The sequence below is a fragment of the Corythoichthys intestinalis genome, chromosome 12 (assembly GCF_030265065.1).
Source record: "Corythoichthys intestinalis isolate RoL2023-P3 chromosome 12, ASM3026506v1, whole genome shotgun sequence".
Lineage (NCBI taxonomy): Eukaryota > Metazoa > Chordata > Actinopteri > Syngnathiformes > Syngnathidae > Corythoichthys > Corythoichthys intestinalis.
In genome coordinates, this window is record NC_080406.1 from 36,788,205 (window position 1) to 36,910,100 (window position 121,896).

The following is a 121,896-nucleotide window of genomic DNA, read 5'->3' on the forward strand; positions in this document are numbered from 1 at the left end:
GAATACTGTAATTTATAAATATGAATATATATATATATATTTTTTTTTTTTTTTCACAAAGGACAAGACAGTTTCCCACTTTGGCAAGGTACTTTTAATGTTGCCAAATTGTCAGTTAAAACATGACAAACTACCAATTACCACTAACTTAAGTGGAGCACAGCAGAACCAACACGTCTTGAGCTGTGTCATGCTGTAGACCAACACAGGTCAAATGGTACCACATAATCGGGCAGTTCTCATTATCACACGCAACCATGTCATCTTTGGTCTCCAGACTACGGCAGTGGCACCGTAACTGGCGTCATAACAGACAAATACCGATCTCTTGCTTCTTTCTCAAGCTTCTCCACATGAGGAGTCTTGTCGTTCTTATTGCTTTTTTCCATTTTGATGTGATATTCGCGTGACTGCTTATACGCAAAATTGTCAACAAAACAAACGTGACTGCAGGGGGTGTAGTCCTAGTCACGGTGTAGGCGCACTATCCTATTCCCCTCACTATCCACTCGCGGGGGCCTGCGCTTGTCAGTGACGTTCCTTATTCTCGCTATATGAATATACAACTTTAGCATTTGTTAATAATACGCTCTGTGTGTAGTATCATCCATCGATTTTCCCATCCATCGATTAAATGACCACTTTTAAGCGAACGCAAGAAGTATCAACGGGAACATTTTTAAACAGGCATTTCACGGGAGAGCATTTCGACTCTTCGGCCAATCACGGGAGAGCACTTCGACTCTTCGGCCAATCATATAGCGAGAGCGAGTGGATAGTGAGGGGAATAGGATAGTGAGCCTACAACGGGGATACACGAAAGATGGCGGCTCAGGTGGTGATGATGACGTAAGTGACAACAACCGATAGCATTTAGTGCAGTGATTCAGTATCTCATTAAACTCTTGGAAAACATTTTACATACCGTTCATTACGTCCAGGTAAGTTTAATTAATTGCAAATAATGTGCTGTTTTCCTGCTGAGTGAATTATCATCATGAAAATCATGTAAATGAGGATGTCCTTGTAGACTCTACAGTTATGTGCTCGTCTGTCATGTTCTTTTGAAATTGTTTAATTGAAACCTTTATTTCAGGGGTCCCCAAACTTTTTCCTGTGGGGGCCACATAACTTTTCCCTTCTCTGATGAGGGGCAGGGGTCAGTTTGTAACAGAAAAAGTGTGACGATTGCAGGAGTGCCTAAATGTAAAAATGTATTGTTTTTCCGAAAGCCACAATCAAACAACCCTTTTTGGATTCTTCACAGAACAAAAATAAAATTATATTATATAATAACAATAATAATAATAACTGGAAAAGGGTTAATTTGACTGGGGATCCCTCTGTGGGTGTGTGGTATATAGCCTGCGACGCTATGGAGTTGTGACTCCGATCAGAGAATCAACAGGGGACGCTCAGGATTTATGTTTCCTTTAATGATGATGAAAGGAGTATGAGATTTATTTTGTTGTATTGTGGTTTCTGTGAATAGGGAATGGGACGTACTACGTCACTGTTTGGACGCGCCTCCATGCTGGCAATATGATTTACTTCCGGTTCGGCAGAGTCAATGCGGATTGTAACGTGTGGTAGTGCTAAGCTAACTCTTTCGGTGTTTTAGAAAGAAAATATGGGTGCTTATTGTTGCGTTACCGGGTGCAACAGCATCTCCTACGACAAAAAAAGGGGTTAGGAAAAATGGACTCACTTTTCACCGTTTTCCTGCATGGAGGACCAAATATCAGATCACGAAGGTACGACGGATGGCTGGATTGCAGCGGTTCGTCGGAAAAGCATTTCTTATGATCATATTTCTGCTGGAATGAGAGTGTGTTCCTGTCATCTCTACTCTTGTAAGTTGAACGATTTATCCACTTTTGGTTTCAATACGTTTTTCTTTTTTTACACCATTGTGTAAATCTGCCTCGGTAGCAATGCTCGCCTACTACGACTCACCTACCTGTTGTATTCCTAGGTAAACCTGCTGACAACACATCCCGATTTGTCACCATCTCTCTTCTTGGATCATTTGACAAAGAAAATTTGTTCAATGGAGTGGTTCCATTTGTCCTGTGTCGGACTCAAGCCCCTGCTGCAGACGCCATCTGGGTCTGCCCTTCTCGTCGATGAACTGCGGGCTTTTAACTTGTGAAAATGCAAGAACTGTAATGCACATATTTATTCTGCCTGGCTATTTAACTATGGCCAGTGACGTATTATTATTATTATTTTTTTTTAAACCACTTTGACAAAGACACGTTTCATTGTAATGTTGAATTTATATATTCTATTATTATTTTTAAATTATAATATTCTTATTTGCACTTATGGAGACTTTAGACTGTCAATTCAAATAGTGTTGGAAAAGTTGCAATACCTAAAATAGAAATGCAAGAACTGTAAAGTACATATTTTTACACCTTTATTTACCTAAGGCCACTGGATGTTTTTTAACTGCTTTGAAAAAATACAGGTTTTGTTGTGATCTTGTATTTATATAGTATATAGCTTTTTATAATGTATTATGTATTATAATATTTGCTGCCCCCTGCCAGAGTGTGGGCCATTTTGTACTAAAAGGATTTTAAACTGTCAGTTCAAATACTGTGTTGGAGACTAGTACTTGCAATACTTAAAATGGAAATGCAAGAACTTTAAAGCACATATTTATCCTGTCTGGCAATTTACCCAAGGCCAGTAAATAGTGTTTTAAACTGCTTTGACAAAGACACGTTTATTGTGATCTTGTATTTGTGTATTACTTATAATTATATAATATTTGCTGCCACCGTCAGAGGGTGGGCCTTGTTTGCACTAATTTAAAGATTTTAAACTGTCAATTAAAATATCGTATTGGAGAAATTGCATTACTTGAAATAAATCTATTGCAACTTATCAGTCCCAGTTCTTGTCTACAACACTGTCCAAAAATTGTCAATGCATATTCCAAATAGAATAACAAAATTAAGTCACCTGACTTTGTAATTATTACACCTGTTTATTATGAAGACCTGAAGTAAACAACAAGCAGTTACAGTTTGTCAAGAAGTTGTTCAAGTCATGTTTTGGTATTCATATTTTATTGACTTTTCACAACAACACTTGGGATCGTGTTTGTAAGAGCAGAGCAAACTGAAGTTTCAGCGTGCACTCTTCGCCTTTCCAACCTCTCATAACGCTCCGATGTGGTGCGCTTGACCTCAGAATAACCCAAGAAGAGATATGGTGACCAATCGGGATGTGTTGTCAGCATTTCATATGCAGGTTTTCCTAGTAACACAACAGGTAGGGGAGGAGGAGTAGGTTAGCATTGCTACCGAGGCAGATTTACACAACAGTAAAAAAAAACACACAAAAAAAACCGTATTGAAACCAAAACGGATAAATCGTTCAACTTACAAGAGTAGAGATGAGGGGAATACTCTCATTCCAGCAGAAATATGATCATAAGAAATGCTTTTCCGACGAACCGCTGCAATCCAGCCATCAGTCGTGCCTTCGCGATCTGATATTTGGTCCTCCATGCAGGAAAACGGTGAAAAGTGAGTCCAGTTTTCCTCGCCCTTTTTTTAGTCATAGGAGAAGCTGTTGCACCCGGTAACACAACAATACACACCCATAATTTCTTTCTAAAACACCGAAAGAGTTAGCTTAGCACGACCACATGTCACAATCCGCATTGAGTCTGCCGACCCGGAAGTGAATCATATTGCCAGCATGGAGGCGCGTCCAAACAATGACGTAGTACGTCCCATTCCCTATACAAGATAACCATATAACATTTCAGTAATATAATACAGTGATACCTCAGCTCACGAACGCTTAAGCTCACGAACTTTTCGCCTCAAGAACATTACATTCGCGAGCATATAGTCTCTGCTGACGAACTAGTTTTCGGCAGACGAACCAAACCATGCGGTCGAACAGCGCCAGAGAAGCTGACGCACGCTCACGGCGCCCCAGTTCGTCCCCTCCCTTTCGTTGAGTGCGGACGTGGTTTGTGTTTGATAGACATTTTGGACCATATTGAGTGTACTTTTGCTATTATGGGACCGAAAAAGACCCCACCACAGGCTAGTGTTAAGCCTAAGAAGACATTAAAGAAAATAAGGTATATTTTTGTGTAGTTTTAAGGCTTATTTAGTAGAAAATTATGTTTTATGGGGACCTGGGAATGGATTATTCTCATTTTAATGGTTTCTTATGGGAAATAAATGTTCGGAAGACGAACTTTTCGCCTTACACACACTTTCTGGAAACCAATTATGTTCGTGAGCTGAGGTATCACTGTATATATAACCTATAAACATATATTAAACATGTATTATAAACATATCTAAATTAACAGGAACAACAATAAATATGAAATACACTGCTTACATAATGCATACAATGCTAATCATTCACAATTATGAGCATACACATTGAGCAGGAAAATAACTAACAATTTAGATAAGTGAATTGGCAACAAACAAAATTCAGCCTCCACCATGTAGCCAAAGCGGCCAAAGATTAGAATTAGCGATTAGCGCTAGCGGTTAGCTCGTGGCGGCTAACGACTACAAGGGACCCTAAGCAAGTAACTTATCCGCCAAACGTGTTCATGCACTGCCAAGGCACACTTCTGCTATATACCCACCTCTCTCATTCACACACAACACTTGGATTGCCACTAAACAGGACGGCAGCTTGAGGAACGAACCGCAGGCAGTGAAAGGAGGAAAAAGTGACTCGTGTACACTGGCAGTGAAGGGAGGAGAGACAGTAACTCGTGCGCGCCAATGAAGGGAGGAAAGTGACTCGTGCGCGTGTCGCTTTTCTTAAAAGGCCAGCGTAGTAACAATTAAACTAAAGCACAAACATGCAATGGGGCTTACTTACAATAACAATATTAATTGAATAGATTATAACCAAATAACCCTCTCTGGGTTCTTCACAGAAAAAAAGCCAGGAAATAAATAACACTATTGGGGGGGGGGGGGGGGGGGGGGGGGAGAAAAAAAATCAAAATGGTCTCTGGTATTGTTCAGGGGGGCGGACCAAATGTGGAGGCGGGCCGGATACGGCCCGCGGACCGTAGTTTGGGGACCCCTGCTTTATTTATTCATGGACTAAAACTTTTGAAGTTTATAGACCAAAACATTGAGAATTGTCGACTAAAACTATACGAAATTTTTCTGAGTTTTCTTTGACTAAAACTAGACAAAGATGAACTAATTTAGAAATGAGTAAAATATGACTAAGACTAATCAGTATTTTTGTCAAAAGACTAAGATGAAAATTAAAATGGCTGCCAAAAACAACACTGGTAATCACACTGCAACACCCAAATGAAAACGTAATTGATAGGCCAATAGGAGAGTAGAATCATGTTGCGAAGCATCGTGGGAAAGATTCTGACCAATTGGGCAGCAGGAGCTTAGTTTAGGGCACGACTTTTAAATCTCCTGCCAGCGGGAATTACTTTTATAGTAGTATCTGTCGTATGATGTAGCCTATAATTTTTTTGTGATATGAAGTGAAAAATATGTTTAAAAACTTTTCGTATCATGAATTTGTCGTGTACCAAAGCTTTCATATCTTGAGGTTTTTTGTCACTCGGAATAACTGAGTGATGGTTATGGACATTCTTTGCTAAACCCTCAATGAAAAATTCATATTTAGTGGTTACCCATCTGACAAAACATCACAGTGACACAAATAGGGGGAGCCAGAACAGGAAAACCTGTGGTCAGTTTTCACCATTAGTGCCCCGAGTCCTTAGGGTAGAAAAGGGAAAATTAGGGGAGATGCAGGAAAAATCCAATTTTACATGACTATTGGAGGAAAAAACACCTAAGCACAGAATAAAAACATTCAGTCAGATTTCACAATTGGTGCCCCGATTTCAAATGTGGAAAAGGGAAAACAAACGAGTGGCTTTCACACGATTAGTAGGGGGGGGAAATCATATCAGCACATAAGCGACAAAATAAAACATTTAAATCAGATTTCACTATTGGCACCTTGATTCCTTAGGCGGAAAAGGGAAAACAAGCGGATTGATGAGGACAAAAAAAAAACAAACTCAGTTCTCAAGCAACACAACAAACACAAAAGTTACCTTTCATTATTGGTGCCCCGATTCCATTGGTCGGAAGGAAATGGTAAAACAAGGGGATGGATGAGGAAGAAAAAATCAATACGGTTATTAAGGGAAAATACCTCAGCACATAAGAAGCAGAATAAAACATTGACTGTGATGTGAAGGTGTAAACAGTGATGTGAAAGTCCATGCTATATGCATGGATCTCTAGAATAGGTGGGGGAAAAAAGATGTCCTGTTTATACTGTAGCTGAGCTGAAGAGAAAGGCCACTAAAGACGAGTTCAACAAGTTCATGGATGACGAATGAGCTGGATCTCAACAAGGCTTTATTTTTCATTGTATGGATCAAATGACAAATTCAGATTTTTCTTTTGCTCCCAAGTGACGTATTTCGGACACCAATCATGGCAGCATATAATAATAACAATAATAAAACGTGGGATTGGGTATTTTGAGATTGTAATCAGACCACATAAAAATGCAGTAAAAATCAGATTTGGCATTTTATGCTAATACAAGGGTTATCTTGCTCTTCTGCGTCTGCCCAAGCAACACAACATATTTACTTCTGGTGTGAATCTAAACTACAGCAAAAGCATAGACCACTAAAATGTGTCAAAATACAACAAAAAAAGCTGATAAAGCTATTACATTGGAATTGAGCACTTGAACTAGCAGTGTACATCAAGCTTTCGGGATTGTTTACCTTCATCCAAGCAAAGGCATTTGCAATTTTGCGGAGAAATAGAATTACCAGGCACACAAAAAGAAGCCACTTCAAAAAACAAAAATCCTTCAGACAAACTCAACACAGAAAAACTAATGCGGAAAAAGAGAACATGTCAAACTCTCCACACTTTACGTAACATCCGCAAATAATTTGTCTGCTTTTCTAAAGGAGACCTTGGGAATTATTTTAGTGTCACAAAAAAGCGGCTTTATTCAAATTGTATTCCCTTATACTGGTCATGGCCAAATACTCCTTTGCAGTCATAAATCAACTTCTGCCTTAAAAGCGACAGTTACAGGAGTCCTTGCCGAGTGGCAAACTAAATAACGAGTACTTATGACCCACGACTTTTTTTATTCAAAATAAAAGGTGGAAAAGTTGTGTTTTCCTGACTTAGTGACTTCAATGAAAGAAAAAGTAAATGTTTGATTGTGTCCTCACTTGAGGTGCTATTTCAAGAGAAAGAAATTAGCAGAAAAATGTCGGTGAACGCTTGTTGTAATTTTTTAATCATTAGCAGAGGCCGTCCGAAAGATCTTAATACTAAGCCTGTCGCGATATGCAATACCGGTAATTCCATTTATCGCCCGGTAAATGAAAATGAAGGCGGTAATTTTCCCGCTGCGATTTATCGCCTCATGTGCGTGTGCGCGCGCGTGCAGCAGATGTGCGGCGGACGTGCTGTTAAAAGTTCGGCTTCCTTGTTACCAACAAATGTGCTGTGACGAGGATTCACTCTGTTTTATGGACTTCTGGGTATGTTCGTTTTATACATTTGAGTTTGCGTGACCATCATTCAATGGGGAGATGCGGGACCGAGTGCACTTGTTTCAACAAAGAGGGCCAACACAACAAATCTACTTGCCCATTTGAAACCCTATCACCCTCTTTAGTTTTCACTGCTTGGTAAGAAAACTGCATCGTAACAAGCAGAGCCTTCCTCGTCACGGCAATCGACAATTACAGAGGTAATCGCTTGATTTGAGAAATACAAACGAGATCCCGCAAAATGGCGTTCCCTCACGGAAAGTGTAGTCCGCTAAATTGCTGAAGAAATGAGACCGTTTTACATCTGTTTAATGTTGTTTGACACTTTCTAGGTTCATACTGCAGGTCTTAATGCACAAATCAGATTTTTTTGTGTTTTTCTGACTCAAGTGAAGCATTAACTTGACGGTCTGAACGTGACAAGTGGCATAGAAGTGGACCATTTCAAATCCGATCCGGGTCAACTTCGTATGTGGTCTAAAGCCGATCTGGGCCATTTTTCCAGAATGTGTCTGGCGGTCTGAACTTTCAAGTCTCCCGAATCGGAATTCATGCAGCAATGACGTCAGCAAAGCAAACGCGGCAGGCAGGACGGGAGCGATGTAGCTGTGCATTAGCTTCTAGTTTGAACTCTGCTTTTATGCAGAAGCGGGCTTGACCACAGTAATAAAAAAATGAAGAAAAGGATAAGCCTCACAATTTTCGATTTTCATTCTATGTGCCAGATGAGCAATATTTCAGTATTGCTTACATGGCCGTGACGGGGCAAATTGACACACACACGTCATGTCACGCACACAAGTCGAGGCTTATGTGCGTGCATGTATGTGTTCAATCAGTCCATATAAACTCTGAATAAAAGACTAAACGGGGATTATTAATGTCTGTTATTTGTGTCATCTTTTTGGAAATCAAAATATGATCACCCTGGAATGACATACAGCTAGCATGTGTAATTTTTTTTGATGCGGGTCACTTTGCGCACTCTCTGACTGCGAATTAGCGCGCATGCATGATACTTGAATGGGCTCCCTGGACAAAGGCAGTCTGAACGGGCACGACAAAAAAACAGACATGACAAAAAATCGGATTTGTGCATTAAGACCTGCAGTATGAATCGAGCCTTAGTGAAGCCAAATTTTTGTTACTGCTACTTAATGTATTTTTCTCTTGTTAAAGTGCAATTGTTTGTGTTACTAGAACTTTATACCTCTGTGCCTAAATGCTTAAGTGCAATTTTATTTTTTCTTGAAAAAGACATTTACCGTAAATTCTCGAATATCAGGCGCACCCGTGTATAATGCGCACCCCAAATTTACTTGTAAAATCTAGGGGAAAATATTGTACCCATTTATAACGCACACCCTAATTTTAGCAGCAATAAATAGAAGAAAACAAGAAAACAGAGCTTGTGTACAGATACAGAAATGTCATTTTACTGACAGGTCAAACACAGCACAGGCATAGCATATTGGTAGTTCAAAACATTACCATAAACTGACAATATTTAGGGTAATAATATGATTTGACAACTTCTCCAATTTACCAGAATCTAGGAGAAAACAAAACAGATGTGACTTTTCTTTTAAAGGCTGCTGTATAACTTGCTCGTTTCATCAGGATGAATAAATGTTTCTTCCATGGATTGATACGGTAAAATGAAAGTGAGAACTTAGGTCGGAAATCCGAGAGAGCTCATCGCTGTCGACACGACAGTAACAATAGGAACTATTGTTATTTGGGTTTGAGTTTCCCGAGGGACAGATATAGTTGACGGACACGCACAGAGGAAGTCTGTGTTGTTACGTTTGTTATGGTCCGAGTTGCGGAGCTGCAACAAACATTGACTCAAATGACTTCAAGAAACTACATTCTTTGCTTCATGAAGAGTGAAAAAAGCAGAATTTAACACATAGACGAAATCATTCGGCCGATCAGAGTGAAGTATTACCGAAACAAAATGGTGACGTCATGTACCATAACGATCGGCAACGGATGGCCGAATACATTTCTTCAAAACAACGAGGCCGTGTCAATAAAAAAAAAAAAAATCGGTCTCTCTCTCTCTCTCTCTCTCTATATATATATATATACTGTATAGTGTATATATATACATAATATATATTTCTGTCTCCATCCATGTACCCGTCTATTATGCGCACCATGATTTTACAAGCTGACTTTGGGGGAAAAAAGTGCGCGTTATATTCGGGAAATTACGGTATTCTGTGTTTCTGTGCGATATTGATATTGTTGTCCTTTACTTAAAAGAGGCATGGTCTATAGTTTATAGTTGTCAATTCTTAAAAAGAATTTTTGAATTTAAGAGTAAAGGTTGATTGCGTTTAAATGTGTGTACTTAATATTACTTATTATTATTAATATACTGTATTCTTATTCTATCTGTATTCTACTGGTATTGTATATTGGTTAAAAAAAAAAAATTGGGGGGGGGGGGGGGGCGCAATAATATCGTGTATCGCAATAATTTATGAGAGAATTTATCGCCCACTAAAATTTGTTATCGTGACAGGCCTACTTAATACTAGAATGCCCTGAAGACCACAAAGCTGCTAATAAACTCACTTTCGAATCACATCTGTCTTTCACACAACCGTGAGGCAACAATAATGAGACATGCAGAGGGCTCTTATCACGCATTTAACGGAAAGGTCTTGCTTGTTGTTAAAATAGAGCATGAATACAGTGAAGAAAATAAGTATTTGAACACCCTGCTATTTTGCAAGTTCTCCGAATCATGGAGGAGTTAGACATTTTTATTGTAGGTGCATGTCCACTGTGAGACACATAATCTGAAAAAAAAAATCCAGAAATCACAAAGCATGATTTTTAAACAATTTATTTGTGTGATACAGCTGCAAGTTAGTATTTACACACCTGTCAATCAACTAGAATTCTGACCCTGAAAGACCTGTTTGTCCTCCTATTAAAAGCCCACCTCCACTCAATGTATTATCCTGAATCACATTCACTTGTTTGAGGTGGATGGAAGCATAAAGACACCTGTCCACCCCATATAATCAGTAAGACTCAAACTTGTAACAATGTCAAGACCAAAGAGCTTTCCAAAGACACTAGAGGCAAAAAATATTCACCTCCAAGATGGAAAGGGCTACAGAGCAATTGCCAAGCAGCTTGGTGAAAAAAGGTCCACTATTAGAGCAATCATTAGAAAATGGAAGAAGCTAAACATGATATTCAATCTCAATCACAGTGGAGCCCCATGTATGATATCACATCGTAGGGTCTTAATGATCCTAAGAGCGGTCAGTGAACCAGCCAAGAACTACACAGGAAGAGCTGGTCAATGACCTGAAAGGGGCTGGGACCACCATTTCCAAGGTTACTGTTGGTAATAAACTAAGACGTCATAGTTTAAAATCATGCATGGCACGCAAGGTTCGCCTGCTTAAACCAGCACATGTCCAAGCCTGTTTAAAGTTTGCCAATGACCATTTGGATGATCCAGAAGAGTCATGGGATAAAGTTATGTGGTCAAAATGGAACTTTTTGGTCATAATTCCACCAACCGTGTTTACAGGAAGAAGAATGATGAGTACCATCTCAAGAACACCATCCCTACTGTGAAGCATGGGGGTGGTAGCATCATGCTTTGGGGGAGTTTTTCTGCACATGATACTGGACCACTACACTGTATTGAGGAGAGGATGACCAGGGCCATGTATTGTGAGATTTTGGGGAACAGCCTCCTTCCTTCAGTAAGAACATTGAAGTTGGGTTGTGCCTTCGTCTCCCAACATGACAATGACCACACAGCCAGGAAAAGCAAGGCGTGGCTCTGTAAGAAGCATAACAAGGTTCTAGTACGGCCTTGCCGGTCACCAGACCTACAGTGGGGCAAATAAGTATTTAGTCAACCACCAATTGTGCAAGTTCTCCTACTTGAAAAGATTAGTGAGGCCTGTAATTGTCAACGTGGGTAAACCTAACCCATGAGAGACCGAATGTGAAAAAAACAGAAAATCAAATTGTTTGATTTTTAAAGAATTTAAAACAAACAAACAAGCAAGATTTCTGGCTGTCAAAGAGGTCTAACTTCTTCTAACGAGGTCTAACAAGGTTTAATAAGGCTCCACTCATTACCTGTATTAATTGCACCTGTTTTAACTCATTATCAGTATAAACGACACCTGTCCACAACCTCAGTCAGAGCACCGTCACAAGAACGGTGAGCAAAAATCCCAGAACCACACGGGGGGGACCTAGTGAATGACCTACAAAGAGCTGGGACCACAGTAACACAGGCTACCATCAGTTACACAATTCGCCGCCAGGGACTCAAATCCTGCACTGCCAGGCGTGTCCCCCTGCTGAAGAAAGTACACGTCCAGGCCCGTCTGCGGTTCGCTAGAGAGCATTTGGATGATCCAAAAGAGGACTGGGAGAATGTGTTATGATCAGATGAAACCAAAATAGAACTTCTCGTGTGTGGAGGAGAAAGAATACTGAATTGCATCCGAAGAACACCATACCCAATGTGAAGCAATGGGGGTGGAAACATCATGCTTTGGAGCTGTTTTTCTGCAAAGGGACCAGGACGACTGATCTGTGTAAAGGAAAGAATGAATGGGGCCATGTATCAAGTGATTTTGAGTGAAAATCTCCTTCCATCAGCAAGGGCATTGAAGATGAGACGTGGCTGGGTCTTTCAGCATGACAATGATCCCAAACACACAGCCAAGGCAACAAAGGAGTGGCTTCGTAAGAAGCATTTCAAGGTCCTGGAGTGGCCTAGCCAGTCTCCAGATCTTAACCCCATAGAGAATCTGTGGAGGGAGTTGAAAGTCCGTGTTGCCCAACGACAGCCCCAAAACATCATTGCTTTAAAGGAGATCCGCATGGAGGAATGGGCCAAAATACCAGCAACAGTGTGTGAAAAGCTTGGTTAGGTTAGGTATTAAGTATTGAGATGTACTTTTGGTATTAACCAAATACTTATTTTCCACCATGATTTGCAAATAAATTCTTTAAAAATCAAACAATGTGATTTTCTGTTTTTTATTTCCACATTCTGTCTCTCATGGTTGAGGTTTACCCATGTTAACAATTACAGGCCTCTCTAATATTTTCAAGTGGGAGAACTTTCACAAATAGTGGTTGACTAAATACTTATTTGCCCCATTGTAAATCCAATTGAAAACCTTCGGAGAGAGCTCAAACTCCGTGTTTCTCAGCGACAGCCCAGAAACCTGGCTGACGGGTGGGCCAAGATCCCTCCTGCAGTGTGTGCAAACCTGGTGAAAAACTACAGGAAACATTTAACCTCTGTAATTGCAAACACAGGGCTACTGTACCAAATATTAACATTCGTTTTCTCGGGTGTTCGAATACTTATTTGCAGCTGTATCACAATAAATCGTTAAAAAAAATTATACATTGTAATTTCTGAATTTTTCTTTTTAGATTATCTCTCTCTCACAGTGGACATGCACCTACGATGAAAAGTTCAGACCCCTCCATGATTTTAAGTGGGAGAACTTGCAAAATAGCAAGGTGTTCAAATACTTATATTACTCGCTGTATATGATTTTGAACTGCCATTGTTGGCGATAGACACTCAATCCATTTGAAGTGAAAGTGTGGCAGTGCTGCCACTCTCCCACTTCAAATGGATTGGACGTCTTTCGCCTACTATATCAGCCAATGGTAGTGGTGGAGAAAGAAAGGAAGCTTCACAGCTGTGCAATGAGGTTGTGTGCAGGTATCTGAGCTGTAAAGCCAGTACAGGTGACGGAGGCAATTAACCCCCAGCTTCATCAACGCTGACAGAAGCATGCCTCTAATGATGCCTTGCAGTTAGATCCAACTCCTGAAATGAGGGAAAGGACCTGCCAAAAAGCTTTTGTAAGTACGCTGGACCGATATGAAATCTCTCAAACACGTGTGGTGAAATGTGTTATAGTAGACTCAAAGTAGAACCTCCAGGCTGTAATTCTAAAAGTTTGTAACTGACATCATGATCTTCAGCTATTATATTACTTATTCAAATCTTTTTTTGCAACATACATAGTATTGTGTTACATGATATTAGGGCTGCCACGAATATTTAGCAGATAATGGATTATCAATTTAGTTGATGACTATTGAGAATTACATTGTTGATCTGAAAACAGTACAAATCCTCTTTTTGAGCATTTTAACAGTATATATATATCTAGGTATAGAAGATACATATCTATATCTATACATGTAGTCCCTGGGTTGCAACAAGTTCCGTTAATATGCCGACGACGTAACCCGAATTTCCGTGTGAGTCGGAATTAACCCTTAAACACCCTTAAATACCCCACATTTCTCAAAATACCTATCCAAAAACATGTATTATGAGTCATAGTACTGTCCTCGCCAAGACGTTGGAGCTATGACCTAGCTAGACAGCGAGCTAAGCTCCGAAATGACGATGTCAGATGACCGTGTGGTTTGCAGACTTTATTCAGCTGCTAATGACATCAACACTTGCGGAACGAAACTAAAATAAAAATTAAATTAAATTAGATTAGATTCATCTTCAATAAAAGCAATTCAAATTTGAGTTTATAACTACTGCTGAGACAGCAATCAAAATCCACACAGACAATTAGCATGTATTAGTTAGCGTCCGCACATCATCAAAAACAATCACATAAACTCGCCCCAAGTATTCGATCACATATACAAATGCACAATAAACAGTACAAAAGGTTATACAGGTATTGCTTCTGTGGATGCTTCACAAGCAACAAATGTGCGCGCAAACTTGTAGCTGCTATCTCTCCAGTCTCTCACTCAGCTGCGCTCTTCCTCATGTGTGCGCGTGTGCTCTTCTTCGTGTGTGCAAATGCATTCTTCTTCGTGTGTACATGCGCTCTTACTCGCGTGCCATGAGTACCACCTGCTCTATGCTTCCTGCGCCAAGATAAAAGCTTGCATCAAAAAAGTCAACATTATTTAAAAAAAAAAAAAAAAAAACGAGACCCCGGCGTCATAACGTCGAAATCATGTAAGTCGGGTATGTCATAGCCCGGGGACGACCTGTACTTATATATAAATGGAACTTTGTGTGTTTGTGGATGTGTTTGTTCCCTATGGACTCTGAAACGGCTGGGCGGATTTCGAAGAAATTTTACCAAGTTCTACTTTATGTTTCTGTGAGTGTTCGAAGATCAGTTTGATCCCTGTAGGCCTCCATTTAGTGTGGAAAATTAATTCAAAACTCCAAGCATCTTTTCCGGTTGCAATGTAGCGGTTGGTTTTCAAACTTTACAGTTTCATGTTCAAATTTAGATGTACTGTGATGATACTTTGTGGCTTTGAATACGCCACAACTAGACTCTAGATTTAAAAATCAAAATAACATTTTCCAGAATATTATTAAGGGATTCATTTAGGCTGGATATTCATAATGTAACAACTGTTATTTATCATGTGTTACACCCACAATGGTTCGTGGGTAGTTGTGACAACCACGACTGAGTTGTGGTTGCCGTTTTTATGTCCTGGTTGTGCTGTTGTTCTGTTCTTTTCAATAAATGCGCTGTATCTTCGAGTCATGTGGTGTATGGGGCACAAGAGCAGCAAGTATGAAACATCAAAACTCTCTCATTCTTCTCCACATTGCATACACATGTATAACAAACAATAAATAATCATATGTCTTCAGTCTTAGTGAATACAGTAGTCATCAACTTTTCTCAGTGCAGTTTCCAGTCCCAGTGTACATTTACAGCTAAAGTGTTCAGGTCAGTCAGAGTAACATAACTGAATAACAGGTTTATTTTACAGGTCTATTTTAAATAATAATAATACAACACTGACAAAATGACACTTTGACACAATGAAAAGTAGCCTGTGTGCAGCTTATATAATAGAGTTCATTTATTTCCCCCCCAAAATAACTCAAAATATAGCCATTAATATCTAAACCCCTGGCAACAAAAGTGAGTACACTCCTTAGAAACTAGGTACATCCCTAAATGTCCAAATTGAGTACTGCTTGTCATTTTCCCTCCAAAATGTTATGCGACTCATTACAGGAGTGCTGCCAGCATTGCTGCAGAGACTGAAGAGGTGGGGGGTCAGCCTGTTAGTGCTCAGACTATACGTCAAAGCCCGCCCGTCTCATCAGACCGTAGGACATGGTTCCAGTAATCCATGTGCTTGTTGACATGTCTTCAGCAAACTGTTTGCGGGCTTTCTTGTGTACCGCCTTCAGAAGAGGCTTCCTCCTGGGGTGACAGCCATGCACACCAATTTGATGTAGAGTGCGTCGTATGGTCTGAGCACTACTAACAAGCTGACCCCCCACCTCTTCAATCTCTGCAGCAATGCTAACAGCACTCCTTGTTTCTGAGAGGTGTGCTCACTTTTGTTGCCTGGGGTTTAGATATTAATGGCTATATTTTGAGTTATTTTGAGGAGAAAATAAACTATTATATAAGCTTCATACAGACTACTTTTCATTGTGTCAAAGTGTCATTTTGTCAGTGTTGTCCCATAAAAAGATATACTTAAATATTTGCAGAAATGCGAGGGGTGTACTCACTTTTGCGATACACTGTATATTTCAAGGGGATTCTGCTCCAGGTTGTTTTTCTTATAATTCCTCATTTGAAGAGAGCGTGAAAATGGTGCTTTGGGCTCATTTGTATGACGGAGTAGGAGACATTTTTCATACCCGGCACTTTGCTTAATGGACTCTGACAAAGCCATTGGCGGCCTTTATTTAGATGCAGATGACTTCCTCCACACTGGCTTCCTCTGTCACCGCCACAGTAGCCTGTCAGGGAGAAGAGGAAGGATGGGAGGGGGTGCTTGGAGATCCCCCCACACTGATAGTCAGTCAGTCAACATGGCTGCCTGTCAGTGCCTCTCCTAGCTCTATCTCAAACGCCTTTGGCTAACACCATTCCCCCTTTCACGCTTTAACTTATCCATCAATGCAGCATTAAGGGAGCAAAAACACCCTTCTCTCTCTCTCTCCTCACTTTCCCTCGCTCTCCAGGAATGCACTTTCACGTGCTTGGCTGCCTGTCATGATATTTATAGGAATGTGGCAGGTATAGGCTGAAGGGGATTGAGACTTTAGAACTTTCTCAACAAGCATGCACTCTTTGGAAAACGTCACGTGACAAAGCCATTGTTGTGCTTGAAAATCAACTATTCTGCATTCTATTGCTAGATTTTAAACAGAAGATGTTTTTAGGCCTAGGAGAGGTGATGAGCATGAGACCAGAATACTGAAAGTGCAGGAACAACCCCCACCGCCACTTTTGTGTGTTCGGAAGGGCTTTAACACACTGAGGCAACAGTGCCTTCTTGGAGGAAATAAACTGCACAATTCTGAGAGGTGACTGTAACAACTTTTCATTAGATTGTGAAGGGGTTCTTGACGTTGGGGGCCGTCAGTGTGTATCAGAGTCAAATTTATCATCGTTGTACGGGCCCCGCAGTGTATAAATTTATGATATTTGGAGGTGTAATTCAAAAGCCAGTGTAGAAAAGCGTTTGGGCTCATGGGACATATTTGATGTTTAAAACGAACAGATGGGTTGGATCATTGGCAGATGAGGGGAGGGAGTTTAAAAGTGGATGCTAAATTTGATTAAATGTTATATTATAATGCAATATGTCATCATAATTAACCAGTTGTTTAATACAAATAGATGTTTTTTAATTGTTTGACTGATATTTATTTTTTTATTTAAAAACAATGAGACCAACTTTTGATAACCTATAATTAAATGAATCCCAAAAAAATGTTAGTTTATAATTAAACCAATTTTCTGAACATATTAAATATGGGCATCCCTTTTCTCTAAATCAAGGATCTTGAACTTGTGGCCCGAGGGCTACTTGTGGCCCACGTGTCAGTATTTTATGGCTCCTTTAGTTGAGATCTAAATTGTGTTTGTGTGGACTTTTTCTCTAAATCATTCCAGAGCATGCTGGCTTATCTCAGTTGTCAGTGATGTTTGTCAATCTCTTAGCCAAAAGGAATTGTTAGCCAGAATTATAGACTTCATAATGGTATTGACGGGACACGGGGTGCGGGGGCCGATTAATAGAGGCCCTATCTCCGTCAAAGCTGACCGAGTGGAAACACAGACAAAGAGCTTTTTACCTTGAAAATTCACAAGAATAAATGCTTAACTCCCTGAATTCTTTATAGATATGGACGTAAAAAAGTCTCGATTATTGGTTAAAAGCAAAAAAAAAAAAAAAAAAACGTGCAGGTAGCATTTATTTTACGTAAATATGTCGAAGGACGATGATCGTCTTTACGTCGCACTGTGGTGCCGCCTTACCACAACAAAGAGCTTTTTACGCCAAAATTCTTGTGAATAAATGCTTAAATCCCTCAATGCTTTATAGATATGGACATAAAACAATCTCGATTCTTGGTTAAAAGCAAAAAAAAAATTCTACCTGCATGGTTCTACGTAAATATGTCGAATGTGCTCTTCATCTTCGAGTCAGACTGTGGCGCCGCCTTAACACAACATAGAGCTTTTTACATTGAAATTCTTTTGAATGAATGCTTCAATCCTTCAAGTCTTTATAGATATGGACATAAAACAGTCTGGATTATTGGTTAAAAGTAAAAAAAAAAAACGTGCAGGTAGCATTTATTTTACGTAAATATGTCGAAGGGTGACGTTGGTCCATAGCAGTTAATTTCTCCCATTGATTTTTTTTCACGTTTCAAAATGTATGCATGGTACGAAAAACATAATAATTACTTTGAATCCTTGAACAAATCACTCCTGAAACAATCCTTCCTGTTGGTATGCGGTACAGCTTTCTTACTTTTTCAATTAACTCTGGCGTTACATATGCAGCGTGCGTGTGTTTGTGAATACCTCCTCGTGATGTGGGCGGCCCCCTGCTTGAAGGTCGAGGCGCAGTATATGCCCAAAGTGACCTGTCAATACCACTATGAAGACTATGCCAGAGTCAACTCCTTCAGACCTAAAAATCGTCCAAATCCTCTATTTTTTTAACAAAGTCCTGGAATGAATTAACTTCGTATGTAGAGGTACCACATTCTCTTTTTTTTTTTTTTTTTTTATCATTTACATATCTCATTTTTCCAATTGTATTGAAATTGTATTTTTGCGAGAAATGTTTTTTTTTTTTTGACAGTTGAGTTTGACACCTGTGATTTTAAGGATTGGATTACTTGTACTCTTTTAAATATTTGAAACTTTCTTGGGGAATATCTGATGTGGCCCACAGTCACCCAGATTAAATTGAGTTTGAGACCCTTGATCTAAATATTTTTCAAATCCTAATAGTTCTTAATTGGCTTGTTTTCTACTACGGACTCGATAGATGTTTATCATCTTCTTATTCGGATGTACATATTTAAATGATCATTACCTTGACTAACTTGAGTTACCTCAGATGAAATGTTTTATAAATCAATGACTTAATTGTCCATCAAACATGACCAACATACTTTCACCAGATGCCCTTCTAGTTTAATTAAAGCCTATAGTAAACGCTTTTAATGGGCAGTCTGACATTTCCCTTGATGGTGCACAAACGAATAGGAAGGTAAATTAGTTAATCCTTGAATGTCATCTGGGATTTCAGTTCAACATTTACGACTGGAGATAATATAAGGTTCCCTGGGAGAGTAAATGTCCTAAAAATGAGCCGCAAAGGAAGCTTTACAATTGACTTGTATAGCTCAGATGTGCAAATGGGGGCTAATCTTCCACACTGAGTGTCAAATCCTCTTCCTCCACTGCTCATATTAAAGCGATCCACTCAGGGAAACGTTAAGTGATTTTTGCATGTACGCATGGCGACCAAAGACCCTGGGAGAGACTGAAGATTCGCGATGGAACCTACAAAGCTGTAGCATTAGCATGGAAGACGATTTCAAGAGAAGAACTTCAAATTGGGCAACATGGCCTTGGGCAAAGACGCTCTCTGCTTTCAGCTAAGGTCAGCAGCGAAGTCATGTTGGACTGGCATGTATTGTATGGAAATCACAAGGACTTCTTTGTGACAAAGTTAGATTTGACAGTTTCCTCAGAGACTTGCCACAATGTATGTCTTAAATCATTATTACAGTGAAAGTTTGAAAGGGGTCATATCAATCACAAGTACTTTTTATACACAGTATATTATGGGTGATAAACCCATCAATCTGGTTAGATATATCGATTGATTAAGCAACAATAAATTCGATCACCATCACCATCGTTTAGATATGCTGTTTTTGCTTTTTTTTTTTTTAAATGTTATTTTTTTAAAGAATGCTAATTATCCAGTGTTTACAATGTTTCAGCAACAAAAATAACATTTTTTTTCATTGCTTCAGGTCAAGGGTGTCAAACTTGCAGCACAGGGGACAATTCTGGCCCGCGGGGGAATATGTTGCGGGCTACTACCTGACACCAAAGTATGGTATTTGTTTGAGCCGTGCAAATTTTAAATAGGCAAAACTATATTTATAATTTTAAAGATTTAAGTAAAAATATTTTTAAAGTAATACATGCACTAAATATAATATTTAAAAAAAATAATAATAAACAACATAAAAAGAAGGATGTTGGGACATTTTTAATATAAATTATTTTAAAATTTAAATAAAATTATACAACATTTTTCAAAATTAAATCAAACAATTCATTAAAAATAATTCAACACTAAAAATAAAACAAATTGTAATACATTTTAAAATATCAATGATTAAAAAAGAAGTGTGGGAGTTTTGAATTTCTATGTCATATCTCTATGACCTAATATAGCTGAAGCTGAGGTTATTTTTTAGTGGTGTTAGCAAAAAGTTAGCAAAACTGAATTAGCATCATTACCAGTAGTTCCTTTCTTGGGAAATCCTTGATGCAGCCCAGACTCACCCAGACTAATTGTAGCAGCAACCTGATAAATTCAGTTTGAGATCCATGCATTAGGTGTAATGTAACTTAGGGGCCGTTTACATTGCTCCGACAAAAACAACAGAACACATCCCATTTCATGTTTGGATTTATATGGTTCGGTCTTGGTCCTGTCTCCTCCAACAACAACAATGTCGAAATTCCGCATGAAAACGATGTAGTATTCATGCCAGGCCTTAGGGGGCAGTGCAGTTTTACAAGACGACAGCCAGTGATGCACGTCCTTGACAACAACCTCCTCAGACCGGAAGACAACATACCCGCCCACTCAAAACAATGGTGTCCACACTTTATTTTTTGTTTGTGAAATGCTGCAATATATGAACCGCTTGCACCAAAACACGAACATGTGGCGCACCACACATAGAACTAGCCGACGTTCCGTCATGTTTGCTGTTGTGAATGTTTAGTAGCAGCAGCTGCGCATGCCCAAAGTGACGTGTGCGAGTGCTTACGTCATCGGAGCGAGAGCGTATCATTCATATGACTGCGGAGCAAGCCCCGCAATTGAATCGTTTCACTTTGGAGGCCGGAATCAAAAGCTTGAATTTTCACCTTCCGTTTTCGCCATCACCATGTAAAGTCGAGGCCATTCCACAACAAAATCGTTGCGTCTTGGTGTCGCAGCGTCACCATGTAAACGGCCCCAAATTGTGTTAAATCTGTACATTATTTCATATTTAATTGATCGAAGGCCCTTGAATCGAACCATGGTAGACTTTGTAATACCGCCAAATAAAGTACTGCTGTCCAAAGAATCTATATCGTCTTCTATCGTTATGAAATTGGTGATTTACACTCCTCAGATATATAGTACATTTATAGAAATACATTGAAATGAAATAAATATTACAATCCATGTCATGAGAAAGTTGATCTGTAACATACTGTAGTGATGGAGGGAAATAATTTTCATTTTGAACTAATTACCGTATCGGCCCGAAAATAAGACTGCCCTGATTATAAGACGACCCCCTCAAGTTAAAAAAAAAAAAGACTTTTTGAACACGAAATTAATTTTTATACAGAAAATTATTACAGTACATATGAAACAAATGGGCGGCACGGTGGCTGAGTGGTTAGCACATCTGCCTCACAGTTCTGAGATCAAGGGTTCAATCCCGGGCTTCGGCCTTCCTGTGTGGAGTTTGCATGTTCTCCCCGTGCCTGCGTGGGTTTCCTCCGGGAACTCCGGTTTCCTCCCACATCCCAAAAACATGCATGGTAGGCTGATTGAACACTCTAAATTGTCCGTAGGTATGAGTGTGTGCGTGAATGGTTGTGTGTCTCCTTGTGCCCTGCGATTGGCTGGCAACCAGTTCAGGGTGTCCCCTGCCTACTGCCCCGAGTTAGCTGGGATAGGCTCCAGCACCTCCGCGACCCTCGTGAGGAATAAGCGGCATGGAAAATGAATGAATGAATGAATGAATGAAACAAATGATTATAACAATATAATTGAGAGAAAAAGCATGTTATTTGGCCTCATTCAAATCTTAATATCTGAAGATTTGAATATGTAAACTAAAGTGCAATCACATTCGTAAATGAATTTAGAATTTTGAAATGTAAATAAACCAATCTATTGCGATAAAACAAAATAGCAATAACTGCATTAACCATCAAAGTCTAACTGTAACTTTAGTCTTGAAACAAATCTGAATAAGGAAAAACATTGTAATAAAATAATGCAAACTGGTTAAACTTGAGAGCAGCTGAGATCTGTCATGACAGAGCATCGCTTCAATGATATCTAGCGCGAACTAGCGTCGTGAATGGGTATAACGTCTAGACCGCGAATATAAGACGACCCCCACTTTTTCAGTCTTATTTCAATGCAAAAAACACCGTCTTATATTTGGGCCAATACAGTACACTTGTTTGACAGACACCTACGTACATACATCTGACACCTATGGTGTGAAATATGCAGAAAATTTTTGCATGTACTGACAGATTATTTTCAGCATGTAAAGACACTTAACTCTTTTGTTGCCATTGTCCATGGCAACAACAGCGTGAAAAGATCCCATTTAGCATACTAGGTAGTTCCAGTGTTCCTATGTTTTTTGTCACTTTATATGGAAGTAGCACTAACAGGACACTTTGAAAGATATAGTTCATGGTGACTTTTTTTTTTGTACCCAAAGGCGATGCGGTAGAGCTGAACATTTTAAGTGCAGCAGGTCATTGAAATTCATGGAGCTGAGCACTCAAAAGAGAGTTGGCTGATGTCTTGGCTCTTTGGCCGGTTCCTGACTCACATGAGAATTTAGTTGGGTGTCAAACTAAATGCAGAGCGCTAATGAGTAGGAGAAAAAGGACATTTTAGGATTCTGAAACAATGAGAAAAAATTAAGGTCGATTTCAGTGAGTTTATTAATTAATTATGTAATTTTATCTTGTATACCTACAGAATAAAACTTACATTTTGAGCTATACTGTAGTTCATTTAACAAATTCCTTGAATTTGAAAATATAAGAAATTCACTAAACACTCCAGATATATTTGCAATGTATGAAAGTTCCCTAAAAGCCCAATAAACACAGCTGAAAACTCCATTTTGTATCATTTTTAAAGTACTTGTGACACAAGACAGCATATTAATTTCATATTACACGCCATATATTTATTCCATTTTTTGAATGCCGCCCTACAAAAATGAGGAACTTCCAGCCAGTCTCAGATTGAGGAGGAAGGCGGATGTGACTTCAATGAGTGACATCATCTTCACTATACAGCCATACTGTTGTATGAGAAGGACTGCGGATTCATCCGATTTTGCAGATTAATTTGTTTTTTTTTCAGCATCACGCCAGCCCCATGTGCTGCAGGCTTTTGTTGCTACACCAGGGAGAGTGGTGTGAGCCTTTTTGGGTTTCACCGCAAAGAATGTGCAAAACAAGTCTGACAATCGAGGGACCATTGGGCGGACGAGGAAGCGTATAAACTACATGTTTTATATCATGTCAAATACTGGGATCATGGCACACATTTTAATAAGAAGGCCGCTTGCATTTTGTGGGTGACAATGTTCCCTGTCCACCGAGAAGGCGGGAGTGGCTGCCTCCCTTGACCGACGACCGGCGGCTTATCGCACACCAAGGTCGCCGATGAGCGCCTGTGCTCGGGCAGCCATGGGCTCTCGTCTCCAGTTCTCGATTGTGTTGATACTTCCACCACCCTCTGCCCTCTTTGCGTGCCCGCTTATAGAGCGCTGTACTCTGCTTGGGCTCGGGGAGCACCCTGCTCTCGTCTCCGGTTCTCGATTGTGTCGAGACTTCCACCCCCTCGACCCTTTTCGCGTGCCCGCTTATACTCGGTCGGCTTGGACTCGGGCAGCCATGCGCTCCGATGTCCGCTGGTTTGTCCACCAAGAAGGCACAATTTTTTGGTGTTCATTCCTCTGCTGCTGCGATGAGCACTGCCTGCCTGCCGGACCCGCAACTGGGGCACAACGAGCCGAAACTTGCTCACCGCCGGGGGCTGGCCGAGCGGTGAAGGCAATCACCCCTGCCGCCGTGTGTGACATGAGTCGAGGTAGTTTTGTGTGATTTTTTGTGTTCAAAAGGCAAAAAAGAGACTTGGAAGAGCCGCTTGGTTTTCGTTAGCATGTAGCCTAGCTCTTCCTCTTTTGTTTATGCTCTTTCCTCCGTCTCTGAGTCACCGGGAGGGAAATGACAAGAGCTGGACTAACCCCAGTGGCATAAAATACCATTCGGGAGGTTTAAGAAGTTAGTAGTTTTGACCATTATGCAGCAATTTAGCCCTGTCGTACTGAATAAATGCATTTTTAATATTTCATACTCCACTTAGCACAAGACTGTTATTTGTTATGACCATACAATTTGTTTAGCAATCAGGGAAAATACTTGGATATAAAGAATATCCTTTAAAATTTTTGGAGTAGAGAGAAAAACAATGTTGACATTTAACAGTCTGCTCTAGTCATCAGCCTAGTGTTTATTGTCTCTGTACCCTTTTTCTCGTTCTGAATCTTCCCACTCCTCCAAATACAACTCAAAAATATATATGGCTGTATGCCACAGGCTTCCTCTGGAACAACAATCTCACTTGAGAGATCCACATTTGAACCACAATCGCTTAAAAACGCTTTCACCTCCATTGGGCTCAATGCTAAATCTGCTGAAATCGCTCATTCTCTGACGTCATCACCAAGATGGAGGCGTTAGAGCGCTATTTCTCATCATCTGCACTTTGCCAAATTTTTGTATACAGTTGAGTCGTCTCAGAACATGATTTAATTCAAATAATAATGATATTCAAGCTTTTTTCTTTCACAGGGACTTTAATTGGTGGAATGACTGAAATGTGCTGTGTAAGATTACAGCCTGTTTCTGAGTTCAAAGTCAAAACCACTGTGCATCATACATGGCTGACCTTCATATACTGAATATTCCATCCCAGAAACATTAAGTTTAGTTATTGTGACACTTATGATGTTTGAAATACATCTACTGGCACTTATAATTGTACTGTATGCAATTGTATAATCAAAAGTTCTTTTGATTTATTTTTGCTTTTGCACTCAGGCTGTTTTCTGCCCGCGGCTTCCAGACATGATTTAATTCAAGAAAATATGAGCGTCAACCAGGAAGAGACAACACAAGCACTAATTAGGCCTTGTATATTCTGCTTGTACAACAAGTGACCTCAATATGCTTGTGGAATAAAGAGGATAAATGTTGTGAAGCTTCCACCCCCCAAAATCTGACAATTTTCTCCCACGCGAAGTCACAATTTGACTAGAATCACAAAGTTCAGTCAGCTCACTGACTTGAATCCAAAGCCGACATGTGGGCCTTTCCCGTCCATCACTTCCATCCGTTTCGACGCGTTTTCTCTCCATCAGCTGTCAGTCAGGTGCCACCCTAGCGTGACCCTCCTCCAATCCATCGCTCAAAAAGACATCACAGCTCTCCACTACATCACCACCTCCGATGTCTAAGCTCCGGGCGAGTGTCTTCCACATCACAAGTACCTAATTCATAAGCCCCATTTCCTGAGGTGACCCACTTCCTGTCAGAGCCTATTCCGACTCTCGCCGTTAAATTATTAATTGCACTTCAAACCTCTCATATCTCTCCTTCGCCGAGTATTCTGCTGATTGAAATGATGGCGACGACCTTGAGCGATCGACTGCGACTGTTGCTCAGGTCTTTAAGTCACCGCTTCTCAATTAGTTTCTTCATCTAATCAGACAAATGTATCAGGTGCTGTCACTTTTAGATCCTTTAAAGTTGTATTGTAAAAATAATTGGTGGACTAAGTCATTAACATTTCAATTCACTTGTAAAACCCACTCATCCAATAATATAGAGCTGGAGTCTTTGTCTAATCAGGGTGTGACAATACATCGATATGGTGATATTTGTATCCCAATAGGTTAGCGATATGCTCCTGCCAAGAATCGATATATCGTTTTAAGAAGATATCCCTGTATTATAAAGGTTTCGATACCAGATTTTTCACTAGAGTAAAATTTTCCACAAGAATAGTGCCTATGTTGACTCATTGGGTGCCGTTGACAGCACAAGATGACCATATTCTTTTTGACTGAGAGGGGCGAATATGGCACGCGAACATGAGCATTTAATTGGGTGTCAATCATTGTCAATGACAGGTGATGTGTTAAAACAATCATTTGTTTACAAGAATGTTGTAATCATAAAGTGTTGTTGTACTTATTTACAGAAATGTAGCACAGACATATTCTCATAACCTGTGAGAAAGATAATTTTTCAGATTGTCCATGACAGGGCAACATTTTTTTTTTTTTAATTTTCCCATTTAGAAGTACAGGTATTTACCGAATTATGAACGAGTTCCATTCCTACGCTGGTGACGTAACCCGAATTTCCGCGTAAATCAGAATTACCCATTTAAGTACCCCTAAGTATGACCTAAATCTCAAAATAACTATTCAAAAACATGTATTATACGTCATTGTGCTGTCCTCGCCAAGATGATGGCGCTAAGTCCTAGTTAGACAGCGATAGCCACAGCAGTGATGATGTCAGTCATCAGTGTGGTTTGCTGACTTTATTTAGCTGCTCATCATATCAACACTTGCAGAATGAAACAAAATAATGTAATTAAATCAGTTTAATCTCCAATAACAGCAATTCAAATTTGCGTTTATAACTAGCAGCTGATACAGCAGTAAAAATCCACACAAACGGTTAGGATGTATCAGTTAGCATCTGCCCATCATCAAAAACAATCACATAAACCCGCCTCAAGTATTTGACTACAATTGTAAACGCACAATAAACCGGACAAAAGGTGTTATACAGTGGGAAGAACAAGTATTTGATACACTGCCGATTTTTCTGGTTTTCCCACTTGCAAGCCATGTAGTGGTCTGTAATTTGTATCATAAGTTCTCTTCAACTGTGAGGGACGGAATCTAATAGAAAAATCCAGAAAATCACATTGTATAATTTTTAAGTAATAAATTTGTATTTAACTGCATGAAATAAGTACCTGTTTGAACTTTTTACCTGTATACAAGACACCTGTTCACATGCTCAAACAAACAAACTCCAACGTCTCCACAATGGCCAAGACCAAAGAGTTGTGTAAGGACATCAGGGATAAAATAATAGACCTGCATAAGGCTGGGATGGGCTACAGGAAAATAAGCAAGCAGCTTGGTGAGAAGGTAACAACTGTTGGAGCGATTATTAGAGAATGGAAGAAGTTCAAGTTGACGGTCACTCTGCCTCGTTCTGGGGCTCCATGCAACATCTCACCTCGTGGGGCATCACTGATCATGAGGAAGGTGAGGGATCAGCCCAGAACTACACAGCAGGACCTGGTCAATAACCTGAAGATAGCTGGAACCACAGTCTCGAAGAAAACCATCGGAAACACATTACGCCGTCATGGATTAAAATCCTACAGCGCACGCAAGGTCCTGCTGCTGAAGCCAGTGCATGTCCAGACACGTCTGAAGTTTGACACTGACCATCTGGATGATCCAGAGGAGCAATGGGAGAAGGTCATGTGGTCAGATAGACCAAAATTGAACTTTTTGGTCTAAACTCGGCTCGTCGTGTTTGGAGGAAAAAGAAGGATGAGTACAACCCCGAGAACACCATCCCAACCGTGAAACATGGAGAAGGAAACATCATTTTTTGGGGCTGCTTCTCCGCCAAGGGTACAGGACGACTGCACCGTATTAAGGAGCGGATGGATGGGGCTATGTATCGCCAGATCTTGGCTGACAAACCTCCTTCCTTCAGTGAGAGCCCTGAAGATGGGTCGTGGCTGGGTCTTCCAGCATGACAACGACCCAAGGCAACTAAAGAGTGGCTCCGTAAGAAGCATCTTAAGGTCCTGGAGTGGCCTAGCCAGTCACCAGATCTGAACCCAATAGAAAATCTATGGAGGGAGCTGAAAGTCTGTGATGCCCGGCAGCAGCCCCGAAACCTGAAGGCTCTGGAGAAGGGTCTGCATGGAGGAGTGGGCCAAAATCCCTGCTGCAGTGTGTGCAAACTTTGTCAAGGACTACAGGAAACGTTTGGTATCTGTAATAGCAAACAAAGGTTTCTGTACCAAATATTAAGTTCGATTTTTGTGATATTTCATGCAATTAAATGCAAATTTATTATTTAAAAATCATACAACGTGATTTTCTGTTTTTATTAGATTCCGTCCCTCACAGTTGAAGAGAACTTATCATACAAATTACACACCTCTACATGCTTTGCAAGTGGGAAAACCAGCAAAATCGGCAGTGTATCAAATACTTGTTCTCCCCACTGTATACCGGTGTTGCCTTTGTATAGATGCTTTACGAGCAACAAATGTGCGCGCAGGCCTGCAGCTGTAGTCTTTTCTCTCTCTCAATCGGCTGGTGACTTCTTCTAGGTGTGCGTGCGCTCTTCTTCGTGATATGACAGATATGACTCCACATGTTCTACACTCTATAAGATAAACTGTAAAGAATGGCCGTGGAAAACAAGAGCAGGAATGCTACATTTTGATCGTCCCCCTTCATTGTTTACAAAGCCATTTAGAGCTGAAACGAATACTCGAGCAACTCGAGTAACTTGAGTTTAAAAACTGATCTGAGTAATTTTATTCACCTCGAGGAATCGTTTAATTTTGCCAGCTCTAAGCATCATGTTTTGCCCGGACTACTTTTAATGCGGGACAATGCGCTGACGTCACGTGCATAGAGGAAAAAGCAATTAAAAAAAAAAAAACTTACAGCAGCCAACAGCCGCTACAAACTACGGCGACGTTGCTTTAGGGTAATAATATGATTTGACAACTTCTCCAACTTACCAGAATCTAGGAGAAAACAAAACAGATGTGACTTTTCTTTTAAAGGCTACTGTATAACTTGCTCGTTTCATCATGATGAATAAATGTTTCTTCCATGGATTGATACAGTAAAATGAAAGTGAGAATGTAAGTCGGAAATCCGAGAGAGCTCATCGCTGTCGACACAATAGTAACAATAGGAACTATTGTTATTTGGATTTGAGTTTCCCGAGGGACAGATATAGTTGACGGACACACACTGGAAGTCTGTGTTGTTACGTTTGTTATGGTCCGAGTTGCGGAGCTACAATAAACGCGGACTCAAATGAGTTCAAGAAATTAAATTTTTATGAAGAGTGAAAAAAGCTAAATTTAACACAGACGAAATCATTCGGCCGATCAGAGTGAAGTATTACCGAAACAAAATGGTGATGTCATATACCATAATGGCCGGCAATGGATCGCCGCATACGTTTCTTCAACACAACATGGCCGTGTCAATAAAAAAAAAAATCGGTTTATATATACAAATAATATATATATATATTTCTGTCTCCATCTATGTACCCGTTTATAATGCACAACATGATTTTACAAGTTGATTTTGGGGGGAAAAAAGTGCGCGTTATATTCGGGAAAATTACAGTACAACTTATAGCTTGACACAAATGGAAATTAAATTGAAACACGTGGGAAAAACACGTAGCTTTCAAGTGATGTGTGCTATCAAGCGTAATTACATTTTTAGGTAAGAAATATGTTTATTTATAAGATCTAGAAGTTTTTTTGAGTGAAAGCAGTGAATTTTTTTTCTAGTCACATCTGAGATGCAATTGATGGCTGTTTTCAACAATGTACATTCGAAAATAAAGACTGACTGAAAATGGTTCAATATTGGATTAAATGTGTTTTTTTTCTCATGTATATTTATAATTGCTCTTTACCTAAAATTGTATCGATTACTCGATTAATCGATAGAATTTCCAGTCGATTACTCGATTACTAAAATATTCGACAGCTGCAGCCCTAATGCCATCATGCCACACTAAAAGTTGCGGTGGCTCGCTCCATGACGTCATTACCTTTGTATCCGATTGCTGTATGGAGACACTTGTCTATATTTAGCTGCGGGTAATATTAACCGGCTAACTACTCTGTGCAAGAATTTACACGGATAAGAGGTACATTAGTGTAGCCGAAATGCCGGATAGTCGAACTAATTACACATTTAAGGCCACCATCCGTCCTAGTGTAGACGTAGCCTAAGGAAGAAAGACCAATTAGGATCTGATTCCATTATTAAGCCTTTTCTGTCACTGGATGATTTGTGTCAAAAATATGGTCTGCTATAATTTCAAAGTAACTTGGTGTAGTATTTCCTAGCACCTTTAAACGCGGGGTAGATTTAGAAGAAAAATACCAAAATCGATTAAACTAACCCACGTTTTGGGAAGTTGAAACAGAGTACCCAAAAAAATGTAAATCCTATGTGCTCATAAGAGAACATGTAAATAAATAAAATCTAAAAACTAGTTTTGTTTTGTTTTTTTTTTTTGTTAATGAATGCAAACTATAATAACAACTTAAGTTAAATTAAAACTTCCACGACAGTGTCTAAATCTGAGCATGACCTTTTGTCTGTACACTAGATTTGGCAGGTGAATGTTGAATACGTTTTTTGAAACAAGGGCACACCCTGGTGGATACGATGTGTATGATTAGAATCTCGCCGTTATATTTTTATTTAGTCTCAATAATTGGCTCGCGAATACAAATAAATTCAGACTTAGAATGGCACTTCGCTTTACACTAAATTTTATTTTGTTTTTTTTTTTGGGGGGGGGGGGGGGGGGGTTCTAGTAAAAAGACATCGGAAATGTGGAGCCGTTGCCTAGCAACCGAATGTCCACACAAGCTCGAGCTACGTTAACAAAAAGTCGCATGTGCTTCGACGCACGCATTTTTACGTCACTTCAGTGTACTTTTGCCACCTACACAAACATAATACATAAATATAAAGTGCACTGGGTTCAGTAAAATGACAGGCAAGAAGAAAGAAGCTTCTTTGCAGGTAGGAAAAACAGGTTATTTCAATAGAAGCAACCCAAAATAACTTTTTCATGTTACCTACTTCATTTTCTGACATTATTTTGTTTCATGTATTAAATTTTATATACAAATATGTATATATATTGCACTTTAGGCTTCCGCCACTAACCAAGAGCAATGGGAGGAGATTCTTGCGACAAAGGGTTTAACAGGTCAGAATTGTCTACTCCACTCCATTTAAATCATTTTTTAAGAGAGAAAAAAGTTTGGAGCATTGTTCGTATTGTAATTTAGAGTACTTTAGCAACCCTCTGTGGTGAATTTAGGGAACCGCACCTTTATCTTTCACTACAGTGGTGGACGTGTACCAGCACTGGTGTGGTCCTTGTCGAGCTGTCATAAGCCTTTTACGAAAAATCAACAATGAACTTGGAGATGAGCTGTTACATTTTGCCACGGTAAGCATTAGTAAGCCACACTTAAAAAATGCTTTAAATTGAATGCACAACATCTTAAATTGTGTGCGCGTGTGTATATAGGCCGAGGCAGACAGTATTGATGCTCTGGAGAAGTATCGAGGGAAATGTGAGCCTACCTTCTTGTTCTATGGGGTGAGTGTTTATTGAGGAGGCAGACTAGGCATGTGCCGGTATGAGATTCAGATGGTATGATAATCTTAAACCAAAATATCAGTTTCACGGTATTGCTATTACAGCTCTAAAATGTGTTACTTAGTTTGCGATATCTGGGTTTTAAAAAAAAAAAAAATCTCCATTGAACAGGATTTTTATTTTTCAAAACATTAGCAAATTGGAACATAAGTATAATGTTAAGTTAAATGAAAAAAAAAAAAAACATTCTAAATAAAATTAAAATAAATGCAGTCCTTTAGGTGAGCATAAACCCACAGCCACAGCACAACATTATTACCATAAGAACAAAAGTAATTGAATTATTTTCCATAAAAAGCACGTGTGTATGACTCGTATCATGTTTACACTATACACACATGCTCTCAAAACAGACAGTTGCCAGAGAGAGAGAAAAAAAAACACGTTTTACCACCGCTACACACACTAAACACGCTGGAGTTACTCTCGTAGCTGGTGGGAAACGTTCATGACAGTGTTTAGTAGAGGTTCACGAAATTTCCGATTCTTAGATTCGAGAACGATTCACAAACATCTAAATTCAGATTATTGAAATATGCCAAGTAAAGCGGAACTAAAACACAGCGCGGTCTTTGGGATGCAATGAGGAACGGACCGATAGCAAACATCACGCTCAACTTGCGGCTCTGGCTCAACTCAAGCCGCTAGATAAAAAAAGCAATAATACCGATATCACATGTATAAAGAACTAGATGCGAAATGACCGAATCGGCGGCGTTAGCAGCACATGTATAGAAATCTAGATGCAAATACGACAGACTCGCTGGCGTTAGTAATGAGCCGCCATCTTAAAGCAGTAGACTTCTCTGGAAGGCTGTTGTAGAGAACCTTCCGAGCGAACCTAATTAACTTTTTATCTAAAATTCTCCTAAATCGGCAAAATGTTGACTTGAATCTACTGTATCTTTAAATGATGAAACAGTTTTAAAACTTTCACATGTCGAAAGTAGACAGAAGGGAAATTATGGCATAACACGAGCAATTTTAGCAACTTTTAACGGTTGATTTACAACATTAAATCAAATGAATGCTGATACAGAATAGGGACTTGAGTATTCTATTTACCGTTTTGAACTGTTAACTTGATACTGAAATAGTAGTTTAAGCCTGGGAGGATTTTTGAACAATTTTTGTAACTAATGTACGAAACACTAAAAGAAGCCAACAGCTGGGGGTGCATCAATAATCAATTTATAATCGAATCATAGCCTCTGAATCGCAATTGTGATCAAATCGTTAGGTGTCCGAAGATTCGCACCGCTAGTGTTTACTAACCTTTAATTTTGTATAATTGCAAAATCGGAGGTATTGCCTACTCGGCAGCCACTCTCCGCAAACATGTTTTAAATGTCGGTTGGTCCTTCTCCTCTAAGCTGCGGCCATCTGTAACATTTTTGTAGCCGAAGTATTCTCATGCCAGCGATTTCGTTTTTTCGATGGGGGGAAAAAAGTTCTGGGGTTTCACCTCCTCCAGCAATCGTGTAGCACAGCTAACTCACTGACACTGAGCAACAACCAGCGGAGGAGGGCTGAGCCTTGCAGCTGCAAGCGAGGAATTTCTCCCTGCATTTTTGGGACATAAAAAATAGCTAATATCTTAGGGACGGTATGATAGAAAATTTTTGCTGTTTTGAAACCTTGATGTTTTCATACCACGGTGTACGGCATATATCTAAGGCAGACAACACTAAGCCTTTCATGCACAAATTAGTATTTTTTTTTAACCTTATGCACTCATTTAACTCGTACTCCCCTAGACGTGCAATCCATTATGAATGTACGAAAGAATGAGCAAATGTTCATTCGGCACCTCCCAGTCAACTCCACTGTCCGCTGTAGTGACCACTGTCCCAGAAAGGGTTCATGCTGGGATAAAAAAAATATAACGGACGTGTTTTAAAGAGATTTTTGTGTTGAGTGTACATAGGGCGGCGAGTTGGTGGCCGTACTACGAGGGGCCAACGCACCACTCCTTCAAAAGATGATCGTGGAACAACTAGCCAAGGAGAAGTTAGTGCTAGAGCATGGCGTGGAACGGAAAGCGGTAATGGTCAAACTAGGATTTGTTTTTGCTTTAAAATTCACTGAGATTGAAGGCAACAGATGTCCAATCCATTTGAACTTGAAGCTGGAGAAGTTGGCAGCAAGTAATCGCCAGTCTCTGCTAGCCTCTCCCAGTTCAAATGGATCGGACGTCTATCCCCGTCAATGGCAAAAAGCTAGTTAACTACTATGTATGACTGCTTCTAATTATTCTTATGTGCTTTTCAGGTTGTCGATAATGATCTCCCGCAAGATGAGAAGATAGAAGCACAAGGGGGCCATCATTTAGAGGAGGGAGAAAGTATAATAATACTTATTTTTTATCCTCACAGACATGAATGCGGCTAATTTTCTCAGTTGTTCATCATTCCAACTGCTCTCCCCACAGTTCCGGCCAGGAAATCTTATACCGTGGCCATCATTAAACCAGATGCAGTTGCACACGGCAAGGCTAATGAGATCATTATGAAGGTACACATAACAGGAAGTGCTCAACCACACGTATGATTTTGACTCCTTATTGATGAAAGTGTTTCTTTGTAATCGAATAGATACAAGATGCAGGATTTGAGATCCTAGCCCAGAAAGAACTAACGTTGACCGAAGCCCAAGCGAGAGAGTTGTACCAGCAGAAAGAAGCAGAGGTATCTCAGCATTGACTTCAGTGACATTACTGCCAGCACAAAATATCAAAAAAATGTCAGTTCTATTAACATACTTTCACAAATAGCCCTGGTACTCGTGTAGTTGAATGCCTAGAGTGCAATCATATTAGTGCCCGCTTCAGCAAATTGAATAGCAAAAAGCAAATATGAGTCATACTGGTTGCAGTGAATTCTTAAATAGGCATTCCCACTGGAGAAAAATGTGAAGTCTTCAATTTGTCGGCACTACATCACATAGATAGAGTCTGTACATATTTTCTGTAAAAGGCTTGCATCCAGCTGCTGGTTCAGCAGATTTATTTTGCTTTGTTAGCAATTTATGAATAGATGAAATCTTTAGATGTAAGGGTGAAAACTAAACATTCTTGAAAATGTATAGGCGTTATTTAAATGAAATATTGATTTACACTCGAGTTATATAAAAAAAATTTTTTGTGATTATATGATTGATGATTGATTGATGATGAAACCTTTGGAGATCACTTCAAAATGTGGAATTCTTAACATGAAAAAAAAAAAAAACTTTTCTCTGTAACATTTTAATTTTTCTAATTGGTAAATTTGACTTTTTCTATAGGCCACAAACTACAAAGGCCACAAACTACAAATGCATAAAAAAAACTGAAATATTTTACTGTACTGATATAGGGTTTTATAATTTTTCGTGTCATTTTTCATGAAATTCTAATTTATTGAGATGCCCCTGTGTATCAGTAAACAACATTCCTCTAATAGTGGGGGGTGACCTCAAGGTATATGCATTTTTTTTTTTTTTTGGGGGGGGGGGGGGGGGGGGGGGGGCCTGCACTAAAATAAAATCGGATGTAATTGCACATCCATTACAGAAGATGGCAGTGGCGCTCTTATTTTCAGTGCGTTTGAAAGGAGAATTAGCGCTTATACTAGTAGTATTTAGGGATTTTATGCACAGAACCTAATCGGATATAGGAAGTCCACTGGATAAACTCTCAAGAGAAACAATGGAAAAAAATTAACAGGAATGAAAAGACAGTAGATGAGAGATATGTGAAAAGTGTCATTGCGACTAAAGCATATGTCTATTAAGGCCGATTTTCGAAAAGGCCTCAAAACTTTTATGAAGTTTCAACCTGCCAAATTTTACTGAAGGAAGATGGACGCCCAAACCCTGTTGCGTGTGAATGAAGGATCATGTGACTAGGGCTGTCACATCCTGTGGCGTATAAATTCAAAGTGTTTTCATTGCGCTCTTACGATATAATATCGGAACGTCTGGAAAACCTCTTTATGAAAGCGTCAAAACCAAGGGCGTAGGTTTGGTTTCAACATCGGTTGGGACGCCATAACAGCATAACCTGCATGTACTTTTTTTTTTCTGGGGACGGGACATTAATAAGACCAAACAGATTTGATACATTTCACAAAAATAGCTGGTTCCTTCATAAAAATAAAATGAATGAAAAGTTAAAATTATTTTCAGGGGAGAGAGTCATTTCTCAAAATGCTTGCGTCGTATAAAGGAAATTTACAGTGGTTGTGGGGTTTTTTTTGGGGGGGGGGGGTTAAAAATGTGCATAGGCTGCAAATAAAAATATTTTTGGGGGAAAATGATGTAGAAAATAAATTTTAATTAATAGATAAATACAATGCACAGTTGAATTCACGTTAACAGTAGAAAACGCACAGGAAGGCACCTCTAAGCAGCTTTCTACTTGAGTTTTACAGGTTAGCAAGTTCACACGGTTTAATATTATGCCAATTCTGATGCAGGTCGGACTTTCAGTAGCAAAATTTGTGGCGTGTTCTCCCACCTCCACAACATTGACGTCTTTTAACATTACTAACAGTGGCTGCTGCTGCTGCTGCTGGCCGAAAAAAAAATTCTAATATACCTCCTCTTCAAAAGGGGTGGAGGAGGCAGCATGTTGACATGTATTTCTGCTGGAATTGTCTGAATGTGGGGGTTCTAGTCATCAGCCAATCAAACGTGTGTTTGAGGAGGAAAAAAATGGGCCGGCATATTCAGCAAGTGAAAAGGGGTTAAATGTAAGTCTGAACATAATGAAAGTAATTCATTTAATAATGGTAGGGTCAATTCCATCCTTACAACATATGGGAAGACAATCTAAATGACCTCCAGTATACAGTGCCTTGCAAAAGTATCCGGCCCCCTTGAATCTTGCAACCTTTCGCCACATTTCAGGCTTCAAACATAAAGATATGAAATTTAATTTTTTTGTCAAGAATCAACAACAAGTGGGACACAATCGTGAAGTGGAACAACATTTATTGGATAATTTAAACTTTTTTAACAAATAAAAAACTGAAAAGTGGGGCGTGCAATATTATTCGGCCCCTTTACTTTCAGTGCAGCAAACTCACTCCAGAAGTTCAGTGAGGATCTCTGAATGATCCAATGTTGTCCTAAATGACCGATGATGATAAATAGAATCCACCTGTGTGTAATCAAGTCTCCGTAGAAATGCACCTGCTCTGTGATAGTCTCAGGGTTCTGTTTAAAGTGCAGAGAGCATTATGAAAACCAAGGAACACACCAGGCAGGTCAGAGATACTGTTGTGGAGAAGTTTAAAGCCTGATTTGGATACAAAAAGATTTCCCAAGCTTTAAACATCTCAAGGAGCACTGTGCAAGCCATCATATTGAAATGGAAGGAGAATCAGAACACAGCAAATCTACCAAGACCCGGCCGTCCTTCCAAACTTTCTTCTCAAACAAGGAGAAAACTGATCAGAGATGCAGCCAAGAGGCCCATGATCACTCTGGATGAACTGCAGAGATCTACAGCTGAGGTGGGAGAGTCTGTCCATAGGACAACAATCAGTCGTACACTGCACAAATCTGGCCTTTATGGAAGAGTGGCAAGAAGAAAGCCATTTCTCAAAGATATCCATAAAAAGTCTCGATTAAAGTTTGCCACAAGCCACCTGGGAGACACACCAAACATGTGGAAGAAGGTGCTCTGGTCAGATGAAACCAAAATTGAACTTTTTGGCCACAATGCAAAACGATATGTTTGGCGTAAAAGCAACACAGCTCAACACCCTGAACACACCATCCCCACTGTCAAACATGGTGGTGGCAGCATCATGGTTTGGGCCTGCTTTTCTTCAGCAGGGACAGGGAAGATGGTTAAAATTGACGGGAAGATGGATGCAGCCAAATACAGGAACATTCTGGAAGAAAACCTGTTGGTATCTGCACAAGACCTGAGACTGGGACGGAGATTCATCTTCCAACAGGACAATGATCCAAAACATAAAGCCAAATCTACAATGGAATGGTTAAAAAATAAACGTATCCATGTGTTAGAATAGCCAAGTCAAAGTCCAGACCTGAATCCAATCGAGAATCTGTGGAAAGAGCTGAAGACTGCTGTTCACAAACACTCTCCATCCAACCTCACTGAGCTCGAGCTGTTTTGCAAGGAAGAATGGGCAAGAATGTCAGTCTCTCGATGTGCAAAACTGATAGAAACATACCCCAAGCGACTTGCAGCTGTAATTGGAGCAAAAGGTGGCACTACAAAGTATTAACGCAAGGGGGCCGAATAATATTGCACGCCCCACTTTTCAGTTTTTTATTTGTTAAAAAAGTTTAAATTATCCAATAAATTTTGTTCCACTTCACGATTGTGTCCCACTTGTTGTTGATTCTTGACAAAAAATTAAAATTTTATATCTTTATGTTTGAAGCCTGAAATGTGGCGAAAGGTTGCAAGGTTCAAGGGGGCCGAATACTTTTGCAAGGCACTGTATAACTGAACTCATTACATAATGCAAATAAGGTTGCTTAAAAGTTAATGGGGACAATTTGAGAATCCTGAAAAGTTGGTAGTGTTATGTCCCTACCGTCCCTATGCAAACCTACGCCCTTGGTCAAAATTGAGTGAAACTAGTGTTTTGTTTTTTTAAATTCTGGTGTTTCCATGACCAATTTTTTAGTGAAAAATTTTGGTTTTGGGAATTGTTAGGGGTTACTCATGGAATTGAGTGTGTATGTGATATTTTAAGGCTAAATTGCATTTTTAACTTAGTTGTACTCTATTCTATTCTGATGGAAACAGGTGAGTCTCCTAAAATCTATGACCAAAAAAACATGAAGCCAATGTAGCACTTGGCTTCACTGTAACAGTGGCAGAGCTCTGTAAAAGTTATCTGACTTCCTACAAATCTGTTCTTGCTTGTTTTTCCGTTCACATGACCATCAGGATTATTTTGAAGACCTTGTTCAGTTTATGTCCAGCGGACCCTCGCATATTTTGATGCTCTCCCATCTTGAGGACACTTGCGACGTGGTGCAAGCTTGGCTTCATTTCATTGGCCCATCCAACATCGAAGAAGCAAAGCGTGAGAATCCAGAGAGGTGAGATGACTGCATTTGTGTGCTTTGAAAATATATAATTAGTCTATAGTAGAATTCACAAGTGTGTTCAATCCGCCACACCCAAACATGACGCTCCTCCGCGAACTGAGTGCCAACTGAGCAACCATCTGCTCTGCTCTTACTTCCATCCCCCCTTCCCGGGCGCCGGCAGCTTGCGGGCAAAATACGGAACGCGGACGCTGTTCAACGCGGTTCATGGCAGTGAGGATGTCGATCGGGCCGGCAGGGAGCTCGCCTTCTTCTTCCCTGACTTCAGCCCAGCCAAGGGAACGGCACGGGATGCGGAGGAAAAGCCTGTGGAGAGGACGTTGGCTCTCTTCCGTCCTGACGTTGCCAGGGAAAACAGAGGTGGGCTCCGAGCCAAGTACACAAACACATGCCATTACATGAGCTTGTTATATAAATCTAAAGAATACTGACTTAATTTGTTCGCTGCCATTGACGACAATAGAAGTCCATTCCTTTTCAACTGGGAGAGGCTGGAAGCAGATGATTGTTGCCAGCCCTCACAGTCAAAATGGATTGGACGTCTAGACTATCACCGTCAGTGGTAGCCAGAGTTAAACATTTCTGGTTCTTTTAGAGGAGATTCTGACACAAATCAATCAGTCGGGCTTCCAAGTGTCACTCCAAAGAGAGATGATTCTGACAGAGGAACAAGTCAGAGAGTTTTATGTCCATCGTGTCGAGGAGGACGAATTTCCTTCACTCTTACAAAATATGACAAGGTAATTGTACTACATTGGTGACAAATATGATAAGAGGCGGACACAGCAATTGAGTGTCCAAACAGAGGTCCGGTGTTGGTGTTGGTTCTCACCAAAGAAAATGCTGTTCAACAATGGAAGAATATGCTTGGTCCTTCAGATATCAAAAAGGCCAAAGAGGAGGACCCCAAATGGTGAGTATCACTGCTACGATTATTCAACTAATGACCGTAATTTTCGAACTATAAGCCGAACTTGTCATATTTTACCAAAAAAAAGTGTATTTTTTCATAGATAAGCCACACTGGACTATAAAATGCAAGAGATTGTACTCAAATTATGGAATATTTAAACTCATAGAAAAGCAGTTTATCAGCTTGCAAAAATCCGTATAATATAAGACGTACTGACAATAAAGTGCAGGGTTTAAATTAGGGCTGCAGCTATCGATTATTTTAGTAGTCGATTAATCGAACTAGTCAGTTCGAATAATCGAGTAATCGGATAAGGAACATGAAAAATTAAAATACCTGAGCTCAGCCTCAAACAGTGTAAAAAATAAATAAATGAGGATCTGTGCACTACAAAAGAACAATTGGCTAATTTACATAGCAAAAGTGCCCTATCTTAAATGCTATAAAATGCTAACCTTTTTTTCCATGCTCTTAACAAATGTTTTAGACACATATTCCCACAAAAAAAAAGTTTATAAATTAAATTACGAATTCATTTAAAAAAACACATTAGCGCAAACAAAAACTTAGCTTATGTTGGTCTTAACAGGTAGCAGCTGGATTCACCCATGTGAAATGAGGCAGACCAGAGGGCAGTGTATCCACCCAAATCAATAAGACTAAATGCAAACACTTTCAAAATAAACCATTACAACGCCACTTTTACTAATTAAACGAATACTCGAAGCAGCAAAATTTAATTCGAATATTTTTTTAAATCGATTACTCGAGTTAATCGATTAATCGTTGCAGCTCTAGTTCAAATTGATAGAAAAAAATGTAGCGGTTTCGCAATGGAGCAGTTTCTTTTCCTTTCGCTCAGTCGTTGTTTGCCTTGTAGTTTCAGGGCCCGTTTTTCTGTGGAAGGAGATCCGCACAACCAGCTGCATGGAAGTTACTCTACTGAAGAGGCCTCCAGGGAAATCAGCTTCTTCTTCCCCGTCCAGCAAACACTTGCTGTCATTAAACCCGACGCAGTGGACCAACGCAAACACGAGATTCTAGAGGAGATCCGCAACAGAGGTTTCTCCATCAAGAGAATGGAGGAGAGGCTTCTCTCCAAGGAGATGGCTGAGGAATTTTACAAGGAGCACAGGGAGCGGCCATTTTTCAACCAGCTGGTGGAGTTCATGTGTAGGTTAGTTCATCATCCCCCCACTCTCCACCAAAGAAACACCACCAAAGGGGGCACTTGGCACTGTCACAACAAGTTTTAGAAGCAGCAGCTAGCCTTAGGCAGACAGCCAGGAAGTTGATCTTTTTTTTTTTTTTTTACTTTAAACAGCACATTTAAGTTGTGGAATCATCTTCTGCTTCAATGGCGCTCTCGTGCTCCTTCCACTTAGCTCTCACACAATGGCTCTAATAGAAGTGACTGAGGGATATGAGCGTAGACCACTTGAGACTTTGCGGTCACTTTAGCTCAACATCATTCAGAGCGAGTGCTGCGCATGATTCATGCGACTTGTTTTACTACTGTTACTTAAAGGAGAGGGAATTTTCACAATTTAAAACTGTTTGTACGTGTTTTAATGACACCTACACAGAAGGTGCACTTATGTTTCTTCCAGTGGTCCCAGTGTGATAATGGTCCTGGAAAAGGAAAATGCAGTAGAGGAGTGGAGGGCCACAATGGGTCCCACAAATCCGGAACGAGCAAAGGTGGAGCTCCCTGAATCTCTGAGAGCACGATTTGGTTCTGACATCCTTCGCAACTCTGTGCACGGATCTTCGAGTCAAGGACGCGCTCAAGAGGAGATCCAGTTCGTCTTTGGTGGACAAACAGAGTTCACTGAAACTTTAGGTAGGAAGGAACATGACGAGTCTCGAACACAATTGATTTACGGGTGTGGTTTTTTTTTAGCACGTTTCAGTGCATTGATGGCGATAGTTGTCTAATCCATTGTGACTGTAAGGACTGGCAGTGACCATCCCAGTCAAAATAGATTGGAACTCCATCCCAATCAATGGCAGGTAATTAGAAAACTGCTTATAAATGTAACATTATCTACAGGTGAACACACAAATGATGCCCCTCTGGATAAACAGCAACACTACGAAGGTATGCAACAATCAATGTCAAGCAATAAGTTTCGCATTTTATCTAAATATTTGTATAATTCACTCTTGTTTAATTAGTAGTATGTTGACATTACAGTCATGATCAATGGTTTTTCATCATTCATTGTTTTTTTAGTGTGAATTTTAACTTTTTTGTATGTTACGTAGAATTTTAAATATTATTGTTATTATTATATTACTTCAAATTTAATGTCCAATGTAAATGTAAAATCAATTTGGTTTGATAATGTAACATAAAGAGTATACATTTTTAGAATAATGCAATAAAATATCAAGATTATCATTTATTAATTTTATTTACATTTAAATTCATTTGAAGTTGGTGCAATCCGAGATGATACAACAGTACGAAATGTATGACGTGAATTAATATTTGAATTATAGATTTATTTTAATAACAATTTGAATTGACTTATATTTTCAAGTGAAATAGTGACCTCACCCTTTCATTTATTCTAACTAATACAAATTACGGCTGAAAAAAATCAGCTTTTACTTGATTGAAACTGTCAGACATATTCAGATAAAAGTTCCGTTTATTATTTTTATTTTCATAAAAGCAACAACATCCTAACCAGTGTATTAGCATAAAACCTTGTATTTTTCTATTTCAAACTTAGGAGACGCAGGTGAATTAAATCCTCCCGCAGAAGAGAAAAAAAGTTCTGGATTGTCATACTAATCATCGTTGGAATGGAACCTTTTACTTCAGGTTTTCCAGCATACACGTAAATGTGTACCCCAACATGTCCAGTTGTTGTATTCAGTCTCTGATCCAGCCTTTACTTACGATACAGTACTCATGCATTTTGCATTTTCTTCTATCAGTCATAATAGTTTTTTGTTTTTAACAAAGAAGCTGAATCCCTCTTACTGATCTCCTGGGTCGACGTTATCCTCCTCATTGAAAGACCTATTGAACATCTCCGTAATGCTCTTCTGACTGGGATCCTACACAATGTCAAATTAAAATGTTTTACATTGGCTCCAACATGACTCCCCCGCTCTCAATGAAACGTTAGGAAAAAAAAAAAAAAGGTTGCTACCTTTGAGTGGAATTGAGCTGTCACCGCGTGGGCTGAGAGGTTTGACTCGGACAGGCCGACCTGCTCCAATACTTGCATTTTTCCCTGAATCATCGGCCTGGGTGGAAAAAAAACACAAATTAGGATTCACACCAACTCCACCGAGCTCACTGTTGGTTGTCATTTATACCACAAGTGATCATCAGCTGTTCCCTGCGCGACTAAGTAGTGAATGTTCACATTGTTGGTTTGACCGATGCGATGAACTCTGTCTTCAGCCTGGATAAGAACCTAAAGCACAAAAAGAACAGTACTTTGACTTTTAAAAGCCTTAACAAAAGAGGCTTTTCCAACCTTAAATAATGGATATTTTTAATTCATTCTTACTCCGGGGTTCCAGAACAGTTCGGCAAAGACGACCAGATCAGCAGCGTGTAGCGTCATGCCCATGTTGGCGGCGGTGATGGACAGGACGGCCACGCACGCCTTCCCAGATAACTGAAATTTGTCACATAAAATCTGGCGCTCACCTGACGGCGTGGAACCATCGATGCGAATGAACGAGACGTCCTGTTGAGAACGTGAAACAAAGGAGTTTGCTAGAGGAATGGTTCTCATTTTTAAGCAACTACTACCTCAACGAATATTTGGCCAATATCAGGGCTAAGATCATGTCATTGGCTGCCATTGACGGCAATGTTCATTCGCCCCTCCCAGTCAAAATGGATTAGACGTCTAACTTCAGTCAACGGCATTGAAACACGAGCATTCACTAGTCCAATAGCCGGCAATAGGTTCAAATATCTTGTATGTCAGAAAAAGGCAGAAGTTTTAGTTATGTTTATGAGCTACAGTTTGAGCAGTAACAGCACTTAAGTTTTAGAAAAAAGTGAAATGGTAATATGCTTAAGGATTGAGTTAACTGGTAATATTTAAAAAGAAACCGTTTTTAAATATTAAATGTGAATATTTTGTAGTCTGAGTTGAATACAACTGAACTGTACTTGATTATTGCACTGTAGTGAATTTACATGGCATGCTTCAACATTTAATTCAATTTTTTACATACCACTAGAGTAGGTTTCTCAAACTCAATTTATCAGGAGCCTGCTGGAAATAAAAGTCGAGGGTAGTCTAGGACAGTGTTTTTCAACCTTTTCTGTGTCACAGCACAATTTTACATTGGAAAAAAATTCGCGGCACACAACAAACCAAAAATGTTCCAAAATTACTTTCTGTAGAGTATATTTATTTATAAAATAATTTCTCAATATTTATACTTATTCAGTGTGAAACTTGAGCCTGTATGGATGAACACAAAGCCGATATCCTGGCAGGAATCTTTGTCGACAGCTCTTTAGGAGTTAGCAAGCAGTTAGGCTTGAAAAGCTCAGAATTGTCTGACAGGAGGACTTTAAAAATGTCTTTAATCGCATCAGGGGCAAGCATCTCGCTGACAATGGCTTTGCAGGCAGGTAGTATTGTCTCTTTTTGGATTCAGCAACAGGTTTAGCAACAAGGTAACTGGCTTTGAGGGCTTTCTCATTTACTTTTGTGGTGTTTCTCAAAAAAGTTGCCAGTTTCTCTGTGTTTTCATGGAGGCGAACAAAATAGTCAATCGACTTATTTTGAAACGAGGGCAAATGCAACTGCTTGTGTCGCGTTCAAGAACTGCTCGGATTTCTAGCCATCAGCCACCTTGCTGTCCTGAACAATGTGTTGTAATAAAACACTGGGAGGATTGACGTTCTCAAATATGGATGAAACGGAAAGGACGCTTTCGTGTATATTGACACTTGACGACTCTAATCAAATGATGTACATTAGACGCGCTGGGGTCCACATTGTCGCGGACAGCAAGGTGGCTGATGGCTAGAAATCTGAGCAGTTCTTGAACGCGACACAAGCAATACCTAACTCATCTGCACACGGCCGCAACCTTCTACGGTTCTACCTTCTTTCCTACTGCAACTCCGCCCGACGACGTAAAAAAAATTCGATATTGGATAACTTCTCACCGGTTGAAAAACACTGATCTAGGATTAAAAAAAAACAACAACAAAAAGGACTGATGTTGCTAAATCTCGTTGGCTAACCTGTAGACAACCACCACTTAACGTTAGCATGAGCATTAGCTTGAAATATGGTAGAATTTAAAGAGATTTAAAATAAAAAACAAAACAATTTTTTTGTTTCTATATATTATTTTTTCTTCGTTACTATTTTCTTTCAATTTTTATCAGTTGCCTGGGGGAAAATACACACGCATCAAATAATAATACTACAGTTTGATGTCAAACGGGGGCTGCAAATATTGTCCAGCAGGCCTGAGTTGGCCCTCAGACCGCAAGTTTGAGACCAAGGCATGAGACACTGATACTCGTACAGTTTGAGAACCACTTTGCTGGAACAACCTGTAAAACAATAACTTTGTAATATATTGTACCTATCCAATCAAGTTATGTTTTTTCTATTGTAATATTACAACTTTACTCAAGAAAAGAAGAAAACTACTTAATTCTGTAAAAGTTAAGACTCTATACTGTTATTTTCACATTATTCTTGTAAAAAAAGAATCTCTATATAACATGGATGGATGCTTTCTTTCCAGTGTGGTCTTAATACGCTGTTGAAGATAGTAAAAAGACATTTGGAGAGTGTTTTTACTGTCCGGTACTTAAATATTTAATGTGATGATGGTTCAGACAGCTTTGGAAAATTCCGTTTGGAGTCCAAGTTAATGGGATGGTCTTAAGTGCTCTTCCTGGAGCGAAGACAATCATGCAAAGTTTTCTCTTAGCTTGTACCAAGAATGTAAAAGGGCACCGTGTTATGGCTTAAAAGCGAGTTGGGGGCTATTACTAGAATTGAATGAACTGCACCCACCATCAGTGTCGACAACCCCAATCATACACTCTTACAGTGTCCGAGCTTCTTTTCTTGTTCTAGCGTCCTCCCATTAACTCACCTTTTTAACGAGTTCACTAGTGATGTGATCCAGGACTAACTTGTGATGGGCGAACACCAGGAACTTCTCCCTGCCACATTCCAGCATGTCGTTAATGTACTCCCTGTTGTAAAAATAACATTTTATGATTCAATTCATTTATTTTTTTTAATTAATTCTTTTCCTTGACGGTGATAGATGTCCAATCGGTTAAACTGGGAGAGGTTGACAGCGAATGCTCGCTGCCAAATGGATTGGACATTTATCGTATGTAAAGTATATACGCACATAATGGCTTGTAGCTTGGCTTCAGCTGTGTGGTTGTAATAAATAAGGAGTGCATCTTTTTCATCCTTTTTCTGAAATGGAGAAGAAAATGATCAAGTGATGCAATAAATAACATTTTTGGCATTTTAATACTGGAGTTAAGTGGAATAACTGACATTACGATGTCCCTTTGCTAACTGCTCGGCGGCAGCCGACAGAGCCGTTTTGGTCCGGTTGCTGACCCCGTCGATGGTCACCGTGACAACCTTGCGTTGTTTGGAAGGAAGCTGGGAGAGGACGTCGGATTTGAGGCGCCGCAGCATAAGGCACTCGGAGAGGAGCAGCTTTAACTCGCCTAGATGGGAGGATCCCGAGTAGTCCCAGCCCCAGGTCGTCTGGGCCAAAGTTATTATTGTTTACAATAACGTATAAAGTGAAGGAAACCAGAACTAAATGGATAATTCTGTGAAATTCCGTAATTAGCAGAAATAGCTAGAACTGAAAACATTCACAAAACTAAAACATTTAAATCTAATGCCTTCTTTTTCATAGTTTATCCTCAGAAGCACTACTTACACATGTAAAATACAAAATACTATGACACATATATACTTACAGTGGTATGAAGAAGTATCTGAACCTTTTGGAATTTCTCACATTATAAATAAAATCACCATCAAATGTGATCTGATATTTGTCAAACAGATGAAAAAAATCTGTCTGCTTTAACTAAAACCACCCAAAGATTAATAGGTTTTCATTTTTTAAATGAGGATAGCATGCAAACAATGACAGAAGGGGGAAAAATAAGTAAGTGAACCCTCTGCCTAAGAAGACTTAAAGAGCAATTGAAACAGATTTTTACCAAACATTTTAAGTCACTCAATTACTGATGAGTGGTTTAAAGCTGCCCTGCCCACAATAATAAAACACACACCTAGTGAGAATTGTCTTGTTTCAGCGCGGAATACTCAGAGCGTTAGCGTGAGCGTTAGAGTGTTAGCTCCTTTAAATCAGGGCTAAAAACACTTTTGTTTAGCACAGCATATCCATAACTGTCTATATCTTTCAAGCTAAGTGCTTTCTATTCCTCTTGTGCTTTATCTCCATTGCTGATTTCAATGATTATTATAAGTAGTATTTTTATTTTTTATTTTATTTTTTATTCTATTCGTGATTAAATGCAATTTTTATGTATAATTTAACTTCCCGTTTCGATTGTCTTTGTTTTTAAGTTCTATTGATTTAATTTGATTTTTATGATCTTCATGTGATGTAAAGCACTTTGAATTGCTCTGTGTTGAATTGTGCTATATAAATAAATTTGCCTTGCCTTGCCGAGAAACATTGTCTGATGTGCATCATGGCTTGGTCAAAAGGTCTGTCTGAAGACCTGCGATTAACGATTGTTGAGCTGGGAAAGGATACAAAAATATCTATAAAAGTCTGGATGTTCATCAATTGACAGTCAGAGAAGTTGTCTACAAATGGAGAGAATTTGGCACTGTTACTTCTCTCCCAAGGAGTGACCGTCTACCAAAGATGACACCAAGAGTTCAGCGCGGAATACTCAGAGAGGTAAAAAAGAACCCTAGAGTGTCTGCTAAAGACTTTACAGAAATCACAGGGACCGTCCAATATCTCTGTGCACACATCAACTATATGTAAAACTATGGCCAAGAATGGTGTTCATGGGAGGACTCCTCGGAGGAAGCCACAGCTGTCTAAAAAAGCATTGTTGCTTGTTTGATGTTCGCAAAAACGCACTTGGAAACTCCACAGAAGTTTTGGCAAAATAATTTGTGGACTGATGAAATCAAAGTTGAATTGTTTGGGAAAACACAAAATGTCATGTGTGGAGCAACATTGGAACACCTCCCCAACATCAACACCTCATGCCCACCATGAAGCTGGGTGGAGGGGGCATCATGATTTGCGGCTGTTTTGCTGCCTCGGGGCCAGGACAACTTGCAATAATTAATTTCAAAAGTTTATCATGATGTTTTGCAGGAAAACCTGACACCGTCTGTCAGACAGTTGAAGCTAGAAAAGAGGATGGATGCTACATCCAGACAAAGATCCAAAACAGAGAAGTAAATCAACTTCAGAATGGTTTCAGAAGAACAAAATACATGTTCTGTAGAGGCCAAGTCAAAGTCCAGACTTGAACCCCATTGAGATGCTGGGGCATGACCTAAAGACAGTGATTAATGCCAGGCATCCCAGCAATCTGACTGAATTACAGCAGTTTTGTAGAGAAGAATGGGCCAAGATTAGTCCTGATCGAGTCGCAAGACTGATTTGTAGCGACAGGAAGCGTCTGGTTGAAGTTATCGCTGCCAAAGGGGCGGCACAAAATATTAAATGTGATGGTTCACTTACTTATTTTTTCCCCTTCTGTCATTTATTTGCATACTATCCTAATTAAAATATGAAAACCTATAAATGTTTGAATGGTTTTAGTTAAGGTGGGCAGTTTTTTTCATCTGTGTGATTTTGACAAAAATCAGATCACATTTGGTATACACTCACCGGTCACTTTATTAGGTACGCCATGCTAGTAATGGGTTGTTGCCTGGTATACCAGACTCACCGCTGCTCCAGCGATTGAGTCTGGCCACCATTAAGCAGATAAAATTTCCAGGGCGGAGCAAGCCACAGCAAACAGACAGCGGAGTGGACCAATCAGCGACGGGCGGGACGAGGGACTTTCGCGCGTAAGTAAACATACGAGGAGAGCGGAGTTTATTCAACATGGCTAGTGCGAGACAGACTGTTGTCAAGGACTTTTGTCGATGTGTTTTTGGTCATTTAAAACTGATTTTACCATGGATTGGTACATATTCTCGGCTCTCCTGTTCGCCATCTGTGTTGTTGCGGAAACGACTTCCGACGCGGAAGAATGACATTGGTCGTTAAGAACACGTCACGCAAATAAACGAATCTGATTTGTCGATTGACTTTGTACTTGCTCGAGAGGCCGTTAATGGGCTAGGTCCCAGACTATCCTCTCAGTGTTTGAAAAACACAGGGAGAACAGTCTGGCCTTGCCAGGCTAAACGGGTTGGACCCCCTTTTGCCTTCAGAACTGCCTCAATTCTTCGTGGCATAGATTCAGAATAAGCCTGAACGATATATCGTTTAAACATCGCCATCGCGATGTGCGCATGCGCGATAGTCCCATCGCAAGGACGTGCGATAGTTTTTTTGTTTTTTTTTTCTGATCCACAAACCCTTGATCTGCTTCATTCGCTCGCACAGCCTCTCTCACCCCCTTTCCCAGCTCTCAGTCACTGCTGCACTTGCTTATTAAAGTTAACGATGGCTTTGATCTGGTCAAAGAAGCCGGGCAGCAATCTGTCATTCAAACTGTTTAACTTGTTAAACAGTTTCTGCAAAGGAGTGCTGGCTGGAATGAATGTGTGTGTCTGTGGGGGGAGAATGTGGAGACGTTCGAGACATATAAAATAAACGCCAGAAGTGATTATGAGGAGTTTGTCATTTCTACATGTCACTCTAATACCCCTTTCCCACTGAAACTAGTGGGTCAACGCGCGTTTTTCCAAGCCGATGCATCCCACTAGCAATTGGCATTTGGCACCTTTCCCATTGATGAAAAAAGTTGTGTCTTTTTTTTTGTTTTTTTTCCACCCGTCTAACCCCTACCCCTCCTCAGCCGTGCGTAAGGTGCGTGACGTCACCACGACAAGTGCGACCGAATTCATTCAGTTCAAAGAAGTTAACAATGCAAAGCAATATGGAAGCCTCCTTTCCGTTTGTGTTCTCTGTTTTCATGCTTTTTACTGCCCGCAAAATGGTCGAAATGCAGCAAAGGATCAACACTGTGCTTGTGCTGAGGCAACGTAGGCGATGTAAATTTTGGTTTGAAATTGAAAGGAGTCGTGTACGTCACAGAAGGAGGAGAAGAGCCTTTGTTTCATCTGTTATGGCAATTGCTAACGCTGCTACACCGACGGTTCGCCGTATGTGGATCCGGGCTAGAGCACATGGTTTTTGTTTTTTGTTATGACACATCACGTACTAGCCTACATCACCACGTAGATTAGGGTGTTGACTGTTGACCTGGGGTTTTGCTTTCACATTGCATGGCGATCAGAGCCGAGGTGATTTTAACGTGGGTCGCTTGGCGGGTTGATTGACACGGGTCGAGGCGGGTCGCTGCACCTTTCCCACTGCCACCAAAAGCCGATTGTTAGCGGGTTGCCACTGGTTTTTGGGCCAGTGGGAAAGGGGTATAAGAGTCACAGCCTTGTTAGGTAAACAAAAGCATTTAATAAAGCCAAGCATTTTTCTACTACAGTACCTTATTCTTGTTTAAAAATGATTCAGTGGGACAGTTATGTTTAAAACTGATCATGATTATTACAATTAAAGTGCTTGAAAAGCATTTATTAGAAAAAAAAAAATATATATATATATATATTTTTTTTTTTTTTTAATCATACTTTGGGGGAAAAAAGTGCAGAAAAACCATGTCTTATATGAATCTATTTCCAGTGCTAGATCTGAATAAATACATTGAGCACACACACACACACAAAAAAATGGGAGGGGGGGTGGGGGGGCATTTATGCGCTACTTCGCGGTTTTTCACTTATCGCGGCGGGTTCTGGTCCCTATAGACCTTACTCACGTGACGTCACAGCCACGCCCCCGCGTCATGTTGTCCGTCTACTCGTCATGTTAATGCATTAGCGCTTCGTAAATTCCTCCTATTATGCCGTGTTTTTCTGCTCGTTAACATTAATAATCAAAATGGTGAAGTCGTGTGTGGCGGTCGGTTGCAAAAACAGAGAAGATAGACGGAGAGACTTGAAGTGTTACCGTATTCCGAGAGACCCGGACAGGAGAGCGAGATGGACTGCTGCAATTCGACGAGAAAACTGGGCTCCATACGACTACCACAGATTATGTAGTATTCATTTTATATCTGGTAAGATGCATTTAATATATATTTAGAGGGTTTTGGGCTGACAACCACAATAAGATCATTGCTCGGCTAATCGCCGACAACATACACTCAGACGTTGTGAATGAACTACCTGAAAATATATAATTATAAGGGGATAATAAGACAGTTGTCATACAATTAATTTACAATTTCACTATTGAGGCCAAAAGCCAAAAAATAAATTCAACTAGGGACAATCTGGAGTAGTGCTATCGGACTTCATATTTATTACATATTATATATATGTATGTAGTGAGAGTGCTATCGCTAAACCATATAAACATTAAAAGCCCTAGCTCCATTGACAAATGACATGAAATACATTAGACTTGACAGTGGATGTTAGCGACATGAAATACATTAGACTTGACAGTGGATGTTAGCAAGAACAAAAGATTTTGAATTGAAAATTTCGTAACTCACCTTCCCGAGCACAAGATAGATTCCTGCCGAATTTTCGTGGACGAGAACCTGTTTCACCCAACCAGCAACGAAGTATTTATAAGCCTCCAAGCTCTTAAAGTTTTTCAAACTTTCGTGAGAATAGGCTGATTTTGTGTGGACAAGATAGTTGTAAATATCAGGGTAGCAGATGTCAGGCAAAGACGGCGAAGACAGCGGGTGGAAAAACATCGATTTAGGCATCAAATATGGATCTGGCGAATGGATAAACTGAAGCTTTTCCACATAACGCCTTTTATGCAACGCATCCAATGAGTTTATAGCGTCAGATAACACCGGGGCTTCCATGAATTGCTCTATAACTTGCACGACTAATTGAAAACAATGAGAATAGGTCTAAAAAATACGGACAATATGGTGGCCGGATACAATGACACGTCATTTTGTGACGTGGGTGAGTAGGGTCTATTAACCGCGAAAAACGATGGAATACTGTACACTGTGGTCATGATAAGTCATCCAAAGTCTTTCCAAAGAGCAATTCAAGTCATCTAGTAAAAATGTCTTTAAAAAAAAACAACATATATATATATATTTTTTTTTTAATATCGCAATATAATATTGCAATATATCGCAAACCCCCAAAAAATCGCAGCAATAGTTTTTTCCAATATCGTTCAGGCCTAATTCAGAAATACTCAGACCAGCCCTTCTGGCACCAACAATCATGCCACGTTCAAAGTCACTCAAATCACCTTTCTTCCCCATACTGATGCTCGGTTTGAACTGCAGGAGATTGTCTTAAACCACGTCTACATGCCTAAATGCACTGAGTTGCCGCCATGTGATTGGCTGATTAGAAATTAAGTGTTAACGAGCAGTTGGACAGGTGTACCTAATAAAGTGGCCGGTGAGTGTATAATATCTCAAATAAATTGTTGAGTTTTTCCTTTTAGAATCCTGCACATAAAAAATAACTCAAAGAATGAGATACGAAAACTAACAAGTTCAAGAAAAATGAAAAACAGCAAATCCACTCTGAAACCGAATTTTAACTAACTGAATTAAAGGGGGACAATAGATCCAAATCCCAAACTATTATATGCTTGATCTAGAACAAATTGGGAAAATAAATAAATTGGTCAAAAATCATTGAAGAAAATTTATCCTAAAATGTTCCCCCAAATTTCAGCACAGTAGTTACCTGTTTGGCATCGCAGTAGCGCAGCCCAAATTCATGAAAGCGTGGAAAGAGTGTGGGTTTGACAGCCAGAATCTGTGTGTAGAGCTCAGCTGGTCTCGACATTGCAGGAGTCCCTGATAAGAGAATGACCCGTTTTGCTGTCTGGGGGTATGAAAAAAAATTAAGATTTAATATAATTCCCCAACTCTTTGTTTTGAAATCTGAGCAAAAGAGATAAGGCACGCACCTTCAGTAGCGGCAATGCGGCTTTCCAACGAGCTGTCCTTATATTCTTTAGAAAGTGGGATTCATCCTAGTCAAAAGTTGGAGATAATAATTTGAAGTCTCTATATTAAAAAAAAAAAAAAACACGTTCTAAAATTTAACTGCTAACTGACCATGATAAGGACGTCAAATGAATTGGCTAGCAGTTGTTTTTCAACCCTGCTAAGTAGGTCGTAGCTGATGATGTTGACCAACCCAGCCCGCAGGTTGTCTTTGGCCTTCACCACCACATTGACATTGTCAGGACTCAACGATGGGAGCCAGCGACGGAAAGCCTGTGACACAAAAGACACACTGTATTCCTTTGAACTCTGTTCCATTTACTGCATTTGAGGAATGAAAGTAGAGTGTTTGTATTCTTTAATATGGCACCGAATGAACTCACTATATGCCATTGACGGCGTTAGACGTCCAATCCATTTTGACTAGGAGAGGCTAGCAGCTCTAGTTGTCAATGGCAGGCAATAAATTAAAAGACTTAAATTAATTTTAGTCATGCAGTGTTGTTTTCGTCGACAATGACGATAACGAAAATATTTCGTTGACGGACATTTTTTATGACAAGCTAAAATTGTGTCTTCTTGGGAGACTAAAACATAACAATTCGAATGCCAGTTTTCGTCTGACGAGACGAGAACGAGATGAAAATTCGCTGTTTCCGTCGTAAGTTCACAATGTGTGACATTTCTTATCATACATGTAGTTAGCACGCATTGTTGCAGTGTTTGGTCATATCACTTATGTGACTTGCTGTGGCCCCCCTCCCCGGCCCCACACACACGCTTACACAGTGTCGTCTCCAGCTCAAGACTTGCCTTTTTTTTTTCTTTTTAAAACATACACACGGTGTCGTCTCCAGCTCTAGACTTGCCTTTTTTTTTTTTTTTTTTTTAACATATGTCAGGTGCTGCTTGGTAAGTTTTCTTATCTTGGCTAGATATGCCATGTTGCTTTAGCCTTTAAAGGTCTGTGCTGAATGATCATTCATTCATTCATTTTCCATGACGCTTTTCCTCACAAGGGTCACGGAGGTGCTGGAGCCTATCCCAGCAGGGCACAAGGAGACGTACAACCATTCACACACACACACACACACACACACACACACACACACACACACACACACACACACACACACACACACACACACACACACTCATACCTACGGTCAATTTAGAGTGTTTAATCAGCCTACCATGCATATTTTTCAGATGTGGGAGGAAACCGGAGTTCCCGGAGAAAACCCACGCAGGCACGGGGAGAACATGCAAACTCCACACAGAAGGCCGAAGCCTGGGATTGAGCCCTTGATGTCAGAACTGTAAGGCAGACGTGCTAAAACAACCCCTCAGCCACCGTGCCGCCCTGAGTGATCATCACACACTAAATGTAACTTGTAGCCTTAGCATAGTGTTCGCGTTAGCAGTTAGCATGGTGAGTGTCGTCTGAAACTCTTGGAAAGCTTTTTACACACAGTTTGTGGCGTACAGGTGCGTTTAAGTAATTGTAAATAATATACTGTTTTCCTGCCGAGCGTGTATATATGCTTATCTGTCAATGTTCGTTCGAAATTTGTCTGAGTTTTCATTACTAAAACTAGATGAATACAAACACATTTTGAAATGACTAAAATATGACTAAGACTAATAAGTATTTTCGTCAAAGACTAAGACTGAAAATCAAAAGGGCTGCCAAAAACAACTCTGTAGTCATGTTGTTTTAATAACAATTTATCAATGAATAATTGTATTTATTTAAAAAAAAAAATATATATATATATATATATATATACTATTATTGAGACGAGTCCACATATGGGCACGTCACATTTTGGGTTATTGTTGCCACACGCAAGTATAGTGGCCTACATGACCAAAATGAATGAATGAATAAAAAATAGTAGTTTGCTCTACGAAGGTTTTAAAAAAGTAATTTGTTGCCTAAAGTTTTGTGACTCTTACATGGTTTGTGCTACTTTTCCTGTTCCCTCCTCTTCAAGTAACTATTTTGTTAGACTTGTGCTTGGTTGCTGATTTGGCCAAAACGGCACAGCTAACAGCTGAGATAAGACCCGAGCCAATCTTGCCTGCATTATCTGTCTTCATTCCTTACAGCCATTCCACTTCCTGATTGGGAATGTGCTTGATAGTTGTTGACAGAGCAAGCTAGCTGAACACCGGCTCAAAAATCTCCCCAGGCAGTGGATCCTTATTGCAGCATGAATAAGGACTACATGCAGGTGTTTTTTTTGTTTTGTTTTTTTTTTTGTTTGTTTGTTTTTTTTAAAAAAAACTTTTTTAACTATTCAACAAGTTGACTTTCCTAGTCATACAGTATTAACATTCTTTTTACCTCAGCCCAGGTGAAGCGCACGGAGGAAGGAGCCACCACCAGTACCGGCCACTCCTTCCTGTAGTAGGCAGCGATGCAGATGGCCTGCACAGTCTTCCCCAAGCCCATGTCATCTGCCAGGAGCAGGCGGCCTTGTTTTGACACCGCATAACTGCAAGGACACAGTTGTGATGAAGAGACATTTCATCAATCTGGGAATTCAGACATTTCTGACCTCCGATCAAGACTAAACAGCAACCTTGAGAGAGCGAGAACAGCGTGACTCCTTTACAAATGTAAGGGAAAGAAGGAAAACTAGCATTTCTTTGCTTTGATTCTGAATATAGAAAACAAATACTGTAGATGAGATTGACTTGGTCATATAAATTAGTCATATTCCAGCAATGACGTAATCTTTTTGAAAAATAAAGATCGGTACAATTAAAAAGCAATATTTATTCTGTACAATGAGAGAAGCAAGAGAAAATTTAGATGTGTGGCTAAGTATTTATGTGCACAGTCCACCAATACTATTTTTTTTTTAATATATTTAATCTAAGAAAGAAATGTGTGTTTTATTTTTTGCTTTTTTTGAAGCGTATATTTTTTAACCTTTGTCCTTTCTTGCAGGTGACTTTTTAGTAATAAAAAACTCCTACATTATCAATTATTACATTGTTTAACGCTGTACAGTGATCCCACGGTTCTTTGCGGCTCAACTTTTGCTTCCTCAGTGCATCGCGGATGTTTTAATCTTGTTATAAGAATATAAGAGTTCTGTAAATACACTGTATTTAACTCATTCACTTCCAGCCATTTTCACCGGAGCAAGGCCCTTCGCTCCTGGCCGTTTTACTGGATTCTGACTGATTTTGCAAGGCCCACAGAAAATTCTGTTCTATTGCAAAATTAAACGTGGAACCCACCAAAAGAAAGATTAGACTCTCTTCTTTCAGCAGGAAAAAAAGTAAGTTCATATCTTTTTCCATTCTTTAGAAATCAGCATTAGAAAATAGCTTAGTTTGAGCAATTTTCCAATTTCTGATGAAAAAACAGAAATTGAGCTTTTTGTGAAAGCATACATTTCAAACGTGACCTTAACACAGCTATTTTTTGCTTTAGTTACATCCCAAACATCTGAATAATGTTTTCCTTTTACAAAATAACATAAGACAAATAGAGCTACGTGAGCCCAGAGTGATCGTGGGACACATAGTCCATATAGTACATCAATGAATTCAAAACCGCCGTGAGTGAATGAAAGCAGGCTAAATTAATCCATACCAGTGACTATAGATAATGCTGCAAATATTATTAATTCAGTACGTGACACAGATGGACCCGGACCACAAATAGGATATTTTGCTCATGTGGTAAACCTTGCTGCTAAGAGAGCTGTAGCAATGAACATTGTACCCCGCCTCACTTTACAAAAAGTAAAGATTGTTCTCAGCACTTTTATCCAAAATTTCTTCGGATAAGTAAGCACATAAACATTATGCACTAAAATGCATGTTTATATGTAATGTTATTTTTGCTTGTTTGCAAAATAAAATAAAAACATTTGAAAAAAATAATAACAACACTTCCATTGTATGTTTCAGAGCATTAAATGTATTGAATCGAATCGAAAATCATGTCCTTTGTAATAAAAATCGTACCGAACCAGGACTTAACTGTATCGTTGCATCCCTACCCCCTACACACGCAAGTATCATATGAGAGCTTGGGAGACGGTACAGTGCGTATTACATTGTTCATACGTTATTTCATGCATGTTATATTTTTATTATTCTATTTATGTTTCAAACTGTTCTTTAATGTTCTTATAATAGCAAGGATTTATTGGGTTTTATACACACTTATTGATATTATATATTCCAAAAAAAATTGTTAAAGGGGGGGGACACACTTCGCGGTTTTTCACTTTACGCGGTCGATTCTGGTCCCCATTAACAGCGATAATTGTGAGGGATCACAGTAATTATTATTATATTGAATTCAATGAGTGCCTCATAAAGGGTTAACATTAGAGCTTTATTTTTGGACATTTTTCTTAAAAGAATACATTTTACTCATAAAATTAACTCATTGACTGGCATCGATGATGCTAGAAATATAATCCATTTTGACTGGGAGGGGCGAATCCCTCCCAGTCAAAATGGATTCATGTTTAGCGCTGTCAATGGCACTGAAAGATTGGCACACAGCCAGTCCTTCCAGAGTCACTGAATCGGATGTCCATCATTGTCAGTAATAGGCAATAAGTAAGTTTCATGAAACACAACAAATATCATAGATAGACCTATACTTTCAATATCAAATTTTCTGTACCTGTTAAGTACCAGTATAACTACCTCATAAATTCTTAATAATTCTTGCTGGTAGGGCTAATAAAAAATTAGCGCAAACGGCTGTCTTCGAGCACCTACTTGACTCCTTCCATCTGGAAGGGCATAAGGCTGCTAGTAATCATGGGATCGACACAGGACAGGTCGGCCACAGGGACGTCCAACTTCTTGGCTGGAAGCCCCTCGAAGCTGGCAGAAAAGGCCTGGACTATAGCCCGCGGAAGAGGCTCCACCTCCACGGCTGCTATCCCACTGAGGAGCTCCACTGGGAACAGAACGCGCTGCGGTTACACAAGATAGCAACAGTTGGAAAAATTCCACTGGGTAAAACTCACTCAGGCTCTTGTAGTCCTCCAGTGAAAAGTTCCATTTCCTTGTTTTCATGTCTACAAATGTGATGAGATGACTGATTTAGACTGCAGGGCCAACCTTGCATTCAATTATATCTATTTTCAAGTTGTAAGTATTTAATATTGCCGTTTCACAAGCCAGTACCATAGGTTTTTGACGGCATTTGCTTGAATGCTGCAATTACGTCGATATGGTAACCAATATCAACCTCAAATCTGGAGGCTGACACCAGCATGCAGCGGCCCTGGATTGCAGCCCCCGGTTTCTGCCAGCCGTTGCACAATTTCAACAGAGCGATCAGTGCTGAGCCATCTTGAGCTTTGTTGGTCAACTCCGCCATGTTCAACCCTTCGGCCCCCTCCAGGGGCTTTAAAGACACTGAGGCGATTGACGCCACTTGAGTCACTGCGGTACAGTCGAGAAAATGTTAGACAAATTTCAAAGAAGACGCATGGAATGCTAAACATTGCTAAAACATACTTAGCAGGTGGTAGTCCCCCATGCTGAAGCTCCACATCTTATTGGTCGGGTCTACATACAAGAAACGGTCCTCAGTTTAGAATGGACTTCCGTTGCTACATCCGAGATTCAAAGTTTATTTCAATCCTCCACATATACTTGCCATATAAAACAATTGAAATAGCGTTTCTTCTCTTCCCAAATACAATGGTATGCATAAGTTTGGGCGCCCCTGATCATTTTGAAGATTTTCCATTGTAAATGACTGATTGTTTGAAACAGAAATTTCAGTTAAATATGTCATCTAGAAGATGAAAACAGTAAAATAAATAAATTACGACTGTCAAATTTAACGAGTTACCGGACGGTAATTAATTTTTTTAATTAATCACGTTAAAATATTTAACACATTTAAAGCATGCGCGGAATAACCCGCTCATGTATTGCCTCAAACAGATTACAATGGCGCACTTAAGAGCTAGGAGGGGGAGAAAGGTGTCTTGTTTTGTGCTTTTTCTTAACATACAGGTAGGTATACCACACACGACGTGCTGGCATTTTGTTTCTTTATTGGCACATTCAGCTTCAACATTAACACAGCTTATGGCTCTCGGCAGGCCGTAACTCTAACTCACTCCTGCATCATGTGAGTAAACAACACTGGTGCCGCGTGCACTTAAAGGTGCCTCGGATAATTCTATATCAGAATACTACAAAAGGCGAGTGGACACAGGCCTTCATTGGACCGCGCAGTTTATTGGCATAAGCTTTGGCAACTCCTTCACAACAAACATAAGTATCATTTAGTGAAAACACAACAAAAATAATATCTCTCAAAAAATGTTCACAAAAAGAAAAGCACTTCAATCTGTATTAATGAGGCCCTATTCTCACACAGTTAAACAACAGTGCAAAGAGAACTGGCATTCCCAATCAAAATAGCTATGCAACATACACATAAAACGTGCTGAGACTTTGGTGTAACTCTATTTAAACATTTCGTTTAGTTCAACAAATACACTGGATGGCAATATTTATTCACAATATACAAACTATCAGAGGTCAAGTACGTTGTGAAGCCAGCACTCAAATGCACGTAAGGTACAATGAACCCGCAGTAAAACAGGAAACTACGGCGTCAGTCGAGGGACAAAACACACTATTTGGCTTGATTTCTAAGTTTCTTAAAACTCGCCATTGACACCTTGTGGTGTATTTAGTGTATCTAGTTTATTTTTTGATTGAAAATTTTACACATTTTATTAAAACTAAAACATTAAAAGGGGTTTTAAATATAAAATTAGTATAACTTGTACTAACATTTATCTTTTAAGAACAACAAGTCTTTCTTGTGGATCCCTTTAACAGAAAGAATGTTAATAACGTTAATGCCATCTTGTGGATTTATTGTTATAATAAACAAATACAGTATTTATGTAGAGTATGTTGAATGTATATATCCGCCTTATGTCTTCTCTTTCCATTCCAACAACAATTTACGGAAAAATATGGCATATTTTAGAGATGGTTTGAATTGCGATGAATTACGCTTAATTTTTAAGCCGTGATTAACTCGATTAAAAATTTTAATCGTTTGACAGCCCTAAAATCAATAAATAAAAAAATAGGCCAGTGCATAAATTTGGGCAATCGTGTTTTTATTAATTTGAAAATCTCTAGTACTAATTTTTGGAGCTAAAATTTGATGGATAAGCTGGCTGACGTTGACCTGCATACACATGTAAAGCCTATCATGAGAAAAGAGGAGACATTTTTCTCCTGTTTGCATCATCTCTGAAGAGTGTAAACATGGCAACCTCAAAACACCTTTCAAATGATCTAAAAGAAAAGATTACTCAACATTATAGATTAGGGGAAGGATACAAAAAGCTGTTGCAGAAATTTCAGTTGTCAGTGTCCACTGTTAGGAACTTAGTAAGATACAAAAAGCTGTTGCAGAAATTTCAGCTGTCAGTGTCCACTGTTAGGAACTTAGTAGGGAAATGGAAGACCACAGACACAGTTCAAGTTAAGGTCTGGAGTGACAGACCAGGTAAAATCTCAGATAAGGAGAGGCAAAGGATGGTGAGAAGAGTCAAATTGAACCCGCAGACCAGCTCCAAAGACCTACAACATCATATTGCTGCAGATGTTGTCAATGTGCATCGGTCAACTTTTCAGCGTTGTTTGCACAAGGAGATGCTGTATGGGAGAGTAATGCGGAAGATGCCACAGAGACGTTTGAGGTATACCAAAGCACATTTTGATAAACAAGCCTCATTTTAGAATTAGGTTCTGTGAACTGATGAAACAAAAATGGAGTCATTTTGGCATAACAAGGGCTGGTATGCATTGTGAAGAACACAGCATTCCAAGACAAACACTTGCTACCCACAGTAAATTTGGTGGGGGTTCCATCATGTTATGGGGCTGGGTGTCCAGCGCAGGCACTGACAATCTTGTTAAATTTGAGAATCGCATGGATTCTTGCAAAAAATGTTAGAGTCAGTGACGTAGTGTAAGTTGCGCAGGGGCTGGATAATTCAACAAGACAATGACCCTAAACACTGCTCCAAATCTACTAAGGCATTCATGGAGAGGAACAAGCGCAATGTTCTAGAATGGCGAGACCTGAATATTATTGGGTCTATGGTCTGCCTTGATGCGGGCTGTTCATGCTCGGCAGACATCAAATCTGACTCAGCTGGAGCTGTTTTGTAAAGAAGAATGGTCAAAAATAACTTCAACCCGAATCCAACCCTCATTGGAAGCTATAGGAAGGATTTAAAGGCTGTTATTTCTGCAGAAGGAGGCTCTACTAAATATCGATCATGTATTTCTGTATGGGTGCCTAAATTTATACACCGGTCTATTTTTGTTTAAATAATTATTACGCACTTTCTGTTGATCCTATAAACTTCATTTCACTGCTCAAATACTACTGTGTTCATCTGCTATATGACATTTAAATGAAATTTTTGTTCCATACAATCAGTGATTTACAAAGGAAAATCTTAAATCTAAAAAACTGTACAACAGTGTGCATAAAAGCAGCAAGATGTGTAAGAGTAGAGGTAGTGTGCCTTGGCACAGTGTGCAATTAGTATATTACCAGCAGTAAGTGCAAAAGTATAGAAGTAGATAGAGGTAGAGAAGTAAGCAGGTGGAAGATGTACAGTAGATAAGGCAAGTAGAGGACGTCAAAAATCTGTATCGGGACATCCCGAGTCATTTGGGAAAAAAAAAAAAAAATTCTGCAGAATTTTTTTTTTAATCTAGCGCTATAAACTAAAGTCCAAAGTTTGATGCATTAGAGCAGCAGTAACACAAAAACGACTGAAGTTCTATGTAAAAACAGAAATATGTAAAATATATTGAAGCTACTAAAGTGATATGTGTTACTAATCATTTCCATATATAAAAAAAGTTGCAATGGACAGATGTCTATATTGCTGACCGTAGGCATTATAAATTGGATTTATGTGGCCACAAAGAGTTTGGGTGTCAGCTCAGAGCCAAGGATTACGTTAGCAACATATGTCAGCTTTTGGCTGGGTTTCCCTAGCAGTTGGCTTTTGAATAGAAAAAAATTAAAATACAAGTGGTCATAATGTCCAAAGGAGTAGGAGACATTCGAATTTTATTTACGACCCACACATTGAAATTAATAAATCTAAAGCTCGCAAATATTTTATTATTGTTTAAAAAAACACAACTTACCAAAAAGCAAACAAAAACAAAAACAAATTACAAACACTTAAGTAAATACAGTCAGTTTCAGGTTGATGCAGCGTTTGCAAATCTTCAGGAAATTAGATCTTTAACCCCTCAATGACAACCAATGTGTTAATACTGTACAGCAGGGGTCCCCAACGACCGGGCCGCGGACCGGTACCGGTCCGTGGCGCGTTTGGTACCGGGCCGCACAGAAATAATAAATTAATTTATTAACGACTGCATTCTGGCCTGTGCCGCTTAACATACCAATTTCCCCGTCTACTCTAGATATACAACTACAGGATAGGAGGTCGTCATAGAAATGATTTGATTGGACTCTTAGCAGTACATTTATTTTGTATATCTATATGCACTTGGCCTCGATAATAACGTATGACGTAGGTCGTTGCCCATCACATTTGTTCCCGGAAATAATTGGCCCAAACACTAGAATGACTGAAAAACAGAAGTCTTTGGACAGATGTTTTACGGGGAAAACGGATCCTGACGAGCCAGAATATGAGCCTACAACCTCGAAGAAAACAAAATCTATGCTACTTTCCAATCACTAAAGACCCACGAACTGCAAAGGAGTGGATTCGTGACCCGCATGTGACTAAACAGAGTGATTCGAGCATGTCTGTGCAATAGGAATATCAGCTTGTAGTAGAGATCGCAAATCACGGCGACCTTAAACGTAAGATTTGAGACAACAACTCTACTGAGGTTCTGGATTAAAGTCATTTCGGGATATCCTGACATCGCTAGGAGAGCACTAAAAACTGTGCTACAATTTCCAACATCGTATCTTTGTGGAGCGGGCTTCTCTCACTCTCCCATCTCGGGACCATCTCATCGCAGCAAAACAAGCTCAGGCCTCCCACTGATTCAGCGGGTGAGTTGTATTTTCCCTGCATTTAACACAACAGGGCTACAAACAAATGTTGTTTTATATTTGCTGTATTTTTCTGCCGCACATTGCCGGTGTTCTAACAAATTTGGCTTGCGCGTAACGTTAAAAATGACCGCGAATGCAGCGTTTCCAAAATACACATTACAAACTTTTTTTAAAGAAAGGAATATTAACTTAGGTTTGCCATGTTAGCTGCACACAACAACTGCACGCAGCTCTCTCACTTAACGACTTCGCCATGTCGTTAAGCATTAATTCACGCCATTTTCGTGTTGCACATGTATGTTTATGATGTAAATAGTTTTTTAGCACCGGTGGATAACATTGAGAGTCCAACTGAATATAAAAGAGGGCTTTTTTCGCCGCCACAAAAGCTTTGGGAGCAAAATTTTATAAAGGCGCGAAATTTGACAGAACACCGCTCCGTGAAAAAATAAACCAAATTACACCGGTCCGTGGTGCAAAAAAGGTTGGGGACCCCTGCTGTACAGCGTACCTCGACATACGATCGCTTCGACACACGTTCTTTTTAACATCCGACGAAAAATTTGACTCGCCATTTGTTTACAACACCCGACGACATGCTCGAAACGATGATTTATCACAGCGCCGCTGTTTCTTTGTTTAGCCGCAAGATGGACGCACAGCGGATTTCCTTGTGAGAGAAATCAACACGGGTTCCAAGAAGGTTAATGCAGGTGGTGAAAGAAAGGAAAAAGGTGACACTTACCATTGAAATGAAGATGGAAATGATAGAAAAATATGAGCGTGGTGTGCGCATCCGTGAAGTGGCTTGACAATTAGGTCTTAGAATTTCTACGATCTCGACAGTCCTCCTCATACCTCCGTTCGCCAGTCTTTATAATTTAAGGTGACAATTATTACTGTGGTAACATCACCAAAGAATTCGCCAGCTTCGTAAGGTTTTTAATCATTTATTTCAGAACTTGTGCAACACAAAACGCCTATTGTCTGCTGCAGTTGACGCCTACAACAAAACATTAAAAGAGGACGTAAAATCTCTACCGCACCTTTCTCACTCTGTCACGTCAGCCACGCGGTGCGTTCAGGTACAGCACGCAAACCATGTCCACCACATTAGAACCCGATTCGTTTTATTATTACAGGAATTACGATTATTATTCCGATTTTCATTTAGAAAAAAGTTTGGTCACCCCTGTATTCCATGACGTAGCACCTGCAGTTTATGTATACGCCATTGGATAAGAATGCGGTGTGTAGTTTGTGGCTATGCTTTTGCACTGTTACCTATCAGCCTACTTACCATACGCCTTGGATGGGATGGATTTAAAAACTGCGATGAGCTCCACGTTGTAGCCCACCTCCACTCTGAAGCGTCCGTCAGTGTGCGGCACGCATTTGCCCCTGGTGGATACAGCAGGCTTCTTAGCAGGTACAGCCTTTAATGTTGGCAATTCTGAAGTGGGTTTGTTTGGTTGTTTGTAGAAGGAGCCCAGTGCTGCACCGCAGGGAAAGGGCTGCTTACAATCGAGCAGAGCAGGCCTCGCGCTACTAATGCCGCTGTCAGTGTTCGTCGGGGGCTGCTTGACATGTTGGCGCTTGGCTGGGGGAGGTGCATCTCTGTCTGATGTCTACAAGGAAAGACAGCATTGAATTAGTTTCATTGAGCAACCCGGCTTTGAAGTATCTAGGAGTATTAGCTCCACGTTGAAAAGATATTCAAGGTGTAACCTTGCAAGAATGTCTTGGTATTTTTTAGAATTGAGTTTAACAACAGTTTAAAAAAGCCTCATTATGAAAATTACACTTTTCTTCTTCAAAAACTCATTTTTATTCCTAAATAATGACTTTCATCGTTAGATTGTATTAATTAGCTACTAACCACAGTGTTTATTCACCAAAATCTACTTTTTTTCTTGTAAAATTACAAGTTTAAGCTATATGACTGGTTACAACTGTATTCTCATAAAATAAAAAAAATAATAAATTCACGACTTTGATGTCTTAACTGTTCATAGTTTTATAATAAATGCTTTTTGTTTTAAAAAAAATAATTGATAGTGACAAATGTTTATTTTTCTGTTTTGTTTGGAATTGCCTCACTTGAAGTAGTTTGTTCCCATCATGTTTAGTTAGAATTCTAACATATGTACATTATTTTTTAAAAATGAAATGTCTATTTTTTCATAATTGTACTTGATAAAACAAGAATAGATTTTAAAATGTATTTTTTTTAAATAACTAATAAATTTTTAAATTAACTTTATTGTTTATTTTTTTAATTAATCGAGGCCGATATTTGGAAATTTGGATTATATTGGTATCTGCCTTTTTTTTTTTATCAGACCGGCCAATATGAAAAAAAATCAATTAAAAAATTTTTGGGGGGGGGGGGGGGGGCTCTGATGCAGCCTCTCTCTCTTGCCTGCTGTCTCCTGCACTAGTATTCGACCCCGTCCTCTGATTGGTTAAATGGTTGTGGTAAATGGAGTTACACTTGTATTGCGCCTTTCCACCTTTTTAAGGTTATCAACCCCCTGGTAACGCAGCACCAGGAGCAACGTGGGGTTTAGTGTCTTGCTCAAGGATACTTAGACGAGGTTACCAGGACTTTCTTTTCTGTGGAGGAATTTCAGAGAGCTATTTATCTAACATTTTATTCAACTTTATAAGAGATGTTTCAGAGTCCAGAAAATTCAGGCACTTCAGGACCTATTATTTTCTATTTGTGTGATTCAATAAACATGCTTTATGCATTGAAGTTCAGTGTTTGCATTATTCAGTTATTTTTACGGCAATATTGTTCGGTCCCTAATAGATGTCATATGCCTTGCATTGAATGATCATTTTTCAGTGACATTGACGGCAATGAAATCACAATCCCATGGATTGGACAGATTTTCCAGTCGCTGCCAACCCTTCCAGTCAAGATGGATTGGACGTGCATCGTTGTTACCGGCAGCCAATAAGATAAAAGTAACACGGTGAGAAAACTATGCAGTCTGGCTAAACTCCATTGGGAAATAAGCCAGTTTAAGAGTTCATACCAATACATGTCAGCCTTACCAGAATAAATGGATTTGCCGTCTATGGCCATCAATGACATGCAAATTACCGTATTAATTTATGAAATAACATTAAAGCCGATCCGACAGTAGGGAATTTGTGGATCCGTTTCCTTAGTTACATAGTTGTACGAATTTGGTAATTTGACAAAGTTATCTTGTAGTTTGTGGGGGATACCTCTACCACAATTTAGCGCCCACTATATACACCGGCCAAAAGTATTGGCACCCCTGCAATTGTCAGATAATGCTCAGTTTCTCCCAAAAAATGACTGCAATTACAAATGCTTTTGTAGTAATATCTTCATTTATTTTGCTTGCAATGAAAAAAAAATCATTGTCATTTTACACAAAACTCCAAAAATGGGCCGTAAACACAAAGTATTAGTACCCTTTGAAAAATCATGTGATGCTTCTCTATTTTTTGTAATTAACAGCACCTGTTACTCACCTGTGGCACATATCAGGTAATGGCAATAACTAAATCACTCGTGCAGCCAGTTAAAATGGATTAAAGTCGACTCAACCTCTGTCCTGTGTCCTTGTATATACCACATTGAGCATGGAGAAAAGAAAGAAGACCAAAGAACTGTCTGAGGACTTGAGAAGAAACCTTGTGAGAAAGCATAGGCAATCTCAAGGCTACAAGTCCATCTCCAAAGACCTTAATGTTCCTGTGTCTACCGTGCGCAGTGTCATCAATAAGTGTAAAGCCCAAGGCACTGTGGCTAACCTCCCTAGATGTGGACGGAAAAAGAAAAATTGACGAGAGATTTCAACGAATGATTGTGCGGATGATGGATAAAAAACCTTGACTAACATCAAAACAAATTCAAGCTGTCCTGCAGTCCAAGGGCACAAGAGTGTCAACCCGTACTATCTGTCACCATCTGAATGAAAAGAGACGCTATGGTGGGATAGCAAGGAAGACCCCACTTCTGACCCAGAGACGTAAAAGAGCCAGGCTGGAGTTTGCCAAAATATACCTGAGAAAACCAAAAATGTTTTGGAAGAATGTTCTCTGGTCAGAGGAGGCAAAAGTAGAGCTTTTTGGGAAACAGCATCAACATTGAGATTACAGGGGGGAAAAAAGCCCTCAAAGAAAAAGCACGGTCCCCACAGTCAAACATGGCGGAAGTTCCCTGATGTTTTGGGGTTGCTTTGCTCCGTCTGGCACTGGACAGCTTGACCGTGTGCATGGCATTATGAAGTCTGAAGACTACCAACAAATTTTGCAGTATAATGTGTGTGAAAACTGGGTCTCCCTCAGAGGTCGTGGGTCTTCCAGCAGGACAATGACCCAAAACACACTTCAAGAAGCACTCAAAAATGGTTTGAGAGAAAGCACCGGAGACTTCTAAAGTGGCCAGCAATGAGTCCAGACCTGAATCCCATTGAACACCTGTGGAGAGATCTGAAAATGGCAGGTTGGAGAAGGCACCCTTCAAATCTGAGACCTGGAGCAGTTAGCCAAAGAAGAATGTTCTAAAATTCCAGCAGAGCCTTGTAAGAAATCTCATTGATGGATAAGGCGGTTGTTCGCAGACTCGTAGTGAATTTGTCTAAAGGTTTTGCCACCAAGTATTAGGCTGAGGGTACCAATACTTTTGGCCAGTAGTGTAGTTAATGTAAAAAGAGCTACAGATTTTTGTAAAGCAACTGCAGTCAATGAGTTAATGTCGGGCATTGTTCCTTTTTGAGGGTGGGCCACCTAATTCTTTTCGGCGTTCTCACCAGCGTTGACGAAAAGACTCCATTTCCAAACGACGAGGCTTTCATGTGGTTCTCGCTAACTTGTGCTTCTCTCTTGAATGGCGGAACAAAACGCTTCGGTGCTGATGCAGCGCCATCGTTGCTGTCCGGTGGAACGGTCGCGTTCTGTCCGAGCCTCTGGGCTCTTCTTTCCAAAGCTTTCCGTCTATTTTCTTCAATCATCCGCTTCTGCTCGGCTGTCAGCGGCGCAGACATGACGACCTCCCTGCTCAACTCACATCTGGACTGTTAGCGGTCAAGCGTGCTAACAGTGAGGGCTAACGATGCTAGCTAGAGTAGGAGATAAAAGTCTCGGGTTTAAAATATTAGTATTTGTTTGGTGATAATTTAGTTAAAATCAGCAATGAAGTCGTCAAAACAAGCTAACGTTTTGTTGTTTGAAGCGCGGAAAATAAGCAACTTTTGGAGCTAACGACGTGTAGTCCGTAACTGGCGCGCAGGAAATGACGTAGAACAACAAGGCGGCACATGGTGGAGAGGGCGTGTCCTTCAGTATATAAATGGCGCGGATGGCTTGTTGATTCAGATTGTAAATTTTGTAGAAATATTAAGTATGAATATGAATGAATGAATGAATGCTTTATTTGGACATGAGAAAAAAATCAGACAGAACCAATGGTATTCTCGAGATAACAGAAACAATAGTTAAGACAATAATAATAATGATAATAATAAACAAGGTCAGAATTTATTCATTGTGTCCAAAAAGGAGTAGGATGAAGCATTTGCTTATTAAAACCTACTCCCCATTTCTATTCCTTAATTATATCTGTCCGTCCTATGTTACTAGTCCTCATATTAACAATGAAATAAACTTAATAACCATATACATAAGATGCAAGATAAACAAAAATAAACAGGACTTAGCCAATAACCGATATGTGAAAAACCCCTATAATTTAACCCCTTCCTCTTCCCTATACCCAGTGAAAACCATGTGCTTGTACCACTTCCTAAACTGGGTCATGCTTGGACATTGCTTGAGCCCCTCATCTAGTTTATTCCACAGCTTCACTCCACAAACTGAAACACAAAAACTTTTTAATGTAGTTCGTACCCTCTGATGCTGTAAGTGAACCTCCCCCCTCAAACTGTATTGTCCTTCTCTGTTAAAAAATAATTTCTGTATATTGCCAGGAAGTGACCTGTGTGAAGCCTTATACATTAGCTGAGCTGTTTGAAAATGAACCAAGTCCAAGTAAATCGCATATCCGTGATAGTTTGTAAAATATTCAGCAAATCGCATATTCGTGGTAGTTCGTATTTGTAAACTTTTTTTTTCTAACCAAATTTAGCTTCTTATAGTCCTACTTCAACCCTACACTCACTAGCTCTCATTTTGGGAATGTACATTGATGGTCTGATTTCTTTCTCTCTGATGGGATTTAAATTTTTCAGCCTAATGATGGCTTGCTTCACTGATCGCGTGGTTCTCATATTGAGACTTGCTTGACGGCATTTGAAAATGAAACTTGCACACTTGAAATGAACTCTAGACCTCTTCTTTTTTGGTAAATTGAAAGATAAGAGAATCGTACAAAGAGCTGAGCTGATAACTGTCCTAGTACTTTTGATCCTATAAAATGTGGGGGCCCACATAGAAACTGTTGTATTAAATGATTAGCTGCTATTGACGGTGATAGACGTCCAGTCGTGTGGCTCGTTTTGTTCGATTTGAATTGGGAGGGGAGCAGCGAATGAACATTTTCACAATAATGCATCCATATACCTTTCAGGCAAGGGCGTAGGTTTGCATATGGACGGTAGAGACATAACACTTCCAACTTTACAGAATGCTCAAATCGTCCCCACCAACTTTTAAGCTATCTTATTTGCATGATATAATATTATAATATTTCAGTTAAATAGGTAATTTGTCTTCCCATATATTGTAAGGATAGAATTGATGCTACTCTTATGAAGTAAACTATTTTCATTATGTTCAGACTTAGATTTACTCCTTTTCACGTGCTGAATGTCCCGGTCCATTTTCACAATCAAACAGCCGCTAAAAAATTACATGTCGACGACATGCAGCCTATTTGAAGTTTTTTTTTTTCTCCTCCGGCCAGCAGCAGCAGCTGTAATGTAAAAAGACGTCAGTGTTGTGGAGGTGGGGAACACACCACTAATTTTGCTACTGAAAATCCGACTTGCATCAGAGTTAGCATAATAATTAACTGTGTGAACTTGTTAACCTGTAAAACTCAAGTTGGAAGCTGCATAGAGAGAAGTTTCCTCCAGAAAAACGTGAGCAAGAAGCTGCTTATTGAGTCCAACCAAATACCTATTAGTGCATTTCTTTATTAATTAAAATGTATTTATTTTCTACATTATATATTCAAAAATATTTTTATTTGCACCTTATGTAGACATTTTTTCATATAATCACACATTAATCATAATTTTGGTGTTTAACTAATGCTTATTTAGCCATTTCCCATAATTGCTCAACCCCCTGATACACTTACAGATGAAAATAATGGAGAAGAAGATGAAAGAGACAACTATTTAAAGCAATGTATTACTCTTGTGGTGAAGGACAATATAGGCCAACGTAGTTCCATGTATAGGTTAAGTAATATTTAGCCTATCAATTAATTAGGTTCATATTGGTGAGATATATGATATTTATTCATTTATTGATGTATGAAATATAACCCTGACCCCCGTTCACCTAATCTGTTTGGTTTTATTAATGTCTCATCCCCAGCAAAAAGTGTACATGCAGTTTATGCTGTTATACCATCCCTACCAATGTTGAGACCAAACCTATGCCCTTGCTTTCAGGTAAAAAAAGGTCATTTTAAAAGCAGTTTGTCATGTTATGAAATCAAACATGTATTTTTTTTGTATTGTTTTAATATAAAAGTAGGAGTATATCAGTTAAGGCCCAAGGTTTGCATAGGGACGGTAGGGAGATAACACTACCAACTTTTCAGGATGCACAAATTGTCCCCACCAACCTTATATGCATTTTATAATGAGTTCTGTTATACAGGTAATTTAGATTGTCTTCCCATATGTTGTAAGGATAGAATTGACCCTACCATTATTAAGTGAATTATTTTCATTACGTTCAAACTTCATGTACCCCTTTTCACTGAATGTGCTGGAAACTATAGAACCAGAAAAGAGCTGATTCGAGAGAGACTGCTGCTGCATAACCTAATATGTTGCTCACACAACACAACATACACACAACATAATTATAATTAACTATGCACATAATTTTTTTCCCCATGCTGCGAGCTACCCACACTAGCGTTGAGATCGACTGGTCAATTGTGATCAATGTAATGAGTACCCCTGATTTAGTGTATTAATTAGGTTCATATTCGTGACAAATGTTGCCCTGACCCCCGTTCACCCAATCTGTTTGGTCCTATTAATGTCCCATCCCGAGCAAAAAGTGTACATGCAGGTTATATCGTCCCTTCCAATGTTGAGACCAAACCTAAGCCCTTGATATCAGTACTCGTACCTCATAATTCTAAAGTCAATCCACCCTGGATCCCTGGGGGTGACGATGGCCCCTTTACTGGGCTGCAGGTAGAGGGATGGGCTGCGCTGGCCCCCCACATGGTGTCAACCGGAAATACAACTACCTAACGATAGCACCAACTTGGTTGGTATAGCGATTGAGTCTGGCGACCGTCCGGCGGATCAAATTCCGAGGGCTGAGCAAGCCACAGCAAACAGACAGCGGAGTGGACCAATCAGCGACGGGCAGATGTGACGTTGTTAAAGCGACAAGTAATTAGCATGAGCGGAGAATGGAGAAGTTTATTTAACATGGCTAGCGCGAGCCATGTTGACTGTTGTCAATGACTTGTTTCGATGTGTTTTTGGTCATTTAAAACTGGTTTAACCGCGGATTAGAACATATTCTCGGCTCTCCCGTTCGCCACCTGTGTTGTTGTAGAGACGACTTTCGGCGCGCAAGAGTGACGTTACTCATTAAGAACACGTCACGCAAATAAACGAATATGATTGGACAGTTGATTTTGTATCTTGCTCGAGAGGCCGTTAATGGGCTGGGTCCCATTAACACAGTGTTTGAAAAATACAGGGAGAATAGTCTGGCTGTGCCAGGCAAAGCACCAACATATTCATAGTTAGTTAGAGTTTAATGTATTTCTTGTTGTTGTTTGTGCTTCTTCTGTCTCCCTCCCCCTCTTTTCTTCTGTTCCCCCATAACCCCTTCCTGTTCCCTGTTTTGTCTAATAAACTATAGGTACGTTGAATGATCACAATAGATGTATGTCACACTCCCATTAAAAATGTTCAGATCAATCGGACACTCAGATCTCCACTCTCAGCTCCGTGTCAAGCAGCTGAACAGGACAGGTTAATTAAAAATAATAATAATAATAACAATAATAAAATAAAAAGACAATCCATCTGGGTTGGGACGTTTATTGCAATCAATGGCCCAAAAACATGAATATTCAACATCAGCCATCCCAGTTCAAATAGATTTGAAGTCTAGCAACGTCAGTGGCAGCCAAGATTCTTTCCGCTGGAATGCACATGATCAATTGTTTTCTATCCCCTTACATCTTGAAACTCCCCTTATTTTATTTCAAATCCTGTGGTGGTGGTGGTGGTGGTATAATCAAATTTATGAGAATCACACATTTTCTGATGCCACTATTGGTGGTGGGGAAATAAAATCATTTGTCTTGGTTTCGATTTTTCATATTCCAAAAACTAAAGATGTCCCGATCAATCATCCCGATCGATCGGGTCTAATCCCGTCATTTTCAAAGTATCGGAATCGGCAAAAAAATATCGGACATGCCTTTTTTTAATATATATATATTTCTTTTAATTAATTCGTTTTCTAATTGTATTTAACGTTACAGACAAAATGTCTTACACTCATCCAGAGTCTTTAATTTTGCTTTAAAGTAGGGCAATCAAATTTATTGCGTTAACGGCGGTAATTAATTTTTTAAAAAAACAAATCACGTTAACATTTTTAACGCAATTAACGCATGCGCTGCACAACTTACTCGCGCATTGTCGCGTTCAATCTATAATGGCGCCGTTTTACCTATATTTAGAGTTAAAAGGCAGCGTAAAATGAGTAGAGTGAACTTTGGCAGTCTTTGGAGCCTTTTTTTTATTGGCTAAAGCCTCCCTCTCTCAACAATTAGAAATCTCGTGGGAAGCAATGTGGGGAAGAAGGTAGTAGTTGATCTTTTTCTTAACACCCTATGTTATTTCCCAACGCAGAGAAGATATATCAATTGGTGCCACTACGCACAGTCATGGTTGCACTTCCCATCATGCATTTGGGCAGAACAGTTAAATGGCCACAGTGTCATTTACTGAAAGCTCAACAAATACACTAGATGGCAATATTTAGTCACAATATACAAAGTCACCTTTATCCTTTAAGAATTACAAGTCTTTCTATCCATGGACCCCTCTCACAGAAAGAATGTTAATAATGTAAATTCCATCTTGAGGATTTATTGTCATAATAAACAAATACAGTACTTATGTACTGTATGTTGAATGTATATATTCGTCCGAGTTTTATTCATTTTTTTTCTTAATGCATTGCCAAAATGTATATGATCGGGAAAAATTATCGGGAATGATTGGAAGTGAATCGGGAGCAAAAAAAAAAAAAGCAATCGGATTGGGAAATATCGGGATCGGCAGATACTCAAACTAAAACGATCGGGATCGGATCGGGAGCAAAAAAACATGATCGGAACAACCCTACCAGAAACCCATCATTGAAATTGAGATGTATAGTCTTTTTTTCTTTTCTGCTAAATAAACGTACAGCAAGTAATGTATTGAAAAGATGAGAAGAAATTTGTTTTTTATTCATATTCATACCAGGGATAACTGAGGTTACTTTTCATTCATTTATTATTTTACCCGTGAGAAATCTTACTCTTTGTTCTGTGCTTGTGAGTGCGTCGCATACATGATATGTTTGCGTGTGCGCGTGTGTGTGTGTGGCGTCTGTTGTGGGCTCCGTCCCAGGCTGCACGATGCTTGGCAGCATCCATCCACTCGGCAGCAGCACCAGCCAGCGCTCACACGGCACCAGACTCACCGGATGCTTTCTTCGCCCACGGCAGGACGCTCGGACGCTCGCCTTGGATTACCCCCCATCATCGTCGGACGCGTCCACGTAGCTTCCCACGGAGGCGACACCGACAGCATGTGTGAAGGGGTAGGGCGGGCCAGGGGTGGGGGATGAGAAAAATCGTGTAGAAATCGTCGTTGCTGACCAGGTAAGACACGTCTGCCTCGATTTGCTCCCCACATAAAGTCGAGAACAGTGGCGTGGCTTTAATGTGAAGTTAAAGAAGGCAGATTGGAGTTTGTTGCGTGCAAATGAGGCCGTGAGAAGAAGGAGACTGTGGTCACCGACGGGCCACATCCTTATTAGTCAAATGCACAAGCCCATCAATCTAACGTTTGACTTTCCTCCTCCAGCTCCTCCGTTCCCTCCGCCCAATGGCTTCGGACACTTGTTTACATCCGTGGGATTTGTCCGCCTTTTGGAATTACTCGGTGTCGGCCGGACGCTAAAAGACGTTCAATCGGAAGGAATACTAGCTCGTAAACATCCCGTCAGGTCAGCCCATCCACGCGCCGCATGAGGGGACGCGCAGTGCGCCCCTGCGCCGCGGTACTGCTGTGACTCGGTGGCCGGGAACACTGCAGAGACCTGCCGGGCCGATGCTGCGAGGCCAGGGCATGCTGAAGAACCGCTGCTGCGTCCTGCTTGGTGACCTCAGGCTGCTCCTGCTCGGGCCGCCGGCGCCTCCTCCGCCGCCGCAGCTCAGCCCCATGAGCGGACAAGCCACGCAGAGCCGCGAGCCGGCGGGCGTCGCCGAGCGAGGCACCCCGCCCGCGGCCGCGACCGCGGCGGCAGCCCCCGTCGCCGCCGGGGCCGAGCGAGGACCGGCAGTGCCGGGCTGGGTGGACGCCGCGGAGCTTTCGGCGGCGCTGCGTGGATGCGGCAGCTCGTCGGACGACTGCTCGAAGGGCAAACTAGAGGAGAGGTTCTCCCTCACTAGCTACACGGAAAGCGGCTTCAGGACGCCCGTGTGCAGGATCTGCTTCCAGGGACCGGAGCATGTGAGTGCAACGCTCTCCACGGGTTTCATTTCATGCACAATTCACTGCAAGCTCTCAACAACCTTCCCGTGTAGGAAATACACTGCAGTTTTTCCCAAAATTTATTGAGCCAAAGCACCTATTAACACTTGCACTCCGCCACCTCATGAAAAAAATATCAAGGGCTACATTGATTTATGAGTTTAATTTGACCAAACTCATAACTCAGATTAGTCACAGTCAAGTCTTTCAAAAAAAAAAAAAAAAATAGCCTGTGATATTCACGAAAACGAAAACTCGCCTATTCAGTTTTTGCACAAAACTGTAAAGAAAAAAAAGGTGACTGGAATTTTACAGCAGTGTACGCTTTTTTTTCAATAAGTTATATTCAACGTTACAATTTGCTGCATTTGTGCAATAACTATTGCTTTGGCGCCATCTGGTGGCAAATTGGTAACAAGGGAACACAAAGTGAGTTGAGGAGCTTCATTTAGATGTAAAGCGGTACCTCTACATACGAAGTTAATTCATTCCAGGACCTTGTTTGTAAGTCGAAATGGTCGTATGTCGAGCAGGATTTTCCCATAAGAATACATTATAATTCCATTAATTCGTTCCACAGCCCCAAAACCTACACTAAATCCTTAATAAATACTGCTGTTACGATTGCAAATCGCAATTACAAAGAGCAAAACAAAAATTATGACTAAAAATCAGAATAATAATAATATAATACTAATAATTATAATAATACCGGTAATAATGTAACGAATCGGGTTCTAATGTGGCGGACTTTTTTTGCTGTACCTGAACTCACCATGGGGCTGACGTGACGGTGAGCAAGAGAGCGCGGTTTACTTTTTGTTTTGATGCTGGTTTCAGTGTTGCACAAAATGGTGGAATAAAATAAGATTAGAAACCTGACAAAACTGGCGATTTCTTTGGCGATGTTACCACGAAAGGAATTGTCACTTTAATTTATAAAGACTGGTGAACGGAGGAGGACCGCCGGCCAAGATCGACATTCTACGGCTCTATTGTGCACCCAGTTCATGGATGCACACCCCATGCTTATATTTTGCTATCATTTACAGCGTCATCTCAATGGTAAGCGTCACCTTTTCTTTTTTTTCTCCATCTGCACTAACCTTTTTGGATCCAGTGTTGATTTCTCAAGAAAATCAGCTGTGCGTCCGTCTTCCGGCAAAACAAAGGAACTGCAGCGCTGTCAAAAATCGTCGCATTTCGAGCATGTCGTCAGATGTAGAAACAAATGGCGAGTCAAATTTTACACTGGATGTTGAAAAGATCGTGTGTTGAAGCGATCGTATGTCGAGGCACCACTATAAATGTAATCCTTTTCTGACAATTATAAACACTTTTCACAGAGGTATAAATTACTTGAAAATTGAAAAATATACAAATATTTTGTTTAGGGCTGCAGCTATCGATTATTGTAGTAGTCGATTAATCGATGAACAAGTTAGTTTGAATAATTAAGTAATCGGATAAGGAACATAAAAAATTAAAATGCCTGAGCTGAGCCTCAAACGGTATTAAAAAAAATAATAAATGAGGATCTATGTACAACAAAAGAACTGGCTAATTTACATCGCAAAAGTTCGCTAGCTTAAATGCTATAAAATCCTTTTTTTTTTTTTTTTTTTTTTTTTTGTACAATGCTCTAAACAAATGGTTCAGATACATATTCCCACCCTAAATACACCTATAAACTAAATTACGAATGCATTAAAAAAACATTAGCTCGAAAAAAAAAAAAACTTAGCTTATGTTGGTCTTAACAGGGAGCAACTGGATTCAGCCACCTGAAATGATGCAGACTAGAGGGCAATGTATCCACCCAAATCATTGAAACTAAATGCAAACACTTTCAAAATAAACCATTACAACGCCACTTTAATTAAAAGAATACTCGAAGCAGCAAAATTTAATTCGCGTCTTTTTTTCTAATCGAATACTCGAGTTAATTGAGTAATCACTGCAGCACTAATTTTGTTATGTATTTGTAAAGAAAATGTAGCACATTCATAGAGCTGTCTGTAAACAGTAATTTAATTGCTGAAAAGTTGTAAAAAGACTGATAACTCTTGCCTGTCAACCAGTTCAGGGTGTACTCTGCCTCCTGCCCGGGGCTAGCTGGGATAGGCTCCAGCACCCCCGCTACCCTCGTGCGATGAAGTGGTTCAAAAGATGAACGGATGAATGGATAAACTGACAAATACAGTTTCTGAGTTCTGACATTACAGTGTTTACCAGTTTATCACCATTCTGTTTACCTGATTTTTTTTAGGGTGCTCAAACAGCTTTAAGTAGCTAACATTCGGCTGTGTTTGACGAATCAACTCATTGCCTGCCATTGACGGCAATAGACATCTAATCCATTTGAATTGGGAGGCCTGGCAGCGAATAACTGATTGATTGGATGAGTACTAGTGAAAAACCTATTTAAACTTCACAGCAGAAGGATGAAAAAGGCCAAGATTGGATGTCTAGCGTCCTCAATATGGCATGATGTTGCTAGTTGAAAAGAAATACTGAAAGGAACAAGGTTAATTTTCATGAAGGTCAGTGTCTTCTGGTTTAGAATTGGATTTACGCTCTGGTTGCTTGTATACATTAAAAAGTTGTTAGACGAAGTATCATCAACGGTATATGTTTGACAGTTGAGTTTTATCACATTGCATTTACGTGTTTGAGTGTCCCATTCAATAAATAGCTGCTCTTGAGTGCATGACAGTACCTTAACCCTTAGCCAAGATGTATGTGTAGCACAGGTATAGTGTACACTATACACAGAGCGTGTTGTGGTAGTTTATATTTTAAAAAAAAACAGCTATTAATGGCAATATATGTCCAGTCTTTTTGGACTGGCAGCGATCATTCAGCCTAAAAGTGAATTGCCCTATTTTTTTCTCACATTATTTGGGTAGCAACATCTAAACCTTGATTACAACTTGAATTTTGACGATAAGTCAGAAATATACGTAGATATATATATATATATATATATATATATATATATATATATATATATATATATATATATATATATATATATATATATATATATATATATATATATATATATATATATGTTAGGGCTGTCAAACGATTACAATTTTTAATCACAGCTGAAAAATTAATTAATCTTAATTAATCGCAATTCAAACCATCTATAAAATATGCCATATTTTTCTGTAAATTATATATATATTCTGTAAAATAAATTGTTGGAATGGAAAGATAAGACACAAGACGGATATATACATTCAACATACTGTACATACAGTAAGTACTGTATTTGTTTATTATAACAATAAATCAACAAGATGGCATTAACATTATTCATTCATTCATTCATTTTCCATGCCGCTTTTCCTCAAGAGGGTCCCGGAGGTACTGAAGCCTATCCCAGCGAACTACGGGCAGTAGGCAGGGGACACCCTGAACTGGTTGCCAGCCAATCGCAGGGCACAAGCAGACATACAACCATTCACGCACACACTCTTACCTACGGACAATTTAGAGTGTTCAATCAGCCTACCATGCATGTTTTTGGGATGTGGGAGGATACCGGAATTCCCGGAGGAAACCCACGCAGGCACGGGGAGAACATGCAAACTCCACACAGGAAGGCCGAAGCCCGGGATTGAACCCTTGATCTCAGAACTGTGAGGCAGACGTGCTAACCACTCAGCCACCGTGCCGCCATTAACATTATTAACATTCTGTTAAAGCGATCTATGGATAGAAAGACTTGTAGTTCTTAGAAGATAAATGTTAGTACAAGTTATAGAAATGTTATATTAAAACCCCCCTTTATGTTTTTGTTTTAATAAAGTTTGTAAAATTTTCAATCAAAAAATAAACTAGTAGCTTGCCATTGTTGATGTCAATAATAATTATGGTGCTGAAACCCATAAAATCAATTGCACCCAAGCGCCAGCAGAGGGCAGCAAAACACCAAAAAACACAAGTAACAAGTGGAAATGAGACTTTGCTGTCGTTTTAATCTGTTTGAGCGGGGCATGTGCGTTAAATGCGTCAAATATTTTAACGTGATTTTTTAAATTAATTTAATTAATTAAAAAAATAAAATTAAAAAATTAATTAACGCCTGTTAACGCGATAATTTTGACAGCCCTAATATATATATGACGGAAAACACAGACAAGACTGAAAAAGAAGTTTCTGCTCTTGCACTCCTCTGTAAAAGAAACTGCTGTATTTCAAGCCAAAACAACTGTTGTGTTTGATAGAACAATATGTCTATATGCTGCCATTGCAGATTCATGGCGCATTAAGCCCCCCAACTATTTTCAATTTGTCCGTTTTACCCTGAAAACCCCCGTTTACAGACGTTGCGCAACCGCTTTTGTTTCAACCCAGCCATAAAACGAAGGTAATTAATTATATTTATTATTCAAAAATGTCTGTCATTTTTAGCTTAGAATCATTCATGTCTCATATTTCGTTTAAATTTTTTAAAAAATCGACTTAAAAAAATTATTCACTCACATATTTTAAACTTTTAAACAAATTATGTCACAATGAAAAAAATCACGTCTGTAAAAAAAGTCACGGATATCTGCCTCATAGCTATTGCTAAATTGTATTTTTTTGTTACTGTCGCATTTTCTCCGATATGTTAGATGATAAATAATCGATCCAAATAAAGAAAAACTGGGGGGGGGGGGGGGGGGACGTTTAAAAGGGTAAATATCTGAAAAAGACTCGACCACTCCTTGATGTCTGCGATTTCTGCATCGCGACCCTTGTTATATGACCATGTTTCACCCATAAAATCCCCCCAAAAATCCAGATGTGGCCATTCACAGCTGTGTCATGACACTCAGTGATACATGCTACATGGAGTTTTTGGATCGAAATAAGGTAAGTACGCGATAATATCTCGTTAAATTCATGGCGTCTTTAATTCTGCTCTCGCGTGCTCTCACCTCCAGATTGGGTTTTGCTGTTTAAAAACATTTTTTTAAAAAAATCCCTTCCTGTTCAAATTTTGTTCCCCCAGAAAATTGAGATTTAAAGCTTTCTAATGATGTATCACACATGCATTTCGGACAATTTTGAAAGTTGGCCAAATTGAGGGTCTCAGAGCGGAACTTCAAGTCACCTGAGTGTTTTCCGCCATATATAACCAAGCAAGGACCATTAAAAACATATGACCTGGGATGGCAATAAACCAAGGCCCCATTGATTACTGAAGTAATAATGACCTCATGTCAATTTACTCAAATGTACTCTGTGAAATCTTGTCCCGCATAGTTGTTGGAAAAGCTATTATACAGTATTATTGTGTTGTATAAATGGCAACTTTCATCATTAGAGAGATTAATTGTGCGTGACTTATAAGTGAAAGGGCATTTAATTGCTCAGCCTGTCACTATACATCGCTGGCATATTGATGAACAAAGATTATATCTAGTCGAGGCTTTTCACAGCACACTAATGTGTTGTAGTGTTGTTGGGAATCATGCTTTACATGACATGGCACATAAATACAACACAGAAATGCATACATGCCTGAACTCCCAAGGTCTTGGAAGAGAGAACCCAATCTCTGGGCAAGGCTGCTGCGACAGAAGAAAAGACTTGACCTTGTCCCTGACTATGGAGGCAGGAAAGAAAAAATATTATTAGTAAAGGGAAAAAAATAACTGTTGTAACAGGATAACGATAAAGGTGTAATTTTCCGTAAGTTGAAATATTAAGGGGAAAAAAATAAGAATCGTCAAAAAGCAACAAAATAATGAGTATAAAAGTCATGATTTTCAAATTACAGTACAGTATAGCGTTACCTTAATAACTGCCATTGATGGCGATAGGCGTCCAATCCATTCTGACTGGGAGGGGCCATCCCCACAAACTGGAGTGGACGTCTGTCACCAACATCATCAGTGAAACATGATCACTCAATGCCAGTCATCCCAGTTGAAATGGATTTGATGTCTATGAATGTCAATAGCAGTGAATGACTTAATCTTGCAAAAATAGGAAAAGGAAGTTTTGAGGGAAAAAAAGTCAAATTGAACTCTACTAAATAACATTTTAAGAAATTCATTTTAGAGGTTAATATCAATGTATGGAATTAAAGTCTAAACATCCAGCGAAAAAAGAATGATTTTATTTAAAAAAAAAAAAGAAAGAAAGAAAAGAAAGTAAGGTCATTTAGTCATAATATTAATAGCAAATACCCATGATTTTGCAAGAAATAATAATTATTAAAAATAATAAATTTTATAGGGATAAAATGCTGATTGTCGTTGTTTAGAGTACTATCGCAACACTTAAATGAAAATCAAGTCAAAATGTTATGACATATGAATTTGTTGACCGCATGATTGTTACAAATATAATCTGCTCACATTACATTAAAATGGTTGCATTTGGTTTTTTGTTTTGTTTTTGTTTTTGTTTTTTTATTAAAATTAAGTCAATATTACGACTGAAAAAAGTAATTGCTCCTGGAATAGCTGCAAATTTATGAGGTCAAAAAATTAGTTGGTTGAAGTCATAAAAGAATAAAAACAAATTTTCTTTTAAGAATAAAATAACAATTTTATGAAACAACAAAATGAGTGACGTTAAAGTTGTAATATTTAATATATAAAAAATATTGTTTGTATTTTAGGTAGTTAAAAATGATCATCTGCAATAAAATAAAACAACAACAAAAACCTGTCATTGTACTATGAGGACAAAAATAGACTGGAATACTCTTAACGATCCAAATAATATGTTATGTTATCATAATCCAAATATTACAACAAAAACAAAAGTTTACAAAAACAGTCCAAAAAAAGTTTAAAATGTTTTAAATGACAATAAATTTGTCCAAATTTAAGCTTTAATATCAGAGGCAAGACATATTTCACACATTTTATTACACAAAATAAAACAAAACAAAAAATGGAATTTTACTTTAAGAAGATAGTCAAGCAAAGTGTGAAAACAATCTTGATTATTTTTCTACCATTTCATATGTGGTTTTTTTTTTGTTTTTTTGTAACTTCTCCCAAATCTAATGCATTGTGAAGCAAAATCAGTGTTGCAATTAAAATACAGCAACAGATCTACTGTACTGTACGGTCATATTGTATTTGGTATTACAGTGATTCCTCACTTATCGTTGTTAATAGGAACCAGAACCGACCTCGTAAAGTGAAACACCGTGAAGTAGTGTCACCCCTTCCCCCATTATTAACATACATTTTTCGTGTACATATAAAATCAATAAGCATGCATAAAACCCTATAAATGCATGTTATCATGAGAACATTATAGTTTGGAACATGTAAATAAAATATTAATAATATGAATAACATACAGTACATAGAATAATGTATAAATAATATTTATATTATGTACTGTACGTTCATCTTCTCACTCTGAAGCAGGGTGAAACGTCTCAGCCAATGAGCTTGCGAGATTTCCGAGTTGGGAGGGATCTCTTGGGGGGGATTCTGGCAAACGAATCAGAGAGGTGGATTTTGAGTTGTGCGAGCGTTCCCTGCCTATCACTTTTGCGCCTTGTGCTGTATTCGAGGAAAGTTGGAAGTCGGATTTATCCGACTCGGATGGTACCAGTTGCGACCTTAAAGCCTTCCAAGCGAATGTAAACAACAACAACAAAGATGGTTGATCGCGACAAGTTGTTTTTTATTTTGGCCATTAAGAGACATTTCGACCTCCAGGAAAACCTGCCTTCTTTTAAGCGATCAATAGTGGACGAAATATGACGTCTGAGATAAATACAGTGGTACCTCGACATACGATCGCTTCGACACATAATCTTTTTGACATCCGACGTAAAATTTGACTCACGATTTATTTCTACATCCGACAACATGCTCGAAATACTACGATTTATGACAGTGCCGTAGTTTCTTTGTTTTGCCGGAAGGCGGCTACACGGCGGATTTTCTTGTGAGAAAAAACACGGGTTCCAAGGTTAGTGCGGGTGGTGAAAAAGGAAAACAGTGACACGTACCATTGAAATGAAGATGGAAATGATAGAAAATTATGAGCTTTGTGTGCGCATCCATGAAGTGGCTCAACAATACGGCTGTAGAATGTTGTCTATATTAGGGCTGTCCCAAACGACTAATTTCCTCCCGATTAGTCAGCCGACATTTTTACGATTAGTCGACTAATCTAATATATTTTTTTTACTACTTTAATAATGAAATTTTTGTTGAAGCTTATTAATTCACAAAAAAACATTTTGGAACACCTAAATTCTTTATTACCGTATAAATAAATAACACAAATATCAATAATAAATCACAAACAATAAGGTCATATGCTGCTGGCATTAAGTAGTGCGATAAAAAATGTAAACGGAAACACCTTTTTAACAGGAGTCAAAACAATTCTTACTCTTTTTGTGGTATGTCATTGTCTGTATTGTTCTAAATGTTAAAATGAACTGCAATGTCCCGGACAATCATTTTCAGAATACTTTGTGTGAGTTCACATGTTTTTTCTGGTGTGCATTCCGCATTTTTGGGGGAAAAGAAAAACTTCAACTTTTGTTTAACCTGAAAATAGATAAAAGTAGAGGGCACACTGAAATATTACCACAATTATTTTGAATGAGAGGCACACATACTCACAGTAACAAAAATTAAATATATAGTATTTATTTATTTAAATATAGTATACTACTATATGTATATCCACAATGATACTTTATAATATAAAGTAACTAACATTAGTGCAGTCATGGATTACAGTAAGCAGGCCAGTGCTGTTTCCATATATATTTTTATTATATTATGTATATACAGGATATATGTATATATTTTCCCCAAGTGGGAGCTTCCATGATCCTAATAAATTTAATAATAATTAAAAAAAAAAATAATATATATATTAATTATTTTATTAAATAAAAATGCACGTTGATACGACGCACATAAAGGTAACTTCCATTTTTAAAAAATCGTTAGAATGTTGTATGGACTTACAATCCGCTAGCTTGTTTTTTCTTGTTGTCTTCTACTTGGGTGACGGCGCTTCAAGTGTTCGTTCATAGCCGACTTGCTACTGTGGTAGGCGAGCTCAGCTTAGCAAAGAGTACACACAGTGGCACCCTCCATATTTTCCTTGAAATAATTCCAGGCTCTGGCTATTCTGGTCCGCTTTTTTGACTTTATGCCACTTTCACGTGTCACCAATTCTGCCCTTTTTGGTAATTGGCGGTGTTTTCAACTCCTCGCCGTAGTGAAGAGTGAACTGGCGATTCACTTGGCTCGTTGTCGTCGGTTCGTCCGATTTCCTCCTCAGGAAGGCGGTGGCGTGCATAAAAACACTGCGAGGCGTTGGATGGCTCTTAATAGATACTTTTATTGACCACAACAAAAACGTGGGGGATGCAGCCACTGAACTCCGCGGTACCCGCGCACTTTCCCAACTCACCGATCTCGCTCCCTCTCTCTCGCTCTCTCACTTTCTTCCTCTTTGCTCAATGTGACAATGCCGGTCTCATTGAAATAACAGCGGCCCCCTTGGGGGTGCCAGTAAAAACCGCTTACATCTGGGGTGCCAGTAAAAACCGCTTGCATCACGAGCGCCCGCCATTCTAAACTTTATCCGCATGTAATTTTTTTTTCAACCCGTCATTACCCGTCGACGGTATGTTTTGCCCGTCGACGCATTTACGTCATCGATGACGTGGACAATGTCGACTAGTCGGGACAGCTCTAGTCTATATCTCGACGGTCCTCCTCCGACAGTCTTTATAAGTTAAGGTGACAATTATGGCTGTGGTAACATCGCCAAAGAAATTGCCAGCTTCATCAGGTTTCTAATCATTTATTCCATCAACTTGTCAACATAACACGCCTACTGTCCACCGCAGTTCACGCCAGAAACAAAACATTAAAAGAGCAAAGTAAGATAAAAGAGAAAAGTAAAATCTCCACTGCACTCTCTTACTGTCACGTCCGCCACATTAGAACCCGGTTCTTTACATGATAACAGGAATTATTTTTATTATAATAATTATTCTGATTTTCATTCATAATTTATTTGTTTTGCTATGTGTAATTGCCATTTGTAATAGTACCAGCAGTATTTATTAAGGATTTAGTGTAGGTTTTCGGGCTGTGGAACGAATGAACGGAATTATAATGTATTCTTATGGGAAAATCCTGCTTGACATACGACCATTTCAACTTACAAACAAGGTCCTGGAATGAATTAACTTTGTATGTAGAGGTACCACTGTAGCACATACTGTAAACTGCCTTCTTTAGTTACATCCTTGCTAAAGGTCAATATAAAAAATATCTAAATTCTTTAAGCTAATTCACTGTCTGTGAAAAAACAAATACATGGCGTCGTAAAGAAACTTAATTCAACTTCATTATTGAGTCATCAATACGTTGTCTTGTGCGCCATTTTGTCGAGTGACATCAGATTTAAGCAACTCGTAAAGTCGGGGTACTTTTTATTTTCCGACTTCCCACCTTCATTTTCATTTTTTTATTTTTAAAACTCATTGGCTACCATTGACGGCGAGAGACGTCCAATCTACTTTGACTCCCAGTATAAATAGATTGGACGTCTATCGGCTTTAATGGCATTGAAAGAGTTTTTAAGTCTATCCTCAAATGAGCATATCGAAATAATTAACATGTCCTTTTGCCTTTATGCAAAGCATGCAACTTACTGTATCATTTCATGGTCATTGCCTTTCTAATGGCCTACAATCGCTCAGCTAATTACTCTTTTTGCATCTCGGTGCATGGTTTCACCTCTGAGCTTCCACTTTTTAATTATTACTAACACAGTGTCCAGAGGCTGCTTTGCTTTTTCTTTTTTTACCTCTTTCTTTCCCACACAATTTCCCCGCAAAGTCAGCACAATTTGCTCAGCATACAAAGCAGCGGAGAAACCGCCGCGATTCCCATGGCCTCCACCCGCCACATTATCGATGTCTCCTTGATACGTCACGGCTCGTCAATAAAGCTTGATTGAACGCCATCTTATCTCTTAATGCTAGTCCTTGTCCCTCGCTGGCCCACCTCATGTTTGGGGTGTTGTCTCTCTGCCAAAGCCAGATACGGATCTGCTGAGGTGTGAACCGTACACGTTTCTGAAAGGAGAGATAAGTGAAAGGTCCGCATGCCTGTGAGTGATAGAGCCGGCAGGGATGTTATACGTCCCCCTCTTCTGCTTTTAACGTCACGTAGACCGAGGTGGCATGGATCTGATGTGACAATTCTTCTCCAAACAACACTTCTATCCACAAAGCTGCGAGACAAAAAAAAAAAATGGCGTGAGAGATACATAAGTGCACTGCAAAATGTCTTGTGGTTCTGGCAATGATCGCCTGGCCAGATAGGGAGCACAATCACAGCAGCGTCCATTTGTCCAATCTGATTTTAGATTGGGTTTGTGCTGCATGTTTCAACTGACACAAATCCAATTCTTTGCTCTCTAGAGGCACCATTCGGTGAACGTGTAAACAAAAAACACATGGAATTAGATAACTTCCAATTAGGATTAGACCACCTTCAAATAAAATTTTATTGGTTTACTTCTAAATGTAAACATCCTGATCGGATAGATCTCAGCAATGTGACCTTGCTTCAGGTAATCAAAATACAGTTTTGCCTCATAGTACAAGTGACTTACAATTTAGAGAAATAAGATGGCTCCGAAGTAGGGCTGCCACGATTAATGAACAACTCAACAGTTACGCCATTGTTTAATGTTAATCCCAATTGAAGTTTACACAATTTGTATTTGAGAAAAAAAAATACTTAGCATGTTTTAGCTTTAAGCTAACACATAATCGTAAACACCATACATGGGCTAACAAATAGCATTGAATGTATCTATGTTGGAAAGCTCTAAAGCTACGTTTCACACAGCAGGTCAATTGTAATTTTTCCCCATATACACGAATCAGATTTTTTTCTCATTTATTGTGAACAGTTCAATTCGGATTCATTTCATATCTGATTCATGTGTGGCCGACACCTTTGCAGAATGAACATATCCATATGAATGCAAGCCATACGTCACCAACAACTGAAATACGTCACCATTGTTCGACAAAACTAACAACAGAGGCAAACGAGCAATGGCAGAAGAAGGCACAGAAAATATCTTTTCCTTCTTGATACCGCACATGAAGCTATCATTTTTTAAAAAAGATGTTGGCTGCAGTGGCATAAAATCCTCAAAGTCTCCAAAAAAAACCATCACAACGGAGATGTCTCCTAAGGCAGTTGTACCCAACCTTTTTTGCACCAAAAAGCAGGTGGCCTTTTTTTCCCGTGAAAAAGCTGTCCAAAGATGTCGCCACCCGCAGCTTACATGACTGTTTACATTGACTGACGCTGGGCTGCAAACACCCCAGTAAGAGCGGCCAACCACTTGAGGGTGACGTACATATATCTCTAATTGGATTAGTATAGATGTGTCGAGAAGCACAGGCCTAGGGGTGAAAGTGGGCCAGAACGGTCAGGAACGCAGTTCCGGTATAAGATTCAGGGCCGGAACGCAGTTCCGGTATGAGATTCAGGGCCGGAATGCTGTTCCTGTACACGGTGCTTTGATTCCGAAAATATGACAGCAACTGTCAAAACGCTATGTAAACAAAAGCTAAGCTGCCACACATGCGTTTCATCCCCAAGAAGAAAACAATCTACCAACATCAGATTTACATACACAAGTGTTAACAACAAGCATAATAAGGAGCTTGTGTCGTGTAATCCGTTTCCGCCAATATTTATTTTATTCCTCGGACGGCATGGAGGTTTCCCCAGCTGCTGCAGTTATCAGAGTCTGACGATGATGAGTCACGTTAATGTGCGAATGCACGCAGCAAAGCAAAACGCCTGGACTCATTTATCCGTTCAATTGGCTGACATGCTGACATGTGATCAGCAAAGATAGTTAGCTCTGATTGGTTCAAACGTGCATATTTTCTGGAACAGCAAGGGGAAAAAAAGGTTGCTGAATTGAAGCGACAAAAAAAGGGCAATGTAACATAAAGTGGATTAAATCTTTAAGAGCGACGAAAGAGTTGAGTAGGCTTATTTATTACAGTATATTTTGTTTTATTTGCTCTGATGGGGAGGTTCAGAACATCTTAGCTGCCAATGTGCACTTTGGACTTATATTTCTTCATTTAGGTTAGGCTACTATATTCATTTCCTTATGATTTAAAAAAGTCAATGTTTGCGTCATCTTCAAAATATATTCCATTTCACTCTGCATAATATAAGTCATTTGTACTTATTTTTCTGAATGTATGTTACTTATATCTTTATTGAAAAAAAAAATGTTTACATTAACTTCAATTTTAATATACATCCTATGTTCTTAAGTACTTAAAATTGAGATTTGGCATTTAGTATGTGAGGAAATGAGGGAAAATAAAAATTAGGAGATGGTTTGGGATATTGCTGTTTTTGTCCACTTTTATTTTGCAAATCATTGAAAAAATACAATTTTGAATGAAAATCAGTTTTTGTATGTGTTATAGAAATAAAGAATAATAAAGAAATTCTAGCCACTTTCACCCCTGCACAGGCCAGATTTCGGTCGTTAACAAATAATTCATTACTTTTCTGTGGCCCAGTAGCAAATGCGCCACGTACCGGAACCAATCAACGCCCCTTTGGTTGGGGATCACTGGCCTAAGGGACTAGTTTTACTTCTTTATATACTCCGATACACGTATAATGCGTGTCACCTGACGGTCGCATTCCATTCACACTACAGTTGCTTATATTTTTGCAATTTGAAGGGCTACACTCAAAAAATCAGAAATAACAACAACAAAAAATACATATGGGCATCAATGCCGTGTGGTATGAATATAGTCTAAGTGTAAACAATGCACATCTTTATCCTCTGTGAAAAATGACTATAATTTGGGCTGATTTATGCTTCTGCACTATGGTGACGGCAGACCTACGCCGTTAACGCAGACCCGACTTAACACCCCAAGCCATTTGCCTGGCACCATCTAACTATTCTTCACTGTGAGAAGAATCTGGGACCCATCTCCTTATTGGCCTCTCGAGCTCGAACGAAATCATCCGTGCAATCAGATTTGTTTATTTGCGTGACGTCTTCTTAACGAGCAACGTCTCTCTTGCGCGTTGGAAGTCGTCTCCAAAACAACACAGATGGCAAACGGGAGAGCCGAGAATATGTTCCAGTTCGTGGTAAATTCAGTTTTAAATGATCAAAAACTAGGGCTGTCAAAATTATCGCGTTAACGCGCGGTAATTAATTTTTTAAAATCAATCACGTTAAAATATTTGACGCAATTAACGCTCATGTCCCGCTCAGAAAGTATTCTGCCTTTTGGTAAGTTTTACAGCAAAACTTTTTGTGCTGTCCAACAGCGAACTCTTGTGGTCGCTTTGCGACATGGTTTATTGTTTTTCTTTCCAGTTCATTATGGCTGCACGACGTCTCGGGCTGATAATGTTGTGCTTATATGATCCTTGGACAAGATTTGTCCGTAAGTATGGTTGTTGTAAAGAATGTACATATTATGTTAGTAAGCGAAATGTTATATTTTTTGTATGAGATGCTTTTTGTTTATGTTTAGTGAACCTGTATAGCGTGCTAAGCTAACGTTGTTGCTAATGCAATGCTTGTGTACTTTTTTTTTGTAGTTTTACAACAGTCTAAAGAGGACAATGGTTTGAGGCCATTTTATTAATAAATCAGATGAAAAAGGAAGAAGTCTAATTATTAAGGCGTCGTTCACTACCTGTCTAGCTTTGGAAAAAGTAGACGCTTCGGAGTGAGGACAGCATACACAGATTTAAATGACAGTAGAGTGAAATGCCCACTGCAGTCCTTTTGTACCGTATGTTGAATGTATATATCCATCTTGTGTCTTATCTTTCCATTCCAACAATTTATTTTACAGAATATATATATAATTTACAGAAAAATATGGCATACTTTATAGATGGTTTGAATTGCGATTAATTAATTTTTAAGTTGTAATCAACTCGATTAAAAATTTTAATCGTTTGACAGCCCTACCAAAAACACATCGAGTCGCTAAAACCAACAGTCTGTCTCGCGCTAGCCATGTTGAATAAACTTCTCCGTTTTCCGCTCTCCTCGTATGTTTATTTCCTCGCGCTACTTTCTTGTCGCTTTATCAACCGCACGTCCGCCCGTCGCTGATTGGTCCATTCCGCTGTCTGTTTGCTGTCACTTGCTCCGCCCTGGGAATTAGTGATGTGTCGTTCGCGAACGAACCGGCTCTTAGAGCTGGCTCTTTGAAGTGAACGACGGGAGCCGGCTCCCAATAGCGACCCGCTCTTAATAGGAGCCGACTTTTTTTTTCTCCTGTTTTTTCCCCCCTTCGGTTAAAGCCGCACGTGATTGGTCAAGATCAGTGGTAGAAGGGGGGGGGGGTTACACACACACGCTGCAGTGAAGAGAAGGGGGAGGGGTTAGATATATACTAATCTAAATATATATATATAATATACTAAGATAATTTATGGTTATGATATGGTTTTTCTTAATGCCAATCTTCGCTAAAGACTAGCTAAACCTTTTACCTGGATGCTGCTTTCTTTCTTTTTGTTTTACAAATTTTAATTTATAATTTGTTGTGTGGTAATCAAAGCTTACTTATGTTGTTTTACTGTAAATAGTTACTTATAAATATACACAATCAGAGATTGTACTGATGTTGATACTTTTTGTTGACCTTGTCTTTGTTTTTGCACTTTATAATTTATTTTTTTGTAGCACTCCATGTTGTACTCCATGTTGAGTATGTTCAAAAGAATATAAGTCCATATGAATAATAAATATTCGATATACTGTATATTTTTTATATTAGTAATTTGTTTTACACATAATTTCCCATTATTTTTGGTAGTAAATTTATTTATGCAACAAAAAAAATTGAGGAGCCATTTGGGAGCTGAAAGAGCCAGCTCTTTTGAGTGAGCTGAGCCAAAAGAACCGGCTCTCTCAAAAGAGCCGGAATTCCCATCACTACTGGGAATTTGATCTGCCGAACGTTGGCCAAACTCTATAGCTGGAACAGCGGTGAGTCTGGTGTACCAGGCAACCAAGCCATAGCCTGACGTGCGCCTCCAAAAATCCTGGCTAGGCATCACGTCATCGTATCGTGACGTGAACGTCAAATGACTATGATTGATCTTCTCGGCATGTTCTTTCAGGCTCAGCACAAGAACACAGCCGTTTTCAAACCTTCGCCAACATCTCCATTGTCGCCAATGCTTCAACATTTGCATTAACAACATTTGTTGTTCAATATTGATTAGCAGAAGCTACAAACACACACGTTCCATCTCTGTTACCATTAGGGCTGCAGCTATCAATTATTTTAGTATTGGAGTAATCTATGAACTTGTTAGTTCGAAAAATCAAGTAATCGGATTAGGAACATAAAAAAATTAAAATACCCGTTCTTAGCATCAAACAGAATAAATAAATAAGGATCTTGTCACGTTCTGCTCCTGGTCAAATTTCGTGTTGTTGCATGGCTGTAGGGGTGTTCCCGACGTCGCACCTGCAGCTAATTCCTGCTCATAAACAATAGTATAAAGACGCAGGCGATCCACTGGAAGGGCGCCTAGATATTTCCTTGCTGGTCGCCATTTGACATCCCTATCATTCGAGTAGCTTGTTATTTTGGTAATTTCGCTCCTGCCGTGGGTTTTGGTCGCCTGTCGCTTTAGTTTTGTATGCCTCTACCTTGTGCAGGTACATGAGTGTATTTTAGTTGTGTTGTTGGCTCTCTGCCTACCACTTTGGTTTACCCTTGCGTTTGTAGATTGATCCCCGTCGACCTCCTGTCACGGACCCGTTTTGTTATTTCCCCTTTTTACCGCGATCGTGTGTGTTTTTGTTTTGTATTTAATAAACCCTTGTACGCTTCCCTCAGTCGTTTGTTGTCTGTTGCGAGGTCCAACCTTGCTTCCGCGTTCGCGGACCTTGACAGATCTAAGTCCAACAAAAGAACAATTGGCTAACTTGCATAGAAAAAGTCCGCTGGCTTAAATGCTATAAAATACTTTTTTTTTTTTTTTAACAATTTTCTTAACTAGGGCTGTCAAAATTATCGTGTTAACGGGCGGTAATTAATTTTTTGAATTAATCGCGTTAAAATACTTGACACATTTACCGCATGTGCGGAATGACCCGCTCAAACAGATTAATGACAGCACATTGTCATGTCCTCTTGTTACTTGCATTTGTTTTTCGGTATTTTGTCACCCTCTGCTGGCACTTGGCTGCGACTGATTTTATGGGTTTCAGCACGCTCTGCTGACGCGAACTCATACCAATAGACAGTGCTATACAGACCAGCTAACGTCTGCATTCGGTATTCAGTGGCAGTTCTTGCAGTCTCATCACACTGTTTGTGTCTTATACATGCATCGCTGGTGAGTTGCATTCTTTCTTTGTATATATTCTTGAGCATTGTGCTTTTAATATAAAATTTTTATAACTTGCACTAACATTTATCTTTTAAGAACTACAAGTCTTTCTATCCATGGATCCCTTTAACCCAGTGCTTCTCAATTATTTTCTGTCACGCCCCCCCCCCCCCCAAGGAAGACGTAAATGTTTCGCGCCCCCCCAAACTCTCTGCCGCCACTGTAAATAGTATCATTTGTCTATAAAATTACTATTATAAATAACATTGTGTCCTTTTTTTTCTAATAAAGAAAAAAAGTAACATAGATCAACTTATAATAAAGTATAACTTTATTAACATTGTTTTGTTTGTAACAGAGAAGACTTGACGTGCATCAATTTGCCTGAATTTAAAAAAAAGTCACATCCCAACTGTAAAAAAATATACTCAAGGTACATTTTTGACCATTTGATACAGAAAAATAAAATGTAATAAGATCAGTAAATAATAACAAATTTAAATTGATTAGAAACATTCACTCATGAGGACAATATGCCAAAAAATTTGACTGAAAAAACAAAACTGAATAAAAGAAAAAAAAGAGTGTCCTTGGACAGGACAGTTTTTATTTTTGCTGCTCACAGTATTTACCTCCTTTGCAATGGTGTGGAGTTATTTTGCAGTGAGCATGCTAACAATGCTCACTGGTTTACTGGTATAGCACTGACAAAGCAGGACGATTGTTGGCAATATTCGGCACGTTTTCACTGAAAAACAATCAAGCGGCTTATCAATGAGATAGGGGTCTAATGTCTTTAAGTGGCGTCTTAATTGATTTGGCTTCTGGCTGTCCGCTATAATTATTTTTAGACACAGTAAACAGTGGTCTTTCCTCATCACTCACTGTATTAAAAGTCAAAGCTAAAAGGCAAACGGCACGAAAAAAGCGCATTCTCGGCGGCCGAGGTAGAACCGTAGGTGAGGGCGTTCGTCGTGACGATCCCTAGCCGAAAATGGCACTTCTCGGTCGGCGACGTGAGAACCGGACAAGACAGTAGGTCGCTGCGTGAGTGAGTCCGGTCGGGAAACGGCGGTGGCACACTGCTCTTCATATCTGTTTTCTGTGTGTGCTGAGTGCTCTTCCTTAGTTCAAAAATACTGCACGCACTCTGAAAATGAGAGCGCCACTGCCACCTACTGAGTGGATGTGCAAGTACACTTTATTCCAGTACGGCAAAAAAACAAAAAAAAGCATGTTCCCCGAGGTCAAATGCGCCCCCCCTGGCATCGCTCTGCGCCCCCCCAGGGGGGCGCGCCCCACTTTTTGAGAAGTACTGCTTTAACCGAATGTTAATAATGTTAATGGCATCTTCTTGATTTATTGTTATAATAAACAAATACTTACTTGCTTATGTACAGTATGTTGAATGTATATATCCGTCTTGTGTCTTATCTTTCCATTCCAACAATAATTTACAGAAAAATATGGCATATTTTAGAGATGGTTTTAATGGCTATTAATTACAAATAATTAATTTTTAAGCTGTGATTAACTCCATTAGAAATTTTAATCGTTTGACAGCCCTACTCTTAACGAATCGTTCAAATACATATGCCCACAAAAACGACTAAATATGCCCATAAACTAAATTACAAATGCAGTGAAAAAACATATTCGCTCAAACAAAATCTTACCTAATGTTGGTCTTAACAAGGAGCAGCTGGATTCAGCCATGTTAAATGAGTTATGTCATATTCACTGTTACCACTAGAGGGCAGTGTATCCACCCAAATCAATTAAAAAAATTCAAACACTTTTAAAACAAACTATTACAACGCCACTTTAATTAAACGAATACTTGAAGCAGCAAAATTTCATGCGAAGTGTTCTTCTAATAGAATTACTCGAGTTAATCGATTAATCGTTGCAGCACTAGTTTCCATTGCTGTCTATGACCGGAGAAAAACTAAAGGAATTCAACAAGAGTCCCCCAAAACCCTACGAAGACAAAGCCAGATCCCTCTAGTGGCTTGGCGGTGAATTACAGAGCAACGCATTCCCTTGACGCAGCACTTTGAATGCTTAATGACGACATAGGGTCACGCCAGCGGTTTCCAAGTCGGTCCTCGAGGGCCGCTGTGGGTCCTGGTTTTTGTTCATACCAATCAAGCACAGACCTTTTAACCAATGTGGTTTCTACTAAAACAAGCAGCACCTGACTGCAATCAACTGACTACACTTATAAAACACCAGATTGGTGAAAAAGTGGGGTCTTGTTTTGTTGGAAGGAAATCCTGCACTCACTGCGGACCTATGTGGAATAGTTTGGACTGGTCTACGCCGTCGCACCGCCTTCATCGCAACGCAGAAGCATAATTCAGCCCTTACTGTTGACTTTGTCAGAATGACTGTTGCGGGAAAAGGCGCTAAAACAGCAAAACTAGTTGTGATCTTCATGCTTTACTTCCACTGCCTTCAAAATTGGAGTGCTAGAATATGATGCTACACTGTAAAACACAAATGTTTTATAGACATTATTTGTCCGCATACCTCACGTCGTCCTCCCTCGCCTTCAAACCTTGGAGCACCGTCCCACTAAAACAAACGTGGGAGCTAATCCAAGCGTCCTTGCACAGTGTCTAAAAATACTTAAGGAAAAAAGGAAAATGGGTGCCTGCGGTCCCTTCGAACCAGATCAAATGTTTTACAACCTAATTCTCTCTTTGTGTTACAATTTCTGGACATACAAAGAAAGCAAAGCCGAATATAACCCTCTTGTTTGCACAGAAAGAGATAATGAGGATGATGGTTGTTACGTAAAAATCCCACAACAATGGGACCATCTCGCTGCCAGGTTGGATAGGCGGGATGATCGCTGCCACAGCACTATTTTTTTCTTCATGTTACGATTTCCTCATTCTTTCCTCGTCAAGCCAGACATTCCATTTGGGAGTTAAATTACCAACACCAATTTAAGGCCTTTTGTTCCATGCATAATTACATTTTTTTCTTTTACCAGCAGCTCTGACAGAGTTGTGTTTTTTTTTTTTTTTTTTTTTTTTTAGAAAAAGTACTCCTTGTATTTAACATAAACACAGTTCTAAAAGACAACTTGTCGCAGCATCTTGATAGAATGAATTTGTCATCGGTTTCTTTGTACGGAATGAATTAGTATTTGTATTGTTATTTGTATATTTTTTTCTTTATTTTTTAAATATTTTAATGCATTTTGATTTTTAATTTTAATTTTTTTTAAATCGTATTTATTTTTTTATACATATAAAAATGTAATTGATAAAAGTCTTTGAAAAATCAAATGTTATTTGCATTCTTTTAGCATCCTAGTCGGGTTGTTTAAAAAAAAAAAAAAAAAAGTATTTTTTGTTGTTTCTTTAATTATTCTCTAAATGATAGAGGTGTAATGGTACACAAAAATCTCTGTTCGGTATGTACCTCGGTTTTGAGGTCACGGTTCGGTTCATTTTCGGTACAGTAAGAAAACAAAATGCAAAATATAAATGTGCTAGTTGTTTATTACACACCTTTGTGCTTTCAGCAATAGGAACATTAGCCTATACAAAGTTAGAATTCTGCTCAAAAAGTAGCGGGTATTTAAAGATAATCCAACAACAATTTGCCTTTCAGACCCCGTGTATTGTTCAGCCTTCTTTCTGAAAGATAGAAGAAAAAAGAAGTCCTGTGCTAAAGAGAAAAGCAATCCCAATGACAAAGATTTTAACATGTATTTTACAAATGAAATGCCTCAATGAATGGTTTTCAAAAGCTTTATTGGTGGATTTTCTCAAGTTAAAGCGCCACACAGAAATTAATAGATTTGATTGTGGAAGCAAGATCTGTGTATTATTCTTATTATTTAATGGGTTAGCTCATTTCAATTTTATTTAAATGGGCTATTATTTATTTTATTATGTGTTTATATTTTACAAATGTGATGTAGTATTGATTTATATTGTATATTTTATGTTGTATAACTTTATTTCCTATGTGAATATTAGTTCCTACTTGTTTTGTTGTGGTAGGAGGGTTTTGTATTGAACACGGGGCCGTGTTGGTTATTATTATAGCAGAGAAGACAGCAGTAAATCAACAAAGACAAGTCAACCAATCTACACTCAAGAGATCTGATGGACTCAAAAAGTGGGTTACGATTGCATGTTAGTTTGAAAATCGACCGGATCCACCGTATTTTTACACGAGTGACTTCCAGTCTGGCTGAGCTTAGCTACCAGTAGTAATATTGACACAGGAGGGTCGCGTCTCACGTCAAATAATAAACTCTGCCGTTCTTTTCGCGTGCGTCGTGTTGAGCCGCTTCTGGGATGCGTCTAACACGCGGTCGCACTGCGACTGGAGTGCATTGGCTGATTGACTTTAAGCCCGCGTTTCACTGCGTTCTCGCGGCGGCCACGTTGTCGCGCCGTTAACGTTTCTGGGTTATACTGTCCTACCGTCCTCATTGGTCCTCATTATTGTAGAGAAGATGGAGTAAATATCATCTACACAAAGAAACTGTATCCCGATCGACTCACAGTCTCGAAAAGTTAGGGTTACATTACGTCGGAAACTTGTTCGGTACGCCTCTGTTCAGAACCGAGCACCACGTACCGAAACGGTTCAATACAAATACATGTACCGTTACACCCTTACTAAATGATGTTATTTCTATTTTTTGGAAATATTTAAAAATTAAATATTTAAAAAAAAAAGTCATTTATAAAATGTAAGAAAAAAGAAATAAAATTTGGGATTTTTTTTGCATTTTTTCATCTTTGCAGTGATTTTTAAAAACCATTTGTTTTTCAAAATGATTTTTATTTTCATTCTTGTGTTATTATTTTTAATTATTCCTTAAATGTGTTATATTCTGTTGTTTATTGGGCTATCATTTAATTATTCTTTAGTGTATTTTTTAAATATAAAAATATATATAATTCATTTGCAGTGTTCTTTTATGGATTGTTACTTTTTCTTTGTCTTGTTGTTATAAAAAAAATGGATATGGTTAAATAAATTAACATTTTATTTAATTTTGTTATTATTTAATTTTTTAGTATATAAAAAATATTAAATAAAAGGATAAAAATTGCAATGTTGTTTTTTTGCATTGGTGCATTATCTTTTTTTTTAATTATTTAAAAAATATTCTTGTTATTTGTATGTTATTTTTTCATATTTTTTTTAATTATTCTTTAAACGTTTTAAAATTATATACATACATATTATATATATATATACATAACAGAGAAGGGAAAAAATCTTTGTTAAGTTGTTTTAGCATCATCCGTCGTATGTAGCTAACTGACTTCCTTAACTCACTCGCTGCCATTGACAGTGATAGACTTCCAATCCATTTGAACTGGGAGGTCCTTCCCAGTTCAAAAGGATAGGACGTCTATCATCTCCCAGTTCAAATGGATTGGACGTCTATCATCGTCAATAGTACTCAAAAATGATCACTCACTGTCAATGTACGATCCTGCCAAATACAACTTGAAGGCAATTTTTTTAAAACCTCTTTCACCCCAGAACTAAAAATGAGGCCTGTTTTACATGATGCCCAAGTAACAGGCTCTCCTTTCATTCTGTCCTAATGACTTTAATGGATCATAGAGTATGTTAACCAGTGTGGCAGCTGCTCTCGTCCCATCACAACACCATCAGTAATTTAGCTCGGGGTTACTCTGAATTGCCTGCGCTCGTTTCCACAGCCCGCTGCCCTCAAAGTCTTATTCAGCTCTATCCCTGCTATAATTGCTGGGAAATAGCCAGGTTTTTGGCAAATGATGTACAATTTGATAGAAAATGAATGCGGTCGTCCTGCAGGGCGGCTGTAAAAATGCCATTCGGGAGCGACTGCTTCTATCTTGTCTTCACCTCAGAATCCTCACTTTGCTGGCTAAATGGCAACATGGCCTAATGCACTTGGACTTGTCTGCGGCACAATAAGAAGCCTCGAGGGCGAAGTTGGTGTCATTCTTCCTATACGGCTCGATGTGACGCTTGCCGCGTCTTGTGGAGGACAGACGCGCTGCCATTTTGTTGGAAATGGCCCAGATGAAAGCAAATTCTAAAGAAAATAAGAGCCCATCTTGATCGAGGCCTCCTTCCCTCATTTTATCTCAGACATAACTGTGCTCATTTGAACAGCTATGGACCCCCCCCGTCATACCTCTTAAATTAATCTCCAGGGAAGTGGGCTTCCTCGTGTCTCGGCTCACTTAAAACGCTCCAATTTATTCCTCAAGCAATCATCGCTCGAGACACCAGTGAAATGCAAAGCAGACGCTGCATAATGTTGCATATTTGGCGGGGTGATCATATCTAGCCATCTCAACGCGCAAGAACGAGTTCCCACTCATTTTGTTCGGGGGGAAGAAAAGGAGGGAAATCTTTGCAGTAACGTGCTACTGCTACACTTGTGTTACCTAGCTTGTTGTTTTGTATGATCCGATTTTCTGTGATTGGATGAATGGCTCCGGGCTTGCGTACTTTATAAGTGAAATGCTATGTTTGCCACATCTAGTTTGCACTGCTGACCAACGACCTGTTGAGGCAGTGAGGCATCCATGTTGTTCATGCTAGAACATGCGATTCCAATCAAATCACTTCCAACTTACCAGATAGACAAGTTTCCTGAGCGAAACATGGGCGACACCATTTTTGATAATTTCTGCTCTGAAGTCTCGGTTTAGACAGAACAACATGAAGTGAGGTTGAAGTAAGCAGTGTGTTGACGAAGTTAAAACTACAAAATCAAACCAGAGGAACCCACGGAATCTCCAAAAATTGATTCAGCACGATGTAGATGGGACTTCGAGACTTTCTGTGGTGTGCGTGAACTCCTGGAAGCCTCCTCTATATATGGTCGGAAGTGGAATGTTTTGAACAGCGTCCAGCTTCCAAGAAACCAGCTGACAATAATTTAAGGATGTGCTTTAAACCTAAGGATATACCTAAAAGATTTATGTTTGTTCTTATCACTTCGTTGATTATTCATGGACAAAATTAGAACAACCTGTTAGCCTGTGTTGACGTGAGGTGTAGATTGATACGCTGGCCACTTGAGTGACCAAAACGAGGTGAAAATTACAAATAATATTACAGCTGCCGAATGCAGAAGGGCTAACATGGATTTCATCGTTACAAGGAAATACTACAAGGTATGTACATATAAACAAAAATGGTATGTCATTCTTTTTTATCGCAGATATTGATCGCAATGAAACATTTGGACAACATGATTCCATTTCTTGTTTTATTTACAACGATTGGTGCATGTGCAAAACAGGTCAATAAATCACAATTTATAAAATTATTAGAAATATAGTAACGAAGGTGGAGGATAAGTCGAGCCTTCCATCATCAAAGCAGAACGCAAGTAGTCTCGATATATTTCCATCGACGTACAGTAAGTGTTGTTTTGAGGCACATCAATTTGTCTTCCCTTGCCTAAAAGCGTTTTCCAACTGTAAACAAACAAACAAAGAACTTGTAACACTTATATTTATGCGTTTACATAATTATGCCATCCTACACGTACTGATTAGCAACAGGCTAGCAGCAGACAGCATGTGTTGCAGCCACAGGAGTACAGTAGTTGTAGTAAATAATATTAAACATCATTATAATTACAGTCATCATCGTAATAACAATATCAAAGACAACAAGTCGTTTCAAGAAAGCCCACCCGTCTCATCAGACCATAGGACATGGTTCCAGTAATCCCTGTGCTTTGTTGACATGTCTTCAGCAAACTGTTTGCGGGCTTTCTTGTGTACAGTCTTCATAAGAGGCTTCCTCTTGGGGTGACTGATGGAGAGTGCGGCATATGGTCTGAGCACGAACAGGCTGACCCCCCCCCCCCCCCCCCACCTCTTTAGTCTCTGCAGCAATGCTGACAGCACTCCTGTAACGAGTCACATGACATTTTGGAGGGAAAATGACAAGCAGTACTCAATTTGGACATTTAGGGATATACGTAGTTTCTGAGGGGTGTACTTTTGTTGTCAGGGGTTTACATATTAATGGCTATATTTTAAATTATTTTGAGGGGAAAATAAATTAACTCTATTATATAACCTGCACACAGTCTACTTTTCATTGTGTCAAAGTGTAATTTTGTCAGTGTTGTCCCATGAAAATATATACTTAAATATCTGCAGAAATGTGTGGGGTGTACTCACTAGAGGTGTGCATCGGCACTGCCCTCACGATTCGATTCGATTACTATTCAGAGGGCCACAATTCGATTCGATTCGATTCAGAGGGTCAAGATTCGATTCGGTTCGTTTCGGCAATGCATCGCGATGCATTAAAGCCTGGGATGCATTAACATTTTAAAGCAAAGCATATTTTTCGGGAATCATGAGGCAACACAAGCGGTCACACATTAAACAACTTTTTATTGGCTCTTGTGTCACTCCTGGTTGAAGTCAAATGAAAATACTTTCATATACAGTATATACTGTATATATATATGTATATATAAGACAGATCACAGCATTTAACAGCATTTAATTAGTGCTTTGAATGAGACCAGGGCTTTCTCTTTTTTTTTTTTACACACAGTAACAGCCTTTCACACAGTGCAACATCTGAACTCCTGTGCAAAATCAGTAATAACAGTCACTGTATTTTAGTCACAACGACCCTTCAATAAAAATATTCAAGTAAATATTAAAGAAAACGACAAAGAAAATATTGTAGTGCAGCAGCATCTTTATCGCAATATCAATCCAGGGATCAGTTCAGTTGCAAACAAAACATCAACTAAATTGCAATGTAGAACAAAAGTAAAATGTAGGCCTAGCCCACTACATATGTGCAATAGACGTTAGATTGGGCCTAAAAAATCCAGCCCGACCCGACACGGCCCGCTGGTATTGAAGCCCGACCCGGCCCGAGCCTGATCAATTAACTAGATTTGCAGGCCCAGCCCGAAAAACCTGATTTTTTTTTTTGATTTTTTTTTGTTGGAGTGACGCGGGAAAAAAAACAAAAAAAAACGCAGCAGCAGCAATTTATTTTCATTTCTTCGAGTTGGCAGAAAAAACGCAAGTTTTCTTAATGTTTAAAAAGTCTACATATTTCTATGATCATTATAAAAGCATTTACACAACGCACGGTCCCCACAGTCAAAAATGGGGTAGGTTCCCTGATGTTTTGGGGTTGCTTTGCTACCTCTGGCACTGGACTGCTTGACCGTGTGCGTGGCATTATGAAGTCTGAAGACTACCAACAAATTTTGCAGCATAATGTAGGGCCCAGTGTGAGAAAGCCGGATCTCCCTCAGTGGTCATGGGTTTCCGGCAGGACAATGACCCAAAACACACTTCAAAAAGCACTCAAAAATGGTTTGAGAGAAAGCACTGGATACTTCTAAAGTGGCCAGCAATGAGTCCAGACCTGGGAAAGTTTAATATAAAAAAAAAAAAAAAAAAAAAAAAAACGGTTTTGCAGACACACAGAGGAGAAGATTCAAAAGGATCACATTTCTGTTGCCTTTGTGTGCATATGTAAAAGTGTCCTTCGTAACGAATTCTCAGTTGGCAGAAAAAAACGCAAGTTTTCTTAATGTTTAAATAGTCTACATATTTTTATGATCATCATAAAAACATTTACACAACGAAATAACACCGGGAAAGTTTAATATTAAAAAAATAAGTGTAACGGGTACACAGTGTATCCGTTGTAGCACGTGGAAACCCCCCCGCCGATTCCTTCATGTAAGGACGCTAACGGCTGCGCCGTTGGCTCGAGCTTATTGGCGCAGTGGTTACCGAACTTGCCTGCCGACTAGAATCGTCGCGCCGACTCGGGTTACAAATGGGGGCTCGTCCGGGATCGGCAGCGAAGGTTTCGCGGGGAGAGTGTAACGGGTACACAGTGTATCCGTTGTAGCACGTGGAAACCTCCCCGCCGATCCCTTCATGTAAGGACGCTAACTTTTGTGATACACTGTATATTGGTGTTTTTAACACAATGGATACAGAAACAACGCATATGTGATAAAACATATACTGTAAAACAAGTTTAAGTGAACTATGACCACCCGGCTAGCTCTCTAAGGCCATGTCTACACCTAGCAGGGTTTTTATATTTTTTTAACCCAGGATCCTGCCCTAATAAGTCAGGAAAAAATAATTACGTCCACACCAGCACATTTGTAGAAAAAAAAGTTTCCACAGCCAACTGCATTCATTTGTTTTTAAGTACAGTCATAACAATGCGCGAAAAATAATCGTCCATAATACCCCCATCCTTCACATGTTTTCTTCAATATGAAGCACTGCAAGAGTTAGTAAATAAATGGAAGCAAAAAGCACCTGACTAATAATTACATCTAATCCCACTGCAAAGGGATTCATGTTTACCCCAAATGTAAACATTGGTCGCATGTGTGACGTAGAAACAAAGTTTGTCACAGTCAGTGACGTTTCCACAGTTAATTCTTGGGTTATCAGTCTCCACATGATGGCGCTACAAACGCAGAATTGGCACATCTTCACTTTGGACGGAGATTTTAAGAAACCTCGTTTTCAATACCCAAACTGTGCGTGTGGATGATAGGCCAAATGATAGAAAAAGTTAATTTTTTGCCGAATTTCCTTGCTATGTGTGTACATGACCTAAATGTCTCATCAGCCAGGGGGCATGATAGGCACACCTAAAGAGTGCGCATGCCGACTGCTGGCTGACTCGAACCTACACATAACAATAAGTCTTCAATTAATCTAATTATTCAGCCCTGGGACAGGAAAGAAATATCAAAAATTGGGCGTGAGAATCGATGCGTGTACAGCACGCACTCCTTGTGATTTTGCAAGTTCACCCACTTAGAAAATAGGCAGAGGTCTGAAATTTCAATCATAGATGCATTTCTACTTATAGAGACATCATCTAAAAAAAAATGTTTTTTAAATCCGGAACTCACATTGTATGATTTTTCAATATTTTATTTGTAATTTACTGGGGTTCATAATTATTTATACCCCTGAGAAATTCAGTTGCAGTATTTTGTGCACAAGCCTTTGTTTGCAATTACAGAGTTCAAACGCTTTCTGTAGTTCTTCACCAGGTTTTCACATATTGAAACAGGAATGTTGGCCCATTCCTCCACACAAATCTTCTCTAGATCTGTCAGGTTTCGGGGCTGTCGTTGAGAAAAACGAAGTTTCAGCTCCATCCAAAGATTTTCTAAAGGATTGAGGTTTGGAGACTGGCTCGGCCTTTCCAGAACCTTGATATGATTTTTACGCAGCCACTCTTTGGTCAGCTTGTCATGTTGGAAGATCCATCCACCATTCATCTTCAGGTCTCTGACTAAGGGAAGTAAGTTGTGGCTCAAAATCTGACAATACATTTCACTATTCATCTTCTGCTTTATACAGTACAGTCGGCCAGTCCCCTTTGCCGAAAAGCAGCCCCAAAGCATGAGGTTTCCGTCCCCATATCTCACAGTGGGGATGGTGTGCTCATCCTTTTTTTCCCTCCACACACAAGAGTAAAGTTTGCACCAAAATGTTCTTGTTTGGTCTCATCTGACCACATGACTTTCTCCCATGGCCCCTCTGCATCATTCGGATGGTCCCTGGCAAACTTCAGATGGGCCTTCACATGTTCTGGCTTAAACAGGGGAACCTTCTGAGCAATGCATGATTTTAAACCATTGAACCATGTTCTTCTGACAGTAGCCTTTGAAATTGTGCATCCAGCTCTCTTCAGGTCATAGACCAGCTCCTGCAGTGCAGTTCTTGGCTGATCCCTCAATTTTCTCATCATTGTGATGCCCCACGAGGAGAGATTTTACATGGAGCCCCGGTCCGAGGTAGATTATCAGTAATGTTTAGCCTTTGCCATTTTCTAACAATTTCTGCAACTGTTGATTTATTCTCCCAAGCTGATTTCCAATTGTCCCATGGCCTTGTGGACCTCAACAATTTTTTCCCCTGGTGTCTTTCGAAAGCTCTCTGGTCTTGCCCATGGTAGCAATTGGATTATGACTGACGGTGGGGCGCACAGGTGACAATGTTGAGCCCAAATGGGTGGTGGGTGGGTGGTTATTCATGGGGTAAAGGTGGACTTTTTTTTTTAAGGTAAACCGTTTGAATGTCATAATTATTGCTGATTCTCAGGGGTACAAATACTTATGAAACCCAGTAAATTACAAATAAATTATTGAAAAAAATCATACAATGTGACTTATGGATGTTTTTTAGATTATGTCTCTATTAGTGGAAATGCTTCTATGATTGAAATTTCAGACCTCTACCTATTTTTTAAGCGGGTGAACTTGCAAAATCACAAGGGGTGCAAATTCTTCTGCTCCTAAATGTATTTGTCAAGGAAAAAAAGAGGTTATGCGGCTAGAAAATACACAATAGTTAAAATATTATGAAAATAAAGTAGCAAAGTTTGGAGTAGTCATTGTATTTTCCAGAAAATAAAGTGTCATGGAAAATGGTCATATTTGAAAAATTAGATTAAAAAAAAAATTAAATATAAATATAATAATAAAATTTTAACTAAATTAAAAAGGCTGCAAAAATAAAGTTATATTTTCCAAAAATATATGTGAGAAAAATATAAATATAATTTTTTTTTTTTTTTTAATTGAAATATTAGAAGAGTCACTCTACAGACACACAACTAACCAAGATTACAGTCCACAAAAATTCCATGATCTGATTCTGCTACACCAGTGGGGGTCTTCTTGTAATTCCTCATACTTTACACATTTTTGTCCTCCGCCATGAACTACCAGTGCGCCACTTCCTGCAATTCTTTTAAAGGGAATTTCAGGGTGACCGCTCAATAGCAGTGAATGGTATTTTGAGTTTTGACGCCTACAGCAGCACAAAATGCCCCTGCCCGCACTCATCCACTTAATGACCAACACCCTAACATGCCACCTCATCCTTCACAACAACTGAATCATGTTAAAAATAATGTCTTTGCCTGTTGTCACAGATGTCTGCCACGTTGCCAGCACTCATAAATGTGAGTGCCGTTGCCCCATTTTCCCCTTAAACCATTCATTTTCTGTAGCCGAGGGTTTATTATGCTGCAATTTCCCTCCTCCTGAAGTTAATGGAGTGCACTTGGACTGAAGCCAAGCTTTTGAGTAATGCCAGAAGCTATAGCTAAATTAGCATCATATCATTATTTACTTAGGGAGTACGCACAAAGTGTTTTGGTGATAACGCACTACTCATAACGTGTTCAAATCTGCATTATCTGAATACAGACGGGCGCATTGTTCAGTTTTTTTTTCTGCTGTTTGATCAACAAAAGGACATTTAGTTGTGACTTCCTGCGCGTGTGGGCTGGAATGCCACGTTTGTTATCAGATGCTCCCATTTACTCTTCAGCTCTTGGCGCCGAATGGGACCGTCACAGCGAGCGTGTCGAGTCCCGCCGGACACGTCACAAGTGTTCTGACGGTCCTGCCAATACACGCCCACTCGGACCATCTGTGGACAGGCCTTTTTATCCAACCCCCAGCCGGTTCCCTGCTCCCACTGATTTCAGCACGTTAATAATGTGAACAATTACTTCCATTTTTACAATTTGGAATCACGTTAGCACGTTTGCGCCAGTTTCAAGCTTCGGGGTTTGAATTAAGGTTCGAATGATAAAAATAGTATGATAAAATGATAAAAATCTGAGTTGAAAAAAAACATTTTAGTTGACACATTCACTGCCAATGATAGTTATTAAATCCATTCTAACTGGCAAGGATAGCACTCAATGATCATGTTTTAACGCCACTGACAGCGATAGAGACGTTTAATCCATTTGGACTGAAAGGGTGGGAGGATGGACGTTTATCACTGTCACTGGCAGCAAATTAGTTAATTATATTTCATTCAATAAAGCTGTTACAGTGAGGAAAATATGTATTAGAACACCCTGTGACTTTGCAAGTTCTCCCACTTAGAAATGATGGGCGGGTTAGAAATTTTCATGGTAGGTGTTTGTGTAATTAACAGCACCTGTTACTTACCTGTGGCACATAACAGGTGTTGGAATAACTAAATCACACTTGAAGCCAGTTAAAATGGATTAAAGTTGACTCAACCTCTGTCCCGTGTCTTTGTGTCTACCACATTGAGCATGGAGAAAAGAAATAAGACCAAAGAACTGTCTGAGGACTTGAGAAGCAAAATTGTAGGAAGCATGGGCAATCTCAAGGGTACAAGTCCATCTCCAAGGACCTGACTGTTCCTGTGTCTACCGTGTGCAGTGTCATCAATAAGTGTTAAGCCCATGGCACTGTAGCAAACCTCCCTAGATGCGGACGTAAAAGAAAAATTGACGAGAGATTTCAACGAAAGATTGTACGGATAGTGGATAAAGGACCTCGACTAACATCCAAACAAGTTCAAGCTGTCCTGCAGTCCGAGGGTACAATCCGTCGGCGTCTGAATGAAAAGGGACTCTACGGTAGGATACCCAGGAAGACCCCATTTCTGACCCAGGAACATAAAAAAGCCAGGCTGGAGTTTGCCAAAACTTACAAGAGAAAGCCAAAAATGTTTTGGCAGAATATTCTCTGGTCAGATGAGACAAAACTATAGCTTTTTGGGAAAAGGTATCAACATAGAGTTCACAGGGGGAAAAAACGAGGCCTTCGAAGAGAAGAACACAGTCCCCACAGTCAAAAATGGGGTAGGTTCCCTGATGTTTTGGGGTTGCTTTGCTACCTCTGGCACTGGACTGCTTGACCGTGTGCGTGGCATCATGAAGTCTGAAGACTACCAACAAATTTTGCAGCATAATGTAGGGCCCAGTGTGAGAAAGCCGGATCTCGCTCAGTGGTCATGGGTTTCCGGCAGGACAATGACCCAAAACACACTTCAAAAAGCACTCAAAAATGGTTTGAGAGAAAGCACTGGATACTTCTAAAGTGGCCAGCAATGAGTCCAGACATGAATCCCATAGAACACCTGTGGAGAGATCTGAAAATGGCAGTTTGGAGAAGGCACCCTTCAAATCTCAGAGACCTGGAGCAGTTGGCCAAAGAAGAACGGTCTAAAATTCCAGCAGATCATTGTAAGAAACTCATTGATGGATACCAGAAGCGGTTGTTTGGAGTTATATTGTCTAAAGGTTGTGCTACCAAGTACTGCGCTGAGGGTGCCCATACTTTTGTCCAGCCCATTTTTGGAGTTTTGTGTAAAATGATAATGATTTTTTTAAAATTGTCTTTGTATTTTTTAATTGCAAGCAAAATAAATGAAGATATTATTACCAAAGCATTTGTAATTGCAATCAGTTTCTGGGAGAAATTGAGCATTATCCGACAGAATTGCAGGGGTGCCAATAGTTTTGGCCAGCAATGTATCAATTTATCAAGAACTTCCTTTTCCAACCTCTGTGACATTTAACCTATTTAACTCAAATTTAATCACCTCTTTCTTTTCATTACAAATATTTCTTTCTAATTTGATAATGATTATCATTTATTCATTTCGTTTTAGCTTATTCCCTTATTCATTCTAGTTTTATCTTAAACACAAATATACAGACATATGGAATCGAATACATATCTACTACCTTCCGTTAGTTTCACCTGCTGGTGGAGGTAATAATTTCAAGAAAAATTTTAATAAAAATGAGAAAAACTGAATAATATAAACTACTGTAAATGAAATAAGACTTGGGGGATCTGTGATCGGTCGATCACAAAAAGTATAAACGATCTTGTTCAAACAGATTAAAATGACAGCACAGTTTCATGTCCACTTGTTACTTGTGTTTTTTGTCTCCCTCTGCTGGCGCTTTGGTGCGACTGATTTTATGGGTTTAAGCACCATGACCATTGTGTAACTATTGACATCAACAATGGCGAGCTACTAGTTTTTTTTTTTTTTTTTTAATTGAAAAATTTTCTAATTTTATTAAAACGAAAACATTAAATTTCTATAACTTGTTCTAACATTTATCTTTTAAGAACTACAAGTCTTTCTATACATGGATTGCTTTAACAGAATGTTAATGTTAATGCCATCTTCTTGATTTGTTATAATAAATACTGTACTTATTACATACTTACAGTATGTTGAATGTATACATCCGTCTTGTGTCTTATCTTTCCATTCCAACAATAATTTACAGAAAAATATGGCATATTTTATAGATAGTTTGAATTGCGATTAATTACGATTAATTAATTTTTAAGCTGTGATTAACTCGATTAAAAAATGTAATCGTTCGACAGCCCTAATTAAAATATGAAAAAAGAAAGAGTTAGAGACCTGACATAATTTAGTAGTTCTTTTTTTTTTTTTTTTTTTTTTTTTTGTAAGGCAGAACAACACTGCACTGTTTCAGGAAAGGCAATTAGAATTTACTAGTTTAGAAAGAAAGGGTTATAAAGTTTCCGTTTTTCCACAACTGTATGTACATTAAAAATTTTTTTTTACATGTAAGGTACAGTACAATGTTTTTCAATAAATTAAGTTTGATTGGAACATGAAATGTGCATGCTTCTGTTCATGAAAAAATTGGGATCTGCAAAAATCAGACAGATTAAGCTTTTCAATACACTTGGTTTGAATGTGTGTTCTTTTTATGTCTTCACTCACGCTTTACTAGGTTTATTTATCTTATATTTCAAAGATGTTAAAAATTCCTGAATATGTGTCAATTCTATTTCAATGAATCCCTGCTTATTCCGTAAGAGGCATTCGGTAATACCCCTTGATTTTACGCAGGGGGAGCTCCTGAGCCCATGTCGCTGCAGCGGTTCCGTCCGCTGCACCCACCAACCCTGCCTCATCAAATGGATCAGCGAGCGAGGTTCCTGGGCCTGTGAGCTCTGTTACTACAAATACCAGGTCATCGCCATAAGCACAAAGAACCCACTGCAGGTGAGGACGTAAATCATTGCTTTGGTATGACTGTCAAGATCTGCAGAGTTGCCTGCATTTGGTTTGACAGATTCAATTTATATTTAAAAAAAGAGATGACAGCTTTTTCCCTCTACATAAAGGTAGTATTTGTGAGTATAATGAAGAAAGAACGCAAAGCACCTTATACTGCAACTCTGCTATATGAGTGGGAGGGAAAACGTAGGGAAAATATAAAGTGCTTGGGTGGCATTGCAGTCTATTTACATCATGTACTCCATTTCTAGGCACTTGCTTAAAAGTGATACACAAACCAGGAAAGGCAATTCCCCTCAGGGAAAGAGTTCAGCTAAAGTTAATACATCACAGTATGTCATAGAAATTCAAAATGTTTGGTATGTTTTGAGATTGTGAGAGGATAGGAAGTCACAATATTTTGAGAAAATGTACAGTAAGGCAGAATTCAAATTCAATGCCAATATTCAAACCCAAACTGTAGTTAAACACAACTAAAGTGTACTTTATAAACATAGGGTAGAGGATTTAACCCTGTATAGGGCACTCATTTAAATACTATAATACTTAAAAAAATAAAATAAAATACATCAAATAAAAAAGGGTACTGGAGGCCATATACCCAGAGTTTGTTTTGCATGGAAGTGCCCCAAAATTAATAGAAGGTGACTAAATAAACAGGAAGTAAGCCAGAAATTACCCAAAATGAACAAATGACCCAAGCATGCCTAGAAATCTCTAAGAAGTGACCTGAAGATGTCCTAAAATTAACAAGAAGTGACCAAAACACACAGTAAATTATCCAGAAATGACTCATACTACGACAATAAAGACTATTCAATTATTCTCATTTTAAATTCAACAGGAAGGTACCTGGAAATGCCCCATAATAAACAAGAAGTGACCTGAAGGTTTCAGTTTACTAACCAGCAGAGCAAAGCATCCCCAGGCAATTTCTCCAGAAATGTCATTTTCCAGTAAATGTAGCACCTGTTAAGAAAAATAATGTACAAATACATAATGAATATTTTAAAAATTATAACATGATAATGGAATGATAAGGATATCAAAGTTTTTAATTTACCAATATAGTCACTTGCACTATACAGGCTTAATAAAGTTTACTCCAGTTTGAAAATTTAATTCAGTAATTCTTTCATGTACCACTAAAGCAGGGGTCAGGAACCTTTTTGGCCGAGAGAGCCATGAACACCACATATTTTTAAAGGTAATTCCGTGAGAGCTATACAATTTGTTTAAAAAATAAAAATAAAAGTAATGTGTGCATTTTATGTCATTTCAACACTTTTAAACTACAATAATTATTTTTAATAACATTGTTATGCTGTTGCAAATCAATGACAAGTATTTCTTACCATTAATATGACTTTTGGTGCTGCATGGTTTTGCTGATGGCTTTGTAGTCTTGTTGTACTTGGTGGGGTTAAGCTTCATGCAGGCATTGAGAAACTTATGCACGGAACAACATCAGTGCACACCGAAACAAGTTTATCCATCAGTACATTTTTTTTCTTTAGCGAACTCAGTGAACGACTTGAATAAATCCTCCCCTCTTGTTGTCCCTTTCATAGTCAAAACCTTGCAACCACGCTGTACTGGGATAAATTGTTTAAGTCTGTTGAGTCATCCAAAGCGAGAGAAAAAACCGGTGCTGCATTCATGCCCTTATGTCCTGCTGAAAAGTACGATACTCCTCGTCTTTTTATCTTTTTGCCATCTTCTCAAAAACGAAAATGAAAACGAGGGAACAGAGTCGCAGCAGAGACACTGTTCAAGTGTCATCTGCGTTGCCTATGCGATGGATGGATGGCTGGATGGCTGGATGGATGGATGGATGGATGGATGGATGGATGGATGGATGGATGGATGGATGGATGGATGGATGGATGGATGGATGGATGGATGGATGGATGGATGGATGGATGGATGGATGGATGGATGGATGGATGGATGGATGGATGGATGGATGGATGGATGGATGGATGGATGGATGGATGGATGGATGGCTGGATGGATGGATGGATGGATGGACACAACGCCATGTATGTTTGCCACTTTCCCACTGAAATTACAGCGAACCGGCTTTTTAGCCACCGGTGACCGTCACTGTTTCGCGCAATGCGCAAAGGAGTTTTTTTTTTTTTTTTTAATCATTAAAGATTTGTCTGCGAGCCAGCTGCAGCCGTCAAAAGAGCCATTTCTGGCTCGCGAGCCAGAGGTTCCCGACCCCTGCACTAAAGGGACAATGACAAACACTGATTTAAACATTTAATTTCAATTTTACTCATTGCCGACCATTGACTGCATGAGAAGTCCAATCCATAGTGACTGGGAGAGGTTGGCCGCAAATGATCGCTGCCAGCCCTCACAGTTATAATGGATTGAACATCTAGCTGATGATAGATGAGCATTCACAGCCACTCTTCCCAGTTCAAATACATAAAATAAATTGTTGTAAGTGGCAGGCAATGAGTTAATTGTGTTAATTATGTTCTTACATATTTATTAATATTATTGTTTAATAATTTCTGGGTAGATAATATGTTTACAAAAAAAATTATTAACTAAAGCTTTCGTAAATGCTAATTAATTGTGTTTTAAAGAAAAATAAATGTTTGCCTCAATAAACGATGATAATTGTCCAATCCATTTTGACTGCATGGCTGCCAGCCTCTTCCATTCAAAATAGATTGAACGTCTATTGCTGTTTAAAAATGGTTTTACAGTATATACTTTACATTTTCTTTTACTAACCACCAAAACACTATATGACTATATTTGATTTCCCCCCAAAAAAGGACCATCGGCCCGACCTCAATAGACTTTTTTATTTTATTTTTTATTTTACTCGAACTTCATTCAAAGATGCCTGTATCACTTTAATATATTTTTAAAAATTCAGTTTTATTAGCATATACTATGTAACCAAAGACACAAATTCAAATTCTCAGAGGTTACTCAATAGGCTTTATTATTCCTAAAAAACAATAAAAACAACAACAATAACAATAACAAAAACAATGGGGAAAAATGGAGTTAAATAATGATAAATAATAATAATACAATTGAAGTGTAGTCCAGTCAATACACACACAGTGACAGTAGACTATGTGCCAACAGAACATTTTTATAAATTACTATCACGACAATTGTCCTTGACAAATTGTTATTCCCGCTCAACTGTTATTGTCATTCAATGTTCTTGATTGCACGCAAACAATAAACGAAATAAACTGTCAACTGATTCAACCAGCATGTTTCCAAACAAAGCAGTTTAAAACTACATTTCCCTTCATGCTTAGCAAGGCTAAGCTCACTGACAGTTACCCCATTAGCATGCACCGGTAGCCGAGGTAAGATCAAACATTGCTATAAAAGTTTACAATCATCGGCAGTGCAACGATGCAACGCCAAACAGGATTTTACAGATCACACCAGTACAAAGCTCCGACAGAATCAACAGATATCAAAAAGTAAGTTTAGCAAGTGTACATACCGATAGCATGTGAGCTCCTGTCGTGACGAAGGTTTGTTTGTGAATGAGAATTGACAGTTGGCGCCATGATAAAGCCAGTCTGTGACTGCGCACGCATGCGCAAATTTGTATCCAAAGTAGAATAGAGGTATTTTCGTCTTAATGACTCTTCTGGGTACATGAGCATTTAATTATATACGTATTGATCATAATAAAAGTCTTAACAACTGGGCAGGCTTTTTGGGAACATGTCACAGGCAGCACGGTACAGTAGTATTCTGTGCAAAACGCCATTCAATTTCAACACACGCTAATTGGTCCCATGAAAAATAATGAAAACCGGGCATTTTCATAGATATATAAAACCCTGCCGGATGCCCTGGACAGAATGTGAAAAGCGGACATGTCCGGGCAAAAGTGAACATCTGGTCACCCTACACAACACATACAGTGGGGCAAATAAGTATTTAGTCAACCACCAATTGTGCAAGTTCTCCTGCTTGAAAAGATTAGAGAGGCCTGTAATTGTGAACATGGGTAAACCTCAACCATGAGAGACTGAATTTGGAGAAAAAAAAAACTGAAAATCACATTGTTTGATTTTTAAAGAATTTATTTCCAAATTAGAGTGGAAAATAAGTATTTGGTCACCTACAAACAAGCAAGATTTCTGGCTGTCAAAGAGGTCTAACTTCTTCCAACGAGGTCTAACGAGGCTCCACTCGTTACCTGTATTAATGGCACCTGTTTTAACTCATTATCTGTATAAAAAGACACCTGTCCACATCTCCGTCAGTCACACACCAACCTCCACCATGTCCAAGACCAAAGAACTGTCGAAGGACACCAGAGACAAAATTGTAGACCTGCACCAGGCTGGGAAGACTGAATATGCAATAGGTAAAACGCTTGATGTAAAGAAATCAACTGTGGGAGCAATTATTAGAAAATGGAAGAGATACAACACCACTGATAATCTCCCTTGATCTGGGGCTCCATGCAAGATCTCACCCCGTGGCGTCAAAATGTTAACAAGAACGGTAAGCAAAAATCCCAGAACCACACGGGGGGACCTAGTGAATGACCTACAGAGAGCTGGGACCACAGTAACAAAGGCTACTATCAGTAACACAATGCGCTGCCAGGGACTCAAATCCTGCACTGCCAGACGTGTCCCCCTGCTGAAGAAAGTACACGTCTAGGCCCGTCTGCAGTTCGCTAGAGAGCATTTGGATGAGAGAAGAGAAGAGAACTGGGAGAATGTGTTATGGTCAGATGAAACCAAAATAGAACTTTTTGGTAGAAACACAGGTTCTCGTGTTTGGAAGAGAAAAAACACTGAATTGCATCCGAAGAACACCATACCAACTGTGAAGCATGGGGTTTGAAACATCCTGCTTTGGGGCTGTTAAAGGGACCTGGACGACTGATCTGTGTAAAGGAAAGAATGAATGGGGCCATGTATCGAGAGATTTTGAGTGAAAGGGGATTGAAGATGAGACGTGGCTGGGTCTTTCAGCACAAAGTGTCTTTCACACAGCCAGGGCAACAAAGGAGTGGCTTCGTAAGGAAGCAAGGTCCTGGAGTGGCCTAGCCAGTCTCCAGATCTCAACCCCATAGAAAATCTGTGGAGGGAGCTGAAAGTCCGTGTGCCCGACGACAGACCCAAAACATCACTGCTCTAGAGGAGATCTGCATGGAGGAATGGGCCAAAACAGCAACAGTGTGTGAAAAGCTTGTGAAGAGTTACAGAAAACGTTTGGCCTCCGTTATTGCCAAAAAAGGGTACATAACAAAGTATTGAGATGAACTTTTGGTATTGACCAAATTCTTATTTTCCACCATGATTTGCAAATAAATTCTTTAAAAACTCATACAAAGTGATTTTCTGTTTTTTTTTCTCCACATGCTGTCTCTCATGGTTGAGGTTTACCCATGTTGACGATTACAGACCTCTCTAATATTTTCAAGTGGGAGAACTTGCACAATTAGTGGTTGACTAAGTACTTATTTGCCTCACTGTACCTGGATTTGCAATGAATGAGTTGACTTTAAATGATGACTACAAAGCTTGATCTACAGAAGTAAATTATATTTGATCACAATACTGTAATAATCAATTAATACTAGAGATGTCCCGATCGATCGGCGTCCCGATCGCTTGGGTCCGATCACGTCATTTTCAAAGTATCGGAATCGGCAAAAAAATATCGGCCATGCTTTTTTTTAATATATATATTTTAATTAAATCGTTTTCTAATTGTATTTAACGTTACAGACATAATATGTTACACTCATCCAGAGTTTTTAGTTTAGGCTTATCAAAAATATCCCGATAACGGCTGCAATTAATTTATTAGAAAATGTGTTGCGTTAAAATAATTAATGCAATTAATGTATGCGCTGCACGACCCTCTCACTCATTGTCGCGCTCAATCTGTAATGACGCCGTTTTATCTATATAGAGAGATAAAAGGCAGCGCTAAATGAGTAGAGTGTATTTTGGCAGCCTTTGGAGCCTTTCTTCAATTAGCTACAGCCTTGCAATCCCTCTCCCTGTGATTAGAAATATCATGGGAAGCAATGTGGGGAAGCAAGGTGGCTATTGATTTTTGTCTTAACACCTTAAGTTATTTCCCAAAGCAGAGAAGATATATCCATTGGTAGCACGACGCACAGTCATGGTTCCACTTCCCATTATGGTTCAACTTCCCATCATGCATTGGCGCATGGCTGCAGTATCATTTACTGAAAGCTCAACAAATACACTAGATGGCAATATTTAGTAACAATATACAAAGTCACAAGTCTTTCTATCCGTGGATCCCTCTCACAGAAAGAATGTTAATAATGTAAATGCCATCTTGAGGATTTATTGTCATAATAAACGAATACAGTACTTATGTACTGTATGTTGAATGTATATATTCATCCGAGTTTTATTCATTTTTTTCTTAATGCATTGCCAAAATGTATATGATCGGGAAAAATTATCGGGAATGATTGGAATTGAATCGGGAGCAAAAAAAAGCAATCGGATCGGGAAATATCGGGATCGGCAGATACTCAAACTAAAACGATCGGGATCGGATCGGGAGCAAAAAAGCATGATCGGAACAACCCTAATTAATACTTTCATGACTGACCTCACGTACTTTGGTGTCTTGCAGTGGCAGTCTATTTCTCTCACGGTGATCGAGAAAGTGCAGATCGCTGCGGCCATTTTGGGCTCTCTCTTTCTCATGGCCAGCATTTCCTGGTTAGTCTGGTCCTCGTTTAGCCCGTCAGCGCGCTGGCAGCGCCAAGACCTGCTCTTCCAGATTTGCTATGGCATGTACGGCTTCATGGACGTCGTCTGCATAGGTGAGCTCCTCCATTTCGTGCTGGACTTAAACGGGTTTTAAGAGAACAGAATATATGAAATGTCAGTGTTGTTAAATGATTAATGTTTGTCATTTTTCAAGGGATGAGCAATCACTCTGTTAAGGATGAGAACTCTACTTACCAGGGTTGTATTGAGAAAAAAATCCAGAAGAAAAACAATCCCAAAATGTTTGAAACACAATTAAATGATATAGCTAGTTGTGTGCATGTAGTAACAGCATAGCAAGAAGGTAAGCTGTGGAGAGAAGAAGAAAAACTTGACAAGATAGATGATTCTGCACCGAAAAATGAATTTAAAAGAGCTGTAAAACCTAAAACTTTTTTTTTTTTTTTTTTTTTACCTATATTGTCGTCTAGTGTTGTTATTGCTGTCGCAATGCTGGGTCACAGATTATTTGAGTCATTGAGCTTCTTTGAAGTAGGTTTCATTGCATACATTTGAATAGATTTCCAACTTGGTGACACTTTGAGAGTCCCTCGCTGAAGGACTGACGAGGAGGGCGGGGGTTTATCTTTTGCGTGTGATGATGAAAGTGACATTTGTAGCATCGTTCGTTTTAAGCTTGACATCCTCCTGCGAGAAAGACATCCGGCAGTAGGAAAACTCTTTGAGTTGCACTGCAGGATGAGAGGCAGGCGTGATTATCTCCAGTGTGGTCAGGATTGACAGCAGAGTCATTTAAACATGAACTTGTCATCTGGCAGACTTTCATTTCAAGTGAGTGTGGGCGTGTTAAAAAAGAGGAGCAGATATCATTTCTTGTCCATCATAAATCTATTATTAAAATTTGTTTAGCTGTAGCATAATTACAAGAAGTAAAAAAAAAAAATGTTGTTTTTTTTTAGTCATTGGGCTGCCAATGATGGCGATTGACGTCCAATCCATTTGAACATCTATTGCCGCCAATGGGAGGGAATGAGTTAATAAAGTCAGCAATGGTCTCTTATGCCAGGGGTTCCCAACCTATTCCACTAAGGCACACTGTGGGTGCAGGATTTCATTCTTACCAAACAAGATGACAACACTTTTTCCCCAATCTGGTGTTTTACAAGTGCAATCAGTTGATTGCAGTCAGGTGTGGCTTGTTTTAGCAGAAGCCTCATTGGTTCAACTGTCTCTGCTGGATCGGCTGGAACAAAAACCAGGACCCACAGTGTGCCTTGAGGACTGGGTTGAAAACCCCTGTCTTATGCAAATTAGCTAAACACAAAGCTGTCCAATTAATGCAAAAACAACAATATTTTATATTTTATAAATATATTTTTTTAAATACAGTACAGGCCAAATGCTTGGACACATCTCATTCAATGCAACATAAATGAAGACTGAAAAGGCATACCTGTGAAGTCAAAAATCAGTAATCAGAGAAAAGGGTGGCTTGAAGGATACTAGAATTTTACACAGTGGTACCTCTACATACGAAGTTAATTCGTTCCAGAACCTTGTTTGTAAGTCGAAATGGTCGTATGTCGAGCAGGATTTTCCCATAAGAATACATTATAATCCCATTAATTCGTTCCACAGCCCAAAAACATACACTAAATCCTTAATAAATACTTCTGGTACTATTTCAAATGGCAATTAAACATAGCAAAACTCATAAATTATAAATACAAATCAGAATTATGATATAATAATAATAATTCCTGTAACAGTGTAACGAATCAGGTTCTAATGTGGCGGATGTTTTATTCTGTACCTGAACGCACCGCGTGGCTAATGCAACAGAGAGAGGGAGCGGCGCGGTTGAGTTTACTTTCGCTTTCAATGTTTTCTTGAGAACACCGTCAACTTTGGCGGTCAGCAGGCGTTTTGTGTTGAATAAGTCCTGAAATAAATGATAAAAACGTGACGAAGCTGGCGATTTCTTTGCCGATGTGACCACAATAATAATTGTTATCTTTACTTATAAAGACTGGCAAATGGTGGTCGGAGGAGGACCGTGGACATGTATTGTTGCGCCAGTTCACGGATGCGCACCCCATGCTCATATTTTTCTGTAACTTGCATCTTCATTTCAATGGTAAGCGTCACCTTTTTCCTTGTTTCACCTCCTGTAACAACCTTTTTGAAACCTGTGTCAATTTCTCTTACAAGAAAATTTGCCTTGCGTCCGTCTGCAGTGCTGTCATGTCGTCGTATTTTGAGCATGTCATCATGTAGAAACACATGGCGAGTCGAATTTTAGGTCGGATGTCGAAAAGATCGTGTGTCGACGCGATCGTATGTCAAGGTACCACTGTACATGTTTTTGGTAATTTCACATTTTTTTGCTACTTACCTAATTTTACACGTGTTAATTCATAGTTTTATTACTTTCAGTGACAATTTACAATATAAATAGTCATGAAAATAAAGAAAACGCATGAATAAGGTGTGTCCAAACTTTTGGCCTGTACTGTATATCAATAATTACAGTGATCCCTCGTTTTTAGCAGTTAATGGGGACCAGACCCCACCGTGATAAGTGAAAAACCGCGAATCAGCGCCCCCCAAGCACCCCCCCACTGAAAAAAAACATTTTTTTTGTTCAATGTATATATTCATGACTAACATTGGAAAGAGGTGGATAAAGAGGTAGATATAAGTATTTTTTTTACCTTTTCCCTAAAGTATAATTTAATAAAACTTTTATGTACTGTATGTATGTATGTATATGTGTATATATATATATATATATATATATATATATTTTTTTTTTTTTAATAATTATTTTTTTTTTGTAATAAACGGTTTTCAGGACTTTAAATGTAATAATTATGATAATTTTTAAACATGTTTACTGTCCTACAGAATTTTTTTAAACAACAAAAAAGTAGATGCCCAATCCATTAAAAAAAAAAAAAAAAAAATTAAATGCTTGTCTTCGTCAAATGATTCACTGAGTGTCCACTCAAATCCACTCCAGCTTCCAGCTGCTCACTTACACACAATGAGTTCCCATAGCACTGCTTAACAAGTTAAATGATGATTGACGCATGCGGCCCTTTGAAGGTCGAGTCTCTGGCAAGATTACAGTTTAACCCTCTGTCAAACATCGTTTACTTTAATAAGCAACTCCAGTTCACTCTCTGACGAACAAAGAGCAGGTAGAGGGAGGGAGGGAGCGTGAGACTATGCGAACGGCTCGGGACAGCTCATCTGTATTCATTTCTTTTTTTTTTAATTGAAAAAAAAAATCCAGTCTGAGACTGAGCACGTGAAGTTTGAAGCGCGAAGTAGCGAGGGATCACGATATATTAATAATAATTTTTAAAAACTACAAAGATGGTGAAACTACAGAAGAGGATTAGAGCCACTGAAAAATATCAACTTTTGTTCATATAATAAAATTAAAAAATGAAATTTCAAAGATAATTTAAATTATAAAAAAAAAAAAAAAACTGCAAAGATGAAACAATTTTTAAAAATTACAGATTATTTTTCATTATTACAAATGACATTTTTTAAACATTTTAAAACAAAAGCTTTTATATATTTAAAAATGACACACAGAAAAGCTAAACAAGATAAACATTAGCATCATTTTAAAAAAGAAAAAAATAATAAATTAAATTTTAAAAGAGTTAGTTTCAAAATAATAAACAAAAAAAATAACAGTTCTTTTTGATCATTTTTTTTTCTTTTATAAATTACTTTTTATATATTTAAAAAAAAAACTATATAAATTTTTAAAAAATCACTAAAATATTCTTTTTTTTTTTTAAAGATGATCATAATTTAATCATAATAATTTGTTTTATAAGGATGAATAGAGTTTTTTTCTATCTCTGTATATAAACACAATATCACGTGATTCCCATTTGAACCGATCCGTCGTCAAGATGGACTGGGCGTCTATCGCAATCAGTGGCACTGAAGAATAGATTGGACGTCTATAGCCGTCAGTGGCAAGGAATGAAACTGAACAGTAGCTAACATTGTGGCGGCTTGACTTTAATGTTGAGCCAAGTTTTGTTGGCAGTAGCATACAAGTTAAGCTGATTATTTACGCTGGACTGCACACCGCAAGCTACTTGTGTTACAAATGGATTCTTCTTCTCCAATGCGAGTTTAAAGAACAGAAAATCAATAAGTAATTTCAAAGTGCGGTAAGAGATTATTGAACGACACCAAAAAAATAAATGGTTTACTTTTGCTAACCTGAATTTTAAACATACAAAATGCCATATGGACAGTTTTTCAGGGTCAACGGAATCTTAAGTTTGTGCTAAACTAAAGCCTAACTTAATGAATGTCTCATTTTGTTATTGATTCCCTTCCCAGCGTTGATTGTCCACGAGGGCCCTTCAGTGTTTCGCATCTTCCACCGCTGGCAAGCCGTCAACCAGCAGTGGAAGGTCCTCAACTATGACAAAACTATGGACAACGTTGACCTGAAGGACGTTGCGGCAGATAGGACTCATCAGCCCGGACGGGCTTACCAGACCGGGCTCGGGACGTCGGCTTCCACCTCATCGCTAATGGCGGTGGCGTCCACGGCCGGCGGCTCAGCGCCTGCCGCCACTGTGGGGCCCGGGGTCCCTGACGGTGGTGCGGCGGCCGACCCGCATTGCCCCTACAATCTCCTACAGCTGCTCAGCCACCTGAGGCCGTCAGAGCCCCGCAACCAAGCCGGCGGGAATGCTCGAGAGCTGGTCATGAGAGTCACGACAGTCTGAGGAGTCAGACGAGGCCTTATATGTAGTTTCTCTCATGCAGGGGGCTGAGCGGAGCGGCTGAACTGTACTGAACTGAACTGATAACATCTTCTTGTTTGCATCACCGCTGTCCTTCCATGGATTAAATAAAATAAGAAATTGGTTCATTTGCAAAGATGCCTGGAAAATTCTTCTTATGGTGATAATTGCTTCATGTGACCTTTTCAAATCACTGCTACCTACAGCGATAGACTCATTCGCTGCCTACCCTCAATGGATTGGATGTCTAATGCTGTCAATGGCAGCCAGTAAGTCACAATTGGCAGATTTGTGGTCGCCGTAATGCCAACATTTGATCAACCACTTGTCGCTAAGCAGAATTTCTAGAGCTCAATCATAACTACATGCTGTTGTCCAATAAAAAAAATATATCTGATATTAGACACAACTCAGGTGATCATTGAAGTCTAAATTAAAGCAACACTTGGTGCCTTTTAGTTTTAGTTGATTTTAGCGACACCGGTGGACAAAAGCGGTAGTGTTTTGCCTGAAGGAATACTGCGTTTACCATGAGGACCAGCGCACACCCGCATAGTGTCGTAAAATCATGATGGCCGCCTGCAGATCGATTAAATAACATTTCTGTCTCCAGCGGCTGTGTGAAGGATGAAAAGTAATAAGGTAGTGAATCCAGTTGTGGCTAAACAATAGCATAAGACTGTTAGCAACTGTGTGGCTAACCCCCCTACCCCACCCGAACTCGTCAGCGCTGACGTTCGGGGGGGTCACGCCGGCAAGTGAAAGTCGGGCCAATGTTTATTCTGTATATCCTGGTTCTTTATCACAAAAAAATTTGTCTGTTGATCTGCCATCTTTGAAGAATTCGCGCGAAAGCGTTAGCATCGAGAAAGGGGGAAGTGACGTATGCTGTAAAACAGTCAGAAACATATGTAGTTTTTTGTTGTGTGTGGCAGGGTTCCTGCCACCCTCCTCAAAGTCAATTAGTGCCGGTGAAAGCGATACATACCCCCTCAAGATATAAAGGAGGTGTCATTCAACTACTTGTCAGTCGACATATCATCCCAAATGCTATGAAAATATTTTATAAAGGTTGAAAAGTTGCCTAGTGTTGCTTTAATTTGATTTTATTTTCCACTTCAAATCTACTACTATTACTACTGTAATTTTCGTACTATAAAACACACTTGACGTTTAAGAAACACCGACCAAATTTGACATAGAAAACTGCATTGGTTCATGAATAGGCAGTGTGGGCCTTGACG

The 121,896-nt window shown here is 39.2% G+C and overlaps 3 protein-coding genes across 4 annotated transcripts; 2 read left to right on the forward strand and 1 right to left on the reverse strand.

Moving 5' to 3' along the window:
• Positions 1 to 30,734: 30,734 nt before the first annotated feature.
• nme9 (NME/NM23 family member 9) lies at positions 30,735 to 44,034 on the forward strand. Its single transcript, XM_057852956.1, has 16 exons — positions 30,735 to 30,881; positions 31,014 to 31,071; positions 31,214 to 31,317; positions 31,399 to 31,470; positions 33,458 to 33,574; positions 33,802 to 33,874; positions 33,962 to 34,044; positions 34,125 to 34,217; positions 38,447 to 38,601; positions 38,774 to 38,970; positions 39,206 to 39,350; positions 39,416 to 39,523; positions 40,404 to 40,700; positions 41,134 to 41,366; positions 41,577 to 41,624; positions 42,265 to 44,034. Exons 1-16 carry the CDS (start codon positions 30,849 to 30,851, stop codon positions 42,324 to 42,326), a joined length of 1,878 nt encoding a protein of 625 aa, XP_057708939.1. The 5' UTR covers positions 30,735 to 30,848; the 3' UTR covers positions 42,327 to 44,034.
• On the reverse strand, positions 41,987 to 68,123 carry smarcal1 (SWI/SNF related, matrix associated, actin dependent regulator of chromatin, subfamily a-like 1). The gene is made up of 17 exons (XM_057852955.1): positions 67,629 to 68,123; positions 64,133 to 64,460; positions 58,239 to 58,289; positions 57,903 to 58,163; positions 57,743 to 57,793; positions 57,489 to 57,672; positions 55,078 to 55,228; positions 52,839 to 53,000; positions 52,688 to 52,753; positions 52,462 to 52,602; positions 46,060 to 46,278; positions 45,905 to 45,975; positions 45,638 to 45,740; positions 43,057 to 43,239; positions 42,860 to 42,960; positions 42,691 to 42,787; positions 41,987 to 42,595 (listed from the first exon to the last, which is right to left on the reverse strand). The coding sequence occupies exons 1-17, from the start codon at positions 67,860 to 67,862 to the stop codon at positions 42,515 to 42,517; spliced, it is 2,484 nt and encodes an 827-aa protein (XP_057708938.1). The 5' UTR covers positions 67,863 to 68,123; the 3' UTR covers positions 41,987 to 42,514.
• Positions 68,124 to 73,670: 5,547 nt separating this feature from the next.
• Positions 73,671 to 121,307, forward strand: marchf4b (membrane associated ring-CH-type finger 4b). 2 transcript variants are annotated; one of them, XM_057852690.1, is made up of 5 exons: positions 73,671 to 73,930; positions 74,136 to 74,783; positions 108,943 to 109,098; positions 115,759 to 115,951; positions 120,240 to 121,307. In XM_057852690.1, the coding sequence occupies exons 2-5, from the start codon at positions 74,382 to 74,384 to the stop codon at positions 120,632 to 120,634; spliced, it is 1,146 nt and encodes a 381-aa protein (XP_057708673.1). In that variant the 5' UTR covers positions 73,671 to 73,930; positions 74,136 to 74,381; the 3' UTR covers positions 120,635 to 121,307. The 2 variants fall into 2 exon arrangements, with proteins under 2 accessions (XP_057708673.1, XP_057708674.1); XM_057852691.1 differs by having other exon boundaries at positions 73,901 to 74,783.
• Positions 121,308 to 121,896: the final 589 nt, after the last annotated feature.

Coding starts and splice junctions, on each gene's coding strand:
- nme9 (XM_057852956.1), top strand. CDS start 30,849: ATGACAGGCAAGAAGAAAGAAGCTTCTTTGCAG. Junction 38,602..38,773: donor AAGCGTGAGAATCCAGAGAG/GTGAGATGACTG, acceptor GGGCGCCGGCAG/CTTGCGGGCAAAATACGGAA. Junction 38,971..39,205: donor CGTTGCCAGGGAAAACAGAG/GTGGGCTCCGAG, acceptor TGGTTCTTTTAG/AGGAGATTCTGACACAAATC.
- smarcal1 (XM_057852955.1), bottom strand. CDS start 67,862: ATGTCTGCGCCGCTGACAGCCGAGCAGAAGCGGATGATTGAAGAAAAT. Junction 55,229..57,488: donor TTCCAGATGGAAGGAGTCAA/GTAGGTGCTCGA, acceptor GTGTCCTTGCAG/TTATGCGGTGTCAAAACAAG. Junction 53,001..55,077: donor TGCGCTTCACCTGGGCTGAG/GTAAAAAGAATG, acceptor TTTGTGTCACAG/GCTTTCCGTCGCTGGCTCCC.
- marchf4b (XM_057852690.1), top strand. CDS start 74,382: ATGCTGCGAGGCCAGGGCATGCTGAAGAACCGCTGCTGCGTCCTGCTT. Junction 109,099..115,758: donor GCACAAAGAACCCACTGCAG/GTGAGGACGTAA, acceptor GGTGTCTTGCAG/TGGCAGTCTATTTCTCTCAC. Junction 115,952..120,239: donor CATGGACGTCGTCTGCATAG/GTGAGCTCCTCC, acceptor TTCCCTTCCCAG/CGTTGATTGTCCACGAGGGC.